The sequence below is a fragment of the Cinclus cinclus genome, chromosome 4 (genome assembly GCF_963662255.1).
Source record: "Cinclus cinclus chromosome 4, bCinCin1.1, whole genome shotgun sequence".
NCBI classification, from domain to species: domain Eukaryota; kingdom Metazoa; phylum Chordata; class Aves; order Passeriformes; family Cinclidae; genus Cinclus; species Cinclus cinclus.
The window spans coordinates 59,230,687-59,372,125 of NC_085049.1; the positions used below are offsets into that span (position 1 = coordinate 59,230,687).

The 141,439-nt window shown below is 45.1% G+C and overlaps 4 protein-coding genes across 12 annotated transcripts in view; 2 read left to right on the top strand and 2 right to left on the bottom strand.

Annotated features, from left to right (window-relative positions):
- Positions 1-14,717: 14,717 nt before the first annotated feature.
- Positions 14,718-35,850, bottom strand: RANGAP1 (Ran GTPase activating protein 1). 5 transcript variants are annotated; one of them, XM_062492218.1, is made up of 17 exons: positions 35,725-35,850; positions 35,045-35,082; positions 32,923-33,041; positions 31,737-31,864; positions 30,814-30,873; positions 29,967-30,146; positions 29,013-29,147; positions 27,707-27,865; positions 27,424-27,537; positions 25,803-25,902; positions 24,994-25,078; positions 24,481-24,619; positions 23,885-23,998; positions 23,450-23,552; positions 21,717-21,805; positions 19,830-19,951; positions 14,718-15,460 (listed from the first exon to the last, which is right to left on the bottom strand). In XM_062492218.1, exons 3-17 carry the CDS (start codon positions 33,032-33,034, stop codon positions 15,391-15,393), a joined length of 1,710 nt encoding a protein of 569 aa, XP_062348202.1. In that variant the 5' UTR covers positions 33,035-33,041; positions 35,045-35,082; positions 35,725-35,850; the 3' UTR covers positions 14,718-15,390. The 5 variants fall into 5 exon arrangements, with proteins under 5 accessions (XP_062348202.1, XP_062348200.1, XP_062348201.1 ...); XM_062492216.1 differs by having other exon boundaries at positions 32,923-33,061; XM_062492217.1 differs by lacking the exon at positions 35,725-35,850 and adding an exon at positions 35,198-35,216 and having other exon boundaries at positions 32,923-33,061.
- A 4,210-nt stretch (positions 35,851-40,060) lies between these two features.
- ZC3H7B (zinc finger CCCH-type containing 7B) lies at positions 40,061-86,388 on the top strand. Of its 3 annotated transcripts, none has more exons than XM_062492222.1 (23): positions 40,061-41,603; positions 46,126-46,186; positions 48,082-48,115; positions 48,499-48,696; positions 49,540-49,698; positions 52,318-52,398; positions 53,858-53,917; positions 55,311-55,353; positions 59,381-59,640; positions 61,017-61,368; positions 62,326-62,384; positions 63,276-63,438; positions 63,524-63,685; positions 64,534-64,739; positions 66,197-66,297; positions 66,981-67,162; positions 70,737-70,822; positions 76,153-76,286; positions 77,858-77,963; positions 79,003-79,111; positions 80,810-80,943; positions 81,715-81,878; positions 82,639-86,388. In XM_062492222.1, exons 1-23 carry the CDS (start codon positions 41,315-41,317, stop codon positions 82,829-82,831), a joined length of 3,336 nt encoding a protein of 1,111 aa, XP_062348206.1. In that variant the 5' UTR covers positions 40,061-41,314; the 3' UTR covers positions 82,832-86,388. The 3 variants fall into 3 exon arrangements, with proteins under 3 accessions (XP_062348206.1, XP_062348208.1, XP_062348207.1); XM_062492224.1 differs by having other exon boundaries at positions 62,329-62,384; XM_062492223.1 differs by having other exon boundaries at positions 53,861-53,917.
- An 8,382-nt stretch (positions 86,389-94,770) lies between these two features.
- TEF (TEF transcription factor, PAR bZIP family member) lies at positions 94,771-117,078 on the top strand. Of its 2 annotated transcripts, none has more exons than XM_062492226.1 (5): positions 94,771-94,873; positions 105,121-105,447; positions 106,916-107,136; positions 107,768-107,979; positions 109,942-117,078. In XM_062492226.1, exons 1-5 carry the CDS (start codon positions 94,771-94,773, stop codon positions 109,961-109,963), a joined length of 885 nt encoding a protein of 294 aa, XP_062348210.1. In that variant the 3' UTR covers positions 109,964-117,078. The 2 variants fall into 2 exon arrangements, with proteins under 2 accessions (XP_062348210.1, XP_062348209.1); XM_062492225.1 differs by lacking the exon at positions 94,771-94,873 and adding an exon at positions 99,421-99,613.
- Positions 117,079-133,202: 16,124 nt separating this feature from the next.
- TOB2 (transducer of ERBB2, 2) overlaps positions 133,203-141,439 on the bottom strand; it is an 8,817-nt gene continuing 580 nt past the window's right edge. Inside the window, exons 1-2 of one of the 2 annotated variants that reach the window (XM_062492228.1) lie at positions 138,025-138,043; positions 133,203-137,637 (exon numbers count right to left, since the gene is read on the bottom strand). In XM_062492228.1, coding sequence (XP_062348212.1) covers positions 136,529-137,551 — 1,023 coding nt within the window. In that variant the 5' untranslated portion in view covers positions 137,552-137,637; positions 138,025-138,043 and the 3' untranslated portion in view covers positions 133,203-136,528. Of the gene's footprint in view, positions 137,638-138,024; positions 138,044-141,439 lie in introns of those variants that run through there. The other variant, XM_062492227.1, reaches the window with a different exon arrangement.

Consider the following 141,439-nt stretch of genomic DNA (forward strand, 5'->3'; position numbering starts at 1 on the left):
CATGTGAGAAAGGCAGGGAGAAATTGAAGGGGGTGCCATGGATCAAATAAGCAAAGTAGAGGGAGTAAAGAAAGGATTTATCAAAGGTGACAAGCCAGATGACAAATGTAAATGTTTTTTAACTCTATCTGCTGACATCAGGATACCTCATAATCATTTCCTTTCAGACCTTTCTGATATCTCTGCTCTTTCATTCATTCCTTTTCACTGAGGTAATAGGGAATTACTTTGTTTAATGATTCTCTAAAGATCCAAGAAGGCTAAATATTCTAATAAGACAGTTTTATTTCACAAATAATTTTGCATTCATGAATATAATTAAATTGTAATGTTTTCTGCAGTAAGCTACGTCCCTAGCAATGGGGGCATGCAACATCCTAAACCACAGGCAATTTTGGCAAAATGAACTTGTCCTGTCTCGGAGCTAAGTATTAGTCAGTGGAAAATCATCAAGTAGATGGTTTACTCTGAGAGAATATTTAATATCCCAAGAAAAAGAAGAACCCTGATCACTGACTTCCTCTGCAGTAGAATTCCCCATGCTCGGGGTTTTGCAATACTTTACATCCTCCTTTGATTGTAGGTGCAGCCTCAGGAAAGGAAATTATTCTCAATTTGTCTTCCCCCTAATCAAAAGCTTCCCTTCTTCATGACAAGAATATCACAGATGCAGACTCTGAACCAAGGTGTCAAGGATGTCTTCTACTTAAAAGTCAGAACTCACTGATGCAGCATCAGAAAATAACAAATCAACTGTTCTTTTACCTGCATTGCTTAACAACTAATTTAACATAAAACATAGAAGTGGCCTTTTATTTGCTGGCATTCCAGGGACGTTTTAGGACAAATCAAATTGTCTGCTTAGTCCAGTTTACAGCAGGTTACTGCAGCAGGCACTGCCTCAAACTCTGACAAGTGCACTGCCACGTAACATCCCGAAGCAAACACTGAGAGGTCCCACAAAAACCCTTCCATTTCTATTTCTGTGGATCCCAGTGATTTAGAGAGAAATTAATATGTGCTCTTCTGTCAGCATTAGGGCCCTCTATTCATTTGCAGAATGAAAAGTTCTCTAAGCTTTTAATGTAGGTCAGACTCAACTCTTCACAGTGTATTCAGCTGAGATGCAGCTATTAAGCTTCCCTTTAAAACATTCTCATTTCCTAAGCCAAGAGCCCTGGCTCAGTATTGCAATTATAAACTGCAAGTTCTGAAATTAGCAAGTGGTAAAGGTGAAAAAGGATAGAAGCACAACACACCCATGATTCATTATTTGTTGAGTGAAGTCCAATATTGGATGGGAAAACTAACAAGCACTTTGTGCTTTGGGATGACTCAACAAAACACATGGAAAGGGCAATTTTCATTGGATTCACAGCAAGCAGAGCTCCCACTCCAAAGGCAAAGATGCTTCTCTTGCATCAGTGTGGAACTCTGGTGGCTTTGCTGAGGAGGGACTTCTGCCAGATGTCTGCAGGGAGAGATACTGCAAGTGCAGCATCAGGTGTTCAGACAACATAAGTGTCTGGCACAGACCAAAGCAATAACTTCACAGAAACAGTAAAACTTCTGTACATTGGAAGCTGAAACTTGTAGAATTTTTTCATTTAAGATAGCAGTTCTTCCATAGCAGAAGAGAAGAATTCAGGCAAAATATAACAATATATCCTGGGAAAAGCTGCTGGATGTGGTGGAGGCTTTTTCCTAACCAAGAAGTAAGATTTCCTAATCTGAAGATCTTTCTTCTTCCACAGTAAACAGGCTTTGTTAAAACAACAAGAGAAATGCATTAATTTCATGTTTTCCTTTCTTGCTGCTTGATTGCACTCCTTTGCGTTTATCATGAGCAGTAATTCCCTCTCACACAACCTCTGCTTCAGCCAGCAAGTTTCCACATTGCTGTCATAGGGCTTGAGTGCTGTTCAGCATGGAAATTGAATCAGATTACCCATTTTAAAATAATATTTTTCCAGGGTTCAATAATTGTAATCAAAGGATGCTTTATTTGTATTTCAGGGACTAAAGTACTGACTTTTCCTCTTTATATTTGAGGAGAATTTTAAAATCCTTGGTTTAGAACAAGCTATGCCTTTGTGTTGCTCAGGAGACCTGAAGCATGTTTTAAAAAACAACCAACCAACCAAACATTTAAAATCTTCCAGGGTCCAAGTCATACCTGTCCTGTGAGAGCTGGAGCTCAGCACAGAGAGGAGGCAGCCCATAAAGGAGCCATTGTGTGGGGAGCAGCAGGACACAATCCTGCATTTATGGAGGATTGACTGCTCTCTCCATTTTTTAATCAAGCTTTGTCTCACAGCACCATGGTCAAATATGCTAGCAGCACCTTTGCCTTTCAAGTGCATCCTTCACTTGATTCTTAACATAATCCATCATTCTGTAAAGATAATCCAGGATTTGTTTTATGGAGATCACCTTCTCTCCACTCATGACTCTCACTGCCTTGAACTGGGCTGCTTTTTCAAGTTACCAGACTGATTTTAGTGCAATTTTAATGGTTAATTTTCTCTTTCTCAGCATAAGAACAATGACTAAATAAAGCTACCATTTTTAAAAAGTTTAACTTTTGTGTCTTGCCAAGTTACCAGTTTCTGGAGGCATCTTGGAACTCAGAAAAGGGGAAAAAAAGAAAAAAAGGGAGGTGCAATTATGTTTTGCTTCTCTCCAAGCATTCTTTTTCATTAAGCAAATTTGGGAGAATAAAAATGGTGAGAAAGATCTGCTTTCCAGAAGTGCTGAGTGCCAAGGTACCACAACTTTTAAAATTGGATTGTTTGAAACTGAAGTTCAATCTCTTTGCAAATATTCTGGGATCCATGGGCAAATTTTCTATATATTAATTCCACTGCCTATCTACTCCTTGTATGCTTTTGAAACCATCAGTTTCCACAAAGAACAAACATTCCCTGCTCAGGTAATGCTGTTCTGCTTCTTCTGTCTTTAACTACAGACAGAAAAAGCAAAATTTCAGTCATCGCTTTTTTAGAGGGCCATGTTAAGGTTCTGGAATGGTATTCTCCAATTTAGTGCTCCCACTAAAACCACTCCTTCCTCCCTGGGGTGGGATGGAGAGGAGAAATGGAAGCACCAAAGATAAAACTCTCACCTTTCTGTCTTCAGCTTTGAACTCAGATTATGTTAAATTATGCTTTTAGTTTCAGCATCAAAAAACCTTAATTAAATGAACACTTTAAATTATATTATTTAGATATGCAGTGAGGGCTATGTGTTATTTCTTAACACTCATGGTTTTGACTGATATTTTTCACGAAGTTTTCAATGGAGGTATGAAATAATTCCAAAGAGTTCCTCTGCAGTGTGTTTATCATGGGCCAGCCTCCCTCTCTCATAAACAGACTGTGCCTGGAAACTGGAATTACTCATTTCACACACTTTTTTAAAAAGCTTTCCCTTGGCACCCCCATCCCCCTGAACATTCCTGCAGGGAGAACAAGGATATTTTGGCCCTGTTTCACTTATATAAAATATGCCTAATTTCATCATAGTCAGCAAAATACTTAGGCACACGCTGTGCTTTATCTTTTATTTTCTTTTTAAAGTAGCCTCTTTGTTAGCATTTAACTCCGTTTGCAGAAAGTAGAAGGTGCAAGTGATTTTATATCCCTTGGAGTCCTGTTGAAACAAAAGCAAGATGTTTTAACTTGTGTAAATCAGTCCTGAAAGTGAGAAAAACCCCAACCAAAACAAACAATATAAATACAGTACTTTTTCTGAGGAGAAAGATTTGCAGGAAATCACAATTTTTCCTAGAGCAGCTGGCACAGCTGGAGGAAAAACAAACAAACAAACAAAAACAAAAAAACCCCACCATGGACAAGATTTCCAGCCTGCAAGTCCTTCAATTCCCATACAGGAGTTCTATAGAACACAAGGAGCTTTTCAGTTGAGTTTTATTGCACCAAACATTGAGACAGATCCTGAAATACGTTGGGAGCCCCAGTGTGTTCTGTGGACCTGGAGATTTTGTGTGTGCAGGAGCTTCAGTCCTTCTCTCCCACATTACTCAAGCAGGCCCTGCAGTTCCTTTTTTTTTTTTTCTGTGTTTTGGGGTGGTTTTTTTCCCTTCCCGCCTCCCCCCTCCCTCTTACTAGAAAGAGCTTTTATGCTACAGCTTTTATGCCTCCCCTTGAACATTTTATAATAATTTTACAAAGCTGTACTTTGAGCCAGACTCATACTTAATTCCTCCTTGCTCCCCTTGAAAAAATGAGTCATAAATGGGACAGAGAAGCACCTAGTTTCCCTGAGAGAACACAAATTTTAGGTAGCTGCTGCTAATTTCACATCCTAAAATGTAACCCTTATCAGATTCAGCTAAAATAAATCAAGATGCAGACTGACAGTAAGAAACAGCCTTGTTTTGACAGGAACAGGAATAACCTGGAATGTGTTTCTTCCTGAATAAAGCAAAGACAGCTATTGATTGAGTCCAGCTCACTGGGACGACTCAAATTAAGCACCAGATTCACATCTTGATGTTCAGATCTCAGTCACAGAAACTTTTCTGAGAGCTTGCATGCAAAGCTGCTTGTATCATTTGCAAATGTGTGTTTATGGCAACTTTTCTGCGTGTCAGAAGAGAGAAATAGCTCAGAGATAGCTCAAAGACACAAAAGCTGAGAGATTTGCGTTTGAAGGACACAAATAGAAGCTGTCAATTTTTATTTGTCAATGTTTGTTTGTTTACAAGAGGATAAACTGGGACAACACAAGCTTGGGATAAGAGTCAGAGAGAAGAGGTTGGGAGAAAAAGGCAAGGAGAGAAAACTGAAAAGGGGATTCTTCAGAAGAAAGGGCATTTGTAACCCTACAAGAGATATTCTTTAGAGCTGTAATAAATGCAGGACTTCTAAAACTCAGCAGGCTTTACTGTCTGCATGTATTTATTAAATCCTGTGAGAAAAGGGACAGTTCATTTCTCTCTATGGTCTAGGCTTACATCTGCCATCACATCTAAGGTCTGGGCTCACATCTTTACACCTGAGCTGTAAAGACAAAAACCAGAGATTCCTACTCCAATCTGGAACTGATAAATAATTAGAACACCCTTATTAGCAAGCATGCCTTCAAGAAGCTTATCAAAAGCTTCAAAAAGAACTTAACATATTTCTGACTATAAAAATGTTTGTTTAAATATGTATTATTTTTCAGGATTTTCTTTTTCTCAATGTGTGTTGGATACACAGCCAAGCACACTGTAAATGGTGCATTCTTTTGACATATTCTTACAGTTGTTCCATGATTCCCTGTTCAAAATGCTCCAAATTTCAAAAAGGCTACAGGATCTAAATCTCTAAGACTGGCCTTTGTAAGAAAGATTTGAAATATTGAATATTTTCAAATATATAATCTACTTTTTACACTTTTAATTTTTTAATTCATAGACTATAAATAGCAAGGAACTCTTGCTACTTTTGCCTGTTTCTGCCAAAGCTTCTGCATGGGGGTTTGACACTTAAAGTTAGATCATAGGTGAAGGAAGGAACATGCAATCTCTTTTCCAAGGACAGAGATCCTTTCAGAAATATAAGAGCTATTTTCACTCTAGAAATGATTGACTTATCCCCTTCAAGTGGCAAGTATCAACTGGCAACAATTACCTTTGGAAAGAGGAAGTTTCCAATTTTAGGATGAGTGAGCACCATCTGTAATTTCATGCCTTTGGGTTGCCTTAACTAAAAAGTTCAATAAATTAAAGGCAGGAAAAGAGGGAGGAAAAATAAACCAAGACTAACAAAAACCCCAAACTTTAATTATTTCCAGCAAAATGAGTATGTTAGCCCTTTGTTTGTACACTGATATTATGCTTGTGGAATGGTTGTAAGTTGTGCTCTTTTTTTCAGCATTTTCTTAGTTTGAAGTGTCAGTGCTACAGCATTGTGAGGATGAACTCTAAATGTCATCATTTTTGAAGTCCAGGGCAGATGAGGGATGATGCTCAACACTGTGTATAAACAGAGGGCAAACACAGAGCCAGCATAACAGCTTTGCTTGTCTTTCCTCCTTAGAAACTTTTTAAAAATTATAAGATATATCAGCTCATTGAGAAAAGACTTCTAGAAATGCCATTTTTAAAGCATATAATTTTACATAAGAAAAAAGCCCCACATATTCACACAGAAAGATTTTCCCACACACACAAGAGAACAGAGCAATTCTGGGCCTCTCTACCAGGAGTACCTGGGTCTGTCACTTTGGCACTAATTCAGGCTCTCCAGTGACTTTCTAGAGATTCTGAGAGCTATGGAATCACAGGAGGAAATGGTCCATGTCCTACATCCCCCCCCCACCATCAACTTGCATCATTTATACACTTTGCATTTTCACCTGCAAAGGTCAGTGGTTTCAAGAAACAGGCAACAGTCAGTAAGAAGCTGTCTACAAAAATATCACTTTTAGTCCTTTAGATTAATATAATCAATGATTTCTTGGTAACTGCTCAGTAGAAAATGAAAAAGGTAAGACTTTGCTTTAGATAAAGGGGAGATATTTTAGATGTAAAGTACATAGGGATAATGCCAATCTCCTCAGTTTTGATGTCTAAGCTGAAATACTCTTACATACAATTACATCTTCATGATCCAGGAACATATAGCCCTTAAGGGTGGCACTCCCTGAGATAGTCAGTCTTGTGTCTATCATATTTTACAGGCTAAACATTTTTTCAAAAACTGAGGGAAAAAAGTCCTTAACCTCTTCCTGTGCTCACAGTTAAAATCTATCCAGTTTAATTTCTCTCTCCCTTAAAAGCATTTGAGTTCTGCCATCTTTACTTAGGATGAGGTGCAGCTGACTTCATTAAGAGTGCCAGTTATTTTCCTTAGAGTGAAACACAAGTAAAACAGGTTATATTGCCTGTCCTCAGCTGCACTTTGTGCTGCAGCTTTTTTTTCCTCTTTTCAAATGCAAGGTGTGAATGCAAAATGATTGCTGAGTGGGCTCTTTTGTATTCTAACAAAATACAGTGAGTGACAGGGAAGTTTTATGATACAAAAGGAAAATAAATAAAAGTAACATGCAGTACTTGGAATGGAAGGGGCTATAGAGAGGCAGAGAAATGAAATTATCCCTTAGGAATCTACCACAAGGACTGTTATGCTGTTAGTATTTAATAATATTTCTGGAGAAAGAAAATTACATTTTTCCAGTCATTTTGCTGACATTTTATCTTTCCAATTAAATTTTAATAACAAACTGAGTTCCTTTAATATGCTTCAGTCAATTCCATGGGCACATGTCATCCCTGTTTTAAATTCCATATCCTCTAATAAGACTTTTAATACATCTACTTATGGGAAATGGAGAGGAACAAGAGTTTAGATCACAAATTTGAGTAATTGTCTCCTTGTAAACTTTGATGAAGTGACAGCAATTGACATCACTCGTAACTATGTCCATTATTCCAGTCTGTGTGGTTGGGAAAAGGGGATGTCTCCCAGTTGACTAATGGCTTTAGTAACCTCCCTTGCATATATATTTTTCAAGGTTTTCAGAAACTTTCAGCTTCCAAAATCTGAAATTATATTCAGCCCCTATTTCAAGTCTAGCTCCATTTCAGTATTTACTTAGGAAAGGATAAATCAAACAGCTGCAAACAGCTGGAGGGAGGAAGGTGGAGGACCAGAATCGAGTGCCAGCTGTGGGTACCCACTACAAAAATATTTAGACAAAAACTGGAGACTACCTCTCACTTCTTCCCACCTGGTTAAAAATCTTCCTTTTGCCACTGACACATCAGACAGTCCTACAAATGACTGGCATTTCCATTTCCACTGAGTCATTTCTATGGCAGAATATTCAGAGATATCAAACAATTAATCCATCTTAATATTGAAGTGATCAAGTTCAAGTACACCCCTCTTTTCAAGCACGTTCTTAGTATCATGGCATTTTCAGACTGATAATATATTAAAATTATATTAATACATAAATACATCAGCAAAGCTTCTTCCTTTTTAACACAGATTTCCTTCTGAGAATTCAGCATCTATTTCTGGATAAATTTCTGTCATCATAATGCTATTGGTTTTAAATATCCTGAATTTTGATCATATGGACATTTTCCCTTGAGGTATTTGAAGACATTTGTAACTGTAGGGTGGGATGGTGTTATGGATTAAAAGGTGATTAAGTTGTATGAAGAAAAGAGGATACAATGTTCTGTCCTCTGCAACACAGTATAAAAATATTAAAGTTCCTTATCAGGGTTTTTAAAAGTACATTTTATACAGCATTTTGCAACACTGAAATAGCTGAGACATATAAAATTTTGTGAGTTTTTGTGAGTCTGTGATTATTGGTAAAAAAGTGAGGAGAATTTAAAATATATAATTAAAGAATGATAAAAAAGAATTTTGAAACCCAAAGATAAAAAACAAAATAGATATGGTTTCTCCTACAATAAAAGATTAGCAGTAATTGGATTTTGTAATGAAAGCAACTTCGTCTGAACCTGAGAATTCTTTGGTTATAAGGATGTTTCTAACAGCACTGAAGGACAATGCTAGCTAAAAAATTAGCCAATAAATATATTCTAAGTATCAATTATTAGTGCAATAAGTATCTGATGTCACTGTCATAATAACATAAAAGCAGATTAAATTTATATTGTCCTATGGCAGAGGATACAAATTCAATGGAAATATGAACTACAGTTACCAAATGATAATAACCTAAAAAAATCAGACAAAATTATTAGCAAGATACTGGCAGAAATATTGAACTGTGAGTTAATAGTCTCATATCTTCTTAGCCAATCCCAAATGTAGAGATTCGTGATTTGACACCAGAATAAAATTTGTTTAAATGTCTATTGTTAGTATTATGGACAGGAGATTTTCTGAATTACTGATATTTGACCAAGCTAGGCACCTGCTTATGTAGCCAATAAATACATTTCATCACTATGGTTGCAGAAACAAATACTGACTAGCAAAATGTGATTAAGTGAAATGAAATGATTAAGAAATAGAATGACACACAACCTGAATTGCATTAGCCTCCAGAGTGCTTGAGCAGAAATGGATTTAACTGGATAAACTGGTGAAGTTTGCTGTCTTAACTGCTACAGCAAGATATATTTTATTCTAATTTAAAGTGCAGGACCTGGGTGCAATTCCTACATCCTAGATCAGGACTTCAGTCCTTACTGCCACATCAGAGTGAGATCTGTTCTGAATCATCCCCTTCCTGTAACTCCATTTCCATTGAAAGAAAACCTAAACGTGTGCATGAGCTGAACAGTTTTACAAAATTCACCTGTCCTTCATTCTGCCCTTCCTTTGCTCTTAATTTTCCTACAGGAAGTTCCTTAACACCCACAGAAAATACCTTACAATCAACTATAAGTTACTCTATAACTAACACTGACAAACAGGCAACTTGTTTAGATGTTGAATGTTTGGACACAGTGGAAGTGTTGCCAAATCTTTTTTTTTTTATTTATAGATCCCCTAAATTTTTCCACTGATAGAAAGGACACTCTGCAATAAGTGTCCTGGTCTACTGACAAGAGACTCCTTTTCCAAATCCACTGGTGGGCCACAGGTGGAACAAAATCCCATTATTGCATAGAGGTTCCAGAGTAATTTGCAATTAACCTGGAGTACGCTGGACCATCAGTGCTTGGCAGGAATTTCACCATTGCCTGCAGTTTTATGGAGAGTCAGATATTTCCTTTTGGGAGCAAATAATTCAATAGGAGTCAAGGAAAGTTAAGTTTGAATAATATGTGTGTTTTGAGTCTGATCCAAAGCACACTGATTGTCAGAGGAAGCAGTTGCCCACATGTTCCTCTGCTAGCAAAGACAACTTTTATAAGAAGCAACCATGGACAGCATGAGGTCATAAAGGTACTTCCTTTGTGTCCCCTGCAATTCTGTGTTTCTTGCATGGCACACATGGCACAAGCAACACATATTTACAGCCAGAAATGCTGCTTACAGAGGTGCACTGCCATCCTCTATAACCTACAGTGGCAGGACTCAGTTTTATGTGAAAAAAGGTCTATTTAAAATTAGCAGACCTGTACTGAACCCAGCATTGATCCTGAGGCCAGGAAACATCTCAGCAGTCACACAGCTTCACAGGAGAGGTGATGGGTTCTCTGTCTTGTAGTGACATCACACCTAGGCTGGATTTCACCGTGTACCCTGAGTGATGAAAATGTGCACTTAAATTACAGGCAATGAAATGTGGTACATATGAAAAAACCCCTCTAATTTAAATCTGTAATGCTGAAAGTAGACCCTGAGTTTCTGCTTCCTGTAAAATGATGTATTTCAACCCTGGCAGAATTAACTATCTTAATTAAATTGAAGAACAAGTGGAATGTACTGAAAAAAAAAATTCTTTTTTACTCTGTTTGTGTCTGTGCTTTTAGAGGATGAAAGAAAAGTTACATAATTCCTTAGGACATGTAACTGAGCCTTTCTCAGCTCAGGGGTACCTGGATGCTGTGGACCTCAGTTTCCTCAAAGTATGTCAGTGTCCCTACCAAATTCCATTGCTGGGCAGTGTTTTCAGCATGGAGGATGATATCATATACTACACACTGTAGTATGAATTCTCCTAACTTAAAAATTGCTATAAATTACCCACAAGCACCATGGCTGTTTGTTTTTTCAGCAGATATGTTCATCCCTAAAGAATGCCTAAGAGCTATAAATAAGCCTTAACCACCTCATGATTTAACTGGTGGAATGAGACAGCAGTCAGAAGCCAAATGCTTTTTGTAGTATTTTTTCAGTAAAATAAACTCCACATATTTCAGGACTTAAGACACAGAGGCTTTAAAAATCCAATATGAGGACAGCCCACTTTGGTGAATAAATCACATTTTGGAAAAACGCAGGATAAATTTCATGATGGGCAAAAGTGTGTTGACTTTCACAGACATTTTGTATAAGCACAGGAGTTACCCCATTGGGTGTCAGAAGGATCAAGACTTGAATTTCCTCAGAGGATGGAGCCACTATCATTTTCAGCCTTTGCTATCCCACCAGAAGATGTGAGCAATCCCTGCATTCCCAGAGCCCACTGGACTAGCAGCTTGTGGCAGCAGTTATTGAAAAGGTTTAGCTGAGCCTGGAAAAACCACAAATCTCATCTGTCTGAGATCATAGGAGCTGATTTTCACAAGAATTTCACAGCACCCACTTTAGGAGTTTATCTGGCCTTTTCAAAGGCCTGACAAATGCAAGAAACAAATTTCAATCCCAACAAATGCAAGGAGCAGAGAACCTATGCTCATAAAACCAGCCTTTCTGTTTGTATCTGGGTGTATGTATTAGCAATTTAAAGAATCCAAGGTCACAAATTAGAACTTCCCTCCTCTGTATCCCCAGACTACAGGAGTGCCAAAAGGGCAAGTTGAAGTGTGATTGTGTTCATTGGGAGCTCTACTGACCCTCAAGCAAAAAGAACAGGCTCTTGAAGAGTTACCAACCTGAATTAAAAGCAGCAGCAGAACAGAGGCAGCCAGCAAAGCTAGGGAAGAAGAGATACAAGATACTTACATAAATCAGCTCTGGAAGGAATTAGTAAAACCAAAGAACAAACATTTTGTTCACTGAAAGCAACAGGCAAAGCCAGGTCTAAACCAAAGCAGAATCCACTTTTGTGCAGCACTTTGAGATCTAAATGAGAGATCTAGAATATGGGAGTTTTTCTTCAGAAAATGCAAATCAGCATCCACAATCAATATTTAAAAAATGCATCACTGCTACCCTTCAGAAAAACCCAAATACTACCAACACCACACCCCCCCAAAAAAGAACTTTTCATTGAAGACAGAGAAAACCAAGTTGTTATTACCTTTAAAAGCTGAGTCATCCCATGTGGACAGCTCTGGATTGCAGCAGACCTCTAAAGAATGGGCATCCCTTCCAGCAGAGCTCTGAGATGGGATTTGATGGCTACTAATGGTAAATAACTTCTTTTGGGGTAGGTCAATATAGGATGATGTTCATTATTTCATAGCTCGTGGATATAAATTTTAAGTAGCTGATTTATAACTGCAGATTTCTGTTACCTGATTTTAGGGGGGAAGTCACATAAATATGAATCTTTCCCTAAAAATAAAAAAGTCCTTTGCGAAAAGAAGTACGGCATTGTCCACAGATCATATCCTGATATGATACTTTCATATCAGAAAGTATAGATTTATACATTTTAAAGAATTTTTAAGTTCCTAGGTGAGCCTTTTCCTGTTGCTTTAAGAAGGGGAATTGTGAAAAACTTCCAACAGCTGGGTAATTTTTCTTGAAGACAAAAAAATGCTTAACTGTGAGGGTGGTGAGGCCCTGGCACAGGTTGGCCAGGGAAGCTGTGGCTGCCCCTGAATCCCTGGAAGTGTCCATCCAAGGCCAGGCTGGATGGGGCTTGAAGCAGCCTGGGATAGTGGAAGGTGTCCCTGCCCAAAAGGGGAATGAGATGAGCCTTCCACCCAAATAATTCTGACATGCTGTGGTTTAATGAAAAGACTGAATAATTAACTGATAGCATGATTTTGGAAAGTTTGATGAAATTGCATTTCTCATTTATTCTTTTGCTTCAGCATTTGATGTATTTTAGGACTCCAAATTTCTGTTAGTTTCAGAGGCTCACACGAACTCAGAGATAACATTTTAAAACAAACTTTCCTCCAAAAGTATTAATGAGCTTAAAGAATTCTACCCATCTTTTTTTTCTTCTTCTTCTGCTCCTGTTCATCATACAGTCAGTAACATTAAATATTTTTTCTTTTATTTCTTAGATTAATTTGAAATTCATGGTTTCCAGCTCTCAGAGCACAGAGAAACCCTTTTTTTTTCACCCCTGAAATAAAGCCCTTCTTACTTTAGCCTTGCTGTCTTGCTTGTATTAGTCTTTCTAAAAGACTGATGAAATAACTGAGTGATGCAGTCTGGCTGCTGTTCAGCTGAACTCAGAGACACAGAGAGTGCAAATGCTCACAAATGAAAGGAAAAGAAGGTACTTCTACACTATACAAATAACCATCATTACTTGTGTTTCCTGTCAGCTGCTGAATCCAAAGGCTTCTTTCCTCAGGACGGTGAATGAAATTGTGGAAAAGTGAGGCACTGAGACAGCTCTAACAAGCCAAAATTAATCTAAAATTATTTTGTTCTCATCTTCAAGAAAATAAGGCCCATAAGAGAGGTGTGGATGTCCTATAGAATGCATCACAATATCCTAACTCCTCCCTATTTCTATCTGGAGAAAAATCTCCATCTGCAGTGTCAGAACTGTGGCTGAGAATCTGAGCTGGAGCTTCCATTTTCCTCACCTGTTTGTGAAGTTTTACACCCACAACCACAGTATACTATTAAAGTTGCAGATGTGCAAAATCACTGAGGGAGGACTCCGTACAAAGGCACTGTGCTGTAAGAGCAAAAAACAAGGGTTCTGGTTTGCTAAGTAGGCTGCATTTAAAAAGATTATTTTGCATATTTATAAAGGGCAAGTAAAGATACAAGCTAATAAGCCCCAAATTCTGAAGAAAAGCAAGACAAACACCACCAGTTTGGAATCTGGCCAAAGCCGTAAATGCCATGTTGCTCTCAGTAGTCTGTAACCCTCTGGCCTTTATGAATGCTGGGGCAGTACAAACCTACAAAGTCCACAGAGCTCTGCCTAACAGAGCTGGCTATTTGTTTGATTACATTTATTTTCTCACAATCACTGCAAAATTCAAGAACTACTCCATTCAATTTGATAAGAGGGGGAGGAAAAAAAAAACCAGCATTTAAATGATCAGAGCATCAAGTCACAGCTTTCCAAAGGGAAATCCAGAAAGATGGGCTGGCCAAATCTCAGCTGTGCATGATATCACACCAGAAAGACTTGTGATAAGAGTTTTTAGTCCAATCATTCTTAAGGAAAGCTCAGAGGTTCCTGAGAATATTCATGTGAATTCCAGCCTGGTTTTTTTAGCCAATGAGATGAAGTACTTAAATTTACCTCATCTTGGTAATGTGGGACAGTAACAAGTTTCATGTTTGCCTCACAGTACTGACTGCTGAGTAGCACAATAGTGCTCTTAAGTGTTGGCACTGCTATTCCTATTTAGACTGCCAGGAATTGGAAGATGCCTGGAGGGAAACCTGCTCCTCTACCATGTTCCTGTTTTGGACAGGAACAGGAGACCACCAATAAAAGAGATGGGTTACTTGGCTCCCTCTCACTCTTGCCCCTCTCCTCACACAAACCAGGCTCCATTCCAGTCCAATTTTGTGTTCCACTGCAAACTCTGCAATCACACACAGCTGCAAAACAGGCTTCCAAATCCCAGCCTAGGTTTTATAGATCATGATAAGGCTGTGGAGTTAACTTTTATTTACATAACATTTCAGGCAATCAACATAAACATTTGTAAGTCATATGGAAGAATGTCATGGTGGTTCAAAGGCACATGGACAATCCTCCAGACAGACTTGGGGGCATCTTCTGCTACTTGTTCAGTGCAAAAGAAAAGCACAGCCTCTCCATATTCTTACACATGCTTGGTTTTCAAACATGTGAACAGTGCACACAGGCCCAGTGATTTGTCAAAGGGAGGAGAAAGGAACACATTCCACAGGGATTTCATGGACTGTATTAATTTCCAGATCAAGCCTATTTAATTAGGGTGAGAAGAAAAAGGGCAGGAAGAATAAACAACACAGGCAATGACAAAAAAAATTTACAATAAAATATACTTGCTCCCTTAAGCAATGGCGACCAGGATCAGCCACACTACACAAATACTCCAAGCCACAGCAGAAGGGGAAGAGTATATTAAAATAAAAATCAGCAACACACTGCCTTTGACAACAGACTTGAAAGAAGAACCAAAGGGGATCACACATCACTCCTCTGAGCCATGAGCAGCACCCCCATGGCCAGAGAAGCAGGGCAGCAGCAGCACAGCCTCCCTCTGGCACAACACTAAATGCTATAAGGCAGGAGTCAAAGTCCAATAAAATAAAATGCCCAACTTGATCAATGGTTGATCCAGATGAGAGCTCTTCTGGGCCCCATGTTAGTCTTGGCACCCTTGCCAATGCAACCAAAACAGAAAACTCTTCAACTCATGCTGAGTTCACAGCAGTATAGACATATTTTAGCATATGCACCTGCCCTACAGACCATGGAATCACTTCAAGAGGAGTAGAAGACAATTCAGCAAGGATTTGTTCAAGTTTATGAAAGCAGAAGGAAGGACAGACTTCCTACAGGGAAGAAAAATGGACAGCATGTCTGTATGGGCTCTGGGATCCTCTCCCACTATGCAGCTCCAAGTTCTCTGCTGATGACAGTCCTTTGGGGAAGGAAGGACACACCTGTTGTCATCTTGACATCTCTTGTGTCTTACAGCTGGTGGAGGGTCTGTAAGAGCATGTGGCGAGCAAATGAACAGGAGTCAAGAGCACGGTTGGGTCTGTAGAAAGAAGGGAGACAGAGATTTAAAATACTGAATTTAAGAGTGGCTTTGTGTCTACCTTTAACTGAGCAAATAAACACTACAAGCTTTATAAACCTAAAACCTGTAACAGGTACTCACCCCGGGGGGGGTAGGGCTTTTGTGGATATCTTTTCATAACTGTCTCTGGAGGCCTTCAAATAAAGATCCCCTTTTATATTACTTCCTTACTAAAATTATCTTGGGTTTCATTTCCAGGTTGGGGGAAAAAAGGCAACAGAGCCACCTTTCAGGGTGCCTTACAAACAGCCCACAGAACATGCAGAACATCACCTGAAAGGGCCCAAGACAGAGGCTGCAATAGCTAAGTCAGATTTACACCTAATAATCTGCTCCCTGAAATTAAACCATGGAAATACACTCACAGCAGAGTTAACATGAGGCTAAATTTCTATAATGTTTCCATTGCCTCCCAGTAATGTATATTTCTGTTTCTGCAGGCTAATTGCTGGCTCAGCATCACTGAAACTTTTACCAGTCTCAATCCATCCATTAGGGAACTTCCTCCAAAGAATTTTCTTTGGAGGAAACATTTTTCCCAACGTTTTCCACTGATCTGAGATTAGAAATCATTGATTTTACCTCTCTCCCACCTCACCACAGCAAAACCTGTAACAAAACCTAACCTTTTAAAAATGAACAGCTGTGAAACCTACTCAATTTGGTAAAGAAGGGTGAGCTGAAATAAAGAGTGGAATATCTATGATGGAGCCAAGAGTTCATGTCCAGGTGTACAGCACATGACCAATAGCTGCAGAGGTTTGGTACATCACTCCATGGCAACTGCAGTTTAATAGCAGCACATCTTGGAGAAAAATGAACCCTTTTTGTTCCCCCCAAGAGCCATTCAATGCCTCATACTGAATACACAGTGTCACAGAATTAAAGCTTGGAGTTGGTCTTCAAAGTGGCTGGGAGACACGTTTCAGCCCTCATTTTTGGAAGACCCAGCCCTGTTTGATGAGGGTGGCTGGGTCCATCCAGACACCTGGATGGAGAGACAGAGAACCTGGACCACTGATGTTGATCAGACAAGATCCCTCAGCCTCCTCTCCTAACATTAAGCCTCCTCTAGCAATAAAATCCTCTTCAGTTGCTGTGGAGTTACCCGCCTGCCACTCTGTGCTACAGACTGTTGAAAGAGACCAGCAATTTGATACAATTCCAACAGTAAAGAACATAAAAAAAAAAAAAAAACAAAACAAAAAAAAACTCCACCTCCAGCAAGTCACAAGTGGACAGACATCCACATACTTTCAGAATTTCCACCTAAAAAGTTATGGAAAAGCAAATGTGGTATCACAGCACCCTCTTGAGTCCAAGAAACCCAAATAAGGCTTGACAGCAAGCAGAGTAAGATGGATGCTGTTTACAGTTTGTATCCATAATTCTGTAATTACTATTGAATAGAGAACGCTGCCTACAACAAAAAATTGTCACAAGGAACGAAGTAAGTGCCTATTCCAGTGCCTATTCCTATTCCTTGCAGTGAAAGACAGCAGAGCTCTGGCCTAGGCAGCTACAAGAACTTTAAAAGCCCCAAAGAGCTAACTGCAAACCAAAATGAGAAAAAAAAATAGAAAATACCACAAAAATGCCAGTTTTCTGCAAGTGAGGGAATCATAGGTTTGACAGCGTGGAATTAGATTTGTTACAGAAACAGGGGCCAGATGAGTCCTGAATATTAGGTTAACCAGCTAGAGGTTTAACTTTAGGATTGCAATTTCTCTCTGACTGAACTCCAAGACCAGACAAGGGATAGAGGTTAAATGAGAAGCTGTCTGTTGGTTTTGGATGAGATAATTTTCTTCACAGGAGCGACTGTGTTTTGGATTTGTGCTGGAAGCACTGCTTGTAACACAAAGATGTTTCAGTTACTGCTAAGCAGGGCTCACACAGCATCAAGGCCTTTTGTTGCTCACACCACCCCACCAGCAAGTAGGCCAGGGGTGCACAAGAAGCCAGGGGGGAACAGAGCCAGGACAGCTGACCCAACTGTTCAAAGGGATGCTCCAGAGCACATGGCATGATGTGTAGCAGGTAAAGCAGAAGGAAAAAGCTAGCTTTGATGGAGCTTTCCTGGAGAAAGCAGTTTTGCTTTACCTATCAACCTGTCTTCATGTCAAACCCCAGGTTTGATCACTTTCAGTCTTCTCCTCCCCATCCCACTGGGGTAAGAGTAAGTGGTTATGTGGGACTAAGGTGGCAGCTGGGGTTAAACCACAACAGGCTGTTAAGTGGACCGTGAAGTTCTTGAACTATTTACATTTACCCATACACAGATTTTAGTGCTATTGCCCTTGTTCCCTTAAGGGAAAGCATTGTAAGAAATGCCTATAGATTACTTGTAACTAGCATGCACTTCATTATGCAGCACAGGACAAAATTTTCCCTATAAAAATCACAGCTTGCAACAAGTCTGTAAAGTAGAAAACTTCAGCTCCAAGCATTTCATAGCACCAGGGGCAGTGGAGGATTGGCATTAGCACTGGTGCCTTCCACTGAGAGAGACTCTCAGCTCTCACTTAGCTTCTACAGAACCTATGAACAGTCTCATACTTCCACCAAGAGACTCTCCCCTCTCACAGTGAAATGTAGGCTCTGGAGTCAATGGGGTTTTGTTGATGAATTCACAAAGACCAAAATTTTACTCTATTTTGTCACATACAGCATCCACCACAGCTTAAAAACACTTATTGGGAAAAGCCTATGTGCACATGTTCAGGAAGAAGGGAGAGAAGTTACCTTTTCTGAACAAAATCTGCTAGGACATTTAGCATTAAGTGGCTACTCTGGACACTGCTACCTGACATAAACAATTAAGATAGTCAAATGCCCAAGCTTCTAGCAATTCAAATTCCATTTTGAGGGCTGGGGCTTGATCAACAAGCAAGAGCAAGGCAGCAGTGTAGGAAACAGCAGAAATTCTGTGATAGGTCTAGGTAACTTCATATGGCAAGTCCTGGTACTTCTTGCTTAAACTTATAATGATTGAGTTGGAGGTATATTTGTTCAGTCAATAAAGCACATGGACACTGGCATGTAAGTGGCTTAACCTAATCAGCACAAAGAGAGGAGGCAGCAGGCAAAGTATTCCACAAGAAGAGCCTCCAGTTAGCATTTGCACAAGTGCAAATAAGCTACTTTATTTTCCAAAACTGACCTCAGTTGGTGTTCATGGAACATACAAACAAAACAACTGCTACCTGTCAGTCTTGACAGCTTCATCAGCCACACCAATGCTTCGAAAACTCTTCTCCCCTATCACAAGTGGCCAGCTTCCAAGTCCAGTAGAACCAAGACAGACTACCAGTATTTGACTGCATTCCTACTGCCCATGTTTCATACTGACTACAACTATCTGATGCCTCCACCTCTCACCAGCAAGGGATCCAAAGCAGCTGCTGATAACCCATATACCATGAAATTCAGGAAGGCTTAAGCCTCATTCTGGAACCTGCTAAAAAGCTGCTCTCACCCTACCCAGCACATGGTCCATGCTGAGCAAGCCACCAAGGTCCAAACAGGTTTCAGGCCTCTGCTGTTTTGCCTAAAGTGCCCTTCATGGGCTGTTTCTCCTCTGACTGTTGAGCAGTAGTATGCAATTCTATTGCAAATCCATTTGATGGGTTTTTTCCTTGAATCTCATCAGTGCTGAAGTTCATACCAATTTAATTCAGGAGAGATATTGTTTCCATAGCCATTAAATACATTTTAAAAGCTAAAGCTGGTGGGTTGGTTCTATATCTATAGGGGAAGTAACAATAAGTACAAGCAGTCAGTAAAAGCAGCTTCTTCAGTACTTATGCTCCCCATTTAGTTCTCAGAAAAATCACTAATTTGGTTGCTGTCACAGTAGGAAGTTCCATTTAAAAACAAATTCAGTCTTTGTGTTTTGAAGTTTTGATCTGCTGGTGTTCAGTGTCACACAGCATGACAACTCTGGCAGAGCTCTGCTGACCCTCAATTCTGAAGAATGACTTGGAGGGCATAGTTAGATCCAGTGTACCCACAGCTCACTCAAGCAGTGGCCAGAAACCCAGCAGGTTTCCTTAAGCTCAAAACATCTCTTCTGTGAGAGGCATTAGCAGTCTCTCCTCCAGAGGCACTTCCTTGCAAAGCCAACTTCCCACTTTCCCCTCTTTAGGATTTTTTTTAAACTCTGAACCTAACACTGTAAACACAATAAAACAGAGGCCCATTAAACTATTAATTCTCAATTTCAGAACAGACATTTGTGGGCTTTCACAACAGCTTACATGCAGCTATTAACCCTCAGTTTCACAAGCTCCCACAGAGAAGACTGTATGACAAATACAATACTCACTTTGTAACAAAAGCCGAGAGAACTGGGGCCAGTGATTTAGGGAAATAATCCTGCTGGACCATATGGTTCAAGGTCATAAGAATACCATAAAGACTTGGAACGGTTTTGATCTTCTCTTCACTCTAAGAAATGGACAAGAAATCAGACATCAGACAATTGGGATTTGATCAAACCCACTATAATTCACAGACAAGGAATTCTCTGCTGAATGAAGTGCTCCCACACAGAGCAGCAGCAAAAGCTGGTCACTAGATCAAGGACAAGACCAAGGTGAACAATTCCATAGTCTCCCAGCACCTGAAATAATGTATCAAGAACATTCTAGTACTTGCCTGACAGCAGTACTAGTAGGGGAAGGGAAGTAGTGAACCTTGCAAGTGAAACAGCCAAATCTTCTCAGAGGTTCTGTGTCAAAGTGTTCTCCTGAGGAATTTCACCAGACTTCAGCCCAGAAAGAATTCAGTTGCCTTAAATTTTATTGTATTATTCTGTAGTTCATTTTTATACCACCTCCAGCTCTTTGACAGGCTCCCTCCAGAACATGATGCAGTGCTCCCACAACTGGTCTCAGTTATGTACAAGATAAAGCCAAGAGACAGACATCCCCTTGCTTACATGATGCATAAGTTATTCTTACTCCTACATGTCCCAACTCTACATTGTTTTCATTTATTTCTCTACCAGCATTTCAACCTGTGTTCCTCCTGTATGACCTTGGAGTTCACAGTATTAAGAATATCAGTTTCTCACACGCTTCCAGATACATAGGACTCAAAATGGAGCATTCACCTTCTCCACATGCAGGGGACTGGTGCTGAATTAGGCACATCACAGATGACAGTCAGCAGGTTAATCCTCCAGGGCTTTATCATCAGTGCCACTTCCCAGCCTGAAAGAATTCTTCAGGAGCACAAGTTTGTGTTTTGTGCCTTATGCATATTGCTCTTTTCCATATGGGCAAGAAGTAGGTGGACATCAAGTGCACAACCAAATGCCACCACCTTGGGTTCCACTGACCTTTCTGGGAAGTGGGAAGCTGAGTGTTGGTCCAGTATGCAATGAATACAGGGAGAGGTTAAACTGTTTTTAGGAAATTAAGCCATATCCATGCATGTCAACAAGGGTCTGGATCCCAAGCTGGATATTACCAGAAGGACATTCATAAGCCTATTTACTAGGAGGCTATTATAATAGATTATGGCTTTTCTATAGTTCAGAATTGTCTTAATCCAAGTTTATATTCTCAACTTCCAGGTCTTGAGGCAGTGAGAAATACTAACTTCTGTAGCACAAGCAGGCAGAGGTGTTTAAGGTTCTGCAGACAGAACCTCTCCACAGTCATCTAACTGAAAATAAAGCCACTAATTCTGTGAAAATCACAGGCTTCCCACTGACCCTTCATCTTCCCACAGTAAGTTTATTCCTTACAACTAATTACTTAACAGCAGTATTTGGCAAAGAGTCTCCAAAGCATGACGTTGAATGCCATAGATCTGGTGTGAGTAGCTGATCCACATTTTTGAGACATCCTCTCAAGAAATGCCCTAAAGGACCTCAATAACTAGTAAGACTGACATGGCTTTTACAGACACCATACTCCAGCAGCAGCATTATTGTCTCACCTGACCCTCCCTACCTTCAGGAAATGAGTGAGAATGCAGAGCACATTGAGCAGGAGATGTACAAAAAAAGGTGACACATCCTTCATCCTAATCCAACCTTGCAATTTGCAGTTTCTGCTGGACCTGCAGACTTCCATTGTCCCTGGGCATCAGGCATGCACAGACACCCAGCTGCTTCCATGGCAACCTAATTACCCAAAATTCTGCCAGTCTGGCCTTCAACAGCCTAAACAGACCATGACTTAACTCTTTCCTGCTTCCTCACCTTCAGCAGTCCCATGTGGACCAAGAGGTTTGTGATGAATGCATCCGAATTAAATGTGGCAGAACTGAAGGCTTTTTTCATCAAGGCATCTAAAAATAAATAAGCACATTAGTTTAAGCAATACAGAGAAAGGACATTTATCAATTTTAAGGTTAAAATGGATCATACAGAAACTCAGCTGTTAAATCAGTTTTGTGATGTAATATCTGTTCACATTTCATTTGCCTCTGTAGCTATAAGCTCTGAAACACTAAGACAGGTAAAACCCCTTAAGTATAAAGGAGGAAATAACAAATTTAAAATATCCAACAAAATGCACAAAGCCCACATGAGAATTCCCACACTGCCAAGCTTCAGATGCAATACACCCCAATCCTGTGCACCACCAGCAGCTCTGCTCAGTGCATTTGAGCATGCATGCTATGTGTATACATGCATAAAAACATGAGCTGATGAACTAGAGCACCAAGAGGTAGAGCCTTGACTTCTTAAAGGCCAGCAACAATTCACCTTTCATTTGAAACCACAAGGAATGAGAGAAGACAATGACAACGTTTGTTCAGCTGTTCTGTGGGCTCCCTCAGGACCAATACAGTGCCACAAAACAGTGCTTTAACATCTCATGTGTACAAGGTAGGCAACGCAACCCATTTTTGACCTCTGACAATTCTGTTTTCTTAGAATGGGCAGAATTCACTAGAGTGGCTGTAGAACAGTGCCAGACATGAACCAGGGCTCTCACTGATGACTATCAGCTGTTGGCTGCTTTTATGAAAGGAAAGAAATTGCCAGGTTCTATCTTTCCTGAAGAAGCAGGGATAAAGATAAATATGTACACAAACACCTGGGACAACAGTAATATCCTTTGTTCCATTTTTTTACTGTTGACAACTCATAACAGGCATGAGCCACAAACTGCACTAGCTCAGTGAGGTGCCAACTATTTTTCACTGACTGGACCCATAACCAACTGCAGAGAACTACTGTGCTACTGTTTGTAAAACAAGTTTCACCATGTCTATGAATTCCAAACAAAGAAACTCCAAACTAGAAAAATGCACAGTACACCACTTTAAGTGGTCTTCAAAATAATTAATCCAGTTCTTTTGCCCAATAATGATAGGTAGCTCATGTGTGGGAGGAACTGCACTGCTGGGGGATTAGAAAAAAGTGAAAGGCAGTGGTCAAATGCCCAGGATTGTTTGGAAGCTCCCATTTCTAAGCAAAACCATGAAAGAATATACTATTACACACTAATCAGACCTAATCCAAACTACTACTCCAATATAGTGTGAGGAATGCATTGTTTGAACACTGGTTTCTGTATCCTGCCCCATGCTGGAAATCTCTGCTCCCTGAAGAAATTAAAGATAAGAGACATCAACTAGGAGGTCTCTCCTCACAGTCTTGTAACACTACACCATGGAGGCTACTTCCTGCAAAATGCTTTTTAAATCAACAGCCTTGGAAATGGATAACCCAGCATCAAGGAGATGCAGTAAGGGCAGTACCAGCCCACTACAACAGCAGCTACAACAGGGAAAGGCTTTGGCAGCACAAACTATGCCAGGTTCAGAATGAATCTTCCACAACAGCAGGGCACAGCTTGGCACTTTATCTGCCAGGGACAAGAAGGCCCAATGGCCTAGCTCACAGGGGCCTTGTCCCACCTTGCAGTGGTGTCTGTGACACTGAACAAGGTCATACCACAAAGTGAAGAAAGGCCCAGTCACCTGTTGTTTCATGCACCGCTGTTTTCACTGGGGCTTCATCTTTGAAGACTGAGGATATCCTTAGGAGGGTTGCAACTACTTTCTCTACATCAGATGTATCTGTCTGAAAGAGGAAAAAAATAGAGAACAGTTAACTGCTAGACAGCTGCTACACAACTGCTACACAACATGGGTCTCTGCTAGGGTTGTGGCAAGAATCAGTCTTCAGCTGACTGACATCAGCTTTGCCTTGGCCATATCACAAGGCAAAAGCAACACAAAATTACTTCATGCAGAAGCTCTGATGCCAGTTTAAGCATTAGCTGCATCATCTGCTTCCATAAGGTTATTTGGGATCACTGGAGAAAAGATGCAAATCTAGGCCTAGTTATCACCTCTGGCAATTAGACAACTTTGAGAGAAAAATCAAGCCCAGACAAGCACCAGTTCACCTACCTGCTGAGCTATCAGCACAGAGCACTTTGGTCCTAGTCGCAGCAGCTTCTCTGGTGATGGGAAAGCAAGAAATGTGGCAACATCCACAGGAGGAGATGGCACTGGAGTTGAAGCCTGAAACAGGTGGAATCCATCTCAAGTCTATTCTTGGAACTAAAACTGGTTGAGCAAAAGCAGATGGGACACCTCAAGGGCACAGCTATACCAGGCCAGAATCTGCTCTGTTTGAAAACAGCCTGAGGCTGACCTAAGCCCAGAGTTGGAATGGCCAGGATATGCTAGCACGAGGGCATGGCACTGCATGTACAAGGTCCCCACCACTTTCTGAACATGAAGACTTTTGCTAGTGTGTTGCTACAACCACTACTCAGCCTTTCCCTCCACACGTGCACTTTATGCACACATCAACAAAATATGCACACTTTAACAAAATACTTTTCAACTAATCCATTTTATTTCCTGAATGCTACAATAGTGCCACCCCATGCAGGAATGTGACTGCCTGTCAGCACTTCAAGTTCAGACTCTGGAATCTCATTTCCTCCTTTACTCTTCTCCAGCTGATGAAACAAGAATTCATCTCGAAGTAAGCTTACCTGTGAGTCGATTATCTTCTTAGGAGTCAGTGACTCCTGTTCTTCCACTCCCCTCTCCTTCAGCTGTTGCTGTTCCTCCTCTTCTTCCTCTTCCTCATCATCTTCCTCCTCATCATCATCCTCATCCCCTTCATCATCACTAAGGTGTAAATGTTACAGATTCCATTAATTAATTATACACCTGAAATTCCTGTACACCAGCACTCAAAACTTTTCAAGAACAGAAGAGCAGCCTCTCAAAGTCCTACTGCAGGAAGCACATCTCACCTACAGCACACCAAGGGGACACTCAGACATCAGTCACCCAGCTGAGAACAGCAAGAAGAGATCAATCAGTTACTTATGCTAAGGTAAGTCCATCAGTGAAAAGTTTAAGACACATCCTTGGCTGTGCTCCACACTCAGATCAACATCCATCAGCAAAGAGAGTTCTTATTTTAAAATGAGATAGGTCAATGAAAGCGATGAAAATTGTCAGAAAATTCCTGATTTAAACTCTGGTACCGTGCCTACCTCAAAGATCCCAGCACTGATGCCATATTGAAGCCTTCGAGGATCTCATGGAGCTGCTCACATACCTCTTCTCCCAAACAGTTACCTAGATTGATAAGAGGAAAGGGAGCAGACTTGATAGATGCACACAAGTTTGTTCTTGTGGACCTAGCTGTATATTTTTGTCTATCTCTTGTTTCTGAAATCCAGCAGTGACGTGCCATTTCTGCACAACACCTTAGAGGCAGCAACACAAGCTGCACTTACCAGACAATCTAACAGTTGTTAAACAAATTTCAGTAGCATTACACAATGGTTGGAGATGAAAACCCCCTAATGTTTCAGAATCTGTTGGAGAGACTTCCTGTTATTTCTCTAAATAGCTCTTGTTCTCAGTGATTCTAAAACAAAGACACAAGCTCAGCACCAGTGAAATGCAGTGACCCAAGGTATGAACAGCAAAAGACAACAGAAGTCAAAGTTCTCACACTCTCCTGCAGAGTTGCACTCAAAGGCTTTTGTCTGCATGTATGAAGTATCTGAGACAGCACTGAATAATTAGTTTTACAGAAAACAGGTATAGATATCAGCTTAATCTTCCCACCTTATCAAGTGTACCAAAAATGCTTATCAGTTAACTGAGTTAATGGTTTAATAAAACTTTCAGGATCTAACAATTTCCTGTCTCAATGTCATGCAAGTCCAGCTACTGAGTAGTTTTTATATGCTGACAATTGCAAGAATAGAATATATGGTTCTGTCAACATTCTTCCTAGTGGTTTCTCACTGGAATCAAACTAGATATACTTTGATCTAGCAAACTTACATACCATTGAGATCTAATTTCTCCAACTCTGTCTTATCTTCAATAGCTTCAGCAATAGTCAGAGCAGCATCTCGTTTGATTTCACAGAAAGACAAATTCAGTTCCTAAAAATGCAGGAGAACATTTTGTCTGCAGAATTCCTATTAACATCTACCATATCCATACATTTCATGTCCTCAAGTGTCCTGGAAAGACTCATTTGAAGACACTCCCAGCAAAAAAAAAAAAAAAAAAAAAAAAAAAAAAAAAAAAAAAAAAAAAAAAGTGTTACTAATTGAAAAAGCCTGACATATTCCTACCTCGTATACTTGAAAGGGGAATTTCAAAACATACTTGTGGTTAAGAGCAGCACTATTAAAGGTGGAAATATTAAAATACCTACAGATCACCGCTCACCTAAAAGGTAGTTGAAATTTCAGTCCTTAGCCATCAGCTGACTGGAGATCTTCACTTATCAAGGGTCAAAAGAGCACTCAAACTCACACACCAGTAAGTCTAACAGAAGAAGGGCAGCTACTGTACTAAACAGATTGACCATTTCCTTTGATACCTCAGATGCCAATTAAGGCCTTCAAAAAAGCCATGAGTTGTACTACTTCTGACAGACCCAGCCAACAGAGAAACCATGTGGACTAGTAAGAGTAAAGTAATTCAACAGCCAGACACCATCCCCCCACCATTTCACATCGTGCTCAATCAACCCCTTCGTGAGAAGGGATTGAATATTAACAGCAGAAGGGAAGCAGTCCTTGAACAGAATCAATCAGCTGTAATTGCTTCATGCTACCTTCCCTTAACCATTTGTGCTCTGGAAAAAACTATTTAACTTCTTTCTGTTCATCTCAATATCCCATTACCTAAGCTTGCTTGGGAGAATCAGACATATTCCACCAGAACCAATAGAAGCCCAAGCAAGGGATTACACACCAAAAAGAACTTACTTCTTTCTGTATCAGCATCACACACACAAATAGGTATTAGTTTAATTTTTGTCTTTGACTGCAAGACTAGTAATCACATGTTCAGCAACTGTCTCAGGGCAGTCATGACTCATGGCAGGTGTTTCTAGAGATCCTACTTCACTTATGTTATTAATTTGACTTCAGCCTATCCTGAATGTTGTCAGATTCAAGTCCTGTGCAAATACTGATATAGGAGGCTGTGGTATCACCAAAAAAATAAAAATACTTCAACCTTTGATTGATGCTCTAACAAAGAAAAAGCATTAACTGCATGAGCTATGAAACAGTGAAGAGACATGCTGCTCATTAAGTCCCCTTCATGTCACTCCCCACTCTTGAAGCTCTGAAGTTCTAACAGCAGATACTTCCACTATCAGATTTCTTGAGTAGCACTTACTGAGTAGAGCCTACACAGCTACAAAAACATCAGGCAAAGACTAAACACATCACTCATACACCTCCACATAGCACAGCCCTAGCTGGATGGTGGGATGCCACTGATCCATAGCATAGCTTGCTGTTTTTCAGTTGTGAGCACAGAGCCTGCATGGAACTGAATCCTATCTTAAAGTAGATCAGTAGCAGTACAAGAATGAACAGAAAAAAACATGAAATTGAAAACTTGTCATTTTTCAAAAGATCTGAACAGCAAGAAGACAATACCTTTAATTTATGAAGCCCTTCTTTAACAGCATCAGCAATAGCAACAGCACCCTTGGAACGCACCAGGCAGTCCCCAAAGTTGATCACTTCAATCTGCCGAAGCGCCCTCAGAGTCTGCACAGCAAGACAGCACAGATTTGAAAGTGGACATGCAAGTGAACTTCCTATTACTTCTGGAATGCCATCTTTCCTCATGCAGCATGACATGGTTCCACCAACCCAAAGGTGCTAATGCCAAGCAGACTTGAGACCAAACCCAAAAGAACTGCTTAAAACAACTCACCTCTGCCATGGCCACAGCTCCTTTCTCTGTGAAGGTGTTGTCATTCAAGTTTATAACCTTAAGCAATGGGTTGATAGAAAAGGCCTGTGCCAGTGCTGTTATGCCAGGATGGTTAATTCCATTCTGTGGCATATGGACCTCTTCTAGAGTTCCAATGATCTGGAAAAGGATGTAGAAAAAAAAAAAAAAAAGTCTTTAGAAAACATACTTCATCTCAAGAGCATACTGCTCCACTCCTAGGATTTAACTTAAAATTGTTCTGAGCTTCAAAACTCCATCAGTTCTTCTACAGTGAATTATTTCCCAGCAACTCTGTCACAAATCTAAGTGAAATCACAGACACATGGGAAGTGTCAGATAAATGCAAAGCCCTGATTCAAAGAGACAAGTATAACTGTCCTATACACCTACTCTAAATAACATTAAAAAGGAGCTCATTGCCTGTGGTTCAATAACACTGAAACAGACCACAAAACATAACTTTAATTTTCTAATTAAAACCCACATTTTGCCCTGACCACAGAAGCAAACATGTAAGAAAGCTAGTACATATACTGTTTATAGACTAAACAGCATGTCATATAACAGTAATTAACCCCATTTTGGTAGTACCACTCAATCCTGATTCTCCATGAATTACATTCTTATATAACTCAAGTATTTAAAAAGTCTCATTTTTCCTATGATTACTGATTAATCAAAATCACACCTAGGCAGTTCTTCACAAAAAAAGTCAACCTGTAACCTGCAATATCATTGTCAATATACCTGACAATATGCATTATTATTCATAAATCACATCTAGAAGCAATTGGGGTATGAAAAAGGAATTAGGTGGCCCCAATGACAGTGAATTCTCTTCCTCCCACAAAAGTGCAAGCGGGCCAGTGACAGCTAGAGAAAGCCAGGCTTCAAGCTCTGATCAGATGATCCTTGCAAAAACACCTAGCCAGATGATTGAGCAAAGCAGCACTCAAGAAGACAAGCTGGGATACCTACCCCAGTGCCAGTCAACAACCATTAGCACAGAGAGAGGAAAAGGAACAGGACTGTTAAATTACTCAGGAGATGACTATTTCTTCCTCACATAACTACTTTGCATAGCTGCTAGTTATGTGTTTGGAAATTTAGGTCACAAACACCTTCACCAACTCTAAGTCCACTTGTTGAAGACTCCACTTTCAGGAGCAAGAAACATCTTTGGTGAACAGACCACCAGCTCCTGCCTCCACACTGAGGATATGTGCATCATCTTTAACACCAGCACTCAAAGTTGCTGTCAAAGCAGCTCTGGTTTGATACTCACCCCAAAGGCTTCAGCCAGGGCAGTGGCACCATCATTCTCCAGACGATTTCTGCCAGCCACAAATATTTTTAAAGCAAGAGGCTTGCCCTGGGCACTTGATTTCCTGTGACACTCTTTCAGAGCAGCTGCCAATATCTAAAGATAAAACAAGTAGCTTGTACTCCTCCAGCATATCACTCTATGGGAATCCTACTGCATTTTGTAGATCCACCTCTTGGGAAATACTTTGGGCATCATTGAAACATACCTGCCTCTACAACAGGGTATACAATAAAACTGTCTACTGCAACACTTGCACACTGTGGTCTCAGGCAAGAACTGATAATTTTGCAACACTAAAACTCACTAAGCCTTCAAGAACATTTTGCTTCTAATCAGGCAAGCATATATGGGTAGGAAGTTGACCATGAACTACCAATACACACTTGAAGTAGAGATTCTACTGGGCTGCCTTGGGAAAAATAACTCACAGAAAGTCAGATCCTTCTCTACTTAGCCCAAAGAAAAGCATCCTAGCACAGTACCCAATACTAGGTTCCTACATGGATTTACTGGGGTGAGTCCAGCAAAGGACAATTGAACTGGAGAATTTTACTCACTAGGATAATACTGATCCCCAAGACTGAGGCTGGAGAAGAAAAAGCTCTGGGGGAGGTATTAGCCATATATAAAAACAGCCAGAACAACATGATGATAGAAGATGGTATAAAGAAGGCAGAGTGAAACAACTGCACAAAGTGCAGAAAAAACACCAGTTTAACACAAACTCCCTTTTTTTAACTGTGTGGGTTGTTCAACACTGGGATAGACTATTCATAGGGCTTGTGAAGTCTCCATATTCAAAACCTGACTAGACCAAGCTTGAAGAACCTGGTGTAATTGCCCTGAGCAGGGGAGTTGGCAGTCACCAAAGATTGCTCCCAACTTCATTCCCAAAGACCAGATAACCCTTACCTTGCCACCACCAATGCCCATGCCACAGTTATTGAGCTTGAGTTCCTGCAGAGTGTAGCATGCAGGGCTCTTCAGCAGAGCCTCAAAGCCACGCACACCGTCTGGCCCAAAAGCATTGTCACTCAGGTCCAATTCCACCAGCTGGGCTCCAGCAGCAATGAGTGCATCCCCCAAAGAGATCTGTAAGGAAACAGATGGTAGTGCGAGGGAGGGAATGGATTAACTTTTAGTGACAGCATCACTGCAGTGGATAGGTATGAGAGTGATACTGCAAAAAAATTTCCACTTTGAAGACATCCTGTAAAGCCGCATGGCAAAATAAAATTTTACTGCTAAATCCAGAGAGGAAGTTGCGCAAATTAAGCTAAAGATAACCATAAAGCAGTTACCAAGACACTATCCCATCCCTTTAGGTCAAATACTTCTCAAAGTGAATTTTCTGCTCTAAGCTGCTGAAAGAAATATATACTGTTTTCATCAATGTTGAGCTTATGGTCTGGCTTCATGGGACTCAAGGAGATGGGGAGCTCCATAATGGTCTTAGAAAACACAGCCGTATGATTTATTTAGAAAACTTAGCTCTCACTTTATCTGTTGGGTAATGAAGATGTTTTTCCCAGTGAAAATCTCCTTCACCAGCATGGTTACACATTTAACCTTTAATCAACTCAACCCCATCTCATACAGGAAGAGCAAAAGAGAACCACTCACCCGTTCTGAGACATTCAGTGTTAACAGCACAGAGAGAGATCAGCTCTATACCAAAATACAGACTCCCACAAAAAAGCATGACAGGTCAGAAAAGAGGTTATATTAGTCAGAAGTTTCAGATCTAGTTTTTACTTACCAAAGCAGGAGGGATCTCAGACCTTAGCCTGCCTGTGAACATGTCACTCCAATGACACCTCTAAAATAAGAAGCACACAGATAAAAACACACTGAAATATTTAGGTCAACATCACTGCAATGAACACTGATACATACAAGATGCTTTACATCACTGGGGACAGCTTAATGCTGTCTCCCTTCCCTTGGGTTGTCATTTGATTGTACTGAAGAGCTGCAAGATCCAGTGTTACAATCACTTCACTTGCAAGGACAAGGTAACTGAAATGCACACCATAAGCATTATACAAGAATTCTTGCTTGTGTTCAAGCTGGAATGCTTTTCTACTGAGAAAACTACCACAGGAAAAAAAGAACAGGAAACAGAAGAATACATCAGCAATGTAGTTTTTACTAAGGTATGAAGTTCAACAATCTCAACTTACTTGAAAAGCCACACTTGGGTGATTAATGTCTCATACCACTCTCTTTCAAGGGACAGTGTAGTGTCTCTAGCAGCACAGCATCCCCTTACCATTAGGCTAGAGCAACAGTAGGAAAACATAGCTTGGGCAAAGTTGCATTTCCTCCATTATTTCCTCCCTACTCAGACATTCTCTGAAGACTCACTCCCCAGAAGATCCAACTCAGATTTCCAGAGAACTTCATTTGAACTTTGTGGGGTTTTTTTGTCATGGCTCTTTGTTTACAGATGATGCCCTCAGCAGAGGTTCTCCGTCACACAGCTTCCCAGTTTTAAGATTGGAAGTCTTCCAAACAGTAAGTTACAGGAAGGTGTTTCCATTATCCCAAAGTCCCCAAGTTATGCTGTATTTTCATTTTGGGGGTAACTCAAAGCAGGCTCCTGCAGGAAGAGCCTAGACAGGCCTTAAGTATTTCCACATTGCTTCTCCCCCTTGATTACTCCCCACTTGACAATCTCACCTTGAGCTCACTTTTCTTCTCCAAGGCTTTGGCAATAACCTTCGCTGCCTCCACACCCACTGTGTTGCCTTCCAGGCGCAAGGCTTCCAGGCCATCAAATTCCTCTATTTGCTTGATCACTTCTTCAGCTGCAAGAAGCAGATAATCTAGTTGGTCTTTTAACCATTGCCTTGGTTACCTCAGTAACCCTCTGAGATCCAGTAATACTTGCTCAACCTCTAGCAAAAACAGCTGAGCAACACCTGAAACAGCAATGGGAACAGAGCTGAAGTGTCAGATCACCAGAAAGAACATTCTCCATTCCCTACTTCTCAATTTTTTTCTTATTCTATTCTGACAGCCATCCTCCTATTTGCAAAAGTTACATTTCTTTGCTTCCCAAATGAAATTCCTCTGCCATTCAGCACAGAGGTGCAGAGACTAAGTCAAAAGTTGATGGGAATTGCTGTCACATCAACAGGAAAAAGCTCCTACTGACTGGCAGAAGTAATGTCGGTTCAGTAAACATGTCTGGGTGGAACAATTTAACTCTGCAGTAATCCTATGCAAGGCAAAGAAGCAAGCTGGAGTCTCTCCTGCCAATGGGCACTTGCTATTGCTCCTGAGCTCCAAAGCCTTTCCCCATAGTTCAGTGCCTTTGAACTACTAAGCCAACCTATAAAAAAGCTCAGCATTCAGCATGAGTAAACTAGGAAAGCATTATAGCAAATAACCTCCGAAAAACATGCAGTCTTTCTTGGCATGGCAGAAATGTTGATCTAATACATACATTTCTCCAGATATTTATATTAGCAGCCACCGTAAGACTAATTGTGAAACATAGAGCAACAAGACAGGATGAAAGTGAACTACTGCAGCAGGCTAACATATCAGCCCATTCCTCTGTGTATGTCTTGTTCCAATAGCTGTGATGCACTTGTTTACTGTTTTTAAAATGAGCACTGATTTCTAATGCCCAGTGACTATCAAAAGCACTTAGAGAGAACACCAAGAATGGTGTTCTGCAAACCAGGCACCAAACCCCATTTACATCAGCTGCAACACTGCCAGGGCACCAAAAAGAAAGGAAGTGTCCCTATCAGAAGCAGCTGATGGAGCCCTGCATCAAAGATATGACAATTTGTCCATGCAGGATTAGTATAACTTCGGGGAGATGCTTCCAAAGCACAAAGGTATTTTCTCTTACCATCTTCAGCTGTGTTGAGTTTAAGGCTCTGGCCTTTGAAGCTCAGTTGTCCACCACCCACTTTGGTTTTGGCAAGTGACTCTGCAAGCTTAGTAATGTCTTCTGATGCCATTTTCCTGCTTTTTCCAAAAGTTAAGAGCTGTCAATTAACAGAAACCGTTATCACAAAACCTCGCTAACTACAATACATAATCTATATGGATGCCTTAAGTTTTAGCTTTTATATTTCTCAGATTTTCTACTGCATTAGTTTGTGACTCTGAATTTCATATAAAGTGTTAGCAAGTTCTCTTCACAGGGTAGTTAGCCAAAACAATCCTTTTCCATTCCAAGAACCAAGGACACCATGGAAGCTTCAGGCCCAAGAAGTGTAGACAATGACAAAGCAATCTCAAGAGGATGGGACTTCATAACCTGAAGTTGTAATTGGAAAATTAACCCAAATATGTAGGTGGATCAAAATTTACAAAAGTGTGAAAACTCCTGACAGGTGATCCATGTTGTTTCTGTCTTGGGTGGAGCCACAGCCAGGCTCTTGTACTGCCCAAGGTGTGTCCTTTGAAGGCTTTTTAATAAATACCCACTTTATTCCTTTAACACTATCTAGCCTCTGTTCCAGGGAGCCTCTCAGAGGCATCAATACACATAACCACATTTATCTGAACTCTAATGTGTTTTTTGTTACCCAGATATCTAATAGAGTTTTCAGTGTCATTACTACTTTTCCCCAGAGCTCAATTAAGACAGCTAGGCTAGATTAATATTCCAAAGCCAACCAGTCAGATGGCGCTGATTCTTCCAACACTTACAAGACCTGGGTTTTGATGGAGTTGCTATACTTCATAAATAAACAGTAGGTAAATCTACGGATTAAGGCCACATTAAGACATTACTCTTTGTGCAAGATTAACAATTACAACGCAATATTCCTCTCCTTTCAAACCCCATCCTTTAATTATATGTGCTGCACATTCACCCTGCTCTCCAAAGCAAGCTAGAATGAACACAGTTGCTTTTCCTTTTCAGTGATATTCCCAGTAGTGCCTTTGTCAGCACAGCTAAAGAACCACTGAGTTGCTGACAACATTGTGTGTGCTGCATACAAAACTCTCAGCTTCCTGGGTGCTCTTTCCTTTCAGATGTTCCACACAAATTCATCACACATTAAACAGGATGATCTTACACTTACAATAAATTAGTGAACATTCAGCCTTGAGGCACAATTTTGAAGCTAGCTGTGCCTCATAGCAGCTGCATAGTGTTATTAATGAATATTAATCACTGTCTGAAGGAACTGGCCTCCATCAATCCAGCAGGATAAACAGTGTATGTTTCTTATCCCACTACCTCTGCTGGGATAAAAGACTATACACAACTAATGCTTAGAAACCATACACTTAGACTTCAGATGTCAGAAGGGATGAAGTTTCATTCTTTCAACAGAAAGCTGGTTCTCTTCCATTCTTGTCTGATTAGAAGTGTCCCCATACTCCTATAGGGGTCTGAGGTCAACAGTGTTGGTTTTAAAATATCCCCTATACAAAAGCTGTGTACACATACTTTACTCCTGATACCCATCTGTGAGGTCTCCAGCTTCCCCAGAGTATGACTTCTCTTCTGGGGTCCTTCACTTTAACATCAATTTTAGAAACAAGGGGTGAAAATCTCCAAGGTTGAAGAATATTATTTTTCTAGGATGACTATCCTCTCAAGTAGGTACTGCTAGTAGAAAGAAACCCACATAATTTACTCCACTCCTATTAGACCACACAGATGCCAAACTCACAGACGCTCCCAACCTCCAAATCCAGCACTGAGAAGGAAGAGGATATCCTCCAAACCATGAAGGTTTTACCAGACAGGAACACAAATAAACATCTGCAGAAGTCAGTCTGCCCATCTAGTTTAATTAACAATTTTACTCTTTAAAAAACAGTTCCATTCAACTATGATCATCTTCCTTACAGATGAACTCATCCTCTTGGCTTCTCTTTCCTTTGAATCTCCTTTGTCGTTCTTCACCTTACACACAGACCACCTAATCTCAACATACAAATCCAGCATCACATCTTGAAGCGTGTTTTATATAGCACACATCAGCCACACCGAACTGTCAACCTACCAGAGGTCTCTTCACTGTTAATTCTTCCGTAGAGAAAGCTTTTCCGGGGGGGGGAGGGGGGGGGGGGGAGGGAAGAAAAAAAAAAAAAAAGTTAGTCTATTTGGCAAACAGAACCAGGATCTGCAAATGTCCGAAGACAGGTTTCCTTCTCACCTAAAGACCCTACGAAACTTTACACTTCCTGATGATCAAAAAACCTAGTTCAGACGAATACTTTAATTACAACACTTCGTCGACCCCAACAGCCAACACAGCAGCTACCTGCTGCTCGCCCAGCAACCGGGGTGCTGCTGGAGCGGGGCGCCGGCCCGAGGCCCCCGCCCCGCCAGCTCCTGACAGCCTCGGCGCGCCGCTCGCTCCAGGGACGGCCGAAGGCGCCTCTCTTCGCCCGAGGGAGCTGCCGAGCCCCGGCCCACGCTCCCCCGCCGCCCCGCGAAACGGGGCCCAAAGCAGGGCCGGAACGCCCCTTCCCGCTCCGCGCGTGGAGACGGAGCCGCGGACGGGCACGCGAGACGCGCGCCCTCGTGGGGGGACCCCCGCCCGCCTGTGGGAAGGGCGCGGGTGAGAGCGCCCCCCAGCAGGCGGGGCCGAGAAGCGCGCCAGCCCGCGGGATCGCCTCATCTCCCGCACGGGCCCTTCCGCCGGCCGCTCACGGCGGCGGCTGCCGCCTCTCCCCTCACCTCTCCGGGAATTCCGCCGGCGCTGGCTGCCGGGGAAGGCGCGGGAGCCTCACGCCGCCGCTGTGCCGGGGCCGCTAGGTCAGGGGCGGGCGGGGGAGGCGGAGGATTTGAACGCCGGCAGTTCTTCTCCCCGTTCCGCGATTGGCTGCTGGGTCTTGACGTCACGGGACGCGCTCCACCGCCGCACAGCAGCACAGCCGGTGTCGCCGCGCCGCGCGTGGGCGAGGCCGCGGGGCACGCCGGGAGCTGTAGTCCTGCCCCTGCCCTCGGCCGCGGGTGCGGCCGGCGGCCCGAGCGGGCTGCGCGGGGCTGTGCCCGGGGCCCGCTCACCACCCGCGTTCGTGGAAGTGTCGCTGGGGGAGCCCGCGCAAGCCCGCAGGTCGGATATGAGCACCTACGGATGTGAAAGCCTCGCCTAGATAATGTCCCTGGGGTCTCCTGTTTGTACCTGGCATGATACTGCTGGACTGTTGTGCTAAGGAAGGCTTTTCCCAGAATCTGTTAGCTTAGAAAAGACCTCTGAGATCATCGAGTCCAACCCATGACCAGACAACACCTTGTCAACTAGACCATGGCACTACGTGCCACATCCAGTCTTAAAACCTGCAGGGATGGTGACACCACCACTTCCCTGGGCAGCCCATCCCAATGCCCAATCGCCCTTTCTGTCATGAAATTCTTCCTAATGGCCAACCTAAACCTTCCCTGGCACAACATAAGACTATGTCCTCTCACCCCATCTCTTTCACCCTGGACTGCAAAGTCATTCCTTCTTAAGGATGCAAAAAAGCCTTGGTTTGTATGACAGACTCGTGTGCACATTGTGCATGACATTTTCTCCCGGAGTACAGAAACAAAAGTACATTGGATGAGGCAGGGTGAGCTGTGCACAGACCTGCCTGCTGCTGCAGTGGGTTTGCACAGCACCTCAGTCCATTCCTCTGCAACCTACAGGCACCAATGTAGAGGTGGCAGATCCCTGCTGAGATTACTGTTGAGGTGGGCCATAGGTAGGATTTATTCTGCTATTTAGTCCCAAAACACTGTAAGAGGCATTTTCCAGTCTCTCACAAATTTGCCAACTGTGGTTTTAATAGGTAACAGCAAATGCTTATATGGACCCAAGAAAAGAATGTCAGTAGTTGATGGTGCTGAGTGACCAGCCTCATAAATAGTAAGAGAAGTTTCTTTTGCAAATGAAGAAAATTAAGAACCATTTAGACTCTAGACTATGGCTGTATGTGAGAAGCATAAAGCTGCCAGAATACACAGAGCTGATGAGGAACTAAATTAGTGTGATCTTGAGAAGGAGCTTGAATCTGGAAAATACAAGCAAGAAATTTGCCACTGGATATTTGTTCCTCACAATTTTTAGTAATAAACAGGATCTTATCAAATACATCAGATACCCTTTCCTGTCATTCTCCCAAATATTGGTTGTGCCAGAGGGATAAGATTAAAGGCATACTATAGGTGCAGTCATATTGGAATGTAGATGTACCATGCCACTGTAGGATAGATCCATACATTCATTCTTCCTAAAAAAAAAATCACTTAACAAATCAAAGTAACTTCTATGACACTGTATCTGGTTTTTAGCAGGGGTTAACAGTGTTTGACTCTTGCTGACTACCTGCACATGAGACTGAGACCTCAATAAACTGCACTTGCTGACTGTGAAAATAGTCATATAAACTGCTGAGGAAAGATTTTACTTCATGAGAGGATTGGTACATGCCAAATCATGACCTTGCAGTACACGTCTCAGTGATACAGACAAAGGAAATTGGGATGGAGGAAAGCACAACATGACTTTCAGCTGAGAAATGCAGTCTTGACAATGGATGTTTTTAAATTAAAAACTAGTGTCTATTCCAGCATAACTCTTGATTGTGTGTACCTTTTGGTTCTGTTCCTCTTTTTTCTTATCTCCTCTTAACCTTACTTCTCATCCAGCAGTGATGTCTTTTCCTTTCACAGGTGCTGCAGGGTTGGAGGTGTACTGGGCTCTGTGATTCATTTGGGGATGGCTCTGTAAGGCTGCCCTCCCACTGTGATCTGGCATATCTGCTCTCTTTGTGTTTATTTTATGCCTCCAGACCCGATCCACTTTTCTTCTGCCCAAAACCACTCCATCAACAGGGTTTGTCATTCGATGTACATTTTGCCCAGCAGCTTCTGCACCAGAGACCCAGCCTAGTTTAGGTTCTACTTACTGTCACAGTGTCAACACCTTAAATTAAGAAACAACAAATCTACTGAAGAGTTGATAAAAATAAACATTGTCTTATCCATGGATAGTAGCAATATTTGGATCAAAACCTGTTGGGAGTTGGTTCTTTCCCTTTTCCCTCTGTGGAATTTTCCCCATTGTCATGCTAAAATACCTATCGACTAGACACTGGGGGAAAGGGGGAGGGGAGAGAGGAGGGAAACCCCGCGAGATTCAAACATCCCGAAGAGGAAACGACAGGCTCTGGCTCGCCCCATTTCCCCCGCGGAGTTCGGACGAGAAGGACGATCGCCGCCTCTGCCCCATCCCTGCCATCCCAGCGTCGGAAATCATCCTCACTGCTTTCGGACCCTGCACTACTGTTTTCTTTCTCGCCTTATCCTGCCACCATCCAGCACTCTGCTGAGCTTCGGGACCGACACCGTGAGTGGAGGGCTCTCTCTCCATCTCTCTGTCCCCCTGGGACAGCGCTGCCATCACCCCCAGCCCTCCTGCAGCTCTGCGGGACCTGCCCGCCCCCAGCACCGGGAACTGCAGCTCAGGGAAAAGGTGCCTGCAGCCAAAAAACACTAGGAATAAGTTACTATTCTATTAGTAGCTAATTTCATAGCTGTTGTTTTTCTTGTTTGTCTTGTTAGTTATACTGGTAAAGAACTGTTATTCCTATCCCCATATCTTTACCTGAAAGCTCCCTTAATTTCAAAATCATAATAATCTATAGAAAGGGGGGATCACATTTTTCAGTTCAGAAGAAGGCTTCTGCTTTCCTTGGCAAGCGCCTGTCTTTCAAACTAGAACAAAACCAATACCTAAAAATGTGCATTATAATAAAATACTGTGAAGAGCATTTGACAATGTTCTCCAGTGTCATAAGGTGCACTATACAAGTCACAGCCTGTATTTCATAAATTATCCGTTTATTGTGTTGACAATGCTGTCAGAAGCCAGTCCTACTCCGTATGATAAAGTCTTTCCTTTTCTGATCAACACATTTTAAATATCTAGCAAGTTTAGCACACTTCACATGTTACCTTCTATCTGCCTTTGAATCTTGCCAGAACACACAGTTGCAAAGCACAAGCTGACATTCTTGTGGGTCACTGTAAATAGAGAAGTGAGACACTCAGGAGTAAACATGTCACTGATTATATTGGGGAAAATGCTGGTAATTTAAGTCAGTATCAATCTGGAAATTGTTAATCTAATGGTAGAATATTTTAGGGAGGGAATATTTTTTATTTTTATTTTATTTATTTAAGCTGTTCTACCAGGGAGGCTGTATGAGCATAAAACTCATTCCAGAGGGTTATTTGAAGTCAGTGATAGTGATCCCCCACCTAAGAATGTCTGTGGATCTGGATCTTCATAACCATAGCCCATGGTAGAACATCTCCCACTCAGCCTCCCTCTCCCACCAGCAGTTCTCTTCCTGAGGCTCTGCCAGCATGGACTGCTGTGGAGATTCAGTCCACTTTCTGGAAATATTGAGGGTTTTAGGATAAGAAAAAGCCAAAAATCTGATTCCATAAAGTGTCTAAACTCACATGTGTACACATAAGTATAAAAATATATACGCATCCACATACTTATATATGTAGATTGTATAATACCCAATCATATTAAATTTAATATGGTTTATATATATATATATATATATGTGCTGCATATATGCATCTGCACATATATATGTGTGTGTGTATATGTAATATATATAGAGAGATTGTATAATCTCAGTTATATTGTATAATCCCAGTTCTATAAAATACAATATTAATGGAGATATAGATATATATTTGTTTGTTGGGGGGGGGGGGTTGCTTGTTTGGGTTGGGTTGTTTGGTTTGATTTTTGTTTTGATTTTTGGCTTTGTTTGTTTATTTGTTTGTTTATTGCATATTCCTTTCTACCCAAAGATTGATGTTTTCAGACGATCTTATTTTCAGGGAACCCCCTCAGCAGTGCAGGGTGGAGGAAGGTCTGGCTGGAGCAGATAATTGCTCGGCCATCAGCGATGGCTCTGGCCGCAGTCCAGCGAACAGAAATGGGTGGGCACAAGGGTCACTGCTTCACGTATGTGATAAGCCCAGGGGGGGGTCTCACAATTCAGCTCCTCGCCGCGTTCGTACGCACGCAATCCCTCTGCAGAAGCAGCTTTGCTTTCTTTTGGAGTATATTTTTTTGTATCAGCAAAGACAAGAAGGAAGAAAAAAAAAAAAAGTTGCATTAAAATTAGGACGGAGAGTCGACTCCTGAAGAGCTTTATTTTTAAAATTTTGGGGTTTTTTTTTATAAAGCCTAAATCACCTTAAAGAATCTCAAAAGCAGCCACAAGGGAAAGATTTGTGAATTTTTGTAATGGAAAGCGGTAGCCTCTAGGGCCCAGAGGATATGCGGGGAGGCATTTTCTCTTGCTGGTGCAGCTGAGAGCGAGCGAGAGAGAGCGAGACCTGGAAATGAAAGTAAAGAGATCGGGAGGCACATGGAGGGAGCTGCAGGGGCAGCCGATCCAGAAGCAGAATGCTGCCTTCTATAATTAAATAGCACTTACTATTATTATTACTTCTAGTAATAATACATTAATAATATCTCTAGTAATACAATACCATTTATCAAGGAAAGTTTATGCATAGTGTGGGGGGGGAAAACCCGAGGAGAGGTGAGTTCTTTATTATTATTTTGGGGGGATTATTTTCGTTTTAAATCAATTCTCTGTGTGTTTGTGTATGTAGAAAAGAAGTGGACTTGAGAAACAAATTCTGGATGTTGCTTCATTAGAAAGTAAAGGTTTCAGATAGTAGCTGCATAGATGAAAGGTTGTGTAATTGTAATTTTTTTTTAATGTGGTGAAAAATAATACGCGATTTGTGAGATTTTGAAGCTAAACGCTCGTCCTCCAAAAATGTGGGGTTTGCAAAAAAAAAAAAAAATTGTCAAAGATCCTAATCCCACCCCCTGGAAAAAAATGTGGTAGTACTCTAAAATTGCATAGCTAGGGGGATAGACCCTGGGTTTACATAGAAAACTTAGTATTAATCGCGTTTGTGCCTGTTTGTGTTTTGTAGGTTCGGGATGTGTGTTCTGGTCTGTGTTTAGGCTGCAGTTTCCCCCTCTTGTTTGGTACAAACCCCATGGAACAGCAGAGAAGCCTTTTGGAATTGCTTTTCAGATAGACCTTCCGTAGGGTCTTGTAAAGTTTATCAAATAAGAAGACCGTGTTTTGGTTTTGTTTGATTTGGTTTTAATTCTTTTATGTTTTAGATAGTTTCCAGGTGGCAGGGGACGTTATCTGTTGGGGTTTTTTTGGTTTTATTTTTTTTTCTTTTTTTTCTCTTAAAGCCGTCTCCCGGACTCTTGGAGATGCGTGATTTTTATTTAAGCGGATGGGGGGTGGGGAAGGAGGAAGAGCATGCTTTGGTTTGTTTTCTTTTTCTCGGGGAAGCCTGGATGTCTCCTGCCGCGAGAGACCCCTCCCCGCAGGGCCGCGGTGTTGGGAGTGCCGGGGTGCCGGCGTTCGGCAGAGTCGCGGGGGTGTGGGAGGCGCCGGCGGCCCCGCTCTGCTCCAGCGGCCGAGGTGGCGCCTCTCCCGGCAGCGGCCCCTACGCAAGGCCGGGGATCGGCGGCCTAGTGCTGGCGGTGAGGGGAGGAGGTGAGCGGCGGTTCCCGCGCCATTTGTGTGGGAACCAGCCCCGGGATTTAGTTTTTCAGATGAGGGACGGGAATGCGAACTGGGTGGGCAGGAAACCAAGAGCAAGTGGGCTTAGGGATAGGCAGCATCAGCCCACAGCTCTCTCCTTGCTCCTTGGTTCACTTCAGTGGAGGCAGGAGGGAGGGTGGCCTGTGGTTCGGGAAGGTGTTGTGTGTGGAACACAAGGCTGAAGGGAGTGGAAAATGAGGTCATGGGGACTGATGTGGTCAACTGAGGCTTTTAGCCCCCACCACCATCCCCCTCGCAGCAGGGAAACTTAAGAGTCACTGCTTTTATTTTCACTGGGGGGTGAGCTGGTTGTTGATTTCTTGCTCTGCATTCACTGGGTGCAGTGAATATTGCTGGGTGCAGCTGGTGGCACCCCGATGACCCCAGTGATGCTACAGAGCAGGGTGCTGGGATGTAAGACAGTGGCCATGAAAGTGCCTTGGGGCAGCCAGTGCAGGGAGGGACAGAGGATCAGCCCTGGTGGGCACAACAGTGGGGGGGACTCCAAGAGAGGTTGGCTGTAGGAAGCAGTGAAACCCAGGGAGTGGGGCATGGCAGAAAGCAGCAGCAGGAGTGAGCAAGAGCCCAAGTCTGTAGTGGGCTATGCAGTTTGTCCTCTGCTTGATTTGTGCCCAGTTAGCTATTCTGCTGCACCATGAGGGTGGCCAAACTGCAGGCAGTGAAAGACTCCCATGTTTCAGACCAGTGTATCTTGGAGCCTTTTGCCTGGGGAGCTCTAGTCTCAGCTTTACAACCTGCCACTTGTGTCTGAGTGTACTTATTTCTAGCTGAAATGTTACATTCAATCCCTGGAAGTCAGTCAAGTGTCAGTTCCTTGCCATCTCAGAAATACAGTATAAAAAACTTTGCCCAAATTGAGGTCTGATAGGGTTATGAATAACAGCTGTGTCCTTGATAAGATAAATTCAAGTCTTTACATTCATCTCATGTTTCATCTACCCATCTAAAGGATACCCACCCAGTTTGTGATTCAGTCACCCAGTTCACTGGCTCATGCTTCCTTCCGAAGGCAAGAAAACCATTTTGCCTGTCTGTAGCATTTTATTCCTGTCTGGCAAATGGTTTGTAATTTATTGATGACCTGTGAATAAAGTTCCTTCTAGACACTGGACCAGAGAGGACAAATGTCTCTGGACTGAAAGGATAAGAGCTTTGTAGTGGAGATATAAATACTCAGTACTTGAACTTTGCTGGTGATTTGAGTGGAGAAATCTGGACAGAGAGATTTGGTGGGGGGGAGAAAAGAGATACTTAGACACGGTGTTTCATAAAATGTTTTCTACAGTGTTCCTAAAAATATTTGAAAGACCAAGAAAACAAAAGCTAAACAAGCTTTACACTTAAAATAATTATGCAGTAGCTGTAGTACAGTATGCAGCAGAAATGAAATGTTGCTCATGTGGGCGGCTCAGTGTGTGTCGGGTTTGCTGGTGTAACAAGTGCATGACTTGGTCTGAACGCTGAATGAAACACGGTGAAGAGGCTGCAAGGATGAGGGGAGACAGAAATGACTTGAGTTTGCTGGTGAGGTGGTGGGGGAGGAGGTTGAGGAGCAAAAAGAGGAGTCTGGCAGCCTCCTGCAGTAGTTTGGGCAGACAGGACAGATGAGGGATCTGCCACACATGAAGGAGATTGCTTGTGTGGAGTCACATTGAAGGGGAGAGAAGGGTAGTTGTTTGTGAGAGATGTGCAGGAAGTTGTTGGGCAGCAGAACATGGTATGCGGTTTGAAGGTGTTGCCATGAGAGGATGAGTCTTATGTGCAAAGTTGTGACATAAGCCTGGAGGTGTGACAGCTGAAGGACAGACCTTTAGCAGGGAAAGCTGGTCACCCACTTGGAAGGAGGGAGGAATGTGGGGCAGTATCAGGGAGCAACAGTCTAGTGGGAAGATCAGGCCTGTGATTTATGTCTAAAGAAGGCAATGGAGGGTTTTGGGTTGAAGAACATTCACTCTGGAAGATGAGGGTAGAACTGCAGAGCATAGGGCACAGAAGGTTGCCTTTTATGAGGGTTTTGTAGCAAGGATCAAACTGTAGCTGTGTATTGTGGGACTTAGATGCAATAGGCTGGTCAGCCATCCACATGAAGCAAGGGTGGCAATATTTATGCTGGATGCAGTGGCAATAGTGATGAGAGAAAAAACTGAAGGGAAACTTCGGAATGCTAGAAGAGTTGGCTATCTCTAGAAAGGAGACATTCTGTAGCCATTCCCAGTAGTCCTTTGGCTGCCCTCCAGGTTTGGGTCGGTAATGTCTGAATGCCCTTCTCTCTGGGCAAGCAGCAGTAATCAGTTCTCTCTGTAACACAGACTCACATCCTGCATATATGTTTTAGCAGCAGGACCAGGGTAGCTGTGAGGACAGGTACTGATCTCTTCTTCACTCCTTGCAGTGTTCTAAAGGCTGAGATCAGAAACTGAAGTAGACCACGTGTCTCAGAAGCCTTTCAAGGTGGTGATGTGTTTTGTGGATATACACAACTGTTAAGGTGTGCCATGGAATTTTTGGAATGCAGCCATTTACTTGGTGATGACCAGCCAGTGTTCAACTGCCCTACCCACATTTCATCAGATCAGTGGGCTGCTGCTTCACTTCCCTGACTTTTGTTCCCTCCAGCTTGACTCAGGGAGCAGCAGGAGCAGGGCTGCACATCCAGGCAGGACAAGTGAGTAGCTGAAGGTGATGGCAGTCACCAGCAATGCCCTCACTCATAGGCTACAGTCCCACCATACCTGAACAGTGCAGGCAGGACCAGATGCCAATAGCAGTGGTCCATCAACAGTCCCAAAGAAAATGAGATGGTGAATCTGGTCCAGGTCCACCCAGCAAATTCAACGGTAAGAGATTGTTCCAGAGACAGGACTGGAGACAAGCTGCCTGCAGTGGAGGTCTATGGTTTGTCCCAGAGATAGAATTGAGGACAAGTTCACCTACAGCACAGTTCAGACAAAGCAGGACCTGGACCTCAGCTGAGATGGAGCTCCTAGACCATAGACAGAATGGTGTAGATGGGGGCCCAAGATGAGGCTGTTTGGAGTACTTCAAGCCTTTTAGTGTATTCAGGGACCAGACAGCTAGAAATTCTTCCTTCCTCCCTGTGCTCTCCCCATGAGCCTTTGGGAGGGTCCACTTGACTCTTTTGCATCCTCTTCTCCTCCACAGTTTCCCTCTTGTTTCCTGTGGACACTCTTTCCTCACTCTTGTCTCTGGTGGCCCCTCACAGTTTCCTACAGTGCTCTGGGGTGGCTCTGTCCTCTGTGATGTCTTTCACTGCTGCCTTTGTGGAAATGATTCCTACTGCTTCACCCTGTTCAGATGGAGTGTGTCATTGATACTGCAGGATATCTTAGAATGATAGAGATGGTCTTAATGTGAAAGGGAGCTGGATGATAATGCTTTTCAAGTTGTAGTGTAGAGGTGAAGAAATTTCTTTAGTGTCTTTTCAGAGGCAGTCGTGGATTGGGAAGGTACAGAGTCTTAATCTCATTTCAGTGTTCCTGTAGTTGCTGCCTTTGTCCCCAAGTTCCTATTCCTCAAATGCTGAGCATTATTTGTGGTCACAGCCGGTTGATACGAAATTTTATGTCACCAGCAACTCAGTTTTGCCACAAAGTGCCATCCTTTCTGTCCTTCATTGTTCTTTTCTTGTGTGACAGATCTGTGTATCTTAGAGAAAGGCCACTGGGGAGCCCTTCCAAAATTTGTTGCCGAACTGCAGAGGATGAAGTTACAATGCTAGAAGATAATTCTTGAGCCTTCTTAAGGTGCTGCCCACCCCAGTTTAAAACACTTCAGGATAGGGCTCTGTTCCCTCTCCAAAGAAGTGTTTCCCAGTCTGTGTTGCTCTTGCCTGATGATTTTCAGTGTGAACTCCCCAGTGCATAGATTTATGCTGTCCTTTTATATGGACTACAGCAAGCAATTCCATTTTCTTCCTGTGCATCTCCTTTTGAACTGCACCTCCATAAACTGTATCTAGGTAAGGTATGTTTCATATGCTGTGCAGTAAGCCAGTTTAAATCTGTCCTAGATAAAGAGTGGTCAGAATTGCTTATCATGGGAGGGTCTTGGCACAAATTCCTGAAATGACTACCAGTGCAGGAAAAGATGGTGTTGGGTTTCTTCCCTTTCCTAGAAGGCCATCATGATAACAGTTGGTTTCCATTTCTTGATTTACTGGCAGCCTAAGCAGAGAGCTCAAATTGGAGTAATTCCTTTTTGCCCATGTATCCCGTCAGTGGCATGTGAGAAAAAGCAGATACTTGGTAGTGAGCTGCTTGCCGTGCTGTATCTGCAGTGTGGATAAATCATGGGCTTTGCTGTTCAGGGCATCTGGTCTGGAACATTTTGTTAGTAGTAAATTCGGGCACGAACAAAATACTGTGCTGTTTAATTGCCAGCAAGACCTAAAATGACTCACTTTGTGTTGTTTCTTTTTCTTCTTCCTCCACAGCAACTATAATGGAGAGGCAGAAGAGAAAACAAGAAATAGAGAAAGGACTGCAGTTCATACAGTAAGTGGACAACATCAGTGTTCCCTGTGGATTTGGAGGTGGTCGTCTTTCTGTTGAGGATGGCAGGAACTGATTTTTTTCCTATTCATGCTTTGGGTTTGCTGCATGGGAAGGAGATACTGTCCTGAGGATTTTGACTTGTGATTTTTCAGGGTGTTTCTTGTCCTGTTAGCTCCCTAAACTTGAAATTCTGTAATTTTAATATCTTTTGGTTTTACCCTCCACTGCAGTTCCAGGATGATCTTTACAGTCAGCATAATGCTAGTAGTACTTAGACCTTCTACATCATCTTCAGCATGAAGATCTCAAAGTGCTCTCTCAACAAGGTTATCCCACCTTTGTTAGGAAGGGAGATAGTATTTCAGTTCTGTAGGTGGGAAACAAGGTACATAACTTGTTGGACACCCCATATGGTGCCTGTAGGAAAAATATATGACCTGGGTTCTTTTGCAGTTGTCAGTCTAGTAGATGTCTCAGAACACTCTCCTGTGAATATCATGTGACCTTGTAGAGCTTGAAATGGTTGCTTATGTAGTAGTTACAAATCCTAGAACTTCCTTATAAGATAGAGTAGTATTTCTCCCTCCAATGTTTGGGTTAGCAGAGGCCTTAAACTCAGGTCCAGGTTCCATGGTAAGTAAGGAAGTAGTCAGATTGTAATCAGATTGGTTTGGGGTTTTTTTAAGGTCTGCTTTGAGTCCTGCAATTATTATACCTGAAATCTGTGCCTGTATAGTAGGAAACCCTCCCAGATCTTCCATATTTGTATCCTGTAATATGGCCATTATATTTTCATCCCAGTCTGAGACTAAATAGGGCTGATAACCCAGTGTTGGAGAGGTAATTGTGAGATTTATATTGGCAGCGCTTAGAAAAATGCACAAGAATCTGGGGAAGAAAATAATTTAGAAATATGAGGTGTAGTTTACGCATCTGGAGCGTATCTTGCACTCTGAACCAGGAAGTGCCATATGTTGGTTTGTTTTGATGCAAAAGAGGGAGTCCAAGTTTGTAAGCAGCATGAATGTTTCTGACAAAGCCATGACATTTCCTATAGTTAGTTTTAAGGAGTGATTAGATGAAATCTAAAAAAAAAAATTATTCTGTAACCAGTAAATAAGATCATGTATACACTGTAGGTGAGAAAAGCTATGAAAGGTGCTATGGTTTCCCCTAGAACCTATTGATTTGTCCTTGAAGAGAAAAAATAATTATATGTGGACCAAGCCTGGATGAATTGGGTGGTCCAATTTGAAGAACAGAATCTTTCTCTTAAGTCTCAGTCCTGTTGTGGCGTAGGTGTCATTCTCACCAGCACTGCCAGTGTTTGTGGCTCAGCCTTGGCCAAGAAAGTTGGAGTTAAATTGTCTCCTGAACCTGCATTGTTTTATCCCTTCCTTTTGTGGGATAGGCCTAAAGGCATGTGGCTAAGTTAAGGCAGAGAAAAGTGATTGCATTTATCTCTGTATGTCTCTGGTCTCACAAAGGATTTGAGGAGGTCTTGGAGTGCCACTCTAGTGCCTCTCATTACAGCCATAAAATACGCTTGTATTATTCTTGGCAGTTTCTCATGGGACTTTAATAAAGATGGGTATTTTAGGTGACTGTCAGAAGCACATTACAGAGGATAGTGTATGCACAGAAAATAAATGACAATAAGACTCCTCTAGTCTCCAATCCCTCTTAGATGTGACCATCACTCAACACCACTGTGACTGTCACTGAACATAATGCTCCCTAACTGTGTTCTCTTTGCCTCAGCTGCCTTTGCAGCGATAAAATGTTCAGTAACTTACTGAGATCACCAACACAGAATCAGAAAAATGATCTCTTCATCAGACAAAAGCTGTTGTTTGTATGGATGCCTGCTTCATGAGTATTTTCTTTTTCTTCAGGTCCACATTACCCCTAAGTCAAGAAGATTATGAGGTAATGGAGATTTTGTTTGTTGAAGCTGGGAGCCCTCTGATTAGCAAGATTTGTTCTGTTGTACAGACATTAGTTTACATGCCAAAAGTGAAGAATGTGGGACGGTCTGTCACAATTTGCCTGTGACTTAAAGTTTTGAGGTTCTGACGATGACAACTTTCAGGGAAAGGAGAAGACATTTGAGTGTTCAAGAAGAATGGGGATTTGACTGCATTATTCTCCTCTACCAAAAAAAACTGATGTTTTACAGGAGGGTAGGGATGTAGGAGTACCTTAGTGGGCAAGCAATTTGCTAAAAGATATGGACAGGAATGGGAAATTGTGAAGTCTCTCCTGTCTCTGAATGCCCACTTGAGTGTATTTGTTCTCTCTCTGCTGCCCAGGCCTTTTTGCAGAAGCTGGTGAGAAACTTGTTTGCAGAGGGCAATGATTTGTTCCGAGAGAAGGATTTCAAGCTTTCCCTGGTACAGTACGTGGAAGGGCTGAACGTGGCGGATTATGCAGCCTCCGATGAGGTGACCATCCCAAAGGAACTCCTCTGCAAGCTCCATGTCAACCGAGCTGCCTGCTACTTTGCCATGGTGAGTGCTTTTCCAAGTCATCCCCAGGAGCCAGGGTTGCAATGCTGTGCAGCTGGAAAAGATGTCAAGAGGCATTTCAGCTGGTTTTGTCCACTCCCTGTTCAAAGACTGGAGGAGACAATGACACACAGAAAAGTCTGCAATCTCCTCACAATTGCACTGGTGTCTTGCGAGACCAGAGGAAGGATGTGAGAAGAGGTGGCCAGGCCTATGATAGTGACGATGCAGTTCTGGTCTTCAGTGGTGAGGAATTAGTATCATCCAGTGTCTTCCAGTCTTGAGCAAGTATTTTTCTGGAATATTGTTTATTACTTTGGAGGCTCTTGCCTTCTCCTTTGAGACACTGGAAGACAGTAGGAAGTCTTCTTTGAAGGAACCTGCAGTATACACATGGAAAAGGATTTTGAAATACCCAGACTCAAAAAGGCTGCATGCCTCCATTTTACTAAGGCATGTAACAGCTTTCCTTTATGGCACAAGCCCAGAGCAGGCCCATCCTGTTTGTAAGGACACTGAGTCCCCTGAAAATTAGCAAGCAGTCACACAGTTAAAGACTTTCAAGTGTAACATGTTCAGGGTAGAGGGGCAGACAAGACAAGGTTGCTCAAGCAGCAGTTCTGTCATTCCTGGACTTTAATGTGTTTTGAGTTCTGCAAGATTTAACAAAATGTCCTGTTAATGTAGGTGTGTTTGCACGCTGGTCTGTGAATGAGGTAACATATGTACTTCCACCTGCCACTTGTATTCCTGTTTTCTGCTGAGAGATAGAACGCTTGCATTCACAAAGAAGGTCAAGTTAGTCTGCTGTGCCTCAGCTGACTCCAGGTGGTCTGTTCCATGCAGGGGTTGTATGAGAAAGCGCTGGAAGACAGCGAGAAGGCTTTAAGTCTCGATGAGGAAAACATCCGAGCGCTATTTCGGAAAGCCCGTTCCTTAAATGAACTTGGAAGACACAAAGAAGCATATGAGTGCAACAGCCGATGCTTGCTGTCCCTCCCACATGTAAGTTTTTGACATACAACTCATCTTGGTTTTTGTGGCTCACAACCTTCCTCCCCTCAACATGCTTAGAGTGAGGCCAGAGGATAGTGGAAGAGAAATCCTGGCTGTTCCCAAGAATATGTTTATGCCCAGAAATTCTGTCTCGCTGTCTCAGAGATGTTTGTCCTCACATGTTTCTTCAGGCCAAGTGCCCTCTTACAGGTAGTGCCAGCCAGGGATGCCAGTTAGTGACAGCAGGTTCATGGTCTGTTTGTGAAGAGCAAGCCCCTACTCTAAAGAAAGGTGAACTAGCACCATGAGAATGTTTTAATTGGCTGCTTTTGTATCTCTAATGGAAATGACTAGGAGCATGGGATAAATGGGAACTGGAGCTCTGAAAGGAAAACATGTATGGTTTTCCTGTGTTGGATACAGATGTCTCACATTTCACTTACTGATTGCTAAGGCAAAGTGATCAAGCTTTTTATTTCTTGAGGAACACGCAGAGGTGTCCTTGACATCACACGGCAGTTATTATTGTATTCAGTGGTAAGTAAATTTTTGCATGCGGAGAGGACTATCTGCATATACTAGGAACTAAATATTTTCTTAGTAGTGCTTTTGAGCATCCTCTTAGGCCAGATACTGATCAGGAAAGCAAACTGTGATTACATGGATTCAAGTGAGCACTGGTGCTGATCTTGGTTCTGATCCATCACAGTAATGTTACTACAAGAAAAATGCATCCACCTCAGCAGGAAAAGTTAACTTTCCTTTATTATTAGTGGTATAGCAGCAATCTTTGAAAGCCTTCTTAGCAGTTAGTTATTACTTTTGTCTAGCTTGTAAATTCTATCTTATTTGTCTTGGCAGAACAGGGTGACCAAAACATATTAAAGACATCATGTCTGGGGAGTCCCAAGGAGCTGTTCTATAAACAAACCCTTTGATTAACAAAAGCATCTAATGTAGGTGCTCTTGTAAAGCTATATGTGGCTATATTTTACATTGCAGTTTATCCACTTCATTTATATTTTAACTGCATAGTTACATTTACATAGCTCTCATTATTATAATTTCTTTATCAGACTTTTCTGTGCCAGGAAAACTCAGCCTAAGAAACTCCATATTGAGTGATCCGCGTTTCCTAGTCTAAACAATTCAGCCTTGTAAATTAACATACCCCACTGTCTTATTAGCTGCGTAACAGAAATCATAAGCCTTCTCTGCATCAAAGGCAAGTCATGCTAGCCATCATTTCACTCTTGTTTCCATTACCCTCTGGAGCACACAGGTACTTCCATCTTTTCATTGGTGTAATTACTGAGAACTATGTTGTCGTTAAAACAGAGCCTTTCTTAAAACTTCTGGCAATAAAGGATCTGCCACTCATTTGGCTCACTGTTTATCAGAGTTAACTAATTTCTGGGTGTAGGTGCTCAGTGCTGCTAGTTTGCAAAAGTTCTCAATATGATCAAGTTAATACTTCCCTGTGGTACGCTTATGTTTGGTATGGCATGGGGTGTTTTAGAAGAGGAAATGGACATGCTAGATTTTGTTTTCACTGAGATCAGTGAAGATGGTGTCAAGACTAAGGTTGAGGGTGTGGGGGAGTAGTGAGTACAATCAAAAAATGGCACTCACTATTGAAAGGAAGAGTTAGTGGTGGTGGGCTGGAAGAACCAGAGGCTTCTCAGCTGTTGAAAGGGAAAGGACTCAACCTGCAGGAAGGAGATTGGAAAGACCAGCATGGCAAGTAGAGAGAAGAAGCCAAGCTTCAAGGTTGGAGATGAGGGAGGAAGTGTTGGAAGATCAAGGAGGGCTATCACAACAGGTTGGCCAGATGCTTTTTTTCTACTTTGACAAAAAACTGTTGAAGTACTCTGATATTTTTGCAAACAGGGTGAAAGAGGAAAATGGAAACAGCTGCTGGTGATGTATAAGTGTAGAAGACTGTGGCAGGTTGTTAGTCTGGGCAGAAAGCCCATGGTGGTATGTGAGTGGGCATGGACACTGGGCAGGGAGGATGGTAAAATGTCACACTATGGGGAAAGCTGAAGGATCTGCTTGACTAAGCTGAGGCAGTTTAACTGGAGCTGGAGACAGTCAAAATGCCTTCTAGCTAGTAGGTTGAAAACTGAGACTTGGTTTCAGCTTTAAAAACAAACAAGCAAAACAGGCCAGTGTATGTGCTGTCTGCATATCAAAGCTGATAATTAACTCTGCAGCTGGCAGAGAGGCAAGACATGCAGGTTCCTTCCCAGGCATGGAGACCTTGCAGAAGCTGTATCAGCAGCCAGCCTTGGCAGCTCCTTCAGCCAACTTGCCAGCAAACTCCAGAACCCTGTTTTTGCAGAGTGTGTGCTTCGTTGGAAGCAGCTATTTGATTCTGATTTTCTGCAGCACTGAAAGAGTGTAGGGCAAAACTCCGGGTGCAAATGCAGCATCTTGGCAGGACTGAATGATAAGAATGCTGAAATCTGGACTCTCCTGGGGCTGTTCTGGAAATTATCTATCTGCTGCTGTCTGAAGTTGAGGCTTCTTGGTGCAGCCCAATGTGCATAACTGAATCCCTTTTATTTCATTCTGTGTGCCACAAAGGCAAAACTGAAAGTGTCCCGTCAATGGTTTTGTCCCCAGGATGAAAGCGTCACACAGCTGGGACAGGAGCTTGCCCAGAAATTGGGACTGAGGGTTCGAAAAGCATACAAAAGACCTCAGGTATGACTTACTTTGTCTTAGAGACTAACCTTTGCTTGTACAAATATATTTCTGCAGAAATGGTAGGTGCTGCTCTGCAGCTACAGACATGTTAAAACAACCCTGCAAACTCTAGCAGGCTGCTGCAACCTTCCTTGTCCTGACCCTCTGACTCACTTTGCCTTGATCCATTTCTAACCCCATTGCTGCTCTGTGTCTACTGCCAGGATGTTTTCTGAGTCCTCAGCTAGTGCTGCAGGAGAAACTTCTGTTGCAGTAGATGCCTACTGTGTTTTTTGCAGGAGAGGAACATGTGGCCTGATCTCAAAGCAGGTTTTGCATCACAGTCCTCTCCCTGTTATGCGATGAGAAGGATGGGATCCTCTGCTGCATTGGAGGCATGGCTGGTTTTGTAGTGGATCATAAAGGATTCCTGCCCCATTTCTAGGCCTACACTTCTTTGTGGTGGGGGAAAGGCTTGGCTTTGGGAGAATGATGGGTACACACCTGGTCAGAAGTTAATTGACACCAGCTGGATCTGTAACTTGGTTCTACAATGAAGTACTGTAGGTGCTTAAATGTGTACCCTGGGATGGAGATAGAGGGCGTTAGGCCACTGCTTGCCATAAAGCTGCTCTCCCATAAAGCTGTGTTGGTCACGGATTTTGTTCTCAGGAGCAGAGAACATGAGCTAGCAGTGGAGGCTGATGTTTGCATTTGCATCCTCAGCCCCAAGCACAGGGGTGTGTTAAACAAACAGCGTGTTCCATCTGCAGAGGGGCACCTTTGTAGCATGAGGTGGAGTGATTGGTGGGCACCCGGTTTGCAGAGAGGTTTTAGGGTAAATCTGGCTGTAACATGTTAATCCTCTGCCCAGCAAACCTCACATGTGATTTACCTACCCTAAGAAAATTCCTTGATCTTGTAGCAGCTTTCCACACTCCCAAAAGATTCTGTCTCAAACAAGGGGAAGTTTATGTGGAAATACTTTTTGTAGCTGTTCACTGTGTTAGCCTTGCCACCTTTTTTGCTGCTATCATGTTACTCAGCTGAGATGGGCTTAAACTACCTGTATGTTAGAAATATAAAAATTAAACACTCCAGAATGCTATTTTATTATTTGAAATTGGTGTTTGTTAACAACTCTTGCGTTGAGTTCCAGCTTTCAGTCCAGTGCAGTAATGCCTTCCCACAGTAGTAATTTCTTAACGAAAAGCAAACCCATCTGTTTCTCAAGGAAGTTTTTTGCCTCCTGGTTGTGGATTGGATGTTCTGAGCTGTACAGAACAATTAAATGTCCCTTTTCAGTGTTGACAAATGCCAACAGATGTGCACTCTTTTGTCATAGTGGGGTAATCTTTTGGGGTGGCTTTTATTTTTGGGCAGTGCTTGGAAGGAAACCAGATTGTAACCCAGTTTTACCTAGTTTATGAGCATTCATGGGCTGAATTCTATTCTAAGTCCTCTCTCTTCCTTGCAGCAGGAATTGGAAACATTCTCACTACTCAGTAATGGCACGTCAATCAGTTCATCAAACCAGGTAAGTTTGCCTCCTGTGGTTGTTACAGTTTATGGACTGTGCTGCTAGAATGCTTTAAAGTTTAATTTATGTGCAAATTTTAACTGTCTTTTAGGTTTGAACTGTTTTAGTTAGTGTTTTCTGCTTTTAAGGGACACTGCCAATAAATTAATTTCTTTAAAAGTATTTCTACTAACGTTATTTTTTATGTTGATAATTAGATCACCAAAGATGGTTCTTTTTCTTAGTTATTGTGAGGGTTTGCTTTGTCTTGCATTTTAAATAAATTTTTGTTTTCAAGTTTTGCATATCTAACCTAACAATGCTGAGTAAAAGTCAGAAAGTGCAACTGCTGAAGAAACATATAAAATTAAATCCTGTGCTGTACTGAGCGAGGTACATACACAGTTTACGTATTGTTTGTATTGTTCTGGGAGATGCAGCCGGGCAGGGCAGTGTATAAATATTAAGGTAAAATACAAGAAATTGCTGCTTTCCTTGTTCTACCACTGGGCAAAAAACCATCACAACAAACAAGCACTTGCTCTTTTTACAGGCTGTTTGGTAATCCACAATGTCCCTTAAAGCAAATAAACAATAAAACTGTAGACACTGTCATTTTCTACAACAAGTTGGGATACTAAAGAACTAGTTTATCTTTCACTGTTCAGTGATTTGGCTTCACATCTTTCTAGGAAGGCCAATCAGGTTTTTTTAATAGTTGTGCCCAGCTTTTAATTTGAAAATCTTTTCCATTTATAAGAATTGAAAATAGTGTAAACCCCACTGTAATAGAGGCAATATCACAAGACAAACGCTTTAATTGTGCCATTTTAAGCTTAAACTAAAGGCACACGTACTTACCTCTATTTATTTTCTGTAAAATATGGACTCAATTTATTCCTTGCCTTGAGCTCCAAGTCAGCAGTTGTCTTGGCAGAAACATTTTCCTGTTTTGAATTTGCTGCAGAAGTTTGTGGTTGTTAGATTGCAAAATATGTGAACTAAGAAAAGGAATGTTGCGTAAGATCAGGCTAATCAGATCTCCCATACAGTGTGCTGACCATTGGTGTGTCCTGGGAGTTAGGACACAGTGTTCTCACCCACGCATGAAATACCCTATTCTATGTATGGAGTTTCTCACGTGGTTGGATATTGTGCAGGCATGGTTTTCCTTTGCAGCAAAAGGGTTTATTGGCTGCTGAAGGTAAACTTGAATGGGTTCCTTGGATCAGAGGCCTCCTAAAGTTCATTTGTTTTACTGTTCCAGAAGAGAAAGAGGCCATGAAGGAAAATAAAAGGTCATATACACTTAGGAGTAGTAAAGTGTCCCATGTGTGAAGTGCGGATGTCTATTTAAAGATTAATTTCTCACAATATTTTTCCTCTCCCTTTTCCTACATCCTCTTTGCAGACTGCTTCCAATGGATTGGGCTCAATAGATGACATTGAAACAGGTAAAGATATCTCTCTCCTCAGACTTTTGTGGCTTCAGTATGGTATGTGACCAGGCTGGCAGGCTTGAGAAGTTCATCACCTCCATTTGTGTTTCTTCTGTACACTCCCAACTTTGGTAAATAGGAGAAGGAAAAAATGGGGCAAAGCAGGAGTGTTTTTCTGGCAGAAACAGCTTTTTGTTCAGGCCCAGTGAGAGACGGTTCTGGGAGTTAAAAGGGTGTGCTGAGGTACCCAGCTCTCTCCAGTTGTGCTTTCTTAAAGCTGCACTTGGCAAAGCTTCTGAAACTCTTCTCCAAGGCAAAACAGTCCAGATAAAGTGAAGGTTGTTTGTGCTCTGAGTGCATATGGTCCTCCAAGACATTGAGGTGGAGGAATTGAAAACAGAGGAGTTGAGAGGGACCCAGGGAGAGTTGCATTCAGGGTTAGGCACTCAGGAAGAGAAGAAGGAAGGCTAACAGGGTTGCTTTTCTCATGCTGGGAAGCAAATGACCTTAACTCTGCCCCTGTGGAAGGGCTCGCTACCTTGTGTGCTGGAGCACTGAACTGCTGCCTCTGAGCACATCAGTCTTTGTTCCTTTGTAAGGTAGCTCTGTGTGTTGGAAGGTAAGCCTGAGGACTTACCACCACATAGCAATTGCTCTTTTTATAGAAAGAAACTAATTTCTTGATTGGGGTGCTTTGGAAAGCATGTTAGTTCTCTGTTGAATGCAAATTTAGTATCTACTTGCTACTTGAGATCATGAGACCCAGTTCTGTGAATTAGGGAGAGTTTTTCACATTATCTTGCTGTGCTAAAATTAACTGGACTCCTACTACATACTAACAAAATACCACATCCAGTAAGCTCTTTGTCTAATCTGGATTTGGTGTAAGAGCAGTATGCCACCTTTGCTGCAGATTAGGCAGACAGAGCGTTTACTGCTAGGAAATCTTTGCAAAAGCACTGGAATTATGTGTTACCCAATTGTCCTGAGAGTGGTGTGTCGCCCGGATGGCTGTGGGTGCTGGGTACCCTGAGAGTAAAAGATTTTTTTAGCCAGGGTTTTTGTGGTTGTTGTTTTGTTTTGTTTTAAGATGCAGACTCTTGAAGCCCTTTCCTTCATGTTTTGCTTGAAGTTGTCTGATTAACTCAGCCTAGTCCTGCAGAGAGATCATGGCTCAGATCTGGCCGAGTATGGCCATTGGCCAGCTAATGCACCAGGGAATCACTGCTGTTTTGGAGAGCAGAGATAGAAATAGTGCTTTTAAAAGCTCTATACTTGCCCCTCAGGGACAGGCAGATGTATGGCCAGAAAAGCTACCAGCTGGGGGGGCTTGGTATGAGAGACTTGGTTCATGGGAGTGTATGGACATGCCCTTCATTGAGCTTATTATGATATGGGGCTGAGTGTGATGGCAGGGGCAGGAATCAGCAGGTGTGGGTGTGCCTGTGAGCTACTCATCAAAGAAAGCTGTTTTATTTTTTTAAGATGGAGAAAACATTAAGGGAATGCAGAGGATGCATGAGCATTGTGAAAGGAGAGTATGTGAGATACCGGTATCACAGCTGGTGAGTGAACTCAGCAGATCTGGTGTCCTGAGGAAAGCAGGAATGGGAAAGGAGAGATAGGAGAAAAGATTGGACAGAGTAGGGTGAGAGGAAGTGGCTGAAAGAATGACAGGGTTTGGGTTGCCAGGGAGAGGAGAGTGGGCATCTTTCCTCTTCCACTTGCAAGTAGTGGAACCTGTTGGTCCCTGCTCTTCTCCTTGCCCTTCACGTGCACTGAGCTGTGGGGGTCTCACGTTATTGTCTGCCTTTCGGTCATGCATTCAGTGTTTCTGGGTTTGGGGCCTCTTGGCGTGTATGGGGGCCTCTTAGGGTGTGTGAGGGCTTCTTTTCTTTGCTTCCCAGTCTGAATGGAAAATGCAGGGCCTCATTCATTCCTCAGAGAAGATCTGAACTGCTGGATCCTTTGGCACCCTGCCATTGTGCACCCTTTTGCTCCCTGTTGCATTTGCCCCTATCCCTTCCGGCATGTTCTGAACTTCTTGTTGGCCTCTGTAGGGATCTTGACAGTACTCCAGATTTAAACATCTGAAAAATGGGAAGGCACAAGCTATCCCTTTGTACTGCAAGGAATCTGGCCAAGCTTTCCAGACATGAGAAAAGCTGGATAGCTGGCTCCCTAACGGCTAGGGGTTCTGCACCAAAGGGAGATGAGAAAAGTCATTGCAAGGGGGGCATGGGTTTGAAGCCAAGCCTGCTTGGTGGGGCAGCTGTAAAACTAAGGACATGCACAGCCTTCCTTTGAGTCACTGCCTGTGGGAAATGCATTCAGCTGCAGCACCAAAATCCTGTGTTGGATCCCATAAGGTACAAGATGTTTTTGCCTTCAGTGGCATGCTTGAAGATGTGGAGAGGGACCTGTGTGTGTTCTTTGCCACTTCCCCTGCTTCCCTGTCCTTTGTCATGGCTCAGCCTCCAGTGCCTTCCACAATGACTTTTGCTGTGGACCATTCACAACAAATACTGGAGGAAAGGTTGGCAGGGGTTGATGCTGTACTCCTGGTGGGGTTAGAGGTAAGGTGTGATGACACAGATGACTGTGTTTGTCACCTCTGCTGTTGTTTTGTTCAGGACTTGGGGGTTTCCTGGAATTGCTAATTTGCTGAGCTCTCTAAGAAGGCACCAGCACATTCCAGCAAATGAGCAGTTTGCAGCCATACCAGTGCTCACTCTCCCAGACCCTGATGCAGAGGGATGGCCAAGTTCTTGTGGGGGCTGAGTGAAGACACCTGCTACAGACAGGGTGCAGCATTTCTTGCTGGATCAAGTTTTGTGTCTCTGAAGCTTTTCTAGTTTCTTTCCCAATTTTATTAGTCTTTCTAATAAAAGCTATTGTCTTTCCTTCCAAACTCTGCCTTGCTTTTATAGCCTTAGTTTGTTGCAGTTACAGTGCAGCCAATGGGATGTGCATGGAGAAGGTAGCATCCTTGTCTTATTTTTTTTCTTTTATTCCAGGACATCTACACAGGGGCAGAATTAAGGTAGTTTGGGTGCTTGGTTTGAGAACTGCAAATGTAACGCTGCATTTTCCAAATTTCTAACATTTGAACTTCTTTTTTAACCTTTAATTTTTTTTGAGAATAAAATGCTCTTCTGTGAAGAGCGTGTGCTTGCAACCTTAACTTCACTTAACAGAGGTTTATATTGCATGATGGGAACATCTTACTACTTCAGTAATGTCCTGGAGAGGGGAAGAAACCATAGGGAAAACCACTGCCTCTTTCCTGCCTCAACTCCACCTCACCCAAGTTCCCAAGGGCATGTTTGCTGATCAGATATTGAGGGGGAAAATGGGTAGCAATCTACCAGTTTTGGACATCAGAAAGGACTCAAGGGCAGGGAATTTACTTGAGTTAAGACAGCTGAGTGAGTCTGATGTGGATTTTTGGGATATATTTGTTAGCACAACCCGATCTTGGACTCACTCAATTTCAGGCTCTCTTCCCAGCAGGGCCTTATGTTTTTTTATCTTCTTCCATTTAGGGTGCCTGGGTTTTTAGAAAGGGTGTGCAAGTAAGCAAGCTTTCAGCTGGGATATCAAAGCTCCAAGGAGTAGAGAAGGCAGTTATCTCTGCCAAATGCATTAGTGAGGAACACTAAAGAAAACTCCAGGTGGTGGGTTATAGAGAAATTGTATTATGTGCCCCTGGCCTTTAATCCTGGCCATAGTGAATTCGGTAACTGTTCAGCCACAGGTTTTGTGTTGCTCCTGGTTGCTGTACGTGCTTGTCAAATCCTGACAGTCAGACTGGGCACTGGCCCTTAGAATGTATTGCAGCTACTGGCGAGCCACTGGAAAGTGGGAACAAAAGTGAAAGGGCAAGTACTCTTCAGACTAGAGCCTGTCCTCTCAGAAAATTGGTATACTTGGTTTTTGTGATTTGATGGAGTTGTACAATATTGTTTTTGCCTTGTTGTGCTCTATTTGCCTTCTGCAAGAGGCTCTTCTGGTGACTGGATCTGTTTCTCTCTCATCACAGACTGCTCTATGGACCTGCAGTGCCTCCCAGCTCCTGTGGCCACCTCCATCCCTGTGAGCGAGGGACTGGCCCCTTTGCCCTCTGACTCTGATGCAAAGAGCTTGCCCAGCTCGCTTCCTGCTGCCAGCTTGCTCCCATCTCCAGACTGTGTACCCTTGCCAGTGCCTGAGAACACAGAGGACTTCGCAGATGGGGACATCATTGGGGAAGAACTAGACTCACTCCTGGATTCCCTTGCTGAAGGGTCACCATACCCTCTAGTAAGAGCGGGCACTGCTTCTTTCTTCCAAATAGGTCCTTGGAGCATGAGGGTGTGCATGCTGCCTCTCATTCTCTCTCTGTAATTCTTTTGTCCTATCTGTTCCTCTGGCAAAACTCATTCATTCTTTCCTTTATTTTTGCTACTGTCAGCATGTAGAGTCCTCCTCCAAGCCTGCTTTGCTGTGTGCAGCTTCAGGGAGCTGCCTCTCAAAGTATACCCAAGCTAGCCCTCCCCTGACATCTCCTTCCACCTGGCCTCTCACATCCATGAAGTTGAAGCAAGTCTGAGAGCAGAAATTAGTGTGGTGAAGCAGGAACGATGGATGTATTTTGGCCATACAGTGGGCATGCTCTAATCTCCTTGTATTTTGTGCAGGTTGCACTCAGCCTAAGTTTGATGAACAGGTCTGGGAGCTGCATAGACAATCTGTATTCATACTTAATGTTGGATTTTGGTTGCCAGTGTTGATTATGTGAGTCACCTTGGTGTGTACTTGGCTGCCTTGTTTCTCGACCTGACCTGGTTTAAGTGCCCAGTGCAGGGCACTGCCTTGCAGACTGATGAACTCAGGTATCCCAACACCTCCACAGGGATCCTGGTCCAGACTGTTTGCATTACAGAAAAAATGGAAAGTCTGTGAGAAGTCTGCTGTTGGATTGAGCTGTCAGGTATCCTTTTGCTCCAGCTAGTACAACATGCCCTTCACTGGCAGCCTTTTGCTCTCTGTTGACATGGTTTGACCCCATTCAGCAACTAAGTACTAGATAGCTGCTCACTCATTTTCTTTCTGCCCTCTTCCCAGTGAGGAGGATAACTGAAAAAACCCCCCCAAACTTGTGGCTTAAGATAAGAACAGTTTAATAATGGAAACAAAATAAACTACAGTATTAACAACAACAATAATAATAGGAAAGGACAGAGAAGGAGGAATAAAACCCAAGAGAAACAAGTGATGCACAGTACAATTGCTCACCAGTTGCTGGTCAATGCCCAGCCTTCCTTGAGCAGCAGTCAGTGACCTTGACCAACTTCCCCCAGTTTATATCCTGGGCATGATGTTCTGTGGTATGGAATATCCCCGTGGCTTGTTCAGATCAGCTATCCTGGCTGTGGTCTCCCCCATTTTCTTGTGTACCTGGTTGCTGGCAGAGCATGGGAAGTGGGAAGTCCTTGATCTAGAGTAAGCACAACCTAGCAATAACCAAAACATCAGTGTGTTATCAACATTGTTCTCATGCTAAATCCAAAACACAGCGCTGTACCAGTTACTAAGGAGAAAATTAACTCTGTGCTGGCCAAAACCAGGATATCTCTTTACAGTCTTTGCTCCTCAATACTGATTCACAGTTTATCCTCTTTCCTGCTCCCCTGAAGTCTCTGGTCCAGGGCACCATTCCTACCAACCTGCCAACAGAGATGCCCCAGTTGATTCCTGTATTTCCGGGGGGAACTCCACTGCTGCCTCCAGTCGTGACAGCCAGCATCCCTGTCTCCACCCCTCTACCACCTGCCTCCTTTGGCCTGGTGATGGATCCCACCAAGCAGCTCTCCTCCTCCTCCTCTGTCCTGGATGCCTTTGAGGCCCCACCAGGAGGAAGTGGCGGCTCCACTTTAGATTCGCTGGATTCCCTGGATCTGCTTCCATACACAGATACACGGCTTGATGCCCTGGACTCCTTTGGGACAAGCAGGGGGTCGCTGGATACCTTGGATTCCTTTGCTGTTGGTAGGTGTGGTTTGTGTTGCCTTAGCTGTGAATGCATGCCAAAATGATTTCCTTCAAAGCTGAGGACATCTGTCCTGTAGCTTTCTCTGCTGATGTGGCAGAACAGGAATATAAATGTAGAAGAGAGAAGGGAACTGTCTTGGACAGAGTAACTGATTATGTTTAGTTCAAAAGTAGTGAGAAAAGCAGTAGATATGTAATCCCAGATAACCAGTACCTTCATGGAGTGAAATCTAAAGAGCAGAAAGGAGCACAGAGGTGTATAATGATGAGTGATGTGATTTAAACTTGGCTTGGTGTCCAGAACACCTCCCTTGGCACAATTTGCTGGACTGTAGCATGATTCTCCACCTTCCTCCTCAATGATTCTTTGACATTTTGCACAAAGTGAGCAGAATGGTGATGACTGTTTCAGATTATACAGGACCTTTTTGAGCTGGGCAGAATGGTAGGGGCCACAATAGGTCTTTCCCATCTCTGGATTCAGGGCAATGAGTGTCCTCTGGAATGGGGCTCTGAATTCTCATGTCACAAGGACAAAAGCTGTGGAGGATGGTGGGCAAAGACTAAGTCCCCTCCTGTTCAGGAGGGAAGTGGGCTTCTCCTTGTTTCACTTGTTCCCAGTACTGCAGTGTATTGGCAGCAAAAGTATTTTGAGAACAGCAGAGATTGGCCAGTCAGCACTTTACTCACATTCACCTCAGCTTTGGGTGATGGAATGCCAGTTCTCAGCAGCATAGAGTTGGGTTCAGTAAAATTTCTGGGACAAGAAGGCCTTTGCTGGAGTTTTTCTGAGTCTAGACAGATGCTTTGGGAAGAAAGTATTAAAACATTATGAAATAAATGAAGCAAATTAATTTAATAAGCTGTTATTTGTTCTTTTGTGAGTAGAACTGCCTCTGAGAGTGAAATTATTGTTTTTGTTTTGTGGGGCTCTTTTCCCCTTCTTTTGCCTAGAAGAAACTAGCTCTCAGGAACTGCGACACCAACCTGGCAGCCAAAAACCAGCCTCAGTGGTGAGTGAGCTACTGCCCCATGCTGAGATCCCAGGTTGCTCTGGAGCCAAGGTAGTAGTGGTGGTGGTGGTGGTAGTGGTTACTTGGGTGATGGAGGTCATTTGGGCCCCTCTTCTTATCCTGCCCTGGTGAGTGTTGCTTCCTGTGTTGTGGCAAGACAGGTAAAGATTCCCACTGAGTCAGTAGGAAGACATCTGTTCCATCTTTGTTTTTATCCATAACTCCATGTTGCCAAGGTAAACATGTGACCAAGGTTGTAGGGTCAGCAGGGGATCATGGAGGCCAGGATCCCACTGTATCTGGCAGCCACATAATGCTCAAGGATGGGGCAGAGTAAGCCAACTTCAGGCTACTGAAGTTCTTTGCTGCTCTCTGCCCCTGTAAGGAGGCTTCTCCAGATGTTCTGCCTCTGTCCTATGTCTCCAGTTTTGGAGAAAAAGGGGAGGATTAATAAGCTTGCAACAAAAGTTATTCTTGAGTTCCTGTCACTTGCTGGCCCTGTTAACATCAACGTGAATATCCCTGAAGATGGACTGATAAGCAGTTCTGGTTTTTTCTTAGGTTGGGATAAGGTTGATTTGCAGAGTAGATTGTGGTGGAGGGAATGGGAAGGAGTGAGGAGAGCATTTTGTTCTGTGGCTCATGACAGAAAACTGAGGTCTCTTACCAGTAGGAAAGAGGCCCGTCTTTGAAGTGAACACACCACAGTGTTCATTCTCTTTGAAAAAGTTGCATTCATCTCTTCTAGAAATGTCATTTCAGATGTGAACATTTTGATGAGAGAGGAAATGAGGAAGGTTTTGAGACTGGCGTGGGGCAGGGGGTTAGAGAGATTTTTTTTGCTCATATGGTTGCAGAGCTGAGCAGAGAGGTGTGTGTGTTTTCACTCAGGTCAGCCTTGGTGGAGGGAGTCACCCAGCTGTGCCCAAGGCTACCGAGCACCTGCTGTCCCAGCCAGAACCAGTAGTTCCCAACACTGCTCTGCTGGTGAAGAACCCTCTGGCATCTACTCACGTTTTCAAACAAGCCTGTCACATCTGCTACCCCAAAACAGGTGATGTATTTGCCCTGCCACCAGAGTGTTGGCACAGACTAGGAATTGGCTTTCCCCAGGCTGATGGTGTTATTCTCTCTGGCAGGGCCCAAGGCTGGCGATTACACCTATCGGGAAGGCTTGGAGCACAAGTGCAAGCGAGACATCCTGCTGGGCAGGCTGAAGAACTCAGAAGACAAGACCTGGAAAAGGATCCGTCCTCGCCCAACCAAAACCAACTTTGTAGGATCCTATTATCTGTGCAAAGGTGATCTGCAGCAGTTGTTTGCTGGGAAGGGGCTGTGCCAGGGGAGACTGGGGGGGAAATTCTGTTTGATGTTGCCTGCTGGCTCTAGGGTCTCCTGTTCCATCAGTAGCCTACAGACTGGATGTCTCAGTACAGTGAAGGGTAATGAGCTGCTATGTTGTGGACAACAGGCAGCTTCTAAAGTGGTGGAGCAGAAGAGTTCCAAAGGCTCAGTGAAGCTGTTGCGCACAGTCGAGCGCTCAGAGCTGCTCTGCTGACATGGGCCTTACTGAGAACCTGCCTTCTGTATGTGTACTCACATTAGTCCCACTCAACCCAACTGCCCCACGACAGGGCTAGGGTTCTGCCCAGGGAAGAGCATTCTCTGCCTGCTCCTTGTCTCCAGTCCATCCCACAGTACATGCAGACATTGTGACCAGACTGGTCTCCCGAGGCAGTGTCATTACAAAGTACCTAATGAGATGGGGAGATTGCAAGAGCCAAGCTAAAATGGCTCCTTACTGCTGGGCCTATGGGAGAACTTAATCTGTATTGGCTTTAAAAGGGGTTAGTTAAGTCATCATCTGTCTCTGGCCAGGCACTGAATTAAAGCTGGCCTCTTGTTTTGAGATAGTTTCCCCCCTAGCAGCATTACTTAAGACTGTCACCATTCAGTAGTTTGCATTAACTCTTGACTGGCTTGATATAGGTGAACTTGGGAGATGTCTTTTCCTTTTTCTTTTAGCTCTCTGTTTTCTTGCTTTCAGTTCCATGTGAGGCGTGGGCAGTGGGAGAAGACAAGAGAGAGTTTGGTTTCTGACTGGGCCGCCCTGCCTGTGTGGTGGTGTGTGCTGTTTGTTGCTTTGTAGATATGCTTAACAAGCAGGACTGTAAGTACGGGGATAACTGCACCTTCGCGTACCACCAGGAAGAAATCGACGTGTGGACGGAGGAGAGGAAGGGGACCCTCAACCGTGACCTCCTCTTTGACCCGCTAGGTGGGATCAAGCAGAGCAACCTCACAATTGCCAAGCTCCTCAAGGAACATCAGGGCATCTTCACCTTCCTCTGTGAGGTACAGAACTGGCAGGAGGGGGCAGGCATCCATCATCTCTTCAGCATGTATCTGAACCACTGATATGTTGATAGTTGCCACCATGAAAATATGGTGGGATGACTCGCACAGCTGGAGTGCTTGCAAGGGATGTCTGTAAACTCTTCAGGAGGGACAGGTGAAGAAGGAGAGGCAGTGGGGGAGCCCTGTGTGTTAGGGAGTGTTTTGAGTGTCTGGAGTTTGATGATGATGATGATGATGATAGGGTTGAGTGGTTATGGTGGGAATTGGGGGAGGGCCAAGAAGGTGGGAGTCTGTTACAGACCACCCAACCAGGGTGAAGAGGCAGACAAAATATTCTGTAGGCAGATGGGATAAGTCTCGTAGTTGTTGGCCCTTTTTCTTGTGGGGGACTTGAATTTACCAGGTGTCTGCTCTAAGTACAGCACAGCAGAGGAGATAGTCCAGGAGATTCCTGGAGTGTGTGGAAGATAACTCCTGACACAGCTGGTGAGGGAGACAGTAGGGAAGGCATCCACTGGATCTGGTGTTTGTGAACAGAGAACTGGTGGGTGATATGATGGTTGGAGGCCATCCTGGGCACACCAGTCATGCAATGGTAGAGTTTTCAGTTCTTGGAGAAATAAGGAGAAGGGTCAACAGAACTGCCACCTTTTCACTTCACCTTCTGAATGGCTGACTTTAGCTTCTTTAGGAGCCTGGTTGACAGAGTACCTTGGGAGGCAGTCCTGAAGGAACAAGGAGTCTAGGAGTGTTGGATGTTCTTCAAGAAGGAAATCTTAGAGGTGCAGGAGCAGGCCACCTGTAACTCTGTGTGTCCCAGCCAGTGCCCTGCTCTCAGAAGGACAGTGAGAATTGTATGCAAAGGTGCAGGAGAAAGTAGTTTTTGTCCTTAGCCCTGCAGCTGAACCAGGTGCTCAAAGCCTCATAGGATCACCTGTCTCTTCCACCATCTTGACATGTTGCTTTGAATTGTAATTTAGCCCCAGTTACTTCAGTAATCAGAATTCCATAATGCAACAAATTTCCACTTGATGTCTATGCAGAGCTACTGAGCTGGTCAGTTGAGAATTACCTCACATCATCTTAATCGTCTGCAGCACAGAGGTCCTCATGTTGGCAGTGCATTTAAAGGGTTATGTTCTTTGCTGTGAAGTTGCTGTTCTCCCTTGTTCTTGTTCTGTTGGCTAACGGAAAGAATATGCAGCTCTGACCAAAATTTTTCCAACCACAATGGAAAATACTGTTGAGAATAAGCCAAAAAATGTTGTCTGGAAGCTTTTCCAGAGATTGACTTGCTTTATTTTAAAGCCCTACCCCAAAGTTTTCACCACATTTCTTTCTAACTTTGAACATTAGAATAGGCTGGCTCTGGTTCTTCTTCCTTCTCTAAGCAAAGTCGTTCTGGTTCACTGCTCTCTAAGATTTTCCCAGTATGCTAATTCTTCTCTTCTCAGATTTGCTTTGACAGCAAACCCCGGATTATCAGCAAAGGGACCAAGGACACACCATCTGTCTGCTCCAACCTTTCTGCAAAACACATTTTCCATGACAACAAGTGAGTGAAGAATTCTTTCTCCTGATGGGAACCATCTCTTTTAAGTCCAGCCAGTTTAACTCCAGGAGTTCTTGTCTCTTTCTTCCTTTCCTCCCTATGGATTCTAATCGTAGGACAGCTCAGATCATGATAAATAGCACTGTGGGCTTTACCCTGCATGTTTGCTCCTGGTGCTGAGGGATTTCAGGCATCAGCAAAGCCCTTTGGAGTCAGTCTGTTAAGTTTTACATTGACTTCATTTGCCTTTCTGTTTGGCCTTTACAAAAAGGTCAAAGCAAAGATCCTCTAGCTCAGGATCCTGCCTCTGACTGTCTGGTAATGAATGTTTAGGAAATCAAGTATAACAAACCTTCAAGTACACAGTCTTAACAATTCCTTCTGGTTCCTGGCAATCTGAGATGTGGAGAGATGCTGAACCAGAGAAGTTGATATTTTTGCTGTGTATTTTGAAGCGTGTCTGATCTGTGAATTTAGGCAGAGTATCACCCATGTGCTGAGGGTGAAAATAACTACCCAGGCTTGATAAGGTGGGAGGGCAGGTGTACGCTTTTCCCAGAGGGAATCTGCCTCTCCCAGAGTCAATTTTCTTGTGTCCTTTGCCTGCCCAGTCAAACATTTGGATGTCATATATAAGGAGGAGATGGGGAGGGTTTGATCCTCTGGTGCTTTGTATTTTTCTGCAGGTGTCTGGTCCACATTGTGCGTTCCACCTCCCTGAAATATTCCAAGATCCGTCAGTTCCAGGAGCACTTCCAGTTTGACGTGTGCCGACATGAGGTGCGTTACGGCTGCCTGCGTGAGGACAGCTGCCACTTTGCTCACAGTTTCATTGAGCTCAAGGTCTGGCTGCTGCAGCAATATTCAGGTGAGTGTGACTTGTCTGGTGTTGTGTATACCTGAGTTTCTTCCAGTGTGTACCCAGGGCCAGTTGAGAGGGGAAGAAGGTGATTTGGGAGTACTGAGAAGGTGTCACTCGCTCGTGCATATTACTTACTCTGCCCCCTCAGGCACACAAGAAAGAGGACCAAGGTGTTCTGTGAGGTGTTTTGGCATTTGTCCGTTTACAGGAACAGGGCTATTATAATTTGTAGACCAGAAAGCCTTTCCCTTGGAACCAGATTAATAAATTAAAATTATAATTGGGTAGAACTGAATCCCAAGAGGTGTTTGGTGCTTAGATCTTGTGCAAATAGCAGTTGGACCTCAAGTGAACATGTCTTGCAGTGAGAATGGCAGTATGCACAGGTGACAAAGCAGTTGGTTATATAAAGAAGGCTGTGAATCTCCAGTTTCTCAAAATAAATTGGTCAGCAGAGGAAATTGCAAGACACTTGGTGTTGCCCAAATAGCCTTTGATGACATGCCTCAGGAGAGGGTTTCACAGAGCTTGTACTCAGGGAAATCATATAGTGACACTGTCACATCTGGCACTTTCAGTCCTGTCTCTTTGTCTCTGTCTGATACATTGGAGGTTTTCTTTGGCAGCTCTGCCCAGCTGTTGGCTCTGGAGATACTGGTTCACCCACAGTGCTACCTACATGTTTTTTCACCACATTTTTCTCATTTAGTGCAACACCCAGCCTGGTAATAGGAGTACTTCAGAGAGGAAACACATTATGGCTGTTTCTCACCATTCTTTGTTGTCATAATTGATGTTCAGTGTGGTCCTTGGCCTTGGCTTCAGCTCATGAGGGACAGTGATGAACAAGTAGCACACTGTGGAAAATTCCATCTTTAATCTTTCCGTTTGCCCTCATTTACTTATTGCCTCAGGTGATTAAAAAATTACAGCTCTGGAGTTTTGAAGATATCACATTGCCTGTGAGTCATGAGCCACCATTGCTGCCATACATGCTTATGATACTGCTCATTGTACTCTGTGTACTCTAATACTCAAGGACCTTGCTTTTTTCCCCATCCCATCGTTGGTTTATTTTTGTTGTTTTGGTCTGTTTTTGTTATTTGAAAAGTTTCTTTGCTCCCATCTTCCTTGCCTCTGTGTTCCTTCTTCTTCATCCTGCAGAAGAAATAAACTGACTTTTTTTCTTTTGCCTTCTTAATTTGAAGAAATTATTTCAAAGGGAAAGCTGAGGAGTTGAAACAAGCCATGAGTTAAGCTGCAGAGCTGATCATTAAGCCTTGTGCTTACTTCCACCTTTTCCAGCAATAGGAGAGACAGTATCTTGTGGGCTTTTTATTCTGCAGGGCTGTATATACAAGCCTGCTTTCATTGTGAATTTGCCTCTTCCAAGTGTAGCCTTCATTATGGAAACCAAGATTAAAGGTAGTTCTCTGGGAATGCTTTAGCTTTGGAGGAGGAAGTTTCATTTGGGCACTATTTGCTCAGCAAGAATAGGAAGAGGGCAGCTTACATTTGAAACACTTCACAGCTGTTTGTGTACTTACAGAGCTTTTTGCTTTTCATGGGGATAAAGGATTTTATTAGTGGAGTAAAGGTTCCAAAGACCTGAAAATTGGAAAGGCAGGACTGTTTTCTTGTGCTGTGGCTTTTCACAGACAACTCTTGCTATCCTCTTCCACCAGTGGTAACAACAGACTCTTTGTCTTCACTAATGATGTTGCAAAAGATGCTGAAATATTTTAAGTAATCAACACATGGGCCTTTTGGTTCCCAGCTAATTTCTTTGTGGCAGTTCATACTTTGAAAAGCTGGCAGATTGGAAACCATCCTTTTACATTTGGGAGGGTTTTTCTTTCCCAGCTACCACATTTCTAGACTGTATTGTTGAGATAGTTCAGAATTCTGGAACTGGAAGAAGGCACTCACAAGAACTGTATTGGAAATTCAGTCCTTTGACAAGACCTGTATATGCTTCTCCCTTTGGTTCTGCACCCCAAGGATCATAAGTGTGCAGAATGGAGAGGGTGGGAGCTGCTTCAGCCCTTTCCGTGCCAGGTCAAGTGCAGCATGTTAACTTTTTGTTGTGATTTTCCCAACTTTAGAGTTTTTGTCCCCAAAATACAAATTATCATTGTGTCCAACCCTGGAATACTTGGACATGGCAGAGGGAGTTGCAATTTTTCTAACTCCACACTATTTCTTCTGGAATTAATGGTTAAGAGATAGAATATTCACCAACAGCTCTGATCTGTGAGCAGTACCAGTTATGCAGTAGCTGCCATTTCAAAGACCTGACCAAATGTTCTTGAAGAATGGTGAAGTTTGCTGAGTGCTTTTTATCTTGTTCAAGCCCTATGCAAGTGGCAGTAGTGTTGCCTGATGGGGACATGAACAACTGAAATCACAGACAGGAAAACTGAGGTCAGGAGTGCTGTGACTGACCCAAGCTACACACAGCCTAAGATGAGATGAAAATTTTGTTTGGTGGCCCTTAAGTTCTGAAATGTGCTGTCTCCCAACTCCATGACTGTGTTTATGTAATACTCATGGGGAACACCTCACTTCAGTAATAAAAGCTGTAGTCATCAGCAAAGCAATCAAATTTGCAATGTCTGTGTCCTGGAGATGCTAGAACAAGGTTATCCTCAGCACCCTCCTTGTTGCAATCAGCTTCCTGTGCAAGATATTTGCTTCAGTTTGTTTTGGCAGCTCTCTTAGGTCTTTAGAGCACTTAATAACTTGAATGCCCATCTAGATGGCTGGTGCTAACAGAGGCTGTTCCCTCACCACTTGAGCTGGTCAGGAGCTAATTCTTTAGATAAGGTCTGACCAATCCTTTTTCTTTTTGTCTGATATTATATTTCTGATATGAGACCTTGCAGATCTTTCCTTGCTGGTTATTTACTAGCAGCTGTTCCTTGGTCAGTTTTGCACTGCTGGTCTTTCTTTGCTGCCTTGGTTGTGCTTGGTGTCTTTACGGGTTGAATTTCAACTTTCCTCTTTCCCTGTTGGTTGATGGGGAGCCCTCTCAATGTGAAGGTGTAACAGGCTAATTAATCCCAGCAGGTAATAAGTGAGACTTGTGGGGTCTTGGAGATGCTAGATGTCTCAGGGGGTATCTGTGATCTTCCAGGCTAGAAGCAAAGACTCCATATACAGTAGATCAATAGTAACAAAGAACTGCCTTTAGGACCTTGGTAGAATCCATTGATGAGGGGCTGGGGGACAGCCTTGGTCAAGCTCCTGACCCTTGTGAAGAATTATTGTCTTGGAAGCAGTGTCTGGGTCCTTTGCAGACTGCCTGAGCAGAAATCCAGGTCTGAATATAAGCCCAGGAAACCAAACTCTTCTCCTTTTGTTTGGCTTATGTAGAGAGGATCTATCTCCCTTAGCAAGGTATTAGACATGGTCTGTGGTGGGTTCTGTCACAACTCAGTCCTGACATTACCAGGGGGATTGTTGGGAGCTGCCAGCTACTCAGGGATTACTAAGACCAAACTAAAACATCCTGCAACCCCCTCCCTCTCTTCTCTTGGCCAGGGAGTGTATCTCTGTTCTGTCTCCTTTTTGTTCCCAGGAATGACCCACGAAGATATTGTTCAGGAGTCTAAAAAGTACTGGCAGCAGATGGAAGCACATGCCAGCAAACCAGCCAACAGCATGGTAAGTAAGGTCCATCTCAGGCTTGGAGCCAGATTTTGCTCCCAATGGTTCCAGTCCTTTCTCTCTTTCCCTCCCACTATCGTGCCTGATGGGTCCCAGACAGACCAGGCTGGCCATTGAGGTGGAGGAAAGCTGAGAGCTTTCCCAGTTGCAGTGCTGGTGTTGAGCTTTGTGCCTTGTTTTGCAGGTTATTATCTGCTTTGTTCCCTGCTAGGGTGAAGCCTCCAGGTCACCAAGGGCAACGCACATGAGAATGGTGTTTCCTGTGACACTTTGCTGGTGAAAGATTTTGGGGCAGTGGCCACACAGTGGGGACCAAATGTGTCCTGCTGCCCTTTAGTGGCCAAGGGATGGTAGAGCAGTTTGAAGGACTTCTAAGGAATGACTCATGACCTATAGGACTGATCTAAATGCAGGAGTGGGTGGAACTGGCAGCCCAGATGCTGTTGAGGAGAGACCTTAGAGGTGCTTTATCCAGGAGGAGGCTGGGAGCTTTGCCTTTTTTTTGCCACCAGTCTCTCAGTGTGGACAACTGCACCCTCCAACACTGCCAAGAGCCTACTAGGGTAGTGTGAGAGGGGTTACAAGCAAAGGGCTCTTCTTTGTTTACTTTCCTCTGTCTTGTTGGCTATAGGAAGTGCTGTCTTATCCCTTTTTTTAACCCCAGAGGGGATTTCTGTACTGTAGGAGCAGAGCCCACCCAGTGAGGACAATTGTCACCCCAATCCTGAGGTTGAACTACAGCAGTTTTTGCCATTAGAACAGGAGAATGGTGGGAAAAGTGGTGTAAATGCTTTTTGTTACCACTTGACAGTTTTCTTTAACCTTGGTGAACCTGAGTTTGACATCTCTTGGCCTGTGCCTTACTGTCCAAGCAAGAGGGTTCCACCTTTGTGTGGGATCTGTCACCTAGGAGTTCCTCTGCAGAGACCAGTGCTGCATGCAGTCTGTGAGCACCCTGTGCAGGAGGTGTTTTATAGGAGAGGAATCTGAGTCACTCATGTGATGTTTAGCTGTTTTTTTTTGTCTTGGTTGTGTGCCAACAGAAGTGTTCTGAAGGCTGTAGGGCACTGGTGCTGGGGAAGCATGTATGGGATGGTCTGATGGGCATAGCTTAGCCTAACTAAAGTTGCAGGTGACTGCACTGACATTTGCGGTGGGCTCTGTGTCCACCTATGCTTCATGAGATGGATTCATCTTTGAGGAAATGCTCAGCAATAAACCTGTGCAGGTGTTGTGATCTGAAAGGGTTGGAGGAGAAGAATGGGAAGCAGCAGTCCACAATAACGAAGGTCTCTAGTTCCCAGAACTGTCTGACTTGCTTAAAGAATGTGTTCTAGCCTCTCAGAAAGCTGAGTAGGACAATTTTATACATCCTGTATTATATGAGAAATGGATGATCTGAATGGTCCCTGCAACCAGAGCTTGCTGTGATCTCTTTCTGCCTGGTGTGGGGATGGAGGCAGTGGCCTGCATCTCCACATGGGAGGAAACTAAATGTGAATTTGCAGAAGTCAGTGATAGCAATTGGAATTTATATCAGCAATCCCTGCTCTGTATGAGCCTTGCCCCAGGAGCACACACTGGTTCTGTCCTGCCTGCTGTGAATTTACCTGCATTTTTAAGAAAGCTCTATCCTGCCATTCTCTGTGTGTAATGAGGGGATTTTAAAAGAGATAAATGGACAGCTGTTCTCCTGCAAGCCTTGCAGCTTCAAATTCACCTTTGTCTGGAGGTGCTGCTGCTGGAAGAACAAGCTGTACAGTGGGCATAGTCAGAGCATGTCCTCTGAAGCATATAGAATCTGGATGCTAAGTGAGGGTTCCATTCCTGGCTGCTGGGGCTTGCAGGGGGCAGAGGATCAGGAAACGAAATGCCAGAGCCCGCGACATCAGGGGATGGGCAGGGAGCTACAGTTTCTGGACCCTGTGGGCAGTGCTAGGGCTAATAACCATTGGCAAAGTCTGGCTGTACCCCACAAATGCCTGTCACAGAGCTGGACTGCACCCACCACCCTTCCAGGGCCCAAAGGCAAAGCAGCAGCCGTGTTGGTACAGTGAGAAAGTGCCTACCAGCAGCACCACCAGCTGTCTGTAAGGATTGGCAGCCTGGCAGTGGCACTGTGCAGGGAGACAGTCAAGTCAGTCAGATGTAAGTGTTTGCAGTAGCACACCATGGCTTTGGCAACAGCACGTTCTCAGCCAGAGGGCTGTGCTTTGGGATGAGACTCTGGCTTGCTGCCGAAGACCCTGCAGGCAGGACTAGCTATCTGTTGAGAGATGTTTACTTTTGCCATTGTTTTCTCCTGTCCAAGCAGGCTAATGTGACTCAGAGTTTTCTCAGTGTCCTTCCAACTTTCAAAGTTGGCTGCCTGGCAAAGACAACTTCCCAGGAGTGCTGTAAAAACAGACCCCTCCTTCCCACCATCCTGTGTGATCCACTCTCACTCCAGTGCCCTCTGGTCAGCGGAAGCAAAGTTGTTCTCGGGGATTTTGCTGCAGTTTTGTCACAGCTGCCAGCTGGACTCAGCTCCCAGGGCTGTCCAGTTGTGGAGAAAAGAGGCAGGCAGCATGCAGGGGCCCAGTAGCTGTGACAGTGAAGGTCAGGAGGCTTAGCAAGAAATGAAAAATGAAGATACAGTGCTTGCCAAGCACCTGCCAGGAGTCTTGCACTTCAGCCCACAAATTTGGCCTCACAGCAGCTGCTGCAGGAGTAAACCCAGTGGCCACAGATGGAAGAGTCAGTCAGCAGGAGGGGCTGCTGTATGGAGCTGACCTCTCATCATATCCCTGCAAACTGTGGGGTTGTAGACCTCATTTTTTTCTGATTTTCACGAGCTGTTTTTATTCCCCTAGCCAGCACCAGAACCCCCATGAAACCTGATGCCAGAATTATCAGTTTAAGCATGAAGAGGAAACAAATATCCATTAAGGAGTACTTGCACCTAAGTACTGCTCACTCAGGTGTCTGAGTAACCTAAATCCTCATATAGTCCTCTGAGGCATGTGGCTCCTCCAGAGAACATTTCAGTATCACTGAGAGGAGTTCCTGAAGCTGGGAGACATGAGTGGCCATGCAAGGTCTGTTGCTTTCTGCAGAGCCTGAAGTGGAGAGCTGTCGTGCCAGAGATTGTATTTATTTGGTTGCCATGGTGTCAGCATTATAGTGTCTGGCTTCATAGCAAGGGGTGGTGCCATAGCCCACGGCACTTTTGCCTGGCTTCGTCTGCTAGAGCCTCGTGTGATAAAATTTTCATGCTGTTGGTTATCAGCAGCTTGCCAGGTATGTGTCTTGCCTTTACAAATACAGTCATGTAGCATTAACAGCAGCTGCTTTGATTTTTTGCTTGGACCCTAATCCCCTGGGAGCATATATGCCTGCTGGATTGACCAGCAGTTTGCATGACTCATATGAAGAAATACATGGGGCTTCTTTTGGTTAAGAATTTGTGGAAAAAGCAGGTCAGATTACCAGAACTACTTGAGAGATATTTTCTTTCTCTCTGATCTCTTGTCCCTTCTGGAGACACTCAGTGTTTAGTTTTGCTGGGTCAGTAACAAAGCTTCCTGGCTATGCTGAGAGATATGTCACCAGGAGGATAGCATGGGATTGATAAAAGGGAATATGCCGACACTGCCATTTTGTTACCACAGACCTATAGGTTTGACAGGTCAATAGTAAGCTATAGTGGAATTTCCTTTGGAGACCAAGTAGAGATTAAAGCTGTTGTTCGAAGGCCACATATCTGAGAGGGAGGCACCTTAGTGCCTTCCATGGTAGCCCAGATCTCAACTCCACTCATCCCACAGCCAGCCACTTTGATGTGTTCTTGGTGGTCACCAGCACAGGTCACAGCTAACAGCAAGTGATGAACGAGTCGTGCTGGGGAGCCACCAGAACGGTCATTCTCACAGACAAGTAGGCCAGAATTGCTGTTACTTTTCAAAAGAGATGCTGGTTCTCTTGGAGCATCCTTTTTCTGGGACATCAGAGAACTGATGGCCTCCTGTAGGCAGCACAGGCAAGATCAGCTCCCCAGTCAGCTTTTCACAGTGGCAGAGGACCCTTTATATGTCAGCTCTGGTTCTCTAAAAGACTGGGTCTGGAGGATGCAGAATAGTAGTTGATAGCTGATGTGACATCTCCTGGGAAATGCTTTGATTCTCTGTTGCCTGTGCTTGCTGTTTTCCCTTCACTGAGGGATGCAGCTAGGCTCCATGCTGCTGCTAATCAATTGCTGGCAGAAACCTGCTTTTCAGGGACACAGCTTACAGGTCTGGTTATTGTGAGATGCTTGGGGTTAAAGTCAAGGCATGGCAGGTGGGACAGGCTGCTGATGTGGCTGAAAGTCAGAGAATTGTTTTGCTGGTGCATGACCTTTGTGCTTCCTGGTCAGCTTGATGACCAGGGTGTTCTCCTGTAGTCTCACATGCCCAGGGCCACTGGCATTCAGTCAGGTTTGTTTTTTGGTTTGGAAATGAACTGGAGACACCAGCCTCATGTTCTTCCAGTGGTGATGCAGGATGCAAACGGTTTTCCAGAGATTTGTTCAGAAAACATGAGGAAGCAGTGATATGAAATTGGCTCCTTTTTTTTTTTTTAGCTTCTCCACAATCTGTTAGTCATAATCCCAAACCAGCCTTCTCAGGTAGGGTGGGGGCAATAAGAGCAATGGCTGGGAAGTTACAAAATATATGCATTGTACCACTGTCCGGAGACTGTGATTTAATTACTTGTGAAACCCAGTGGAGAGGAATTGTGAGAGATGGAAACCTGCCCAGAAAAGATTTGGAAGGATATCAACAAGAGGACCCAGCTCTGACTCCATTATGTCAAATGTTAGATGTGACACGAGGTTCTTGGTCCAAAAGCAGGAGTTTTGGGTTCTGCATTGTGATATGGTCCAGCGTCCTCCCAAGGGGGCTCTCTCAGCTGTGTGACCAAGTGCTCTCCACAGGGAGACTGGGACATGGATTGCCCTCCCTGAAGGGAAGTGGGGATTGAGCTCTGGGGCAGATCTCACAGAGTTTGTCTGTACATAGAGATACACTACAGGGGTTTTACAGCCAGGCCTGGTCAGTGCTGGAAGCTGCCAGGCTGTCTGTGCTTTTGGCCAGATGTCAAAGCCCAGGAAATCATGCTGAAGCAAGCAGTGGTCTTGCTCCTGTCTGGTATCTCATCAGGCCACCAGTTAACACTGGCAAAGGAGAGCTGATTTAATCTGGCTTGTTGCTGGCACACAGGCGTGTGGGGAGCTGCCAGCATCTCTGTGCAGTTTTGGGGGGTGCATTTTGCCTCATTTTGCCTGAGGCTGTGGTTCTTTTCCCCAGGCTTCTCCCCGGACTCCCACATCAAGCACCTTTGACCTCCAGATGAAATTTGTGTGTGGCCAGTGCTGGAGGAACGGGCAGCTGGTGGAGCCAGATAAAGACCTCAAGTACTGTAGTGCCAAAGCCCCCCACTGGTGAGCAATTCAACCTCCTCTTTCTTCTACCCCTCTTCACCCTCTTCAAAGGCAGGAATTTTTCATCCTACCTTCTCCAGGGCTTCATTTGGCATCTTTGGAAGAGGCTGTAAGGTTTCCCAGCAGCCTCTTGCTGCTTGGGGTGTTTGTCACTATAGCAAGCATTGCAGATAGCTGTTTTCCAGCTTCCTTCTCTCTTTACTGGGTGTATTTGCTGCCAGCATCGTGCAGACTGTTACTCCTGGCACAGGCAGCTCCCACAATTACCTTTTCTCCCATAATTTCTTCTTACCAAGGGCACTAACAGAGTTCTCCTCTCCACGTGTTTATACTGTTAGCTGTTTGCAAGTGTCTGTCAAGTCACAATTAACAATGATTCAAGATACTCTGTCCCTTTTAAATTAGTTTCACTTGGCTCTTTCATTGCTTTGGTTGCTCCTCTGTGATACATGTCATATCTGTTTGCATCTCTTGACTCCTTTGGGCCCATGAGAATGTTTGGTGTGATAGAAGCATTGAATCATAGAACAGTTTGGATGGGGAGAGACCTTTAAAGGTCATCTAATCCAGCCATCCTACAATGAGCAGGCATATCTTCAAGTAGATCAGGTTGCTCAGCCTGACTTGAATGTTTCCAGGGATGGGGCATCCACCACCTCTCTGGGTTGTTGCCAGTGTTTCAACATCCTCATCATAAAAGATTCCTTCCTTATATCTTGTCTGAATCCACCCTCTTTTAGTTTCAAGACACTACCCCTTGTCGCAACACTACAGGCCTTACTAAAAAAATTTGCCCCCATCTGTCTTATAAACCCCCCAGAAGAGAATTACTGGCTGGGAAGTCACTGGTCATGGAAACTGTGGCCTGTCTCACGCAGGCAGCCTGCTGGGATAGAATGGAAGGGTTTATAGAACTTCTCTTTCCATAACACAAGCCACAAAGGCACAGTCCATCTTCCTGTTGTAAATGTAAAACTTTTGTTGAAGAAGAGACAGAAGCAGCAGTTTCTGGAGGGAGTAAGGTGGTGAGGATTGCTTCCTGGGATGGGAAAAATAACACCTCTTTGTGCAGCTGCTGAACAGAGCTGAGGTTTTTGCTCACGGTATCTCCTGGTGATCCCTTGCTGGAGCTGCAGGAGAATAAATACTTCCTGGCACTGTTCATAAGGCAGTACCTGTAATGACTTGCATTTCTGTTGCACCTTTCAAGCAGAAAATATTCCCAAGTGTTTTTCATGTATCTGATTGCACAAGATTTGGCTGTGTCAAAGGGTAGAATGCAGCTGTTTAATAATCCGTGGTGATGCCATGTGAGATTTGGGGGAGATTTTTGTGGCTTTATGAAAAGAGGTATCCCAGGAAATAGGCAATATATGTACAGGGAGAAGTCCTCCTAAAACAGCCTTCTTGTGGCTTCTCCATCACAGATGTGCATGTGTAGGAACAGCCAGATAGTGCAGGGACAAGCTGGACAGGAGGATCTGCTTATCTGTCAATATTTAAGGGTCTCTAAGGTAAAGAACCCTTGTTCTGCTCTTCCTTATGCCTCTCTTGATCTATTCTCTCTTCAGTTGGACGAAGGAGCGCCGTGTCCTGCTGGTGATGTCCAAAGCTAAGAAGAAGTGGGTGTCAGTCCGACCACTGCCTTCCATCCGTAACTTCCCACAGCAATATGATGTAAGCCCCATGCCTGGCACAGCCAGGTGCCCCATGCCTTTCCCTTCCACCATGGTGCAATGCTTTGAGAGCTGCTCCCTTGAAGACCTGTCAGGGAGGCAAGCACATGATGGCTGAGATGGGAGGTAAGGAGAGACTGATGGCAGCAAAACATCCAGCAAAAAGATGAAGCAGAAGAAGGAGCAGCACTCATTTAAACCACCATATGCACAAATGCGAGTTTCCAGTGTTGTGCTAATGTGTAACAAGAACTGTTTATGCATCTTTGGCTGGCAAAGGGTTTGAGAATGAAATTTAAAACTCCCCTTAGGTCAGGGTTTCTCAATGTGGGTGAGAGGCAAGATGCTTAGGAGAAGCCTATCCCTGCCTTTGCTGTGACTGTGCCGCTGTAGATTATGAAACTTGCTCACAATGGGTTTTGAAAGCAAAACCAAGAACTCAGCTATAAAGCCACGTGCTGTGAGGAAAATTACAGGTATCCAGCCTCCAAACCCAGCCCCACATGTGATGATAGAGAGTTTCTCTCTCCCTCTCCTTTCCTTTTTCCCTGAAAGGAGAAAACTCCTTCCCCCTACCCTATGGTAGGTCCTCCTTTTGTGCCAGGGCAGGGGAGAAGAGATGATCAGTAAATATGATGTTTAGAAAGCTTCTTATTTTCTCTGACAATGATGCTCTTGGTAGCTGTGTGTGCAGTCCATAAGGCTGCTCTTCACCCACTCAGAGATGGCTGGAGAATGAGTCATTTTTGGGGACCAGCAGCTTGATCAGCAGGAGACATTATTGGGTCAATCCAGGATGCTCCCTGCTGTTTCCATGTACCTGCACCTGGTCACCTGTGGACATGGCAGCAGGTGCTGAACTGCCTGCGTTTTTATGTCATCAGAGACTGAGGAAAAGGATCATAATAAATAATCATGTAGTGTCCTGTTTGCAGCCTCTCATGTGCAATTTAATGCCCCAGCTAGTTATCAAGCCCACTTTCCCCTCTATCAAGGACTGATTGTGCAGATGCTAAATTTTTGTCTCTGTCTTTTAACAGTTGTGTATCCATGCACAGAATGGCAGGAAATGCCAATATGTGGGCAACTGCTCCTTTGCCCACAGCCCTGAGGAGAGAGACATGTGGACCTTCATGAAGGAAAATAAAAGTGAGTGTGGAAAATGTGGGCCAAAGACTTTGGGGAGAGGGAAGAGGACATTTGAGCATCTGGAGGGTCTGTTAAGACATATTCTTGACAACAGAGGTGGAGTTAGACAAGGCTGCTGCCATAAGTTTAGGTGGGATTATGGGTCAAGTCTGTCTACAGCTGCTCTTTTCTTAAATGTGCATGTATCTCTGGAGTCCCTTGCTGTGGGACTAGTGCACAATAGTTTTATGTCTTACATTGCTTCACTGCTGCCCTTTCTTTCTGCATCACTTTTGAATCCACCCTCTACTGTCCCTCCAGTTGCCTGTAATGTCCCAGGCCTGGCTCTGTATGGAGCTGTGCCAAACCACCAGTCCTGGCCTGTAGCTGCTCCTGTATCTTTCTTGTCTGTCTTCTATCTGCCTTGGCTATCCTACCTATTTCTGCTCATATCCCGTGGTCCTGGGCTGTGGCACTCCCTGCTCATGGCATTGTATTCAAAGGGGTGGAGTTGAGATCCTGAATGAGAACATCGATGGGTAGTGCCTTAGTGGAGGAGCTTGTCTGTAATTCTGAAGGCTTATCTTTGGGTGATAGTTGGGGGGTTACCCATATCCTGAACAGCCAGCTCTGTGGCAGGAATCCTTGTTTATTCAAATCAACAGGAAGCTGGGAAAAAAGGGCCAATTGTCCAGGTACTCACCAACCTCTGTTGGAGCTGCTGGAAGGCCTGAAGGATTTCAGGCCTGCCCTGAGTTTTTTTTGTTCATATGGTTCTGTGAAGGGTCCTTCTCTTTGCTGAGTCAAACTGTTACTTGCTGCAGTTCAAAGCATTTCATTGCTGGGGCCTTTAAAGCACATCAGACCAGTCTGGGTCTGTTAGCTAAGCAGAAAGGTGAATCTCTAAACAGAAGACAGAGTTGTCTCAGTTTGGGGGAATTTGCATCCATTATCCCCAGTTGCCTCAAGTTCCTCAATTACTCATTTAGCAAGGAGTAAATCACTAATGTATCACACTTACAGCATCATTTTGATGTCTGCAAACATTTATGTTTCCAGAGCCTCTCTCAGAAGCTGATCTTGCAAAGGCAGATGTCTAGTTAAAGCTCCCACCTCAGATTTCCCTTCCCAAAAGTATGCTGAGTGGCTTTTAAATCAAAAGCCATGAGAGACATTGACTGCAGTTCTCTGGGCAGGCTTTGAACTTGGAGCAAATTATCATTAGGTCTTCCTCCCCTCTGCAGTGCTTCCTGTGGCCAGTTTGCTTAGGAGCTCTCCTCCCTCTCTAGTGCTGAGGGTGAAGCTTGGGCTTACAGGGAAGAGATGGATCTGAAACCAGCCCTGCCTTAGCTTCCTGGCTGGATGACATGTCTTCTGAGGTCAAGCAGAATCAGGCCTGTTGGAGAATCATCTTGTGGGGTGAATTCCAAAGAGATCTTGCAGCACTTTGCCACGTTTCTGAAAAGTTTGTGTGGCTGTTGTCACAATTGCCTCTTGACTGATAAAAGACACCCTCCCGTGTCAGGTGGTGTGGTGTGAATTTTGCCCCTCTCCCCAGGGATTCTCATCTGAGGAGTTGACATGGAGCTCAGGCCTTCAGTCTGGTGCTGCTGCACAGGCAAGGAGAGGAAGGGCTGCCCCCAGCATTTGTCCTTTTCTCATAGTTTGTGCACAGGGTGGAAGGTTGTCTGAGTGGTTTCATGTGTCACCTTTGTGCAGTACTAGATATGCAGCAGACCTATGACATGTGGCTAAAGAAGCACAATCCTGGGAAGCCTGGAGAGGGAACACCACTCACCTCGCGAGAAGGGGAGAAACAGATCCAGATGCCCACTGACTATGCAGACATCATGGTAATAAGCTGATCTCTTGTCCTTCATTCTTCCTCCTCAGTGCTGCCAGCCTGCCTCTCTCCTGTGCTCCAGGTGTGGCTAGCAGAGACTACTAGTGGAACAGAGCCAGTATTAACATGGGTTAAATGGACAGTTTGGAGCAGCACAGCAGGGGCAGCACAGCTCAAGTAGGAAGAGACAGACCTGGGGTCAGCAAGTCTCTGCAATCACTTTTTTGTTAATCCTCAAGTCATTCTGAGTCTACCTTAGGTTCCCTTTTGCGTGGGCTCAGCCTCTCTCCAGGGTTCCTGCCTGCTCCTGGCAACATCATTGCAGGCCTGTCAGAAGAGGGAGAAGCTAGGAGAAGAGCTGGCACAGAAGCCTTAGAAAACTAGAGGCAGATGTGTCTCCTTATGCCAAGGGTGATACTGGTGTAAGGGTCTGTACTGCTGAAGAGTCCTGCATTGCCTGTGAACCTGGGGCCCTTGCAGTGAGACCCCACTGGGGCCCTCAGCAGGGGCAGGGGGACCATGTCAATGAACTGAGCTGCCCTGTCCCCTAAGCCTGTTTGAGACATAGATAAACTCTGACAGAGTTTCTCCTCTATTCCCCTTTAATGTCAGCACAATTCCCTAAAGATGATATGGCAAGAAGTGTGGGTAGTCATAGACTGAGTGGAGCTTCCAGGATGCTCTGGAAGGAGATGGGGGGAGGCAGTGTCAGCACAGAGAAGGGCAGTGGTAGTGAATGTTACTGCACTGACCGGCCCTTTTCCCTGTCTGCACCGGTTAGATGGGCTACCACTGCTGGCTCTGTGGGAAAAACAGCAACAGCAAGAAGCAATGGCAGCAGCACATCCAGTCGGAGAAGCACAAGGAGAAGGTCTTCACCTCAGACAGTGACTCCAGCTGCTGGAGCTACCGCTTCCCCATGGGCGAATTCCGGCTCTGCGAGAGGTACCATGGTCTCACCTCCCTCCTGTGCTGCTGCTGCAGGGCCGGGGTAACAGGCCCAGGGCCTCTGTCATCCCTCCTCATCCTCTCACAGAGTTGTCAGAGACTTCTGCATGGAGGAGGAGTGGGATGAGATGACAGGTTTGGGTGATAGTGAGGCTGCTGTTGGATCACAGAGGTGCTCAGCCACAATACTGAGGGGTAAAAACACATTCCTGAGCATGCGTCTTTAGAAAAGGGGAGCTTCCTTTCTGCAATTGTGCCCTTCATAGCCAGGATGCTCTCAGCTCTCAGGCTGCTGAGCAGTCTCCTTGGCTCAGTGCTCGGGGGAGTTCCAGGGGCCTTATTAAATGGTTTGAATGTCTCATGCCCTCTGAATCAGCACCTTAAGGTGCCTTCAGAAAGCTTGTGATGGTTAAAAGTGCCACTTTGGTTAGCAAGAAGGTTCTTGTCTTTCATGCTGGTTACCTGGTATTTCCTCTCTTGTGCATTGATTTTTTCTCGTTCCTGCTGGTCCAGTTCCAGCTCACATTTTTTTGTGCTCTTGACTAAATCCCATTGTAGCCACTGCTCTTTTTACTGCTCTGTTTTTTCCCAGCCTTGATGTGTTTCCCACCTGCACACGGGTTTGTGGGAGAATCAGCTCACCCTTAAAAAGGAGAGATCACAGCATGTTTCAGTGGGTCCTGATCAATATCCCAGACAGGGTGCTCAAAGCCCTGTACTGGGGGTGTCCTCCTGACTGCACTCTTTGTGCTGGCAGGTTCCAGAAGAACAAGGCCTGTCCTGATGGAGAGGAGTGTCGCTATGCCCATGGGCAGGATGAGCTGACGGAGTGGCTAGACCGGAGAGAAGTGCTGAAACAGAAACTGGCCAAAGCTCGCAAGGACATGCTGCTCTGCCCCAGGGATGACGACTTCGGGAAATACAACTTCCTATTGCGGGATGACGTATAGTATGAGCTGGGGGGAGTCTGTCAGCTGCAGAAACACGGGGTGGGTTTTCCAAGTGGCAGTAGCAGGGAGAGCGAGATCTGTGTCTCGCAAAGAGAACTTTTTCTTTTCTTTTGTTTTAAGATTATGAGACGATGATTTATTAGTGGTGAGTGAACTTGTGAATTTGATTCTTGTTGGCTAGCAACGCCACACTCACTGAGTTTGATCCATCTTTTCTTCTTTCCCTCAAATTCTCCTTCCATTTCATCTTTTTGTTTTTACTGTCCTTCATTCAAAGGAATTAATTTAGTCTATATTGGGCTGCAAATCGGAGGATTTCTACTTGTGTCATTCTTCTGTCTTTCAATTCAGAACATGACTGCAGAGGTCTGGAGGACAAAACTGAGAGAGAGGGACAGAAAAGTTGAGGATGCCCTATCCCTGAAACTGTTCAAGGCCAGGTTAGATAGAGCTCTGAGCAGTGTGGTCTAGTGGAAGGTGTCTTTCTAAATGGCAGGGGGACTGAAACTAGATGATCTTAAGGTCCCTTCCAGCCCAGACCATTCTATGATTTTATGAAATCTGGTGGAAAGGTGACCATGAATTTCATGTTACTTTTCTCAGTGCTGCAGACTAAGCCCCACTTACTCTGCTGCAGCCCTCCTGCTCTTCTGAGAGTTTGGTACCAGAAGAACTAGGAATTGTGCTGCAAAGAAGGAAAACCACTAGATTTAGCTTAAAACATCTAGGTTTATGCTCTAGCTGTCTGTATTTCCCTGAGGCATCAGCTGGTGCTGAGGATAACTGCTGTTTTTACCTTGCACTCCTTATAACACACAGTTGAGTAATGAAACTGCTTGCAGCAGTGAGGGAGCCAGGTTGTAGGTGACTTCAAACTTCAGCTGACTGTACTCAGAAAGCAAGTTGGTGACTTCTCTTTAGATGTCTTCTTCAGTATGTGGCAGGTATTCAGGGCAGATAGTTTGGGTTTGGATTTTTTTTGCTGGTGTGACTGGTGCAAGTAAAACAGAACCCATCTAGGAGGTGTAGTGGAGTCTATGACACACCGTGTGTCACTGAAGTCCACACAGCAGTATCAGTCAGGAGGGAGGCGGTCACCAAAAGGAGCCTGTGTTTCTGTGTTGCCTTGTGTCCTGAAGAGAGGGAGGAAGGGAGGTAATGGTGCTCTTCCTTGCTCTTTAAATGGCATGTGTTTCTGGTTACTGGAACTGCGTTTTTCCCTGCACTGCCAGAAGAACTGGGTGGGGACCCATTTAAAAGGACACCATTGCACAGCATGGGCAATGTTTAGCTAATGATTAGCTAGGCAGCTGGAAGCGCTTACCAGTACCAGAGGTGCAGCCCCATCCTCTCAGAGCCAGGGCAGGGAGCTTGCAGATGCACAGTGCAACCAGGATGTGACCCAGAGCAGGGACAGTGGTGGAGAGTGAGTGGTGCAGCAGGGCCCAGCCATGGCCTGCTCTTGTGCTGTCTGATGTGTGCTTTGGTGAGATAACCAGTAATGCTGAACTCTGGGACAGGAGTTTTGCTTTCATAAGGGGCAGCAGTGAGAAGCAGTACTGCTCTGAATGCCAGCCTTGTCCTTTCTGGGCAGTCTAATCCTGTAAGCAGTAAATGTGTCTCCTGACCTGAGCTTCCCTCTCCTTCTCTCTTCTGCAGTCCAGTTGTGCTCTGCAGTTTTGCATGCATGGATGGCACCATCCACTCAAACACAAACATGTCTCCCAGCTTTTGTCAGGGATGTCTTTTTCATACAGAGTCTTCTGGGACAGCAGTCTCAGTGCCCTTGGGGCTGGTAGGGCTGTATCCATGATAAATACAATCTGGCCATGAACTGCTTGGTGCTTTGGCATTGCTGCATCTTCCCATTCCTCTCTGCTCTCATATCCTTGGGGTTCAGAGCTTCAGGAGAGAAACTATGGTCCCTTCTCCTGGTCATCCCTGTGCTCAAGTAGTCAACTTTAGAGATGGGAGGAGACAGGCATCAGCTCCTAGACAGGCATCAGTTCCTGGGTTATCTTGTTCTGATCTTCTTGGGGAGAGACGCCAAGGAAGGAAATCTGGATTGGGGGACACTGGAATGTGTTTTTTATTTTTAAAGCAAACCTGCATCTCAAGTGTGACGCTAGTGTTCGCTGAGCCATGATTTCTAATGCAATGACTTGTTTAGGTTATAGAGTGGGTCACTGGCCCCTCTCCCCCTCTCTGCAATGAGAGCTGAGCTGCTCAATGGGATTTCAGAGGTTCGGGCTGGGGCAGAGATGGGGAGAGGGTGAGAGTGAGATGAGGTAGGCCCACGGTCATGGGGTTGCTTCAAGTGTCTCTTTGTTTTCCCTGATATGGTAACCTGGTCAGTGGTGTTGCAGTACTTCGTCACCAGACTTGTTTTAGTGTGTATATATGTGACCCCTCCCATGAAACATATATACACAGGTATTAAATATATCACTCTATATAATATTATATATGTGTGTGGTATCGAAGGAATCTTTTAAATGAGGGTAAAGGAAAAGGACTCAGGCCAGGAAACGCAGCATCCTCAGTTTAAATATGAAGCCTTATTTGGGATAGGGAAAGGGAAATAACAAAAGAGAGGGGGGGTTTATATAGATAGGTATAAACTTTGAGATGGGACAGGTTTCCCTGTTCACATTTTTGAAACCCTTTAGGATGTCCTTGCATTCCCATCTCAATGAGAGAGTATTATACTGCTAACTAGTGAGTAAAGTTTTAATATAAGGCTTTACTTATATTATTTAAAGGGACATTGTGAAAGGCAGGAAGTTTCACACTTGACTTCCCAGACTTGCTTTATCAAGCCAAGAGGGTTTTCTTCAGCACATTATGTGCTCTCAGCAGAAATGCTCAGTGCTCAGCTCTACAGCAGATAAACTGCATGTTGTAGGGGCTGCTTTAGTGGTGTGTTCACAAGACCCTGTGATAACTCTATTTATTTGTGTGAGAGAAGAAGAAAATTCTGCAGCACAGAATCAAATTTGAGGGTTATTAATAAAGGAAGTGATGTTTTAATTTTATAACATTAGAAGAAAATCTCATATCCTGTAAAATAACCACACACATTCACACAGAGCAGAAACCTATTAAATGCTGAAGGACTTAGTGAAAATCTTTTCACAAATTCTTTGGCAGGGGCAGGGATTTAGATGACACTGGCATTGGAGTTAACTTGGCTGTTACAGGGAGAAGTAAAAAAAAAAAATACCAAAAAATACCCTACTTAGCTTGTATGAAACTGTATGTCAAAATGGATGGCTTTTAGCATGTGAAAGGAAAAGATAGCAAGGGGATGCTGCAGTTCTGAGCTGGGTAGTAATGGTTTTGAGTCCTTTAATATGTCTTTGTATTAATATAATTTAAGAATACCACGCTTTACTATTAAAAAATAACTTAGTATCTTTCATAAGGTCTAGTATCAGGATGAATACGTAGATGTTTTAACAACATTTTTGGTTTTGTTCTTAAATAAATAAAGAAAAAACAAACTTGCTTATTTTAGCCTTTGTAATAGAAAATAAAAGTGTGCACTTTAAACCCTCTCCTGGTCCAGAGTGTGTTTGTGTTTTTCAAATGCCCTGCAAAGGATTTTATTTTGCTTTTGGGTTTCCCTGCCATGAGGAGGGATGCAAAGGGAACACATCAAGCATTGGACCACTGTTTCTCCCATCTTTAAGTTCAATCTGCTTCTTTTCCTGCTCAGTGGAAAATCGCCTATGTGCATATTAACAGTTGATGCAGTTCTTCATCATATACACAGTTCTTGTGAACTTTAGGTATATTTAAGATGTTTTTCTTTCCCCCTAGTGCCAAGAATCCATGTGCTCTGCAGTGTTTGGGTACCTCTGTTTTGAAACCTCCAGTAATCGGGTCTTGTAAACACCTTCATCTAGAGATTCTTTTGTGTAGGCTGCTCTGTTCAACTGGGTTGGCCAGTTCTTTTGTCTGGCAGTGTGCACCCTTCTAGGGAACGTGTCCTTAGCCCTACCACTCAGTTGCACACAGCTTGGGCCATGGGAAGCATCTGTGCACTTACTTTCCTCCTGGAGAGGATGCTGTGTGAGGAAACTGCACTGGGGGAAGAGGTCAGTGTGAAAACATTTACTAATAAACCCAGCTTCTTTATTTTTTGAATCCATTATGATGCAGATTAATCTAGATTCTTGATCAAATCAAAACTGGAGGTGTGTGAAGATGGGAGGGGTTCCATGGATATGCCATCTTACTGCTGTATAAACTGTCAGTGACCAGAAGGTCGTATTCAGTGAGACCTGAAGGGACAAGATTTGTCACACATCTCCTTGATGTTCCTTCTTACAGACATAAGAACTCACATCCTTCTGGTCAAAGAAGAGGCCTGAACACATTCTTGCAGTGCAGGGGGAATGAGGAGCCGTGTGCACTTCCAAGGTGCATCAATTGAGTAGATACAATATGAGAGACATTAGTTTTACATTCCAAAGGTTGTTGAGGCTATGCTGGCAAGAGTTGAGGGTAGCTTTTCCAGTACAGTTGAAACCAAAATTGTCAAATCATGAGGCAGATAAAGCATCAGGATTAAAACACCTGTTTTCCTTGCAGGTTTGAGGTTCAGCTGTAAATTGGTGTTTCTTCATTGAAATAAATTTGTATTTGGGAGAGGAAGAAAAGGAGTGGTGATTTCAGTAATCAGATCTTCCTAGTAACTTCAGCAGATACAAAGACAAGGCAGAGAGACCCAGGTTAGCCAGGAAAAATCCAGGTTCTATGGGAGATTAAGAAGAGCAGGGTAGAAACCCCTGAGAGGTGGAAGGGTTCATGTTGAAGATTGTTAATGCCATCACATAGCAGCCTGGCAGGAGTTTGCTGCAGATGAGAATCCTAAGCAATCCTGTAACTGAGCCTGCCTACCCACACTATAGAGAAACATTTCTAGGCAGTGACAGCAGATGATGCAAATGCTGTCATCCTCTTCATTGTGTTTGCTGCTGCCACTGCAACCAGGAACAGGGTCATGTTGAGTTGTGTCCTGTGCACAGTAAGCAGCAGAGAGTTCCTGACATACATGAGCTGGGGAGGTGTGTTGGTCACTGGCTGGGCACAGACGACATAACCATGTAGGGCAGCTGGGGGGGGGGGGGGGGTTGGGCAAACATGGGGCAGAAAGCAACCAGCTAATTAGTAAAAGAGGCCTTGATGTGGAATTGTAGGAGGAAAGGCTGTGGGCTGAAGCACACAACAGTTACATGGTGAAGGAAGGCACTGAACAGGCTTGGCTGGGTGCTATGGGCTGGCTCTGGGCAGAGGTCCTGTGGGCACACAGCTCTTGGGGCTTCCTGGAAAGCTGCGGGCTCTGGTCAGGAGCTGAGCCATGTATCATTCAGCATCACCCTTTTCTCCCCAGGATGGGAGTGGGCAGGACAGGACCTGTCCATTACACACAACCTCTCTCCCTTTCCAGATTGATTGTCATTGTCACCCCCTGTTTCTTTGTGGTTCCTCCTCCAGGCAAGAGCAGTGTGTCCTGGTGCCGCTGGGACAGGAGTGGTGTTTCCTGAAAACAGATCCAGGTGCAGCAAAGACAAGAGCAGGGACCAGACCAGATGACATGTCCAGCTGACTCATTTCCCACCACAACAGTCCTGTCCCTGGCAGCTCCCAAAATTGCCCCTTTCAGGAATGCTTGTCTCTGCAGTTTATCTTATGGATGGCAGTGTCCCAGAAAACTATTACTTTTTCCAGAGAGCCTTAGGAGGCACAGACATAGCAGAAGCCCAGTAAATAGGGTCATTCATAACCATCTGGATTAATCCTGAAAAAAATTACATTTACCCAGGAGTGGGATATAAGTCTCTAAACCTAGATTCCAGAGTAGATTTGGCTTGCTTTGAACTGGAAAAACACTCGGTTCTGGAGGTGCTCTTTGGCATATTTCCTTTGTTTTCAGTGGATTTCCTACATCTGCCTTAGCTATGGGCTTCCAATAGTGATGTGACCCTCCAGCCAGATGGCTGGGAAGGATGAAGAGCTGCATAGTTTTGCTAATTGAATACTAAGGCATGTGCCCCCATCCGTACCCCAGCAGTGCTCAGAGACAGAGAGGAAAAGTCCTGTTGCATGGGAGTGAGAAGGCCTCAGTCTTCCTCAGCAAAATTGCTTGAGAATAACTGCAACACAGCTGGGCATTGCCCCTGGGAGCTGTGGTAGGGATTCAATACAGTGGGCAGTGTTTCAAAAGAAGCTCTAGGCAGTCTGGAGCTTCTCCTGTTCAAGACCATTCATGTTGTGGTTTTGGGGTATCAGTGGCAGTCAAACTGTCTAAGCTTTTTTAAGGGTCATTTGTTTTCTTTCAGCCCACATTCCTTCCCCAGGCTCAGCTGACTCCTGTATCTTTACATCGAGTTCAGGCTTCTTGTGCTACAATGCTGCAGGATCCCTGCTCTGGCTGGGGACCACGTTGTCCTTGGCAGGTGTGAGTAGGAAGAGATGGCTGACAGACAGCCCAGGTCCTTACAGCCAGGCTTGGTTTTGAGAGGGAAGCAGCCACAGGAATGTGTCTCTTGCTGTCCCACCCAATGATCTCCCATGGCCCAACATCGCTGGCCTTGGATTTCCCCATCCTGCTTTCAACCCCTTGGTTTATTGCTGCTCTTGGCACCTCCTGAACTCTGCCTCCTGCCAAGGCTTGTTTCAAGAGTTCCCAAAGCTGTCTCTGCCCAGGCTGCCAGAGTGTTTTCAGAGTAAGGAAATGCAAAAAGGCAGCCCTAGGTGTCCTTCCTGCCCAGGACAGTTCAACTTCTAGTGATCCCCAGGCCCTTTCTCATGTTTCCTCCCTGCCTAGCACCTAGTTCTCTGTCAAATAGCATCTCACAAGGGAAGGCCACGTGCAGAAAAGCAATCTGTGGTGAGCCCAGCTGCCATGTGAGCACCCCAAGAAGGGGGAGATATCTTGGCAGGGGTGGTAGGGAAGCAAAGTTCATTAATCTTTTGGCACTCATTTTGGGGAATTAGTTCGTAGAAATTCTTTTGCCTCGGGCGGGAGGTGCAGCACTTCCCTCCACTGAAGTTCACTGCTTGCTTGGGAGATCCCAGTGCTGTTCCTCCACACAGGGAAACAGGCAGGCAGATATGTATGCATCCATAGGCACGTGTATTTATGCCATACCCTGCGAGGGAAGGAAGCCCTTTCAGAGGTAGGAAGGGAGCTCTGAGGACAGAGACCTCATCAAGCCTCCGTCTGTGTCATATGTTGCTACCATCAAAAGTACCCAAAGGGTTGCATGCCCATCTTGCAGGCACCAGGCAGGGTCTTTAGCCAATACAGAGCCCTAGTCCCACTTTTCCCTCAGCTGTCCACCCTCCCATGCTGGCTTCATCACTCCTTCTCTCACTTCCTTTTCTTCAAAGTAATCTGCTGTGGATGCTGACACCGCTGTGGTCTGGCCACAGCCTTCCCTGCTGCTGCTGTTCTGGGTATTCCGGCAGCTCCATGAATGTCTGTTGGCACTAGTAGCACCTCCACCCAGAAGAAGACAAGTTTCTGAGATGTGGTGCAAGTACCCTTTCAGACTGGTGAAACTCAGTCTGCAGGCCTCTGCCAAGATGAGAAAAATTCCCTGCCAAGCCCAGTGCACCACGCAAACAAATAGTTAAGTCTGGAAGCTGTAAGGGGAACGTACAATTGTCCTAGGAACTAGTACAAGAACAAAAAATTGTACAGATGTCTGTAAAGAGGCAGTGATTGACCTCTGGCAATGGGTTTGCTTGGATAAAAGAAAGAGGAAACCACTTACCAAGCTGGGTTTGGTGCGAGAATGAAACCCTGCGGGTGGGCCTGGAACCTCCACACAGACTTTGAGGAGTAGGCTTGATTTGTGGGATGTGCAACAGAAGGCGTCTCAAGTGAGGAGGTATGGAAATTTCCAAGTAATGGCTGCACTGCCAATGTGAATGGTCTTGGGTGACTGAAAGAATGGAGAAAAAAAAGGAAAATACTCTTGCTTCAAGAACAGCAAAATTTGCAAATCTTCTAGAGGTTTCTACACATTTTTTTTTTTCCAGATTCACTTCAGGGGAGTGTCATCTTGTATGTCACCACAAAGTCCAATCAGTACTGCTGGTTTTTGCCTGTCCCTTGTCACTGCCAATGGGTCCCAGATCATATAACACATAACAGCAGGCATTAATTTGACTCTCCTCTTCCTAGCTTATCTTTCAAACAGAATAAGGTATTCAATTGTATTTGTCCCTTTGCCAAGGTGGGTAGCTCTGGGGATGGATGGATGGATGGATGGATGGATGGATGGATGGATGGATGGATGGATGGATGGATGGATGGATGGATACATAATACTGTTGCATAAGATTTGTGTCCTTAGAAAATCAGACAAGAAGGTTTTATCTTCTAAGAGGAGACATTCCATTAGAATCCATTAGATTACCAAGCCAAGCCAAGCCAAAGTTTCATCTTACTGGAGGAAGCTGAGGTGAAGCCAATTAGAAATAATAACCACTAATGCCTTTCTTTGGTCAAATGTCATTGCTGCTGCTGGGTTCCCCATCAGCTGTGCTTTCAGACACACCTGAGAAACAATTAAGTTGCCTTTTGTAGTGGCAGCCTCATAAATTGATAAGCAGCCAGGTGCCACCACCAAGGACAAGAACCACAGCAATAATCTGCAGAAGTTTCTGACTGAGGAGGCATACAAGTGTGCCACTGGCTCTTGTTTTGGGTCTGAGGGTGGCTGCAATGCACTGGCAGGAGTAGAAACGGGGGAAAGGCCTCTCCAGAAGCTCTGTGAAAGTGGCCCTGTGGAGGAGTTGAGGGAATACTCCAGGGGCTGAGGGAAAGATGGTGACTTGCAGACATGCACAGAGAACCCCCTTACCCAGCTCCTTGTAATGAGCAGGGTTGTGTCAGAGGTCTGAATATCTGAAAAGGTTCTTCAGGGTGTCAAACTGCCAGCAAGGCTGTAGCTACAAGTAACACCTCAGCAGTGTTGCTCTAGAGTTCGCTTTGGGCTCCATGGCACACCTGTCTAGAGAGGTCCTGTTAGAGACAGGGGTAGAATTAGAGGTTTTAAAAGAGATATTTACATGCTTTGGTGCCAGTAGAAGTACCTGAACACTGCAGAAAGACAAAGAGGTCAGGGGAAGGAAGGTACAAGAATTGGTTGCTTATAAAAAAGAGCAATTCTTTAAAATAAAAATGTAAAAGGAGGGAGAGTATGGACTAAGGCAAATTGTTGAAGGACCCACAATTCTCTCTTCTGGATTGCTGAACACACTCCTTGGGCAAATGTGCCGAGACGTTCAGCCAGCACAGCTGGGTAGTGTGGGTAGCTGCTGCAAGAGACCTGCAGAAAATACAATGAAGTTAGCCCTGGTCTCTGCCAGTTAAATTTGTGTTCCTGGAGTTTGGTCTTTTCCATCACATTAGGTGGCTCCTTTTGTTTGCCATCCACTTAGGGCCAGTAAAAGTTGACTATGGCTGGTTGAGCCTGTGAGAAAATGTGCTGTTAAGGGCTGACTGGGCTTCTGAGTGATGGCTGGAGCAGAACTCCATTAAAATGGGATCACAAAAACAATAAAAACACATCTGATCTGACAACAGTGCAGCCACCACAAGTAATGCAATCTGTGGCCATGCCTGCATCTTTCCAGAGACAATATTTCAACTTCATTCACTAAAGCAGCTCTAATTCTCTGCTCTCCATGGTAGGGACATAGGGGCAGACAGACATTTCCTACTGCTATGACTCTACTCCATAGTATAGTTTCTGATTCCCTGAGGCTTGAAGACAGGGTGGTGTTGATCCATCCAGCTAGTGATGTTACTCAAGCTCTTCTCGTGAGCAAGAGCTCATTGTTCAGAGATTCTGAATCAAGAAGGATGTAACAGTGCTGGCAGGAGACTCTGTGGACGTGGCAAACACAAGATGAGATGTGTATCTCATCACCCTCAGATCTCGAGACAAAAACTTAGAGATGCCCATTGCAGGATAATAATTCAAACTGCTAGGTGACAATTTAGATGATCTTTAAGGTACTTTCCAACCCAAATCATTCCATGACTCTGTGAATTTTCTCTGAATTAATGTTTTTATTTTCCAAAGCCATAAATGTCAGTCATTTGCTGCAGCAGCTGCTGTGAAGTTCTTGAGTCCCTCCAGATATGTGGTCAGATGTTTGTTCAGCTTACATAACAAATTTGAGCCTGGGACAAAACCAGGGGGTCCAGCTGCATGGCACTGGACACCTACCATGTTCCCAGTCACTTTCCCTTGCCAGCCTGTGATAAGAAGAAAAACTATGCATATATGACAGTAGCTGTCCCAAATATCAATGATGCCTGGCATAGCTAAGTGAGTCCAGTCTTCCAGAATGGACTGGAAGATTTCAGGAAAGGACATGGATCTCCTGGCTGGCAGGCTGTGCTCTAGGAAGGAGAGATGTGATCATGTTTCTTGCTCACAGGAGCCAGAATGCACTGACCATCTGCAGACTCTGCTGGCTCCAGCTTTGGATGGGTGGAGAACACTGTAACAGCCCAGGGTTAGTATGGGACTGTTCTCCCTTAATGGTTTCACCAATGATGGTTATGACTGGCTCAAAATCTGAAGAGGTTGTATCATAATTACAGATTCTGCTAAACCAACTATTGTGTGATTTCTGAGCCTGATTAGATTGGGATCTAGATCATAAGACTTCTCCAGCTGAACTGAAATTCTCCAGCTGAACTGAAATTCTCAACCACCCAACCTGGCTAGGTAATTCTTTCTTTTTGGTTTCTATTGGATTAAATCAAATGCATTTCCTTAGGGAACCAAACGCCATGCATGGTTTTGCTGGGCTGTGTTCAATTGCTGTGGCTAACACACCAGCGTAGGAATACCTGGTTTCTCACACTGGCATTGTAAGGCTGAGCCTGGCAAAATGGACAGGAACAAACTGAGAAATAAAGGCACCTCTGTTGAAATATCACACTCAGCAAAAGAAAAGACAGCAGCACATGTGAGATGCTACTTTCCACACCAGGTTCTGAAAAAGAGGATCAGACCTTTATCCTCCTGTCTCCAGTCCTTTTCTCCATGCTAAAAATTTCATTGACAGGAGAGGAGGGGCTTTGTGTGCTCAAAATCTTACTTCACCAGCTGTTACCAAGGTATTTGCAGGGTTCATGAACTCTCGTCCCGTACATTACTGCTTTGAGAGGAGGCTGTTTGCTTTCTGGTAAAATTCCGTGCCATTTAAGAAGAAAATCCTATATTTTGGAGATGATGCACGCTTTATAATAGCTTGTGCTATTATCAATATTTACTTAGGAGGGACACACTGTAATTGTTGCATCACACACAAATAATGTCACTATCTTAATCTCAGCTAAAAAGTTAGCAGGCAGATGCAGACAGCACGTGTATCTCCCTGTAGCAGCCTGCACAGCTTGGAGCTCCTCAGAGCCTCCCAAGAACTCATCAAAGAATCTCTCTGCTGTTGTGTTTACAGCCGGCATGTACCCCTAACAGCGCACACTTGCTTATTTTCCCCTTCAGCCACATGTATTTGTTATAACACCTTGGGAAGGAAAAGGGTGCTGCCTTTGCAAAGTTAGATAACTGGCCCAGTTCTTTGCTGCCGGATTGGCTGGGAGAGGCCCTGTAAAACCACGCTGGCCAGGCGCCCAGCCCAGCCCCGCAAGGCTGCAAGCTATTTCCACAATTGGCCACTTCAGAGTGGGAGAGGGGGAGGTGAAGACGGCCAGGCAAGCTGCATCTCTGCCAGGCTGCTTCCCTTCCTCCTTGTTTTTTCTCAGCCAGAGTAGCTCAGCAAGCCCACTCCGGGTGCCTCCAAGCCCATCTCGAAACACCCAGGAGAGTGGGGTGTAACGCTGGTGGCCAGGCACCTGGCCCTGCCTTGGCCCTGCTGGCAGAGTCTCAGGACAGGACATGTCAAGCTGCAACACCCCTGGGGGCCCCACTGCCCTGGACTTTCCGGAAGTCCTGAAGTCCCTACTGGAGTATTCCTTGCCCTGGACCAACAAGATGACAGGTAGGATTGAGGAAATACGTTCTAGGGGCTCTGTTTTGATTTCTTCTTCCTCTCCTTCACTTGCAAGGTGAAAAAGGGGCAGATCTTGTTTGGTGCAAGCCCTTCAAGGGTGTGTTTCTCCAAAGTGTCCAAGTCATACAGGGAGTTCTGGCACTGTGCAGGTTGTGCAGCTAGGAGGAAAAATGGCAGCAATGGATTGATTATAAAATCAGTCAAGAGTGCTGAGCTCCTGTGCTCAGCTACTTTTTGGAAAACCTCAAAGATTCATGCACAAAAAAGGCTTGGGCACCAATCTTCATGCTCGCATAGAAATGATTTCCAGGATTGCCATTCATTGTTGTCCTATGGTTAATAACCACTAAGCCTCCAGACATTGCCTCTTCCCAGATTCAGACTGTCCAGACAGCCCAGCCTGCTTGGGGCAGGCTGACTCTCTGCAAACTTTGTTTGATGCTGCAATAGTTTATTTGTGAAAAGCTTGGGTAGAGAGCACAGTAAATGCTGCATTTTCTTTGCAAGAGCACTTCTGTATTCCTAGGCTTTCTCACTCCTGCGCAGCATCCTAAAAAACAAATGGAAAGGACCCAGGAGGTTATTTAGTTAGGGGTTTTGCTGTCCTGAGCACTTTGCTCATGCTGCACTGATGGCTTCACTAATGCTGGGTCTGCACCAAGCACCCATCACACAGCTGGAGTACTCTCTGATTTTGAATAGAATGCTACACACCCTTGACAAGCTGCTTTTTGGTGGTTGTGTTTTAAAGTTTGCTGCTGAGCGCTGGGGAGGTGTGTGGGAACACCTCAGATCAACAAGCCTGTATCTCGGCTTGAGTGAGTTGAGCTTACAGAAACAAATATGCACAGGGCTCACTCCTCTCTAGCGAGATGCTACCAGGACATCCAGGCAGTTCTGCAGTGTTGAGGGGCAGCTGGATGCAGGAACAGAAAAGCCAGACACACAGTGTGGAGAGGGACCCTGCTCTCGCTCCAGGCTCAGGAGAAAAGGCTGCTGCTGTGACAGTAAAGCATTCATATCAGGAAAGGCAGCTCCCTACACCTGCTGTAATACAGTGAGCCCTATGGCACATGCACAGCTCCCTGTGGGAAAGGGAAATAGGGCAGGTGGAACTGCCCACCTGTAAGGGGTTTGTATTGTCATATTGCTCTGCTGCTGCCTCCTGTGAGCTCTCTCTTCTTTGCTGAGACTGCCCACTAACAGGTGTGTTTACATCCCACACTGCATGAAGTCCTACTGTTTGTGTGGACCAGGGCATGTCTTCCCAGCTAACAGTACCCAGGTAGAAAGTGGAACTGTCTGGGAGGAGGCAGTAACAGCCAAGGGCAGCTCATGTGCTGCAGAGCTTTGCTGTGGCTAAACTGAGTTTGGCTGCTTTTCTGGGATCTCTGTTCTCCACAGCCAAGTGGATTCAATTAATCCAAGGGAGGAGCACTGGCAAGACCTATCTGTTTAGAGAAGGGGGTAGAGGAGAGATCAATGACTTGTAGAGAGAATAATTTAGTCTTAACTCAATGTGACTTATTTGGCAGCTGAGAGTGCTGTTTTGTGGCAGCTTTCTTCCTCAGCTCCAGGACCACCCTGCCTCTCCACATCATTTCCCATAGTCCTCAGAACTGTCTTTATTATGCTGCCTTCCTCTCCAGACCAGCATTCCCATCATGGCCCTCTTCCCACAGAGCTCAGTTCTCTCCTCCTGGGTCTCCATACTTGGATAGCACTCATATGGATTTGCTAGCTTTTAGGCCTCTCTCTGAAATTCTCTATTCTGCTGTTCAAATCTCCCAGTGGGGCTTGCTGTACATCTCCCCCTCACACCCTGTGCCCAGCAGTGAGGTGCTTGCTGCTTGCCTCCCTCCCTGCTGCATCCCAGAACTGGGTTGTTCTGTATCCTCTGGCCCTGACATGACTCCAGCAGTAACAGCCAGGGCCGCTGCATTCCTCTCCTCACATCTCACTGTCCTCCACACTTCCTTCTCAGCTGCAGAGTGAAAGTCAGTGTAAAAATCCCAGGCAGATCCCAGCTTAACCGAGAAGGTACAGCTTGTGGTACAGCACCTGCTTTCTGTTGGCAATTCCTTGAGCACCTAATTGATTCCCAGAGGCAGTGAGGAAGAGTTCTCGGGGCAGCCTCCCTCCTAGCTGGCAGGGCAGTGCTAATGCTGGAGCAGGGTGGTGTGAGGCAACCCACAGGAATGTTCCTCAGGAACTCCCTCCCTCCTGCCTTTGGGAAGAGCAGCTAACACTGTATAGTCTAGACCCTCTCAAAGTAAAGTCACAACTTAAGGTTTGTTCTTATGCACCACCATAGCACAATGGGGCATGGGTGGAAATGTGCTGAAGGAAGGACATGGTCAATCTAAAGGGAGAAATCCTGGAGTAAAAGCTGAGTGGTTTTAATAACCCCTTCATACAGACATTACCCAGCAAAGCTGCTGCTATTGAGCTCTGCAGGGGTGATGTGCACAGACCCTGTTCCTTGAAGGGGTGTTGTACAGTACTGAGGCACAGCATCATCCTTGGGGGCCACCAGCATTAACAACAATGGAACAAAGGGACCATAAGAGCCACAGCTGAGTGGGAAGCCTGCAGCCTGCCCCACTTTGGCTGTGTCCACTTGCCTAAAAGCTGCTTCTTTGTGACCTCACTTGGTTGTGTTCCCTATCTACCACCTATCAGTAACTGTTTCCTAGACAAAAGCACCACTGCAGGATTGCTGCCCCTTGCCAAGATGTGTGTGCTGCCTCTCTCGTGTGTGGTCTGACATCTGTGTCTCATTACCCTTTGTCAAGTGGCATCTCCTTTTCACACATGTGCCTTCCTGCCAGCTGAGCTTGGCAAGGCAGAGGGAGTCCATGGAGTACATGTAGCAGCCCTGGAGCACACTGAGCAGTGGAGCATGACCTGCTCCTGCTGTGTCTGCTTCTTGCAACTGGATTTAACAGCCTTGATAAATTATGCATTAACCTGCGCTGCTCCAGCCTATATTAACAGGGTGTCCATGTCCAAGCTTCCCGCTGGGCAGCATGTGTGCAGGAGTTGCATCGGGAGTCCCACCCATTCCCTGTGAAGGAGGGAGCAGATTGGTCCTCCCAGCCCATGCAGGAGAAGCAGCTGCTGGGTAAGGCAGCTCCACATTGGCCCAGATTGGGTGGACATGTCCCCTGGTCCTCATTGCAATAAGACAATACAGGAAAACACCTATTGTGTGTGACTTCAAATCTATTCCTTTTCCTGGGGTATGTGGGGAAGGGTTGGGATTTTTTTTTTTGTTTTGTTTTTTGGTTGGTTGGGTTTTTTTTGTCACAAAGACCATCAGGTTTTATTAGTAAGGGTCAGGTAAAATCGTGCCTTGCCAGTTTAAATTTAATGTCAAAACTTTGTGGTGGGGAAGTTCAACCAAGCAGATGCCCAAGTGCCTACCTGAGAGGAAGATGTCTTTTTTCTGCTGGCACAGATGGGAATGCCTCTGCTGCCACTCCAGCGGCTGTGCTGGATGCAGAGGGGCCGATGCCAGCGGAGCACACCCTTCCCTTTCCCGGCTCGCAGCACTGTACAGTAGGTTCGCTGCAGCCCATCCTGCCGAGGCAAGAGCAGCCACTGCTGACAGGAGAAGCCTGTGGCTGCCGCATCTGACACTTCTGCGAATTTATTCATTCTGTGGGAGATGCTCCTCGGTATCCATCTGTGCTCTCGGGAACGAACTTGGCAATATTTGCTACCTTCGTGTGTTCAGAAGCTTAAATCCCATCACGGCATCCTTGCTTCTAGAGCAAGGGGGCCGCTTGGAGAATCATAAGAACTTCTTGTGATCATGACAGTTTGGAAAGGCGGCCTTTCCTCCCTTCTCACAGCAGCCCGCCCATTCCATCACTGCAATGAAGTCCGTTTCCCTGCCCATGTTATGTAGGGCACGCCGCTGCGGGCATCGTGTGGGACGGAGGGAGATTAAATCCAGGGCACGCGCGAAAGGTGATTTCGGGATCCTAAACGAGGATATGCGAGGGCGAGCCGGAGCGCTGACGCCGGGACAGGGCGGGGGGGGGGTGGGTGTTTCGCAGGCGCGGCGCTGCCGGGACGGCCCTCACGGAGCCCCCGCCCCGGTCGGCCGCGGCCCCCTCAGGCGCTGCCGTGCCGCTCCCCCGCCGCCTCCGCCCTCCGGACAGTGACGCAGCGCCCGCGGGAGGAGCAGGAGGGGGCGTGGCTGAGAATGCTAATGAGCCCGCTGGGGCCCCGCCCCTGCACGTGCCCTGGCGGGAGTGGGGCGCGTGCCCGCGCCTGCCGCGGGGCGGGCAGGGCGGGGAATGCGGGGCCTGTCGAGGCGGGGCCACGCCCTTCGGGGGGAACGGGCCAATCCGGGGGCGCGGAGAAGCAGAGAGGGGGCGGGGCCTAGGAGCTCATGAATACTGAAGCACGCGCCGGGCGTCAGCCGGCCGCGCCTGCGCCGTTCGCTCAGCGCTTCGCCGCCGCCGCTGCCGGGTCCCGGGGAGCCGCCGCAGCCCCGCGCCGCCGGTGACCGCTGACAGCCCGCCCGCCCGCCCGCGGGGAGTATGCCCGGCCGCGCCGCGCACCAGGAGGCGGCGGCGGCGGCGGGAGGACCAGAGCCCACTGCAGCCGGGGGGAGCGCGGGGACCGCCGCGCAGCAGGAGCGGCGGGGCCTGGCGGGCGCTTTCCCGCTGGTGCTGAAGAAGCTGATGGAGAACCCGCCTCGGGAGGCGCGCCTGGGTGAGCGTGGGGGGAGGGGGGCGGGCGGGAGCGCGCGGCGCCCCCCAGCTATCCACCCCCGCCGCCCCCTTCCCGCCCCGTGGCTCGGAGGGCGGGACCCGCCGGGTCACGGCGGGACTGGCCGCGGGGGGAGCACCCGCGGGAGAGGCCGCACGCCCCGGCCCCATCCCTCCGCCCCGTCCCTCCCTCCCTACCTCCGCCCCCCTGGCCGGCCGAGCCAAGAGCCGGCAGCACGGGATCGCTCCCCGCCTCCCGGGGATTGTCCGCTCCGGAGCGTGTAGGTGCCTGCGCTGCGCAGAACCGAACGCTGCGGGAGCGAGGGGTGGGCAGGAGCCCAGACGCGCCACGCTGGTTTCTGCCCCTCGGCTCTCCGGAGCCTCCCCCGCCTGTAGACGCGTAGCTGGGAGCAGCGGTGAGAAGGTTTCGGGTCTTGCTTGACCTTAATTGCTGGGAAGTTGCCCGATGAGACGAGTAAACAGCAGATCCCCTCAGATTAGGTTCGGTGATAATCCATAAGGGTATGAGTGACTGTGCTTGCACATGCAGTCCTGCATGGGCTGGAGCTGCCTTTCTGCCACTGGTGATGCGGACAGCAGCTGTGTAAATAACCGTGCTAGTGCTTACAGTCTTCGGTGCTGATGGCACGCTTATTTTTTTTTTTCCTTTGGGTTTTATTTTTCCTTTTTTTTTTTTTTTTTTTTTTTTTTCCTTCCTGCTCATCTGGCAGTATTTTTACCTTTCTCAGTATCAGTTTCATTTCGAGGAAGGCTCAGGATTATCTGCACTGCTGTAATGCCTAGTGTACTGGTGTATAATAAAAGAAGTCCTTACACTTACGAATTTTGAGATTAAAAAATAATTTTTTTGGAACAGTAGACAACATCCTGGGTAAACCACAGCATGAGCAAGGTTGGCAAGATTGTTGCCAGTAACGTTCCTACCTACCTTGCATGTCTAATATTGCACAATACCCACTAAATCCGTTTAGTGATTCTGGAGACTTTTTCTCCTTTCTGCTAAAAAAAAAAAAAAAATAAACAAAATCAGCTTGTGATAAAGATTTTAGTTATGTTGCTATGGTGCAGGATGCTGCAGCACACAGAATCTTGAATCTGCAAAATCATGGGATTTCTTAAGATATTTCTGCACCCAGCCCTTTTTAAAGACATTAGTGCTAGCAGGAGCAATTTCAGTTCATGTGTGGTTGCTGACACGGGTTTAGTGACTTTGTCTTGGGGGTGATTTTTGTGTTCAGAATCATGTGATATGGCCTATGGAGATGTAAAATTCTGGAATTATTACAATTGGGAGGTAGTGCATTTTTCTAAAATTAGAAACATTTGATACTAGATTGATTACTAGATGACCCCATTCCAGCTCATGAAGGTGTTCAGCTGGAGCCTCTAAAGCTTGCTAGTGAGTCCATTTCATCTTGATTATCCCTCTCCATTCATGGTGTGATAAAGTTCAGGTTGTTCTTGTTCTTAACATTTCTCCATAGATTTCCCTAGTTCACACTGTTCTGTTTCACTTCGCACTTTGTGGAACTTGTTGCTTTCTGTTTATTTTGGTCTCTGATACTTTTCTTGTTTGCATATTCACGACAATAGAAAGAATGCCTTTATTTTCAGCAGGCACCCTAATTTACAAAAGGCTTGTCAGTAGATTTGTGACTCAACTGACTTCAGAGGATCCTTGATTATTTTCTGTTCTTTTAACAGTGATACACTCAAAATGTTAAAAAAATTACTAATTCGCTTAATCCAGTGGTACAGTTTCAGCAAACTTCCTGAGAAAAGACCCTGTGCTTTTGTCTGGAATGCCTGTTGACAGAAACACAATTTTCTGTCTTATTCTGTAAGAAATTATATCAGCTAGCCACAGTGTCTATCCATTTATAGTCTCTGCAAGCTACCTGCAGCTTTTCCAGCCTCTGTGGGTAATTTGACTACCCAGTCAAGACAAGCAGCTTTCTAATCCACCTGAGCAACAGAGGAGGGAGGTCAGGCACTTCCAGCAGAGTGCCATCCCCTTGAATGCCCTGCCATGGACTAGGTACAGTTCACCAGCCCTGCTGGGAGGAGTTGCTGTGTATATTGTATGGATTCAATAAATTAAAATAAAGATATTTCTATTAAAAAAAGGAAAAGTTCTGTGGGTTAAGGAAAGGCAATTATTATTATGGAGCAGGAGCATAGGTCTTTTCCATTAGTAACAAGCTGCTGCATACTCTCCAAAGGATGCCTTAATCACCAGTTGAATGCTGCTGTGGCAGCAACAAACATCACAGTAATGGGCATTAAGGATAGGGAACCCCACAACCTGCCTTGTTCCATCCTCACAAGTGGGACTAAAGATTTATGGAGCTATCAGCTCCATATATATATATGTGGTTTGAGTATAATTTGATATTTTTTTGGTGAACAAGAGGAAGTTTGTCAAATAAGTATTTTTTCTATTTGTGGCTGGGATAGCTCTTGACAGCATGGTGGCCAAAATATTTTAATTGGTTTTCTGATTTGGTTGTTTTTTTGGTTTTGAGGAAAAAAACAGGACAGGGAATAAAGCTCTTTTCAGGCTGCTGCTTTTGGTTTAAATAGCAGTATTTCCAGCAGTTCAGTAACTGGAATGGTCCACTTAAGTCACTGAGCATAAACTGGTGTCCTCACTGTTAACAGCAGATGTACAGCCCAGTTAATAGGTCACAGTGGCAGAATGAGGGGGCTAAATCGGACGCGAGCCATCATCTGCAGAAGTACAGTCCAGATTTATCAGGGTGACCTTGAATTGCTGCAAATGGAGCCTCTTAGGATACTGCAGCTCTACTGTCAGGTAATACCTGTTTACACTATAAATATCTTAAGAGAATTAATCTTTCAGGTCCCTGTGCTGAGGTAGGCAGAAACTTCCCCTCAAGATGCAAGAAGTTAATTAGTGTTTCATTAGATATTGTGCACCCAAGCAGGATTTTGTGTGGCAGAAATGAAGATTAAATTAATTGAAAGAAAGCCTGTGGGAATACATCAGTGCAAAAAATGATCATGCAAAGATTTTACCATGTTATCCATCACCTTTGAAATACATGGGCTCCCAATATGTGTCTTAATTTCTGCTATTTTGTTTTGGATCACATGGAGGAAGGATCTAATCTGGTGTGAGCTAGAGGCAATCACAAGAGGAAATTAGAGGAACCACAGTTTTTCCAGGTTACTGCAGGACAGCAGGATGATCATGCACATCCAGAAGGCATTGAAAGATCTGAAAAGAGCCACATCTACCAGTAGTATAGTCTTTTTAGCATCTACCTTCTGAAAAATGTTTTTAAGCCTTATATTCAGTCTAATAATCACTTAATTTTTTTTTCCCCTCCTCTCTTGGAGGTGTTGTATTAAGTGCTGCAAAACAAAAATCCTGCTGATTTGTATTTAAACTGGCATAATTTATAATGGCGTACTGTCGTTTTCAAGAGTAAAGAATTTTTTTTCTTTTTAGTTGACATTTTCACTTGACATTTCACAAGTTTTTTTATCATGTTAGTTAAAAATAGTTATTTACAAAGAATTCACTATTATTGCTTGGATTTGTTCTGGTGCTATCATCCACAACGTCCAGTGCAAATCTGGGTTTGGTTGTGCTGGGCACTATGAAATGTTGGGGAATGCACAATCTCTATTCACAGGCGAAATGCTGGTTCCAATTTGGCAGGGTGTGCTCCAGTAGATATATATAGATATATATAGAGTAGATGCCATTTCTTTACTGGCTTCAAGTAGGAGCTGTTTAGAAACATTGTGGTTATTTGCATCACTACTGTTAACCTGCCTGTTTGCTTTGGCCAAGCAAAAGGTAGGAAAGTTGCAAAACTCCCTGCAAAAAGGAGTTGTTAGCAGGAATTAGAGCTGGGTTCAGAGGCAGCAGTGTGAAGTGGCAAGGAGAAGGCCAAAACTGCAAGGTGATGTTACCAAATCTTAGGTCCAGGAGCCACTGGTCCGGATTTAATGTGTCCTTTAGGTACTTGCTCTTGGTCACAAGCAGGTGGCTGATGAATACTTTCTCAGCTGCTTGGTTTAAAATCAGCGTCTTCTTTTGTATAAAATATTCAGAATACGGTAGATAATTTACTTTGAGTGGCAGCACTGTTCTTTAAGCCATAAAAAGCTCTTTCAATCTCAGTTCCACACCAGCTAAGGCAACAGTCTAAGGAATGCCACTTCTATCAATAGGTTTTATAAAAATAGGTTTTTCTGATTTAGAGCCAAGTTTCACCCCCACTTCCACCCCCGACAATGAAAAATGCTCCTTTAGTATATTGTAGCCAGTCTAGAAAACCCTAATGCCAAAGATTGGTGCATTTTACTGGGCTGATCTCTGTTAATACTGGAGATCCAAGCTGGTGCAGTGTATGTCCTTGGAGTCCCTGTTCTATTGAACTGAGTGTTTGTTGGCTTTCATGGTAATGCCCAGTTTTGCAGGTGATTAGGGTACAACTGGTGACAGTGCCTTCCTTTTGACAGCAGTGCTGGTTCTGGCTCAGCACTGCTTCTGGAATGCCTCCTTCACTGCTGATAGAACTGCATGGCTGCATGGAGAACTGGATCAGGAAAATTACTTGGATTTTAATTATTTTTTTCTGCCAGCTTATTTTTATCTCTTAAATTATGTAATTATTCCATAGCTTGAGTTTTCTGCTTGGATTCTGTCCCAGACAATTGTTAAGATTCAGTAGCTATGGGGAACATAGAAACAGCCATTTTTCTGTAATATGTGCACTGTAGCACGGTAAATGGAGAAAAATTCATCAGTCTCTTGTGATGTGGGGGTGGGATGTGGGAGTGTGCCTTATTAGACATCTCCCCAAAGAGTGAAAATTGTATGTAGGTACTCTGTTCTATCTATAGTGAGCAGCATTTGGAGCTATTGCTTTCTGTGGACATGCTGAGTCATTTCAGAGAGAAGTGCTTCTAAAATGCTGAACAACAGGAATCCAGGTCTCTGGTGCCCTATGGACCTTTTGACTGATTTTCAGACGTAATCTGAAAACCCATATTCCTCTCCTGTTTGTATTTTAAATATTTTTTCTGCACCTTCCTTCTTTGTACATAGAATAAGCTACTCTGCTTCCTCAGAATTTTCTTAATGGTTTTCCACATAGTCCTGCTTAGGGACACTCACTTCTGTTATCTTCTGAGATGGGTCTGTGAAAACCAGGCTGTTCTGCAGTCACTGGTTATTAAGCTCCGTGTAGCACTTCATCACACTTTGGTAAGCTATCACAGCAAAGATGCTGATCTTCAGGGCTGCTCAGCTGTCCGTGGTCCAGCCATCACTGGGGGTTAGAGAGCACTCCATATGTAAATGTTGCTTTTCAACATCTGGTTTTCCATATCATGTCATGAGGCAGAACCATGAGCTTACTGAATTTCCTTTCACGGTGATTTTGTTGGACTCTTAAACCTTGAGTCTCTCCTGTGTTTTGGCTTGTACAGTGACCTACTTGTATCTTTCAGATAAAGAGAAGGAGAAAATAAAGCTTGAAGAAGATGAGGCAGCAGCTGCCAGCACTATGGCAGTCTCGGCTTCCCTCATGCCACCCATTTGGGACAAAACTATTCCTTATGATGGCGAGTCTTTCCACCTGGAGTACATGGATCTGGATGAGTTCCTGCTGGAGAATGGAATTCCTTCCAGCCCTACTCACCTGGATTTGAACCAGAATCCACTCTTGCCTGTGGCTGAGCTGGAAGGGAAGGAATCTGCTGGTGCTTCCACTGGTTCTCCTGCATCATCCTCTTCCACTGCAGTTTACCAGCAATCTGAAGCAGCCTCCAGCACAGGTACATGGGGGCTCTGAGGGACCTCTGTTTTCATATTAAGAGGTGTCTCTTTAGATCAGAGAGGAGACATGCTAAACTGTCCAGTGTTTGCTGTGGCAGGTTGAACAGTACGGACATGCTCAATGCAGAGCCTTAGTTCATGTGTCAGCTCATAAAGAAGCTGCCTCTCCTTTTCTTCCCCTCTTCCTGTCCTGTGAAGAATGAGTGTCTATCAATTTGCAGTCTGTTTGTCTATCAGAGTGCAGGTTTTTTTGATTTTGAAATTATAAGGGCTGAAACAGCAACATAAAGTATTTGCTTTCTTGGTATTGCTAATGTAGTGAGAAGCTGGACATGTTGAGAAAATACTGTCTCAGGTTATTTTACAACAGATTTGATAGCTTGTCATGAGTAGTTTTTACTACCTTGATCTGCTTGGGTGAACTTATGTGAACTTAATGTACCTCAAATAACAATGTTAAATAGAAAAACAATGAAGCAGTCTTTTTTTTGTGGTAGCCTGGGAAATGTGAAAACCGACACTTGGAAAAGGTGTTTTAATGATGCAGTTTGATATTCTGTGGTGCTTTGAAGTGGGAATGGAGGAACAAAAAAACAAAACTCTGCTTAAATGGTACTAGGAAACTTCATTTGTAGTTTGGAGATCTTGTCTGTTAAAGAGTTCAGCTGCTCAGTTTGCCCTAGATTTGGAGTTTAAACATGATAGCCATCACAGTACTATTTTATGAGCAAGCTTTACAGAAAGCATTTTGCTCTGGACATCTTTTGTGAATCTGTGGGAAAGATAATGTGGAACTCCTTATGTAAGTTATAGGGCGTAGCTTTTTTCTAGGTGGTATATGCAAAACTTACTTATTGATCACTGCTGCACATTGCAGCGACATGCAGTTTTGCAACTCATGTATATGAAGTTTTGTAAACAATAGATTAGTATGGTAAAATTCATATGAACACTTCCAGCATCAGACATTCTATTGGGGCATTTGTTTCTGTGTGGCAAAGAAGAATGCAGTTGTATTTGTAACAAATGCTCCTTTATTTAGTCAGTTGTTTGGAAGTCTGCTTGTCTGACCTTTGAAGGTCCAGGGACTGGGGTCTTTGGGCAGGCTTGTTTCTGTAAGGATTTGTACAGTACAAAACTCAGGCTGATACAAGTTTGTCCCTTCTTACTGCTGTTGAAGATGTTTTTTATGTGTGCAAAGCATGTAATTTTTGCCAAAGAAGTAATAACTCCTGTCCTGTATCTCTCTACTCTTGTCTGTTAGTCTGGCGTATGTTCCTAGAGTTGTATTACAGACTGGACTGTGAACTCTTTCTCTGTACCAGCAGCAGTACAGCACCTACCACACCTCAGGGAAGCACCAACCACTTCTATTAAATATTTCTCACAACAGGGCAATAAAGTTGGTTTCTTTGTTTATTCTCTTCATCCTGCTGAATATATTGTAATTTCTCCTGTTGTTGCCAGAGTCCCCACCACAAAATGAGAGAAATACACCCAGCCCCATTGATCCTGACTGCGTAGAAGTTGAGGTGAATTTTAACCCTGACCCTGCTGATTTAGTGCTGTCCAGTGTGCCTGGTGGTGAGCTCTTCAATCCTCGCAAACACAAGTTTACTGAAGAGGACCTGAAACCACAGCCCATGATTAAAAAAGCCAAGAAGGTTTTTGTCCCAGATGAGCAAAAGGTAACAGATCTGTTGCTGCAGACTCTTCTAGGCCTTGATAAAAGTTTGACTCTTTGTCCAAACACTTTGACATACAGAGTTAATGCAGTTTACCTACACGATTGGGCAGAAGCTCTGCCAAGAATAGAATTGGCAAGCCAACTGCTGTGCTTGCTGTTTTGCAGGTTTTGGTATCATGAGCTAATTACTGGCAAGGAGCAACTGATCATGCTATACACTGAAATTAGAAGAACTATCAAGTCAAATCCTCATCACCTGCACTTTTGAAGGCCATTGTCTGTATTTGCCCAGTATTGTGTCCAGATTGGATTTAAGCAAGCCAGACAACAGGTGGTTTTATGTAAAAGTTCACTCCTAACTGAAAACTAAGTAAAGGAAGCGTTTCAGTTGGACAGCTTCTTAATACCAAGTCTCTAAATCTCCTTAGTTCTAGCAATGCATTTGGTTTATCCTAAAAGAAGATTTATGTAAAGATGAAATCTTACAGTACTGCATGGTCTCCATTTTGATGTCAGAGCCCTGCAAACCTATGGAGGAGATTCCTCAATGTAGCAGTCAGTGTGAATATCATGATACAATAAAGAGGTGTCTCTGAAACAGTTGTCAATTTGGCATGTTTTTTTTACTGCAGGATGAAAAATACTGGACGAGGCGAAAGAAGAACAATGTGGCAGCTAAGCGTTCCCGGGATGCTCGGCGATTAAAGGAGAATCAGATCACAATTCGGGCAGCCTTTCTTGAGAAAGAAAACACAGCCCTGAGGACGGAGGTGGCGGAGCTGCGCAAGGAAGTGGGACGATGCAAGAACATTGTTTCTAAATACGAGACCAGATACGGACCCTTGTAAGCACACCCTTTTCCTTGTTAGGGATCTTTGTTTTAGCCTCTTAGACTTCTCTGCCTTCTGTAGAGACTCCCAGAAATAAAGTTTATGGAGGCTTTGCCATTTTGCATCTACACTAGAAAAAAACCAACAAAACACAAACCCTGTTTCTGTTGGCACAACTTGTTCAGGCCCTTTCCTGATCAATCTGTTGTCCAAAATCTTAGTGTCCATATTTACAACCTTGTTTTCAACACCAATAGAACATTTTCGGATTTTATACAAATGAACAGATTCACCTGTCTGGAGGAATAAATGTGGATCCCTCTAGACTGGACAGAGCTTTTGCTATCTGTTCTAACCTTCATTTTTAAGTGGAGAAAGAGCCTAGGAGATCCTCTCTCTCGCTCTCTCGCTCTCTCGCTCTCTCGCTCTCTCTCTCTCTCTCTCTTTCTCTCTCTCTCTTTTTTTAAATTTAATTTTCAAATTCTTGCTCTTTTCTCCTCTCCATTCCACCTCCCTCTTCCAGTAAAAGTGTAAAACATGATTTTAGGATATAAGTAGATGTTGCTGGGCAGCATCATGAAATTGTTTCCTCTCCCATTCAGAGGCACTAGAAAGTATCTGTTGTATAGAACTCTGTTCCTTTTGAAGAGGAATAGGGGAAACTTTAGGACAGGAAGACAGGAAAATATTAAATCTTTTGGAAAAACAAAAGTATTGCAAGGTTCATCTATTAATGTTACGCAGAATGGAGTCAGTGCAGTTTTGATTACAATCCTGTCTAAATGTCTTGATAAGTTCTAATCCTGGATAACTTGCAGAAACCAAGGAGAGAGAACAGTAGTGAATCACTCGCTTTACATATGTGGACAAAATAATTTGATGTGGGTTCTAGACTGTGTTGCTACCACCACGCCTCCTTTTTTTTTCTGTAGAGGGTCCTCCCTCTTGAACTGCTGATAAAGCAGCATGTTGCACTTAACTGAGAAGTAAGGGAGATTCAGAAAAAGAGGTCTGGCTCATTAGGCTGAACCTTGAGTCCTAGCTGTTAAAAAATGGCCAGCACCTTATGCTTTGTAAGAAGGGGCTTTTAAAAAGAAGTAAACAAGCCACTGCTATTTTACTGCACCTTAGCTGTTGTGCAAGAGATTGAGAAAGAGTTTTGGTCCTTTGTCTCGTGAGCACACCATGGGATAAGATACACCCACTATAAACACAAACAGTTTACCTCACTGTCTCCTGTGCAGCAGTATATCTGGTCTCTCCATACTTGCTGGTTCTATCTCCAGCATGTTTCCTGATAGAAAATTAGCACACAAGACTTGCCCTCTTGGAAGTAATCCATTCTCAGCACCAAGCACTGCTTCAACAATATATGGTGTTAAAAGAAAAAATACGCTGTGTGTGATGTTGAGACCTTCTACATGACCTACAACTGCAAGAACTAGAAGCTTTACCAGAAGTATATGTCTAGAAGTCCTCTTAACAAAAGAAGTTGTCTTAAGATAGTGGCTGTGTCAGAACTCTTAAGGCTATACTTCCTGGGACAATATTTATATTAAGGAGTAAATGTGGGATGATGATGTTGAGGGTAGTTGCAGTTCCTCTATTGAAATCTGAAAATATATTTTAAAAGCATTAGGGTTTATTTTATATGCTAAAGACTAGCTTGTATTTTAAACATAAAGTGGAAATTATGAGTTTAGAGCAATTTTGTGTTGACTTGTTAAGGAAGTGGAGAAGCAGGCTAATCCACAACACTTAATGTATGCTTCCAACTATCCCCCTCCCCCTCTGTTATGCTCTTAATTTTACTAGAGTGGCTCTTTATGTGGTGTTGGTCTAATTTCTTTCAAACTTACTAAAAATTGTCACCCTTTCAGCAGGGGTTTTTTCTTTCACAGGGTGGTTTGTGGTGGTGATGGTGGGAAGTATGTTATAAATAAATTGTCACACTTAACACTTTGCTTTGTTTAAAGTGACTTATCTGATTCCGAGTGATGCAACTTTAAAGACTTTTAAAAACAAAGAAACTAAAAAGCACACATGAATCGCCAGTCTTCAGAGTGAGCAGTGAAATCTATGAGGTGTCCCAACACAAACAACTGATGATGACCCTGCCTGCCTCCTTGCCTGCAAGTACCCCATCTTGACTACCCAGGGCTGGGCATGATGAAAAGTGCAAAGTCTCCTTAATTCTGTATATGGCTTTCTTATCTGTCTTTCTCACTGTAACTATGAACTACAATAAGCTTACCTACCGGGGTTTTGTCAAGACACTCAAAGTTCATGTCTCAAAAGTCTGTTAACAGCCTGTGTGAATAGTGACTCTTCATTTTGGCACTCAAGTGGAAGAAGAGAGGGAGTTTTAAATGAAAGTGTCTGTATATGTAAAGAACTGCTATATTTTAAGACTCTTTTCCCTGCAGTATAATGAATTTTATTTAACACTGCGACTCACTTCTGTGCAGTGTAGCGTATTGTGGAGTACTGCGAGTGCAGAACTAAAGACACCAGGAAGACGGCGGCCTGTAATGTGTGAGACTTCAGTGCAGAAGATGACAGCAGATGTTCTGAAATAATCCAGAAAGCACCACAGTGTGCCATACAGACAGTAATAAACCTCTATCAAATGACCCATACAATAGTAAACCAAGTCGGTTGCTTTCCTGCTCCACAGCTACACTGCTGTAACCTGCCTTTTCCTTTATTTCATTTATGAGCCTCTCTTTTATGGTATCTTGCTGAAACAGGATCTATTCTTCTGCTAACAACTTAGCAATCATGGAAAAGGTGCTATTCTGAGCTGCTGATCTCCAAGTCTTTTGGCTGTCTGAAACTACCAAATGGGTATTAGCTCTAGGAAAGCAATGGCTATTAGTTGCCATACTAGCATTTTCTATCTCTTGACTGCAGGACAGCTGCAGTGCTGAAGGTGAAACAGGCAATGATATCCCACAGTTACAACAGGCAGCTTAAGAGTAAGGACACTTGTGCCGGTGCGGGAGGGTAGATGAAAGCTTGGATGGATTGTGGAGATGTTTATTGTGTTCAGAAGATGGAGGAAGTAGTACTAGAAGTTCCATTGCAAGAATTTCATCAGCATAGCAAGAATCTGCTCTTATATTGAGGGAGCTTTAGAGCTAAATCTGTGTGGGAAGAACAAAAGTACTTACTTGCTAGGAAAGGAGTACAGGGCTATGCTTGTAGCCAAAATGGAGCTTGTAAGACAGGAATGTGTTCATGCCTGGAGATTGATGAATAGCATACACCTCAAGAAAAATAATCTTGAAAGCTTTCTGAAGCACAAGCGCCAAAATTGAGGCATGACTAGTTACCAGCATAGCTCACTGCTATCATATTGAACAATTATTTTGACTTTGTGTTTACCTAAGAGATTCCACCCATAATTTCAGAGCAGAAAGGCAAAGAGAAAAATGTGAGAAGCAGCAGCTAATATTGTAAGCTTAATTAAAAAAAAATACGTTCAAAAGCCAGGATTTATAAGGATTCATAACCAGTGTTTGACAGCATAACCTTTGTACAGAGCTTAAATATAGTTTTTGACCTGTCATTTTTAATGGACAGTGTACTGAAGTCAAGAAAGTGTTTTTAACTTTTTCATGGTTACCATAGTATACCTATAAGTGTATTACTATAATTTGAGATTATAAACTCTGAGATAATCTTGGGATATTTTTATCAAATAGATGAGGATCTTAGTTCCATGTTGCTGAAATGGCAGCATACATCTCTACCTGTATTGAGTATTGCTGATTTGGACTGATATTTTCTGTATGTACTGGTTTTTGCTTTATTTTGGTGTTAAAGGCTCAAACCAGCAACAAAACAAACAACCATGACAGCATGTAAGTGTAGTAACTTTTTAAATTTATAATTTCTAAATTTTCAGTTAGCCCTGGCTGCTCTTAAACTTCATGCTTCCTGTTTAAATCACAAAGCCAAAAGCTAAATAACTGGGCAAGGAGTTGCTTTATTTGAATCCTACTGTACTTAGGAATATCTTTTAAATACTTACATATTGTGTATAGGATTTGGTTTTGCAGTATGACATTTTAACAGCAAAATATTCAATCAGCGAGATTAGCATGTGCAATTCTGTTGTTTTATTTCTGTTATTTTAAAAGCTTACACAATGGAAATTAACAGTGAATGTTCATTAGATCTTTCTTTCAGAGAAGACTGTTAGCAAACATTTGTGCTTCCCTGTAGGGCAATGCAGATTTGCACAATCTGTGATTCATGTGTCTACGGGTTGCAAAACTGGAAAATCGCACTTTAGGGTGAGTGCAGCTCAACTTTTGTAGCTGAAGAATTTGTTGTTGTTGTTGTTGTCGTTGTTGTTAAAAAGCAGTATCTTCAAAGATAGATGAGAAGATAGTAACTATTGAAAGGAGTGCAGATATTGCCTGACAAAAATATACTGTGCAATGCTGAATTCCTTTCTCAGTTTTTGCAGTCTCAGGAAGTTAAGTTTATTGATCCAGAGCTCTCTGCTCCTCTTGGAATGATTCATTATATCATTTTGGTTCTTTGACTAGGATGGCGATCCTATCTGTAAGTGATAACTTGGGTATGTTTTCTTAGTGATCATAAGAAGACCAATATTCTTTTAGCTCAATTTGAATATTAAAAGATGCTGAATTGACAGTGTTAGGGTTTGAAGTTCTCTAGCCTTGGAACATACTCTGTAGAGGCCATAAGTGTGCCTGATGCCAGCCTACTCCATTCCAGCCACAAAGGGACCATCTCCAAGGGGAGAGAATAAAGGGCATGTCCACCTTTCAGCATCACTGCAGGGATTGCCAGGAAAGAGAGCAGTTTATGACAGAGCTGTACTTTCATTAGGAAGTGGATTGACATCGCATGGCCATTTCATACTACTAACTTTGAAAAGATATAAACTGTGGATGAGATTTGTGGACAATGAGTGTTGTTTTACTCTACATAGGACAGCAGCTATGAATAAATGATGCGCAATATTTAATACAGTATTGCTTTCATACATGATGATCTAATCTACATGTAATGGGTTTGTATCGAAAAATTCCAAGAAGCTTAATCTTTCACCTGTTGCCAAGATCTGCTCCCACTGAAGCTAGTAACAAAGATCTCATTAACTCCCACAGGAAAAAAGTCTTTACTCTTACATGTTTATTATAAAGTTTTAGCCAGTGCTGGAGTAATGGGTGTCTTTGCTTTACTCTGAAGCATTCTGTGCTTGGATCAGGTGGATACATCTCAGATTGCAGGTGTAATGTTGGCAAACTGGTCCTGATAGTTTTGATATTCAGATAATCTGAATTCTGCTCTTTTTTGGGTCCTGCATGGACAGAGTGAAAAAGTAGTGTACTATAAACTTGTGTTGGTTAGGTTGGGTTGGGTTGTTTGGTTTTTTGCTAAGCAGCTTTTTGCAGTAACATTTTATGTCTTTTTTGACAATTCTCCATTTCCTTACTGTGCTGTTTGAAAGCCCAAGGTGTTCTAACTAGAAATCACGTTTAGCATTATCTGTGGGCCTGCTACTAATTGTACCTAATAAATTCCAAGTTGGGAGATGCAGTGGAAGGCCAGCAGCTTTGGACATGCTGTAATAAAACCATTTATGAGGGAAAAAAATATTTTGTAGATAGCAAAAATAATGGACCTGCACAGAGGAAAATATTGCTGCTTCAGTATTGTAAGCCACCTGAACATAAAAGGGCTTTGTTTCTTGTGATCAGGTGCTTTCATTTTTAGTGAGAGAGAAGGTATCTCGGACCTTTGTAAAATCCATATAGGCTTTTGTTCACCCTTCTAGTTTTAACTTTGAAGCACAAGATGAGAAATGTAAATTTATCTTAGTGCGTAAGTCTCATATTTTTTGGCAACATAAACCTAAATCCATAAGGAGCAAAATCATTTGTTAGTGCTAGCATTCTGCCTTTGCTGCAGTGCAAGACTGACTGGCTTTCTCGATGTTCAGATAATTACTCTGGTCTGTATATCTGCCACTGTTAAATGGTGAAGATAGATGAACTCACAAATGAAGGCTGGGAGAAAGGTAGAAGGAATAGGCTTAACTGTCTGTGGAGATGCTAACATAATGCTAATTGAGAAATTACAGTGATATAACTCATGATAATGCAAATTGACATACAGATGTAATTTGTTAGTTTGATAGTCTGCTATCCCTCATGAGTCACTTTTGGAATGCAAACTTCTTGAAGTTCAGACACCTACAGGGAAAAAGGAATCCTTTGAGGAAGATACATATAGAGAGAGACATAGATACTTTGCAAGGAGAGCAAAGAATGAAAGAGGAAGAGGAGAATAATGCAAGAGTCTGACCTGAGTGAGATTGCTAAAACTGACACCACACTGTTTACAATCCTAGGCCAGTTTGGATCCCCTCAGTTTAGCATCATACTGAAGATAAGTACTTGTTTAGATCTTGGGAATCTCCTTGTCTCGGTCCTACTTCCACAGTCCAGATGGAAGTGAAAGGAATATACAGATAGGGAGGAGAGTTACTGCAGACAGGCATGAAAAAATAGTTCTTGCTTCAGCTAAATGTGCTATTGGGCTGGGACTTGACCTGCCAGTGTGAACTGGTCAGTGCTGTCTCATGAGGAAACTACTATCTGAGGCCCCAGTCTTTTAAGGCCTCAATTCTGCTCTCATTTCTGCATGGGAAGAGCCCTATACCTGTAGAGAACCATGTGGACTTCACAGGATCTGTTCTTGAATGAGCAGCTCTGCCCAGGCAGTCAGCTGCAGAATTGTGTCCTTAATACACTACCCAGTTGTAGCTATAGGGCTGTTGATATTAAGTGTAATTTGGGTGCCTGTTATATAGCCAAACCCCTTGTTACTTCATTTTCCTAACTAAGGCATGAGCGGAAGCCCTTTGCTGTACAACATCTGTAAAAACTTTAAAATGTACTTCACATACGTCTAGTAAATTAAGGCATGTGATTTTGGTCTGTGGGTCTCAACAAACCTTGCTCGTGTACCTGCCTGAATGTTTTCCTAGATCTGCAGCTACGTTTCAGTGAGAAGGGATGGTGGGATTTGTTTTCCCGAGGGGGCACGGTAGCAGCTCTCACCCGTCACGCTGGGGTGGCCGCTCGCTACTGGCCAGGATCAGGGATGGATGCATCCTCCGCACTTTCACGTGAAGTTGTCTGAAATATGGTGATTAACATGATTATTGGAATACTGTATTTTGTATAACTTAGAACATGTAAATACACTTTTAAAACTAATCTGTTCTATGAAGTAATAAATAAGTGCTTCCATTGTAATACCTGAATATTGTTAATGCTTCATGTAGCTTGATTTGGGATTATTTCTTTCCTAGAGAACTACAGAAATCAAAACAAAGATTGATGTTGTGGAATTCTAGTCTAGTTGTGATGCTTTCTATCAACAAAAATGTTTTAAAAATAATAATGAGCTACTTAAGCAGAGAAACTAAGATTTTGAGGGAACTGATTCTCTTCCAGTCTTTCTTTAACAGTAGTCACTGATTACATTCATATTTGTACTCTTCCCATCCTGTTAGCTGGACAGTTCATTTGTTTGTGAGTAGCATTTGGAAAGTAGCAATATTAAATTATTTGTAAACTTTGGTGACTGAGGAAAACTAAAGCTGGGTGGTTTTTGTTGGGGTGTCTTTTTTAACTGTTCTCTCTTTTGGCTCAAACAGATCTGTCTCCACCCTTCAGCCAGACTGCAGCAAGTTGCAGTGCAACAGTGAGTGACTGTTACTGAAGCTCATTTGTGACCTAGATAGTCTACATCTTTATTAGTTCCATTATGTGCATAGATGACACAGGTTTGCTGTTGTAGTGTGGAGAGAGAAAGTGATTAATGACTTGTGGTTTTGCTGAGTACATGTTCACAGGATGCTGCACAGCTGGACCTTTCAGCAGCTTTCATGACCTTTTCTGTCTTTTGTTAAAAAGAAAAAAAATAGAAAACAGTGGAGTGAGAATCATGAGCAGTCTGTTAGAAAATCTGAACACTTGGGTTTTGAGGAGGAGGAGGAGGTGAGATTAATCCATCAGCCTTCATATAAAGAGATTAGCCTGTGATGACACTTTCTCCAGCCATAATTTAACTTTGTCTTTAATGCTGTACTGGAGCAGTCTCCTCTCTGGTAACAGCTGTGTCTGCAGTGTTCCATAAATGACAAAGCCACATCTTTCGTAGTGGGTAGAGACAATGGCATCTCTTTTAATTTTCTTCTATTTTTTTTTCCTTCTCTCTCAGTGTCTCTAGGCTGTAAAATAGCTATGAAACAGCTAAGCAAATGTGCAAGTTATTCTGAAAGCTCTGTTCTTGTAAAGCTTTTTCAGACACATACAGTTTTTAACTAAATAATTTGAGGGAACTCCTATCTGCTAGATTTGGCCTGAAATTCTGTTGCCTCTTGGATAAAAATATTTTTTTGTCTTCAGATGTGACACTGCTCTGTCCCATTTATTCAGTGGGATGGAGGATAAATCTGCACAGTATTTATATGAGATATAAATCTGATCTTAGTTTTACTGTGTGTTACATTGTTTAATCTCTTGGAAGTCTACTCCTTGAGGTTGTCTATATAATTCCTGTATATGTACCTGCTTTTTGAAGCAGTCCATCAAGTGCATTTGAGATCATCCTGACTGAAAAATTCCACAGAAGTGAAAGAGATAATAAAGCTTGTAAAGTGGCTGGGTAACTGTATTGCCATAAATGGTTTTAATTTATATATTAATCTTCTGTCCCAAACTGCTTATTTTGTACATAAACCTGAACACTCCTGGCAGCTGATGGGTGAAAATAAAGGTGCTTAAACAGCAATCTAATGAGGAAAGGGCATTTCACTATTACAGAGTTGGTATTATTTTATATTTCCATTTATTACACTTTTTTAAATGTATAAACCACAGATTTGAATTCTCAAAGTCTTCGGCTTGGATTTTGTGAGTAGTTGAAATCCTCTCACCTCTCTGCTCGTAACTGGTTTTTAAGAAAAAGAAAAGCTTTTGTTTAAAATGTAAAATTTTGACTGTATTAAATTCTGTTAGTACCCTTCCTTTTTAAGAAATAAAATGTATATTCCACTATGCTGAGATCCAGTAACTTTGTTCTCTAGACAGCATCCTGTGTGGTGTACAGCTCCACTGCCAGCATTACAGCTGCAATTTGCAGTTGAAGGTGGTAGACACTAAAGCAGCTGATCACCTTTTGGGAGCAGGTTCTTGCTGTGCATTTCCCATGTGTTAAGTGTGCTGGTAACAGCTATACAGTTGCCTGCTTTTTCTTTCTGGATTAACTGATTTCAAAAGCAGTGCAAGGTTTTGTGTTTGGTTTTGTGACTCATGGTTGAACTCTCTCAGGTAGGGGGAGAAATCTGGGAACAGGTCAGCCACAGACACTTGGACCGTGCTTTGTCTGTTATGTTGGGGCTGAGAACATCCACAAAGTAATCAGAATTTTTCTTTCATGGGAAGAAGTAAGGTTCTGAATAGTAAGTAAGTTTTGAAGTAAGTTTTGTCCATGAGGACAGCTTTCCCTGTACCTTGCCATTCTTTCTTTCTTTTTTTTTTAACTAAACCTCAGTTAGTTGGTTGATTGATTTGTTGAGGGTTTTGGTTGGTTAATTGTTTTCTTGTTTTTCAGCAGTGGTTGGGTTATTTTGGTTTTGTTTTCCAAAAGCTGGTAATTGAAGATCAACCTGGTAAGAAATTTATGTCTTCTATGTATTCACTGCATCTCACACATGCTTTCAAGGTAGACAAGATCACTGGTGCTTCAGTATAATCTCTAAATAAACTGCAGTAAGGATTTTTGTTGGATCTTCACTTTTGTAAAAGTTATCTTGTATGATGCAGGGTGGTAGCAAGGAACAAACTAAATGTCAGTGAGTTGTTTATCTCTGGCTGTCTTCCAGAGCCATGGCAGGATTAGTGACCCAGGCAATTTGTTTATGAAAGCAAAAAATCTTCCTCTTTAGAGGGAGGGGCCTGACCTCTACCACATACCAAAGGCCAAGGACTTGACATGGTCAATCCAAGGATTTGCCCTAGAAACTGGATGCAAGGCTGTGCTGGATGTGTCCTTCTAGTGTTACATGGCCTTAACATAGTGGAGGATATTTGGCATTTTTTCCCTGTTGGGAGGGATATCAGCTGGCAGCAGCACCAATATTTGTTACACTACCTTCTTTTCAGGGAGCTTGAATGTTCTCTTGGGTGGGTGGGGAGTGAGTTTATAAATGTACTAACTCTGCACTTTATTTTACTAGTTCCCTTTGGGAAACCTTGCAGCTATTAGTGATCTGAAAAATGGAAACTGCTTACTCAGCCTCTTTCTTATTGTGTGTTGGGAAGATCCGATCCTGGGACTTTTAGATACATTGGTATTCACTTTTGCTCCTGCTGGATACACCAGATCCACAGAAGAGCAGAAAGATCTGTCTCCAGCTGGGTCTGTAGCATTCCATATTGGCAATGGAATGCTGTGGTTGAGAAATGTGCAAAAGCTGCATCCACCAAGCACTTCGGGGTTTTTGCTTGCTCTTGGCTGTGGTTGTTGGCTGGACGTGACCATTGAGAAAATGTGTCTTAGGCTTCTGAGGAAATTGAGAGCAAACTGACAATAAGAGAGTAAAGCCAGAAGCTGATGGTATAGCTGTGATAGCCTTGTGCTTAGGTGGGTGAGGTGTCCCTGGGAAATAATTGCAAAAGAGTAATATGGGACTAGCCTTCCTCCCATAAGGAAAGGAGAGGAGGTGAAAGAGGCTGGCTCAGGACGGAAAGTCGCTGGCAGTATTCCAGACGTGGCAAGAGGTGAGTTCACGTACCTTATCCCTCTGTGCCGGATCACAGTTTTTATGATCAGTACTGGCTCTTGTATGCTTTATTCCTGAAATACGCTTCCGGCTTGCCATGAGCAGGCTCAGCACCCGCCCTACCCGGGGCTGAAGGCTGGAGCAGCGAGGCTCTGAGGCAGACGCAGGTGCATGTCCCGGGGTGGCAGCGAGCCGGCAGCAGGGTCCCCTGCCCGGCCTCCGTGCTGTGGCTGTGCCTTGTGCCGCCGTGCTGCTCACCCCGGCCGTGGCTGCCTGGGGCATTCATTTTATCCTGCTGATTGCTTATTTGTTCCTAAAGCTTGATAGGGTATAAAATGTAAAATACATAATTTGAGGAGAAGTAACCTCATTTTCCCCTAAGTTCGCGTGGTGCCTCAGTCCATCAAGCCATGGTTGCTCCGCGTCCTGCTCCTGCACGCGGGATCAGCTGCCGTTCCAAACCTTTATCCTGAAGGGAAAGGCTGGTTCGTCAAGTCCTAAGGCGGCAGTCCTACTGCAGGGCCCGTCCCGCGCTGTGACACGGGACACGGACGGGGAGCGCCCGCCGGCCCCTCACGGCCCCGCAAATGGCGGCCGGGCCGAGCCGTTCCTGCCGCGGCGCCGCGAGGTGGCGCTGCCGCAGCGCGCACCGCCCCGTCCGCGCCCCGCCCGCCCTGGGGGCCCGGCACGGCCCGGGCACGGCGGGGGGGGCCCGGCACGGCCCGGGCCCGGCGGGGCGGTCCCGCTCGGGTGCCGCTCCAGCAGCGTGAGGAGCAGCCTCAGCCTCCTCCTCCTCCGGCACCTGCCGGGATGCGGCAGCTCTCCGCACTCCTCCGAGCTGACTCCCTGCAGCCCTCACCGAGGCTGCTGCGTCAGGGCAGCTGTGCCCTGCAGCAGCAACGCTGAGGGGGACAAGGGGGAGGAAAAATAGCGGGTCGCGAAGGCTGAGGATCGTCTTGTGACAGGGGCGCTCTGAAACATCGGGCTGAGACTTTGGGCTCTTTTGGGCCTGCCCGAGTCAAGACACTTGGGGACCATCCAGGGAACGTCCTGACTGCCTCTCCCTTCCCGTGGGCAAGGTCCCCAGAAACCTGAGAATGTGAACAGGAGCAGGAGTGAGTGCGAGAGAGCTGAAGTGCCTCTAGTACTCCCCAAGCTCCTGCGACAAGGGAAAAAGCAGCCAAGGAGTCCCAGAAGGGCACTGCGTGCCATGGTGAACACCTCAAGCTCCCCAGGTTGCCACAGACAGCAAGCCCGAGGGAAATGCTTCCCTAGCCCTAGAGCTGGCTTTGTCCTGAGCCTGTGAGCAAGGCAAACCAGCGCATCTAAAGCGTGACTAAGAGCAGAAGGAGTGACCTTATTCTCCCTGCCTCACCCCAGCCCTGTGGCTACTGTGGCCGGAGAGGTTACAGGAATTAAGGAAATTAATTTCCTAAAAATCCAGAAGGAAAAGAGGTGACCTCTTTCTTGCCTCTTTAAAGATCTGGGAGGACCCTGAAGCACGACATTAATGATATGTAATCAACCTATAGAGGATGTAACACCCTGTGGTTTCAGCTCTGTACCAATACCTCTGGGGACCAGTTTGGGGACATGATTGCAAGCTTCATTTCAGACCTGTGTATGGCTCATTCTGGGCTCCCTCCTCTCCTGCCATGCAGTGACTACCAGCCTGCTGAGTCTCTTACCAAATTAGGCTGCTTCTGCCCACCTTCCAGCCTGACAGGCTGTCACAGAAGTTTATACCATGGCTGGCTAGGAACTTCTTTCTAATTTTAAGTTTAAACATATTTATGATCCAGATGAGCTTCTAAGAGAACAAATTAGACTTTTGCCCTAGCATGTATTTTTGATGCATGGATGCTGTCCCCTCTCAAACTCTCCTGTTTTAGATTGAACAAGCTCCACACTCAAAATGGCCACTCACAAGCCTGCTCTGTACCTGCTACAGGCCAGCTCCATCTTTCCTGTGGAGGGAGCGTCTGCAATGCCAGGTGAAGAGGTACCTAACTCTTGCTGGTCTCTCCAGGCAATTCTTTGATGGGCAAATCTTTTAACAGAGTGTCTTTATTCAGAGTCAAATTGGCAGCACATGGGCAGTGTCCTTCCCCTGCATGCCGTCTTCCAATGATTTGACTTGAGGGGTGCCTTGTTTACAACATTCTGGGACAAAACACTGCTGGTGTTGACAATTCTCCCTGTGACTGTCAGAGCCCCTTTCTTAGACAGCTCCTTATCCATCTTGCCTCTTCCCTACTGGCCCCAGTGCCAGCATCACTCAGTGGGAGATGGGACAATTATGCAGGCCCCTGTTCCAGACCATCTGTCTCTTGCCCTCACTCTGAGGGACAGGGTGGTGCTGGGGTATCATGTTTCTGCAGTAGCAGGTAGGTTTTTTCCCCTCTAGGTCCCTTCTGCTCTTCTCCAAGGAATTGTGATAACCCTGTGGCTCAAGGAAGAGGGAATGACCTTTCTAAAGTTACAGAGAGAGGTTGGCGGAAAGAAAGGAACACTGCTGGTCCTGCCGACAAGCGGGGCTCTGAGAGGTGAAGGAGAGGATGTCAAGGGACTGTTGATGGCCAAAGAGGGCTGGAAGAGGACATGTCCTCTGGGTACCACCAGCCCTGTGTTGAGGTGCTGCATGTTCCTCTCTGGCAGTACCAAGAATTGCTCAGGACCTGTTCAGCAGAGCCCAGCAGGACCAGTTGCCCCCATGGGCTGGACATCCACACAGCCTGGCGGGGGCTGTGGGGAAAAGAGCTGGAGAAGGAGGGCAGGGGAAGGTTTAAAAATAGTTCCCTTCTCATTTTTGCAGCTGTCATTCACGGCGCACAAGCCAGCCCGAGGTCTCCCAGCTCCCATCCACGTTACGCCTTACATAATGGGAGACACGCGGGCATTGCTTCGGGCCGGGAACAGGCATCAGGCTGGGAACAGGCAGGGACGTGACATTTACGCTACCCTGCCAAAGCCGATGAGCAGCTCCAGGGTGTCCAGGCCCTGAAAACAGTCTGTTGGTTGGGGAATGCAGCTCATGTGGCTGTCAAGGGCAACCCAGCCACAGCCACAGCCTGGAGAGGATGCGAGGGAGAGCGGGATGCAACCCAGGATGAAGGCTGGCCTCAGCATGGGCTGCCGAGCCACTGTGGTGCTTCTGGAGCAAATAGCTGTGGGAAGGGTTGGAGGCTGTGGGGAGGTCTGTGGGAAACACCACAGTAGGTCCTGAGGGGTGACAGTTTGCCAAGAAGGGAAGATATGGCCCCAAGTAGCAGACAAGGAAGGAGGGGTGCACCAAGAAGCAGAGAACAGGAATTGCAGAACGGCCCTTCAGGGAGAGGAGCTGGAAAAGAAGTGCAGAAAATATAAGAGGATAGGTCTGGGGGAGGAGGAAAGGGACAGACAATGAAGGATAGGATAGTGCTGAGGGGAGCTGGTGTGAGAAGGGGTCCAAGTGGATGGGGAGAGTTTTGAGAGGGAGGCAGGGTGGGAAGGGCAGTTCTGGAACTGCAGTGGGCTGGAGAAATGGAGAATGATTGAAGTGCTAGAGGGAAAGGTGAAGGTCCACTGGAATCACCAGAACTGCCTATCCTTTTCTGCCACCTCGGTGCTACAGGACAAATGTTGCAAAGGGCAAAAGAGCATTCCACGTCCTCCCATGTCAGCCACGCTGGGCTCAAGCACTGCTCCCGCATGCTTTTTCCCTACCACCCCCCTACCTCCCCCAAGCCTCCTCAGTTTGGAAAACTGCTAACTCATGGAAATTCCAGAGACAAGAGGCTGCACATGTGGCAGCAGGTCAGGAGGACAGAGCTGGGCAGCACTGGGGAGGCCACTGCTCTGCACCTGTGTGCCTCAGCCTCACAGCCTATCTCATTTAGAAATGCTTTTGCCCCTCCCACCTTCTGGCCAGGAACTGAGCCATATGTCTGCTCACTGTAGGATCCTCTCTTCTTCCAAAGTTCACCGGCTTTCATGCTTTATATGCCAGCAGCCAGACTGCCTTGGGTAAGGCATGAGTCACTGTGGTGTGGTTATTTAAAGTGCATCTCCTTAGCGCCAGCCACGTGCCTGTGCTGTGCAGGCTGAGAAGGAACGAGCTGCTGGACCCCAGAGCTTCCATACGGAGGGCCAACCACTGAAAGAAAGGCTGAGACTGGGTTAGCTTCTCCCAGAGCAAAGGGAAACCTTGACATTTCTCAGCAGCCCCCTGTCAGTGAGGAGAACAATGCAGCTCATCCCAGTCTCAAACCATACCGGGCTATTTCCACATCCACAAACCAATCGTACTTCACAGGAGGTGACTGTATTGCCCAGTGACTTGGCAGATCTGGGGTTGGTTTGGCAGCCATGCAGTCACCCGCTGCACAGGAGGCATGACCTGGACATCTCCAGGTGCTGGGATGGTGCTTGGGTTCTCCTGATGCTGGAGCAGAAAATGGAGTCCAATCCTGACATTTCAGCATCTAAAGACTTCTAACAACTGTTGGGGAAATGGATGCCTTATCTATTAAATATTTACAGCATATTTTAACTCCTCGCTGCTGTTTTCCATTAGGACTGACATCCCAGAGCAGTAAGTCCCACTGTATGTCCTCCCTGGCTCTGCATCATTCAGCTGGACCTACTGCAAGGCTGCTGGCCTGTGAATGGGCCCAGGCATGGGGAAGCTCATTCTCCCCCTGCATCCCACTGGCACCAACTGAGACCCTGGGCACACATCATGATTAGGCCAAGCCTCGTGCCCCACTGAGGAGAGGTGGTAAATAATACTCAGCCTTGGCAGGAGGTTTCAGGAGCTGCTGCTGGCCAAGCTGAGGCAAGACTGGGCATTTTTAGCATATGGAAAAGGAGGTGTCTCTGGTGAGCATGATGTCTGTGTTGGCAGTCAGCACAAGGAGCTGAGAGAACAGAACAGTTTTGCAGCACATGCAGGCCAGCTAGATGGAAGATCTCATCTGAGTTTCCTCACACAAGTGATCTTCTCTGGCCCAGAGTAGAGACTGCAGCTCTGGTCTCACAGTCTGGGGAAGAGAAAGCTCAGAGCTGTTGTCACTGGCTGTAGGGCACTGACATGCCAAGATGTGTCTGCATCTTTCTCTTCCTCTGGACCAGCCCCGCCAGGACCAAAACAGCCCTTCCCCAAAGCCTGGTTACTTCTACTGCCTCTTGTGCAGGACTGGACCCACATTAGCCTTTCAGGGAGGGCCTTTTCACAGGGTGAGATGCCTCCTTGAGCCCATGCAAGGTCATTTTTTCTCTCCTGTAACATAATGTCATTTAGATTCACAGTGTCACAGAATGTATCAGAGAAGGTATTTGTGGTAATTGCTCACTAGGCATTTTCAGAAGAAGCCAGGTTCATCTCTTTCAATACATCAACAGCAGGAGAGAAATGAGCCAGGTATAGGAGCTGTTCTCCCCTTCACACCCAGGTCCTTCCTGCCTCCCTTCTCTGGCCTGTTGGAAGGCTGCTCTCTCTTCCATCTGTCTCTTTGTGTTACCCTTTGCTCTCCCCTCCCTCCATCTCTTTTGCTTGGTAAAACTTCGCACCGATGACATTGTTCCCCTAATCTTAAACATGCCACACTGAACTGTGGGTCTGCAAGCTGAGACACCTTAGGCCTGCCTGGTATTAGGACAGAAAAAAAACCCCAAACCTATTGTTGTTGGAATTGGCACCAACCACTTGAGAGCCAGCAGTGGAAGCTCTGACCCTGATGCCCAGTGTGGATGGTGGGTAACCTTGAGCAGCGTTCAGGCAGGATGCTACCCTGTACCTTGACAACAATGTGTCCAATTAAGCCCTGTGGTATTTTTGTAAGAGCAGAGCTGTGAATTGCAGCTTCCCAGCTAAATTGCACTTGAGTAATGGTCTCATGACTTGACTATCTCCGCAACATTTTAATTAGTCATTTCTGTCTTCCCTACCACGACATGGTATTAGTACAAAATTATTGTTATTAGTACAAAATGGCTGCCGTGACACCCACTGTCACACAGCTCTTTACAAGATGGGGCTCTGTTTCAGCAGCAGTGGGTGTTTTTGGAGCCATTGGGGGAAAGAAGCATCAACAGAATGGATGCAGACCCAAGAGCAGAGTTTTGCACTCCTTTTCTTTGCAGCCCACTGAGGGCCTGACTCCCAAGGGCCGTAATGCTCCCGCAGAAGTCAGCTCTGATACTGAGTGCAGCAGAAGTGGAAAAAGGTCCTGGGGAAGGATGGCAAGGATAGGAGCTTGGGATGGAAAAGATTCAGGGGATCCATGTATCCCGACTCCTCAAGCATAAGCAAGCAGAGCTGGATCTATACTGCTGCTTTATGCAGAGCCTGAAAGGAGCAGTTTGTACTCGTAGGGGAACACAGTATAGTGAACATAAAAACCTGCCTCCCTTTTTGGCTTGAGCAATTAGCCCATACTCAATGTTTCCATTAGTAAGAGAACTGAATGATGGCATTAGGTAGTTTGACATAATCCTGTTTGCCTACAAAGAAGGTACTAACTCCTGCTTCTGTAAGCACAGCAGGAGTCAAATTACATCAACAGCTTCTTTGGTCATAGCTCTGAGCCTCTTTTTAACCAGTTCTTCAACCTGCTTGGAGAAAGCTCCTCAAGCTCTTACTGCATGTCAAGTTACACGTTCTTCACTGCACTGTCTGCACACTTCTAGACAGTTTCCTCCTCCTCTCCTCTCCTCTCCTCTCCTCTCCTCTCCTCTCCTCTCCTCTCCTCTCCTCTCCTCTCCTCTCCTCTCCTCTCCTCTCCTCTCCTCTCCTCTCCTCTCCTCTCCTCTCCTCTCCTCTCCTCTCCTCTCCTCTCCTCTCCTCTCCTCTCCTCTCCTCTCCTCTCCTCTCCTCTCCTCTTTTCCTCTTGTTTCCTCTCCTCCCTCCCATCTTCCATTTGTAGCTTTGCTTTGGGATCAGTAATTCCCAAGTGCCTCAGGACATTTGTGGTAGACACACAGTGAAGGAATTTGGTAAGACAGAGCTTCTTTCATCATACAATGACATTTATTCCCCTCTATCATCATGTTGCATCAACATGAGTGACATGTAAATGCCCTGTTGCCACTTTGCTTCTGATTAAACACCTTTGGGGTTTAATGAGTTTTCCTTCTGCTGTAAACCAGTGGCCATACTATGGTCACTACTGTAATCCCAAAATAATTTTGGACATCCTGGGAGGGGTGGCAGAGCCAAATGCCACTGCAGCATCCTTCAAAGGTTAAAGGTTGTTTTGGAGTCTTCCTCAAAGCAAGAACACACCTTGCAAAACCCATCATCCCAGCTGGTCAGCAGAGACTGGTCTCAACAAGCTGCTCCAAAAGTGCTCCCCTCATCTCCAGCCACACTTCTGCAATCCTCACATCTGCCACCAGATCCATCATTAGCTCTTGGGCTGCAGCCAAAGACTGTGGCAACACCTGAGCTACTAATTGGGCTATTGCAGCAGTGGTAGCAGAGCAGGGATGCTGCTGCCAGCCAAGCCAACTGCTCCAGGATGGGCCAGTGTGCAGCCAGCACTCCCACTGTGCAACCAGCTCCCGCAGCCACCTGCTGAGGCTGATGTTTTTGGAAATGCTGTTTCACTGCATGGAGGGCAGCTGTTGCCAAACAGGCAAGGCATATGTGGGAAGTGGAGAAGATCAGGAAGAGCTTTAGAGGGGGGACAAAAGGGAATCAGCTGCTTACAGGTGAATGGCACAAAGGGGATGGGTACAGCAGGAGGCAAAGGGAGAGATAGTGCTGCTCAGTGATGGCAGAACTCTCCCTTACACCCTACTGCTGGCTGCTGTGTGCTCCTAGAATCAACCCACAGCATTTAGGGAAAATAATCCCTAATTCCTTGGAGCAAGGAAGATAGAGGTGAGGGAGAGGAGAAGGCTAGGGTTTTGGAGAAGGATGTTTCCTAAGTTTCCCAGGTGGACGAGCTCTTACCTGGGAAATGTAGCACCCACAGTGACATTAGCTGGTGTCATATCCAGAGGGCTAGTAAGCCTTTCCATATCCTTGGGGTGTTCCTATAGCTTTTGTCTGCATGTGCATGTAACTGCAAACATTACAGGGGTGCAGTTGCATCTGTTCACCCTCCTTTCTACTCCACCTGCTGAACAGATCCACAAAACAGAGCAGACACTCTCATCTGTGAGCCAGTTTGAGTGTTTAACTCCCTGAGGTCAGACCTGCTTTGCTTGGCGAGGTGTGAAGAGGCCAGCATTCACCCAGCACGAGTGAATGCTTTGGCAGGGCAGGCTCCAGGCAGGAGTGAAGACAGCTGCACCCCTGGGTAAGAGGCTTTTAAATGTTTGTGAGGTGGAGAGCTACAGCCCTGCATCCTACTTTGCTGGTGGAATAGCCTAGAAAGCCAGCCCATGTCACCACCAAGATGTGTAAGATCCTGCCTAGTGCCAATTAACTCTAGGAGGAACAATTACTGCTTCCCCCACCAGTATTTGCAGGTGAAGAGAGTGGCCTCACCAGGCATGGGAGCAAAGGAAAAGCTCTCTGTGCATTTGGCTGGCAGGGGAGCAGCACAGCCTGCAGTGGAAACCCCTTTCTGTCTGCAGACCATGCAGGGAGAGAGGACAACATTAAAGACAGTGAAATAAATGGAGGGATGGGGTGGGGGGGGTGTGTGGTGCTTGCTAATTGTACCTTCCTCAGCAGACTTGTATCACAGAAAAATACCTGGGAAGGGTTTGCTGGGGGCTTTTGTGAGGTCAGAGCCAGCTCCCTGTACCCAATTCTATCACGGTTAACAAGCAAACAAGGGTCACTGGATAGAATCGATGGATTTTTGCCAACCAGGCAAACACAGTGACACCCCTTCCCTTTGCCCTTTTACCTCCCAGCTGTGGAAGCCAAAAGGGACATCCAGCCATTTGTGGGAAGCTTTGTCACACCACTGAGGTGACATGGTCTTACTCCAGCGTAGTGCTATGGTCTGGCTTTTGTGGCTTCCTCATGGGGCTCCCCCCCACCAGCTCTTGCAGCCCGAAGAGGGCAGAACAGCTCTGGAGAAGATACTTGTGCAACTTTGTAGCACATTCCAGCTGTGTTAAAAAAAGATATCTAGCTCCAACCAGTTCTGGACTATGAAGCTCTACCGGCCAGGCAAGGCAAGGGTCAGCACACAGTTAATAACACAGACCTCCACTTCCTAGTTATGCTTTGAAGACTGCTATTGTGCCCCTCAGATGGCCTCATACAACCAGTTTGTTCCACTTTCCAGGAAGGCTCCATCACAGGTAAAGATCAATCAGGTGCTGCTGGAAAACCCACAGGTCTTAGGTCTGTGCATTCAGGGGAGTCAACAGTTCAATCTAAGGCACCTCACAATATAAAACACTGGAGTCAGGTTTGGATGGACTCAGGTCCTTTCACAGTGTTTTAAGGTGCACACTGGGAAGCCTGGAGTTGTTTCTTTAAAAATATGTAGTAGCAAAATAATTTCAGCTGTGATGTTGTCTGTGCTTTCACATAAAGATGTGGTTAGTAGCTTTCTCCTGCAGTAAATACTGGTCTCATATGACTGATGGAGTACCTGCTGGTTACATGCTGCCAGCGAGGGAGCTCTTGTAGCCCCCACTGTCACCTCTGACTTTGTCACACTGACTTTGGGAAGGTTTCTACTTAAGTTCTGTGACTGGCCAAAAAATTTCCATAACAAGTATCTCCATGAAAGAAAATTGTACTTTTGGAGAAAGTACTGTGCCTTTGGAGAAGACAATAATTCCAAGATGAAAAATAAAGCCTTATCAAAATAACATAATCTTTCTTAGCTGGCTTTGACTGGTTATTCTCAATGGTCAAGTCTGTCATATGAAGAACCAAGTGATGATGTCTCTCTTGCATGGTTTTATACACTTGATCTGTGGTATGATTTATAATCCAGACCATAAGAAATTTTCTTTGTTTATGTTTCTAAAAACCAGCAATTTGTGGTTCCCTGTGCTGATGTGTTAGCACTTAGACTGTGGGTTATAGCATACAGTGCCTTGTCCAACAGTGACAGCTTACACTGCTCTCCTCAGCAGTGCAGATCACCTTCAGCTCTGCCTTGGAGCATCACAGCCCACCTGTGTTCTTTCTGGTCTTGTTAGATCCTGTTTTGTCTGGGTTTGTCAAGCCCTTTGTCTTCTTCAGTGATGGCTGGCAGCGGCATGGCTGCAAGGGATAAGCTGCCCATCCCCAGCATGTCTCCCTCCCATCCCTTTGCATCCCCTCCTTTCCCATTCAGAGTAGCTCCTGGCACTGGAGGATCAGTGTGAGGCAGTGATGGCTGCCGGCCCGGTGCTCGTACTCCTTGTGAGGGTGGTGAAGTCATGGCCTCTCCCCAAGCCTCGGCCCCTCCGTGTCTGTGCTGGAGGCAATGACAGCACTGTGGCTCACGGCCCCCCTGTGAGATCTGGCCAGGTCCCCAGAGGGGAAACACTGTGCCAGAATCAGCCCAAATTGAGAGCTAGAAGGGGATCGTGTATGAGAATTTGACAAGCAGGGAGCCAGGTGGGGATGGGGAGGCTCTGCCTGGCTGCACTGGCAAGGGAGGAGGCCAACGCAGCTGCTGCCCGTCTTGGGTCACTGGGAACATGCACCTTTTCACCAGATAGGGACGGGAAGAGGAGAGTTCCTGCCTCCCTTGCCTCCCTGCGAAATCAGCACCTGTGTGAAAATGTCAGATGTCCCTGGGGTGCTGTCCTCCTTCCTTCTCCTCAGTCCTTCCTTGTCTCATGTTTGTGGTCTTCCAGACACCACTGCTGCTCTTTTCCCTGTGTTCTCTTTCCACTGTGCTGCCAATCTGTCCCTACAAGGATGCCAACCTCAGTTCTCCCCTGGCAGACCGGGTCTGTGTGGTTCCCCTCAATTTTTCTGTGCGCCCCTCACTTGCCCAGCGCATTGTGCAAGTGCTGACACTTTGGATGTTGTGGGGGATGTCTGGAGCGTCCTCCCAGCTGCAGCTCAGCAATGCTGGGCACAGGCAGGGACAGAGGGTGACCTCGGTAGATTTTGGAAAGGCGCCTGAGGGCTGCTGTGACGCTGCTCATGCCTCTGAGGGAGACCGCAGCAGCACGTGTTGACACTGAACCCGGCCGCAGGAAGATCAGGAAATGTACAAATGCCTGTTGCTGAGGGAAGCTGGACTTGGCCCTTGCGTGAATTTGCTGAGTTCTGCAACCAAGGCCTGTGAAAGAAACATTTCCTGCTGCAGCAACATTGCCCATTGCCCTCCCTACATCTTGTGTGGGTAATTTCAGGTTCATTTTTGTCTGATGAAAACCCCAGATGCACCTTCTGCAAGCAGATTATGGCTGATTCACTAGAAGGAAAACTTTGTCCTTGGTGGAAACACCCTGCCAAGTGGGAGGGACACACTCCCTCCTGAGGATCTGCTTCCTTCAGCAAACTGTGCCAGCAGTGTGAGGCCAACAAAAATAAGCACAAATGCCCCTCCCTCCCCCCCCCCCCCCGTTAGGACTCAGAGGCTGCAGAATAACATGGGGACCACCCTTGCCTTCTCGGCATTTGGTGAAGAGGGAGAAAGTTCCCTCGACATTTTCACCTGTACCATTCCCTGCCCCTCCTCAAGGAAAAGAGGCAAAATTTAATACTGATCCTGTTTTCCTACCCCACTCCTGTGCCTGCTGAGGGCTTCTTAGGGAAGGAAAAAGAGCACATTTCTTCCTGACATACGCATGTACCATGCTGGAGTCACTTTTGCCACTGGCAATGGCCACACACAAAATGTGCCCTTTACTGACCAGTACAAAAGCACCATGCATGCCAGACAGGGCTTATCCTTCACTGGAGTGTCCTAGGAATGGAGGGTGAAAGGTTCATTTTTCATCAGCTTTATAAAAATATCAAGTTTCTGGAAGTGACAACACAGGCAACAGTGGGGGGACACTGGAAGAACAGCTCTGCAAGGCTGGGGGGTGAACGTGCTCCCAGCTGTGTTTGAATTGGAGCTCTGCCACAGAAACCAAAGGAAAAAGCACAAGCTTTTGGAGGTGGCTAACCTTGGCCACAGCCTGCAGCTGGGCTGGTGCCTGTGCTCTGGCAGAGGACGCATGTGGGATGGAAAGACCTGTCTGGCCCTTTGCAACCGTGGCGTCAACCTTGCCCCTCACACCCACTGAGGCCATGGGCAGTGCTGCGGCTGCAGCCATGTGAGCATGGAGCAGGTGGCATTGGCAGGAAAACTCCTCAGGGATGCCAAGGACTCAGTGGGTCCTGGCCCCCCCCACTAGTGGTGTTTTTCCACCTCTTGGTCCTGGCATGTTGGCGAGTGCTGGGACACGGGGAGGCACCCACTGTTGGCAGTGCCCATGCCACGTGTTACTCAATCCCAATAATCCCAGGCCTCCAGGAGGCTCTGGGGTAGCAGGACATGGTCTCCTGTTGAATAAAACTCAGGCTATTTTGCCGGACCAGCTATTCGCTGTATTTTAAACAAAGTCCAGAGAATGGCTTTTCATGCTTGCATAAGGCTTTCCTCCAGGCACCAGCCCCTTCCTACTCCCCTAACAGCCCTATTCAAGTCAGAGACTGCTGCTGCTGCTGCTGTCACAGACTGAAAAGCCCAAGGCTGAAGTGTGGCATTTTCTATTGGAGTTGTCTCCTCCTTTCAGGCAGGAGCTTGCCTTCTTGGTGACTCAAGTTGCAAGTTTCCTTCTTAATAACGGAGTCCCCTGTGACGAGTGTCTAAACAACATCCCCCACGCCCCCCGCTTCGGAGGTTTCAGGAGACAAGTTCCATCTTGTTGCCATGCCTTGCTGGAGTAAGCTGCTCTGGAACCAACTCAGTCACTATCCAAACATCCAGCAACCTCCCACGCCCAGGCACTACCCGATACTGGCACAACACGGGGCTCCAGCAGCTCCCCTCTGAAAGCTAATGGAAGGCAGAGCCTCTCCCTGCACACTGCACTACAAGGGGTTCAGCTCCCTACACTCTTCACACTCCCTGAGACACCACAGTGGCAAATACTTTGAGAGGAGCTAGGCTATACTAAACCTCTTCCCTAATCCCTGCCCAGGCTGTGCAGCTAGCAGCTGTAAACCAACTCCAGGCCCTACCTGTGCCCAAAAAGGGAAAGGCTCCATGCCTCCCTACGTCACAGCTGAGCAAATGCAGGACAGGGATCAGGAAGGCACACAGTCACCCTCGATTTTCCATTTCCAGAAACATGTCTAAGGGCAAGCATTTGTGCGTGCTTTAGATGAACGATTACAAGGGGTTTGAGACACAAAGGGGAAAAAAATAGTTTTGTTGTTGCCTAGTGGAGTGTGACAGGCACGTGGCACACAGTAGGCATGAGCAGCAGCCCAGTTCCTGGGGCTCGCAAAACCAAGGGCACAGCAAGCTCTCCTAGGAAGAAATTTAGGCTAGAGGGACTGAGGGGGCACGAGTAAGGATGCTAGTGAGAGTCAGCTCCAGGTCCTTGTTTCGTTTTCTCAAGGACATTCAGAGCAGCTCCCTTCAACAGCTTTTTAAGGAGGCAGCATGGGGAACTTGAGGCACCCATCAAACAGGAGGTAGCAGGAGCATGGCGGGGCTGGAGAAGCTGGGTCACACAGCCAGTGGCACATGTGGGGCACAACGCATTTCAGCACCTTCCTCAGCCATCTCTTACTAAAAAAGGAGATGCTCTCTTGAACAGAAATTCTGGTTGAAACTGAGCAATGAGAGTTTACAAAGAAAGAGAAACAAAATCAGACTACTATCACTGCTGCATGTTATCATACCCAGCCTCGAGCCCACCCCATCATGGGAAGTCTCCTTGGATGAGCACTCACAACAGGTAGGACAGAGCCTGCACACATACCTTGATTTGCTTATCAAGTACCTCAGCCACTCCAGGATAAACACAAACCGGGGTGTGCAGATGCGAAATAAATCAACCCAAAAATCAGCACATCTCTGCAAGAAACACCATCCACCCCATGTAGCGACATCAGAGGGTTCCTAACCTGGCGTTACAGGTGATGGTCCTAATGAGCTGCCACCGAATCTGGGCATTTTAGGAACTCTGCTGCTTGACTGAAAGCTCCCAAAGCACCACACCAAAGCACCCTCCTCTCCCCCAGGGAGGAGAGCCAGTTCTCCTCCCCCTGCTCCAGGGAGCTGAATCATGCCAGGAGCAGGGATGGCCAGGCACATCGCCACTTTTTCCTATGTACTGCTATTCTTGGCAGCAGGAGAGGTGACTGAGACAGCTGTCCTGGCCATGTTGCACAATCCTGGGCATCACCAAGCTATTCCTAATGCTGTGAAACCAGGACCTTATCTGCAAAGATGACACTGAGCACCAGTTCATCCAAAGGCAGGAACTTTTTTACCCAAAACCAGGCATGTCCGAGGCATTCTCTGCACTGAGCACACACCACACGACAAACGGTTATTATATCATGCTTTTAATACAAACTTAAAAAAATCTGGAACAATAGAAACTGTACAGATTTCATCAACCTTTTTGTGGGTTTTTTTGTTTGTTTTTAACTAAATCTCTAGACACACCAATATCCCGTTCCAAAATATTGCACAACATTCTGAATACAAAACTCTGATTGTATTCCTCCTTCGCTAAAGGAAAAAAAAAAAAAGGAAAAAAAAAAGAAAAAAACAGAAACCCCCTGGTTCCCTCTCTCAGTAGTCCCCTTCTCCAAAAAGCCCCAAGCAGAGCACATGCAGAAACCCTCCACTTGGAGACATACAGACTTATGTCCTCTTTCACTCCTCTCCCACAAGGCAACTGTCAATTCACTTCTTGGAGAGGGGCGGGAGGAAAGGGAGGCTGAGTGGGGAGAAAGGAATCTTCACCACTTCTTTTTTTTTAAAGTTTTTTTCCTGAAAAAATATTTTTCTCTCCTCTTTTTAAGAAAAAATCTTGAAAAGAAAAAAATTACATTTTTTACGTTAGAAATATACATATATTATATATACCTCTTACATTTTACAAATGTAGCAAATTATTCAATACAAACAGACATCAACAAAAAGAACATAAACCCATAAAAAATAAAAGTTAAAAAAAAATCTTCTCTCTTCTCTTCCTAAGAAACCAGGTAAATTAGTGCAGGTTTTTAAAAAATAAAATTGAAGCTGAACGCCTACATCCAAGACTAGAAAAGACCTGAAAAGGCCATTAGTTTCCATTGCTGCCTGATGCTGGAGGAACATTTCTGAAGCACGCTTTTTTCCTTTTAAGATGCAAAGAGGTTGGTCCCTCTTCTTTTCCTCCTTCCACTCACACCACTATTTTTAAAGCAGGTATAATACGTGTGGCAGGGCAAAGCAGCATCAAAGCTTCACACACATAAGCAGGTGGACAGGGGACATCCCCACTTCTTCCCTCCTTCCCTGTGCTGAAGGAGAGCACGTTGTCTCATGGCAGCAGCTCGCAGGTGGCTCTGCCAGATGTGGAGACAGTAGGGGGGGAACCGGACTAGACCCTGCCATCAGGGGCTGAGCACCTCTCAGAGTCCAGTACAGCATGTGGGGTGGCACCCAGCAGCATCCTGTTGGGGAGGACTCCATGGCAGTGGTAGCATCCATTAAAAGCAGTGGGTTCAAAGGAAAGAAAAAAAGGGAAACACAACAGCTGGGCCATTCCTCACCAACTTGTCCTAGTCTGGAAACCTGCAGGGTTGAGGTTGTGGGCACCAGCTTTGGGGAAAAGTGGCTGGGTTCTGCTCTCCTCACCCACCTGCTGCATTGGTCATAGCTCAATAGCAAGCAGCCTGCTTGGGAACCCATGCTGAGCACAAGGTCAGGACCATGCGCCCCCATCACCCATCAAGGGGAAGCGTGCACTGGAAACTCTCCTTGGAGAGCTCTGGGCAGAGACAGTCTCCCTGGGACAGCCCATTACCTTCTGTAAATGCTCACTGGCAACACAACTACAAAAGGGCAAGAGTGCCTGCATCTCAGGAGAGGGAGCAGGAAAAGCACATGGCCAAGCTCATCTCACCTCAAAGAGATTTCTTGAAAGAGCACATTGGTTCCACAAGTGCAGTAGGGGTAGATTTCAGGCTGTGCTCCAAGAAGCATCATTATAAGAAAACCAAACCTCAAGTTTGGGAAGCAGCGAAAGCTTATTTTTCATTTAAACTGAGAACTTCTAAGACTGGAGTTTCATCATCGCCATCTCTCTCCTCTTTGCACACTTCCATGTTCACACAGCAGCCTCCAAGGAGACCTCCCTTCCCACCTAAAAAGCCTCCACCCTGCCTGGACATGAAGCAGCCCTCCTTTGGGTTTCTGTGAAGGCAGGTTTTGGAGTCCTCAACACAGAAGGGATCAGAAGCTGAACAGCCATTACTACCTGACTCCAGTACATCATCCTGGAGAAAGCTGCAGAATCCCAGATCTCATCCCCACTGTGAAGAAGCACTATACATTCACAGCCTGAGATGGCCACTTGCCTTTGGAGAGCCCATCCCAGCTCTGCCCTAAGCTTGCTACTGTCCATGCTGATATGATCTGGCTGGAATGAGGAATTTATGATGCTTCCTTTTCTCACTGGATCAGTCACCTCCTCATGCTTCTCCAGAAAGGCAAGGGAAGGGATTTACTCAGGTGCATACCTGGCTGAAAGCATAAACCCTTATTCTACCACTCAAGACAGCAGCTTCAACAACATCACCTTATCTTCCTGAAAAGTTGCACTGCCTCACTAACTAAAAAGGAAGGAATTTCCTCTCTGAGACAAGAAGATAAATTCACAGCAGATAATGAGAACTCTGACCTCTGAGGCCCACCCCAAGTGAATGCTGGCCCCTGCTGCTGGGGAAAACATCTGAGAAGTGAGGGCAAGATCCAGGTGGGGTCCAGCTGGTTCAGTGCCTCCTCCCCCAAGCCACAGAGAGAGGCAGGGGGTGTTTCTACACCACAGGGGCTTGACTGGACAGCCCTGAGAGAGCATAAAAAGGACCTCTTGCTCACTTACAGAAAGGTCCAAAAACCAGAGCCACTAAGCTCAAAGCACTGTCCCCTTGTAGCCACAGCTGGAAGTGCAGATGAGGAAGGGAACAGGAAGAAGTCATTTCACAGTAATGCTCTGCCCTGTGACGTGCTGGGAGATGGTCAAGGAGAAGAGTTAGTGCTTTTCAGCACACAGAACAGCTGATGCCAGCTTGGGCTTGAGCCACAGCAGCACAATGGTCTGCACCCATGGGCACAGGCGACATGCTCTGTCTGCATGCAGAGCTCTAAGAGAAAAAGCAAGCTCATCCACCCATTCTGGCTAGCCTGCAAAAAGAGTGTGTGTGTGTCCTCACCAACACTGACGCATCCTCTTCTTGTCCCTCCTCCAGCACGGTGGTATGAAGATGACATCCCTACACCCAGGTGGAAGGACCCTGTGTCCAGCATGGGGCAGGGGGTGGTGCAGGGAATCAGGAGCATTGTGACCTACAGTTGCACCAGTCCTGGGCCAGGGTGGGGGAAGGGGGAAAACAAACAAAAAGCCCAAGACTCATTTCAAGGAGTAAAAAAAGTGAGTAGGAAAAAAGCACAGGTACTGAGTTAAAAAACAATTCAGTGCTTCAGGAGTATTACCAGCACAGCGCAACAACACTGAGCTCTCTCTTTTCCCAAGAACCTATATTTGTAAGATTTTAATATTTTTTGTATATTTCTATTTTTCTTTTCTCTCCCTCTTGTTTGTTTTGTTCTTGTTTCCCCCCTCCCTCCCTGCCCCAAAATACTCTCCTTCCTTTGTATTCAGTTGGCCAGGACGACGGGCTGGAACGACTGGCTAGGATACTGCATGGCATTCAGGTTGTAGCTGAGTCCTTCCACGAAGGGAGACTTCTCCAAAAAGAGGCTATTGGTGCTGCCACTGAAGACCTGAGCCATATCAAAGGTACCACCTGTGCTGGCATTGAACTGCGATGCTGGCGGGATGCTGCTGGCCTGGCTCTCACTGGCAACGCCATCGAAGAAGAGACTGCTGGCTCCTGGCGAGGCGCCACTGTAAACGAACTCCTTGGCATTGGGGGAGAGCTGTGACTGTGGGGCTTGGCTCCCAGCACTCCCGACGAAGTTCAGAGAGTGCATAGACAGGGAGAGGCCCTTGTGCTTCAGCAGGTTGGTGGTGGGAGACCTGACCATTCTCGGCTGCTGCACAGCTCCTGCTCCACCACCCCCTCCTCCGGCTCCTCCACCCTTCTTCATCTTGGTCGAGCCGAACTTGGTGGCAGCAAAAGTGGCAGTAGTGAAAGTGATGGGCTGCGCAGAGCGAGGGATGAAGGTGGGGCTGGGTGACTGGCCAAAGGAGGGGGATGGAGAGTTGGACAGTGAGTTGTCCTGGCTGCCGATAGGGACAAATACCTGGGCGTCAGGGTTGAAGCTGCTCTTGATTTCTTTGTCCAGCTCTGTGGCACTGCAGCCCTCGCTGTCATCTAGGTAGAGAACCTTAACAGAGCCCTTCTCACCGATCTGGTAGGAAACCTCAAAAGGATCAATCCACACACTCAGCTCTTCTGGCACATTGGCACGCACATCCTCCACAGCCAGCCCGCTCCGCTTGGCCGCCAGCTCCACCACCGGATCCACCGTCTCTCCTATATGAACACAGCGATAGCCAGATCCCTTCAGAGGTTTCTCTGGGTACCAGTGACCCTCATACTTCTTCTTCAGCAGGCGCTCTAGCTCCTCACCAAACAGGTCTGCCCGCCTCCGAGGGAGCTTGTTGTACAGGTATGAGATGATAAAGTTAAGAGCAACTTTGATCTCCAGATGCATACTCTCTTCCCAGCGAGCAAGTCAGAGCAGTGTATTAAAAGTGACAAAATGACAGAAACATAGACAAGTTTTGACTCCAAATAGACCTAGGGAAAGAGAGAAAAGGATGGATGAAGACTAGATAAGACAACTCTCCACCTGTTGAGATAAACAACTGTGCCTTTTAATGAACAAAGCAGAATGAGCAGTTTGCACAAATACTAACAAGTAATGCTCTCTAGGAGAGTCACCACAAATCTACTGGTCCTCAAAACAGAGGGATGCTGATTATGAGAATTCTCCCTGTTGTTCCTCTTTCAAAAGAAATAAGGGTGTAGCCACCACCAGCACACAAGTACGCACATCACACGCGCCTCACTGCCAAGCGCTGCTGCTGTAACCCGGCAGGCCACTGTCTGCTCTGGCAGAGCTCTGTCAGCACATCTAACATGCTTCTCCTGCCCTGGCACTTGGCTGCTTCCAGCACAGCTCACCTGCATCAGCCTCTCTGGAGCACAAGTGCAGCACCTGAACAGCCTCGTGACTCGCTCAGCAGCTTTGTGCAGGGACCTGCTCATGCTCAGGACAGCAGGGCCAGCCTCTCCTCCGGGAGGCTGGGTGGTTGTGCCGAGTGCCACGTCCTGCTGGCACAAGCGCAGAAGGGATGAGAAGGAACAAGGGAGGGTACTGGGGCACCAGCTGCCAGCCCATGTTTACTATCCCCTTGACTGGCAGGCACATTTCTTACTAAGTGTACCCAGTTGAGACTCTGCCTAGCTGCAAGCATAAAATCTCAGTTTAAGTCTGCTGAGGGGGGAGAGTGGGACAGTAAATGTGCATAGGGTCACAAAATACACATAGGCCAACAGCCTGTCCAATGCAGTTCACATTGCTTGTCTCTGCACAAATGGAAAATGAACTCCGCCAGGATCAGGTACCTACTTAATAAAAACTTAAATTGCTTGCCAAAGATTGAAGTAATCCTCCCTCCTCTCTCTCTCTCTGCCTTGTGAGGAAGTCTCCGAAATGGAGAGAACCCACAAAAGCACAATGCAAAACCACAACACTCAACTCTCCCATTATACACAGATTTGCAAACAATGTTTGTCTGGGTACAAAAAAAAAAAACAAACCCAAACCAGGTATGTCAGCACTACACTCTGTCACTCATCCAAAGGAGATGAATCCCACAGATATCTTAAGAGGAAGCACACTTCCAGTAGCCTCCACGCCTCTCCAGGGGAAAGAAGAATATCCAGTTTTTAATTGGCAGCTTAGTCAGAGGCTGCTCTGTCTTCAGCTGCCCTCACCTTGCTCAAAGAGACACACTGTGTTCAACTGTCTTCCTAAAATGGGCTTTAGGGATAGTCTTGCACAGCACTCAAGCCAATGTTTATGATGTGTGAAAATTATTTGGGGGTGGAGCACAAACTTACGTAGTCAGCGTTCCCCTGAAAAATGCCAGCAGAACAAGCAGGTATCCGTGCTGACCTAAGTCAGGAGGAACTGAAAAACTGACCAGACTTGTTTGCTTGGTCTAGTTTAGTGGACAGGAAGGATCAAATAATTTTAAAGAAGCTCTCAAATATTTTGAAGTTTTACTGCAAAGAAAAGGGATGCAGATTCTATGCTTTTTCTGTACTACTCCGTGTTCACAGAGGCTTAGCTTTAGGAAGATGGTAACCAGAAACAGATCCCACACCTTCGATCTGCCAACAAGGAGGCCAGTTCTGGAAGGAACCCCCTTTGGGTTTGACTCAGCAACATAAAAACACACAGGAACAAGGGAGTGGAAAAGAAGTCTGGCATTTAAAACCTGCTTTAAGGAATTACTGTACTGTAATAAAGTCTGGTAGGTCACTGCAACCTGACCAAGTCCAAATAAGAACAGATGAACACCAAAGAAATAAGTAACCACAGTTTTTCTAAGAACAGTTAAGAGGCCATTTTCAGAAGGCAAAAGTCCTGGCACAGAGACAAAGCCTTTTCCACAGAAATTAAGTTAAAGTAAACCCCAAAAGAGCACACCAAAACCTTAACAAGAGCTTGTATAGACTGTACTACCTCAAGGGAGGATTACATGGAGCTCTCTAACTTCTTTGGCTTTGAGACATTTAAAAGAGAAGACACCTTGGAATCCCAGCAAGTTAAGCAGGAAGAGAACAGTGAGTTTGTAAGCCTTTTATCTTGTGATAAATTCTAATCCGGATGCAAAATCTATTAAGAAATGAGATACTAAAGACTGGGAGAGGAACAGCAGCCAAAATTTGTTAACATCCTATTTGCTGTACAAATGTCTCAATATATATTGAGGACACCAGCTCCTCACCAACTTTTTGCAGAAAGCAGTGAGGAGGTACAATTATACGTTATCTCCTTTTTTATTTTCTCCCGTTTTCCTAAAAAGAGAATGCTCTGTACCTTGTTTATGGAAAAGGTAAGTTAATGAGCCTAATAACACCAACAGCTGCCAAGGTAGTGGCATATAACCAATACCTGCTAAAGGGACAAAAAAAAAAAGTCGCTGGCTCCTCAGGTTGTTGACATGGCAAGATGTGCTCCAGTAGGATCCCCTCAGTTCTTTCTACTGGACTGAAATCTGACAAAATAATTTTTTAAAAATTAAAAAAAAAAACAAACCCAAACCCACCAAAATTCAGCTGAAGCAGAATGGCTCCGGGAAAAGAAACTACTGTATATCAATTGTAAGAGGTGTTCTGAGCAATCTTCCATAAAGACCAGCATTTTCAAAGTAAAGGCTTACTGTACGTGGGCAGAACACCGAGATGCTGTCAGGAAACAAAGAGCTGTTTCTCTGCTCTGCGGAGGGAAGGCAGGAGCCCCCTCAGACTCCCCGTTTATCGGTATACTGACGGGGAGAGGCCAGACCATCACTTGCAACAGCGAAGAGCAAACACGAGAACGATTCCCTCTCTTCCAGGCTACACCAACACGGGAGGTGACCTTGCGGCCATCCCCCTTTGAGCCCCCGAAGGAGGCCCGGCCCTGGGCTGGCCACCGCCTCGGGACTTAAACAGACGGCGACCACCGCGGTCCCACAGCCGGACACGCCCGTCTGGAACGAGAGCGTCCTTCCCAGCACCCCGCCAAGGGCAGCGGAGAGGCTCCCCCCCGCCAGACGAACGGCTCCGCGGGGACGAGCCCCGTTTCCCCCCCCGCCTCGATCCCCGGTATCACGACCAGCTCCGGTGCCCGGTCAGCCCCGGAACTCCGGGAGCTGTAGTCCTCGCCCCACCTCCCCGCCCCGCGACCTACTTCTCTCCGGACTGCGGCTCCCGGCGCGCCCCGCGCCCGGCCCGGCGCGTTCCCCCGGCGGGGCAGGGCACAAAATTTTCCAGGGCACATGCGCGCTGGGGCCCGCCCGCCCTTCCCGGCGCTGCCCACGGCCGGGAACACGCCCCGCGGCCCGGGACCGCTGGGCAGCCGCCCCCTTCTCCCCTTCCCCTCCCTCCATCTCGGCAGGGACGGATGGCCGCGTCCCCATCCCGCAGCAGCTTCCACCTCACGGCTGCGGGACGGGCCCGTGAGGCCAGAAGTCCTTCCGTCCCTCTCCCCCGCCCCCAGTTGCTTGTCCCCTTCGCCCCAGTGGGGCACGCGAGGTCGCAAACAAGGCTCCCAACAGAGCGGCCGGATGGATAGGGATGTGTCAATAAGAGCGAGCTCCTGGCCCCGCACACCCAGCGCGGCACGGCAGATCGGGGTGTCCGGGGGAGACGGGAGGATGGGGGGGAGGGGGGGGGGGAGAGAACCCAGCCCAGCCCCGACAGCGCCTTTGTTGTCGCCGGGATTCCCCCCCCTCGGAGCTCTTCGCGCACTAAAGGGAACACCCCGGCGACATCCCCCTTTGCCTAGAGCCCAAGCTACTCACAGCCACCCTCGGGCCCAGCC

What these genes read in the sequence shown, in the direction of transcription:
- RANGAP1 (XM_062492218.1), bottom strand. Translation starts at nt 33,034, where the DNA reads ATGGCATCAGAAGACATTACTAAGCTTGCAGAGTCACTTGCCAAAACC. An exon ending in TGGGCATTGGTGGTGGCAAG is followed by an intron (nt 29,148 to 29,966) that starts GTAAGGGTTATC and finishes TTTTATCTTTAG; the next exon opens with ATATTGGCAGCTGCTCTGAA. An exon ending in GGAGAAATTAGATCTCAATG is followed by an intron (nt 25,079 to 25,802) that starts GTATGTAAGTTT and finishes TTATCAATCTAG; the next exon opens with GTAACTGTTTGGGAGAAGAG.
- TEF (XM_062492225.1), top strand. Translation starts at nt 99,439, where the DNA reads ATGCCCGGCCGCGCCGCGCACCAGGAGGCGGCGGCGGCGGCGGGAGGA. An exon ending in TGAAGCAGCCTCCAGCACAG is followed by an intron (nt 105,448 to 106,915) that starts GTACATGGGGGC and finishes TGTTGTTGCCAG; the next exon opens with AGTCCCCACCACAAAATGAG. An exon ending in GAGACCAGATACGGACCCTT is followed by an intron (nt 107,980 to 109,941) that starts GTAAGCACACCC and finishes CTTTGTTTAAAG; the next exon opens with TGACTTATCTGATTCCGAGT.
- ZC3H7B (XM_062492222.1), top strand. Translation starts at nt 41,315, where the DNA reads ATGCGTGATTTTTATTTAAGCGGATGGGGGGTGGGGAAGGAGGAAGAG. An exon ending in AAGGGTCACCATACCCTCTA is followed by an intron (nt 59,641 to 61,016) that starts GTAAGAGCGGGC and finishes GCTCCCCTGAAG; the next exon opens with TCTCTGGTCCAGGGCACCAT. An exon ending in GAATTCCGGCTCTGCGAGAG is followed by an intron (nt 81,879 to 82,638) that starts GTACCATGGTCT and finishes TTGTGCTGGCAG; the next exon opens with GTTCCAGAAGAACAAGGCCT.